The 133,265-nt window shown below is 42.2% G+C and overlaps 3 protein-coding genes and 1 long non-coding RNA gene across 9 annotated transcripts; 2 read left to right on the top strand and 2 right to left on the bottom strand.

The window, feature by feature from the left end:
* Positions 1-537: 537 nt before the first annotated feature.
* Positions 538-49,050, bottom strand: DMGDH (dimethylglycine dehydrogenase). Of its 5 annotated transcripts, none has more exons than XM_035099565.3 (16): positions 48,796-49,050; positions 45,743-45,911; positions 41,785-41,883; positions 39,854-40,018; positions 37,432-37,636; positions 33,078-33,326; positions 31,335-31,533; positions 30,027-30,196; positions 28,817-28,970; positions 26,721-26,886; positions 25,268-25,398; positions 24,175-24,392; positions 23,569-23,726; positions 20,844-20,903; positions 3,969-4,103; positions 538-901 (listed from the first exon to the last, which is right to left on the bottom strand). In XM_035099565.3, exons 1-16 carry the CDS (start codon positions 48,900-48,902, stop codon positions 686-688), a joined length of 2,601 nt encoding a protein of 866 aa, XP_034955456.1. In that variant the 5' UTR covers positions 48,903-49,050; the 3' UTR covers positions 538-685. The 5 variants fall into 5 exon arrangements, with proteins under 5 accessions (XP_034955456.1, XP_034955454.1, XP_034955457.1 ...); XM_035099563.3 differs by having other exon boundaries at positions 48,793-49,040; XM_035099566.3 differs by lacking the exon at positions 48,796-49,050 and adding an exon at positions 47,249-47,433.
* Positions 49,051-50,119: 1,069 nt separating this feature from the next.
* On the top strand, positions 50,120-67,269 carry LOC118076698 (betaine--homocysteine S-methyltransferase 1). The gene is made up of 8 exons (XM_035099569.3): positions 50,120-50,243; positions 54,666-54,798; positions 57,497-57,615; positions 59,453-59,644; positions 60,666-60,813; positions 62,154-62,336; positions 63,366-63,594; positions 65,369-67,269. Exons 1-8 carry the CDS (start codon positions 50,208-50,210, stop codon positions 65,559-65,561), a joined length of 1,233 nt encoding a protein of 410 aa, XP_034955460.1. The 5' UTR covers positions 50,120-50,207; the 3' UTR covers positions 65,562-67,269.
* A 19,493-nt stretch (positions 67,270-86,762) lies between these two features.
* JMY (junction mediating and regulatory protein, p53 cofactor) lies at positions 86,763-125,381 on the top strand. Of its 2 annotated transcripts, none has more exons than XM_035099530.3 (11): positions 86,763-88,271; positions 99,468-99,641; positions 103,381-103,531; positions 105,376-105,545; positions 112,490-112,655; positions 113,579-113,766; positions 116,303-116,383; positions 118,261-118,356; positions 118,909-119,440; positions 120,617-120,945; positions 123,171-125,381. In XM_035099530.3, the coding sequence occupies exons 1-10, from the start codon at positions 87,288-87,290 to the stop codon at positions 120,922-120,924; spliced, it is 2,850 nt and encodes a 949-aa protein (XP_034955421.3). In that variant the 5' UTR covers positions 86,763-87,287; the 3' UTR covers positions 120,925-120,945; positions 123,171-125,381. The 2 variants fall into 2 exon arrangements, with proteins under 2 accessions (XP_034955421.3, XP_060136231.2); XM_060280248.2 differs by having other exon boundaries at positions 120,617-120,927; positions 123,171-123,308.
* On the bottom strand, positions 108,698-111,683 carry LOC148684435 (uncharacterized). The gene is made up of 2 exons (XR_015946236.1): positions 111,543-111,683; positions 108,698-108,773 (listed from the first exon to the last, which is right to left on the bottom strand). It is a non-coding gene; the product is annotated as an uncharacterized LOC148684435 (long non-coding RNA).
* Positions 125,382-133,265: the final 7,884 nt, after the last annotated feature.

Here is a 133,265-nt window from a genome sequence, read left to right on the forward strand (position 1 = left end):
AGTTCACCTTTAAATATAAACTGAATTGAGAGGTGAAACTGTTTGGGGAAGTTTTTAATGTGTGACATTTTAATGTATTTTAATCTTTGTTGGAAGCCGCCCAGAGTGGCTGGGGAAACCCAGCTGGCTGGGCGGGGTACAAATAATAATAATATATTATTATTATTATTATTATTATTATTATTATTATTATTATTATTCTAAGTAAGTTTCTGATTGGTTACCTAGACCCTTGCTTCAGATATGGAACTTACCGTATTTCACCACTGCACCAACCTAGCTAGAAGGCTGACTTTCACTGCTTTCAAATTCCCATCAATTCATGGGCTTATAGCCTCAATACTTTGCTCTCCTTTGTGATCAGACCATCATTTCTACATAGATTTGCCACATGCTCTGTAGCCCAGGACTCCTGCCACTTGCTCAATCATACTGCAACAATCCCATTTTTTTACAACATACTCAAGACTGTTGCTGCTGCTATTTACTGATTTGGTATACATTATTTTCAAGAACTAATGTGTATAAGTAACAGTGGTTTCTTAAATTGTTCCTTATTCTTAATGATTAGTAAACATAAAATATTATTTTGTTGCATATTTCATGTGTAATTTGCATTCAACTCAAATGAAATACACTAATCAAGTATTGACTCTTAATATTGATGAATTAAACGCCTGCCTCTTTATATTTTAGCACTTCCACCCTTCTTCTGAAGCCGCGTTCTTGTTGGCTCAGTCATAACCAATGGTTCCTGGATAATAGTTGCTTGATAATTTTTGCCTAGTAGTTCAACTTCCAGTTTCTGTCCAACTTTACTGAGTTCCACAGGGACATATGCAAAAGCCAGACTCTGCCGAGTGCTGTAGCTGTAACATCCAGATGTGGTGTTGCCAATAACCTGGAAAATTACCCAAATATCACAAAGGTTTTAGTGCATGGAAGCCTACACAATTGATGTAGGTTGTATTATTCAATAAAACAGTCAGTATGTTAGAAAATCAAACACATGACTGCACGTCACATAGTTATCTTGTCTGCTTCAACCAAAAAAAGGCTGGGAGCGTCTCAACACAGAGAATAATTTGTGCCCTGGAAAAAGATATTGCACATGCATCACCTGTTCTTGAGTAGCAACACAGCTCGACTGCTGCATACAAACCTACCCTAGAAACTTACACTACAGCATAAAAATATATCACATTCCTCAAGTAATAAATACAGTTTTTAGAATATTCCCCACTCTAAAGAAATAATACAGGAAATTGAATGCAGACTTCCAAAAAATAGCAAGGAGAGACAAGAGGGCCTTCTTAAACGAGCAATGCAAAGAAATAGAGGAAAACAACAGAATGGGAAAAAGCAGAGAAAATTGGAGATATGAAAGGAAGATTTCATACAAAGATTACCATAATAAAGGTCAAAAGTGGAAAGGACCTAACAGAAGCAGAAGACATCAAGAAGAGGTGGCAAGAATACACAGAGGAATTATACCAGAAAGATATGGAGGTCTCGTACACCCCAGGTAGTGTGGTTGCTGACCTTGAGCCAGACATCATGGAAAGTGAAGTCAAATGGATCTTAGAAAGCACTGCTAATAACAAGGCCAGTAGAAGTGATGATATTCCCGCTGAACTATTTACAATTTTAAAAGATGATGCTGTTAAGGTGCTACACTCAATATGCCAGCAAGTTTGGAAAACTCAGCAGTGGCCAGAGGATTGGAGGAGATCAGTCTTCACCACAATCCCAAAGAAGGGCAGTGCCAAAGAATGCTCCAACTACCGCACAATTGCGCTCATTTCACACGCTAGCAAGGTTATGCTTAAAATTCTACAAGGCAGGCTTAAGCAGTATGTGGACCAAGAACTCCCAGAAGGGCAAGCTGGATTTCGAAGGGGCAGAGGAACTAGAGACCAAATTGCAAACATGCGCTGGATTACGGAGAAAGTTAGAGAGTTCCAGAAAAACATCTACTTCTGCTTCACTGACTATGCAAAAGCCTTTGACTGTGTCGACCACAGCAAACTATGGCAAGCTCTTAAAGAAATGGGAGTGCCTGATCACCTCTGTCTCCTGAGAAATCTCTATGTGGGACAAGAAGCTACAGTTAGAACTGGATACGGAATAACTGATTGGTTCAAAATTGGGAAAGGAGTACGACAAGGTTGTATATTGTCTCCCTGCTTATTTAACTTATATGCAGAATTCATCATGCAAAAGGCTGGACTGGATGACTACCAAGCCGGAATAAAGATCAACAACCTCAGATATGCTGATGACACAACCTTGATGGCAGAAAGTGAGGAGGAATTAAAGAACCTTTTAATGAGAGTGAAAGAGGAGAGCACAAAATATGGTTTGAAGCTCAACATCAAAAAAACTAAGATCATGGCCACTGGTCCCATCACCTCCTGGCAAATAGAAGGGGAAGAAATTGAGGCAGTGAGAGATTTTACTTTCTTGGGTTCCATGATCACTGCAGATGGTGACAGCAGTTACGAAATTAAAAGATGCCTGCTTCTTGGGAGAAAAGCAATGACAAACCTAGACAGCATCTTAAAAAGCAGAAACATCACCTTGCCAACAAAGGTCCGTATAGTTAAAGCTATGGTTTTCCTAGTAGTGATGTATGGAAGTGAGAGCTGGACCATAAAGAAGGTTGATCGCCAAATAATTGATGCTTTTGAATTATGGTGCTGGGGGAGACTCTTGAGACTCCCACGGACTGCAAGAAGATCAAACCTATCCATTCTTAAGGAAATCAGCCCTGAGTGCTCACTGGAAGGACAGATCCTGAAGCTGAAGCTCCAATACTTTGGCCACCTCATGAGAAGAGAAGACTCCCTGGAAAAGACCCTGATGTTGGGAAAGATTGAGGGCACAAGGAGAAGGGGATGACAGAGGACGAGATGGTTGGACAGTGTTCTCGAAGCTACGAACATGAGTTTGACCAAACTGCGGGAGGCAGTGCAAGACAGGAGTGCCTGGCGTGCTATGGTCCATGGGGTCACGAAGAGTCGGACACGACTAAACAGCTAAACAACAACAAAGAAATAACTTTCATTTATATAACTGAAAGCTATTGATATGGACACATGCAGATGAATCTAAAAGATGACTCAATACTGTAATAAATTTTCCATTTCTAATTTCTTAGAGATATTAAATTAAATCATACTCAGAGGAGACCCACTTGAGTTATTAAAGTCCATTGATCTGAATACATCTCAAAGTATTAATTCTCTTTGGAAATTTGACACCTGAAGGTGGCACAATCTTTGTGTGAACACAGGTCTTCAACCTTTTTGGACCTGGAACCCTCCTTTAACCCAAAAATGCAACTGAGGACCCACATCTTAACTTTTTTTTACCATACATTTGCATGAAGGTAGTGCTGCTATTGTGACCTACTTAGGTCAGGAAGCATTTTCTCCCTGCTTTCCTGTTTCCTCCCAGCCTCTCCCTTCCTCCTGAATTATAAACTGTGTCCAATTTCAGCAGGCTGTTTTATCTTGTCTGCTTGAAAGCCGGGTGGACCGGAGTCCTGATTCTGTTTCAAAGTAGAGGGAGGGGAGCACAAAGTACATCAGGACAGTCCTCATCAGTCCTTTACATAATCTTTGGGTCCAAGTTGCTTAGAGCTCTGAGAATTAACACAAGAACGAACCTCGAACCTGGCCCAGTAACAAATTCCTTTTGTTGTGAGAAGCCCAGCAGAGGACTGTGAGAACTGCCACTGGTAGAAATTGCAAATGGGTGGCATTTTTAATATGTTACAGCAAAAATAAAAACGTATGTCATTTCACATGTGTGTATTTCCTTGTGCAAACATATGCTGGTGTTTGCAACCATTTTAAAACTGTATGCAAACTATCTTTTGTTCATTTTGAAATATGGATGGGAGCACAATATGTTCTAAAAAAAACTTTGCTTCAGTTTCTTGAAGCAAAATCTATGCTACTTGCCTTGTTATTATACCAGACACTTTCATTTCCCTCTGGATCAACATTATCAGTTTCCAAGGTGAGATATACAAGTTGCCGTTCAAGCCCCTTTTCTTTTATCTGCTTCAGTGCTTGCTTTCCTATGAAGTCTGCTGGCTGGGAAAAAAAAGATAATGATGATAAATGATTAGTCAGGCTCTGTGACAGGGTTATGGATGCAAGCATTTAAATTTGCCTTCACTTGTTTTTCCATCCATTATTAAGCTTTAGATAAAAGTACAAATTAAATCAAACCATTGGGCTTTTTGAATGTTACTTCATCTTGCTCACAATGTGGGTATGTTCAGTTATTTTACCTCATATTTGTCTACATTTGTAACCTTTAAGCACTATACATTCTGATCATATACCTTTAAAAATATTATGCTGAAAAGAGCTCAAGCTTCCTCTTGGCTACCTACATGGGGAAGTAGCAGCAGAGACATTTACAGAAAATTATTGCAAGAAAGCCCACATCCACTTTCCCTTCCTCCCGATCCCACAAAAGATAGCAACAGCAGACATTTATCTGGTAAACTACTTTGTGCATTCCAAAGCTATTGCAGTAGCTTATGCTATGTGCAAATACTTTGCATGCAGAAAACCCCAGGCTTTGCCTGAGGTATCTCTCTCAAGTTAAAAAGACAGGGCCGGCCCTACGGCCAGGCTGGGTGGCGCAGGGCACCACGGTGCCAGCCCGCCAGGTGGGCGCCGTGAGCTGCGCCCGCCCGCTGACCAGCCGGTCTGCCGCGCAGCTGCGCCCATGGCAACCACGCTGTGCCTGTCCGCCCGCCGCGCAGCAGCGTCTGTGGCAGCCGCGCTGCGCCCGCCCGCCCACCGTGCTGGGAAATGGGGGGGGCGCCGGAGGGATCCGGCGCACCACGGCGCCAGGGGCGCTTAAGACGGCCCTGTAAAAAGACGAGAGGTAACAGTTGTGGGAAAGACTCTTGCATGTGTGTATGAACTACTGACAACTAGACCAAAAGTCTGAGGTTGTGTGCACATTAACTCACTGGTAGCACAAAATCCAAAACCATTCATGTTTGTCTTCAACATGCTGATTCCAATCAAGATTGATGATTCTAGATCCTGCCACCTACTTAGGGTGGGTGGAGTTACTTGATAAGTGTTTCAAAACCATCACCTTGCTTAGGTGAGGCACGCCGTTTTCTCTCAGCACGTTCCCCAGGAGAAGTTGTGATTGTGCTTTTGGTATACAGCCACCCACAACTTCATTGGTAACTGGTATGGATGCATCCCCCCACCATTGCTGGGACCGCCTACATATTACTTGGGGTAATACAGAATCAATCTGCAATGAGCCTTTATTTTCAGAATGAAACCAGTTTCTCAAGAAGTGCTTTTCAGGGGCAAAATATGCAACAGATCAAGATAGTATGTGTACGGAGAGAAAACAAAGCGTTTCCATTGATTCTAGAATAGAATGCTGTGTGTATACAGAACTGCAATTGGCTGCAGTAGCTGAGTATCATCAAACAGGCTTACTTAGGCCTATCAACCCTGGCCTCAAGCTTGGATCCTGTGTCTGCTATCAGTAGCAGTAAAAAGGTAAAGGTAAAGGGACCCCTGACCATTAGGTCCAGTCGTGACCGACTCTGGGGTTGCGCGCTCATCTCGCATTATTGGCCAAGGGAGCCGACGTATAGCTTCCAGGTCATGTGGCCAGCATGACAAAGCCGCTTCTGGCAAACCAGAGCAGCACATGGAAACGCCGTTTACCTTCCCGCTGTAGCAGTTCCTATTTATCTACTTGCATTTTGATGTGCTTTCGAACTGCTAGGTTGGCAGGAGCTGGGACCAAGCAACGGGAGCTCACCCCGTCACAGGGATTCGAACCGCCGACCTTCTGATCAGCAAGCCCTAGGCTCAGTGATTTAACCACAGCCAAATCAACTTTTCATTCCTCCTCTGGACTCAACCTTCAGTTTAGATTCTTCCCTTGCTTCTGAGTCTTTTCTGCTTCATCAGCCTAGCCTGTTTGGATGACACCCCTGTTTCTGGTTCCACATAGCTTTATATGCTTGCCCTGGCCTTAACCTTTCTGGTTTGGACTATGCCTGCCCACGTTCAAAATGGCACCTATTAAGAGCAACCCCCTCCTGAAGCCTGACAGAAGGCCTGAACTAAAATCTGTCAGGCAGCCTTTTTCAGCTTGCTAGGCTTTCAGGAGGTGGATAAGAGAGAAAACCCTCTTTGCCTTTTTGTTGTTGCTTTTTGATGGTTTCAGCGGTGATGGTAAATATGTTTCCTTCTGGTACTAGATGCTAGAATTAATTGGGGAGCACTTACTCCAATTTAGTTTCTGGATGATGCGATTTGTCTATGTGATGACCTTTTAAGCCAAACTAGAGCAAGAGCAATGCTTACTAAATTCACTTTGGCATGTTCTGTCTAGAACAAACAAACAAACAAACAAACAAACAAACAAAGAGATATGCTGGTGAAGTTCTCCAAGCTAGACTTGAAAATGAACTTCAGGAGCTTTTAAAGCTGGCCTCAATATGAAAAGTGAGCTTTACAACTCCCAGCACTTTACTCAGGTTTGGATTAAGTACTCCCTGTCCGTATCCACGACTCTGTCCCACACCCAAGAACACTTTAAGCTGGAAGCTGGAAAGAGAAGCACTAGAAATACAGAAATCTTCCTTCTCTTCTTTCCATCACCCCTGTGCTGGGCACATGAGGGAGTGGGGGAGAATTTTGCCTGTAATTCCTTGCAACCTGGCATGCTATTACTGTAGTTGTCACAGGGCAAAAGAGAACATAGAAGAAGGTGTGTGGGAAGCCTTCCTAATCTCAGTTCAAAATATGCTTCTGCTGTTGTTATTGCCACTGCCCAGTTTCAATATAAGAAAAGGAAACAGGGAGTGTGCATTTCTGGCAAGCAGCAAAACCACACATGGAGTGGCTCAGGGTATGTACGCAGGTTTTCCTGAAAAATTCTGCCGACAGTTGATGTGGCCAGGACAATCCTAAATGGCCTTCCTCCAAAGGACTCCACCTCTCTTAAGAAAGTCAGTACTGAACTTTCCTGCAATGTCCCTCAAGCCCAGAAGACAATATGCAAGGTCTCGTCTGCAGACCTAATTAGCCAGCCAGGTTTCTCATTTGGCTTGCAAAGCCACTTTACAGGTGTGGGGCAGGTAAGGGTGGGTCTCAGCCAAAACAGTTGTTTGCAGGTACCTGCAAAGCCCCAAGGCTGCAGAAAACAACATTCTAAAAGGGGTTTCTGAAGATCTGGCAATCAGCTGATTTGTCAAATCTTCAGAAACGCAGCTCAAAGCACTGCACAAATAGTGTTTTGAAGAGAGTCTTTGCCTTTGGGGGTAAAACAGGATCTGCTGACCTGCCAAACATGGCCCACAATCTGGTCTGCCAGGCTAGAAAGTTTCCTTACCCCTGCTTTAAACACATGTTGCCCTTCTACTTGCCAATGAATTTGCTACCAATTAAACCAGGATACTATGCTATTGCAATCCACGTGCCACTTCCCCTACTCACACTTGCAAGCAGGCATGGGTAGCATGCTGCTTGAACAGGCACAATTTATTTCTTGTCCTTAGTGTCTCCTTTTCCTTTGCTGTCCTCTCCATATACCATGAATGTATTAATAGATGTAGAGAGAAGATGGGAGACAATGAAGGGCAAACCAAAACACGAGCCACAAGAGAGATAGCAGTGCAGACATAGCCTTATAGAAAACGGCAATCAGGCTTTGCCAATTAAAAGCAGTAATCCATAGTACACCAGATGACATAAATTGAGTGCACTATTGCTTTTGGTTGACTCCAGTTATTTCCAGAAGATACAATGGAAAGTGGGGTGGGTGGAAATCATAGATGTGAATCTGACAGTTTACATTTGTTGGCTCTTGGCATTTCTTATCTGCAGCCAGTAGTTCTGTGCATTGCTTCTCTATTTTCTAGTGAAACTGTCTTTAAAAGAAGCCCATGCATTTGAATACTTCCAAGCTCCCTCATGCTTACTCTTCAACATTATTCACTTGACTCCCATAAATCCGTCATTTATAAATGGAAAACACAGTTTGCATGAAGGTTAATGCAGCAGTCATAATTGGAGCCTCGAGTATGACCTGGTAACAGATGTGAATTGCTTTAATGGGTCACTTCTAGATTAATTGCATAGAAGGTAGTTAACTCCTGTGAATATATAAACAGGGCAACAGCTAGAGTAATTTTGATTTGCTTTAGCCTTAAAAAAAAAACCTCACAAATTAATTTGTGTGTTATATTTAGTTCTAAGAAAGAAAATGATGGCTCAAACCACATTTACCAGATATTATACAACAGCTAAATCAATGAGCAAGAAAGCATTTTAGTTTATGTGCTATATTTTTTTTTGAAATAGTTGTTTAGTGAAGACAAAGAAGCATGTTTATATTACAATACGAAAAAAGAGCTTTTAGAATATTTCCTTTCCTATTGACAGTAAAGGAGAAGCATAGCTTTAATTAATATATTTTCTTTGTGTATTTCTTTTACTGAATTTCTTTATGTTTTCACATTCCACTGTGGAGGTTCTGGATTTTTGCTATACTGTATTGTGAGGGATAGAAGCTATAGGCAGCCCCCTCCCATCTTAAACACAAGCTCTTCGCCCAGCGCAAGTGGGAGTGGGGAGGGGGATGTTTCTAGCGGGGAATCAGGAAGCAGAAGCCAGGGCTCAGGCAGGGTAGCCGAGCTACGACGCCGCTTGGGAAAGGAAGGGGGAAGCAGGGAAAACGCGGGACGAAGACCGATCCCAGCGACCCCGGAATTGCGTAAGAAGCGCCAGGGGCGGAGATTTAGTATCCCCAGGCTACTTTGCTGGAGAAAGACGCGGGAATCTCCATTCGGAGGTTCTGCACCGGACTGACAACATGTACATAGCACTGTTTCAGCACTGTAAATAGACTGCACTAAATAAAAGGATAAAAATGCAGAGCTGTGAGGAGTCGTTACTCTAGAGTAGCCACCATCGCCACTGTGACAGCAACCTCCGAATCTTTCTGGCTACTTTGGAGTTACCGTGATGAGCGCGAAAGAGTGGAACAATGGCGGCAAGCTGCCGAGAAGGCACAGCAGGAGTTGCAGGACCTAGCGACGCAAGCTCAGCAACAGCTGAATGCTGCCAAAGAGGAATCACGGAGAACACAGGAGGAGATGCAGAAGCTAGTGGATCAGGTGAGAGCGCAAGAAGCCACAAAGCAGCAGCTGAGGGTCTTGGTGGGGGAGCTGCAAAGCAAGTTGGATGAGGAGAAAAGAGCAAGAGGTGGGGGGATGCCCCAGCCCCAAATGCTACCCGGAAGGAGAGGGCAATCCCTGGTGACAAAGTTTAACGGGGATCCAAGAGAGTACCTGGGCTTTGAAACCGAGATTCTATACGCTCTTGAACTGCACGATGCAGAATTCCCAGATGACGCGCACAGGGTGGCGTTTATAGTGGAGCACCTAACGGGAGGAGCGCGCGAATGGTTGAGGCCGTTAATCGCGTCAAAGAATCCCTGCATGAAGAATGTTAAACAATTTTTAGAAGCGTTAAGAGTCATGTACTCTAGCGACAGCCATATGGAGGCGGTGAAAGAGGAGCTTCACAATTTGAAGCAGGGGAAGATGACTGTGAGAGAGTATTGAGCGAAATTCACAATGCTGGTCCACAAACTAGGGTGGGATCTTCAATCGGCCCCAGTGCAGTCCGCGTTCTACTTAGGGCTACACGCGGACGTGAAGGATGAGCTCTCGAGAGGTCCCAAGCCCCGAAACATGGATGAATTAAGTAAAGCAGCGCTAGCGGTGGGGGTGAGGCAAGAATCCAGGTGGAATGACAAACAAGCAGCGTGCACAAACCGCCCTTGGTTCTCATGCTCACAAGAGAGGCCGCCCCCCCCACAACAGCCCAGGCCCCGCCCCACGACATTCCAGACCCAGAGCCCATGCAACTTGATGGAGCGCGCGCGTGCGTGCTTTTCAAACCCCCGTGGCAGCCAAACGCAAAGAGGGAAGGGGCGGGAACTGCTTCCTCTGCAATGCCCCAGGGCATCTCGTCCGGCACTGTCTGCATCGCAGGGAATGGCAGGGGAGGGCGGGAACTGTCGTACCCCCCCAACGGAGGCGGGCCAGCCGCAGGGAAACGAGATAGTCTGGCTGCAGGAGACAAGGGGCAGCAGGCAGGCGCAATTGGCGGACGACAGCCCCCCCCATGCAGCGCGGAGCAGCGTCAGCCCACCCCCCCAAGAGCAGGAGTGGTACTTGAAGTGACTCTGACACTGCCCAATGGTTACCCCCTGACCGTGCTGGGTCTGATAGATTCGGGAGCGTCAGAGAACTTCTTTTTGAGAGACTTTGCAGAAGCACACCAGACCCAACTTCTGCAGCTGGACTTCCCCCTGCACGTCTCCACCATTGACGGCAGGGAGTTGCTGGGAGGGGCCATCACCCATCAGACCCCCCCCCATGAGAATGACGGTGGGACGGCACTCAGAGACACTGGCATTCAACGTCACCACCATTTCGGACCCCCCCCATTGTGCTGGGAATGAGCTGGCTGGCGCGCCATGACCCGTCTATCAGTTGGCACCAGAGATGCCTCACGTTTGGTTCAGATTATTGCCTGGAACACTGCATGCAGCGCCAACCAGGGGAGGGGCCTCCGATAGCCACGGTGGCCACCATGAAAATCAAGGGAGGGGAGGCCATCCCCAAACCTTACTGGGACCTGCAGGAGGTCTTCAGCGAAGCGGAGTCCAACCACCTGCCCCCCCCACAGGCCCTTTGACTGTCAAATCAACCTGGTGCCAGGGGCCACGCTACCCCCAGCAAAGCTGTACTCCATGTCGGATCAGGAATTGGAGGATCTATGGGCCTTCATTGATAAGAACCTCAAGAGGGGGTTCATCAGAGAAAGCAAGGCAGCAGGGGGCAGCCCAGTCTTCTGGGTGGACAAAAAGGATACGTCACAGCGCCGCCTGGTGGTGGACTTTAGACGCCTGAATTCAATGTCGGAACCAGTTGCTTTCCCCATGCCGAGGGTGGACGATCTGCTAACGGCGGTACGACGCGGCAAGATCTTCACCAAACTGGACCTGAGGGGGGGGCGTACAACCTGGTCAGGATCCGAGAAGGGGATGAGTGGAAGACCACGATGTTTACGCCACTCGGTTCCTTTAAATATTTGGTAATGCCCTTTGGATTATAGGGGGGCTCGGCCTGCTTCCAGGCCTTCATGCACCACGTCCTGGGGTCCCTACTCTTCAAGAACTGCGTGGTCTTTTTGGATGATATCCTTATTTACTCTACGGACCCCGTGCAACACGTGAAAGACATCCGAGAAGTCTTGCAGCGCCTCAAAGAGAACCACCTGTATGTGAAACTGGAGAAGTGCAGGTTCCACACCAAGGAGGTGGAGTTCCTGGGCTAAAAGCTATCGGACAAGGGGCTAGCGATGGACAAAGACAAAGTGCAGGCCATCCTGGACTGGCAGAGCCCCAGGACTCGCAAGGACGCCCAACGCCTCCTAGGCTTCGCCAACTTCTACAGGAAGTTCATCAAGAACTTCTCACATGTCACGGCTCCCATCACAGACTGCTTGAGAGGCAAGCAGAAGTTCAGGTAGACACCGGAGGCGCAAGCAGCGTTCGAGGGCCTCAAGAGGGTGTTCGCCTCCGACCAGAACTTGTTCCACGTGGTGCAGGATGCACCCCTACGCGTCGAAACGGATGCTTCTGACAGAGCTGTGGGCGGCGTGCTACTGCAACTGGACGCCAACAGGGAGTGGAGGCCCTGTGCCTTTTTCTCCAGGAAGCTGAGCCAGCCCGAACGCAACTACACCGTTTTCGACAAGGAGCTTTTGGCCATTCACGCGGCTTTTAAGCACTGGAGACACTTCCTGGTGGGCGCCAAGCACCCCATCCAGGTGTGCACGGACCATAAGAACCTGGAGTTCTGGAGAACGGCCAGGGTGCTCAACCAGCGGCAGATACGGTGGGCGGAGTTCTTTTCCCACTTCAACTTCTCCATCCACTACATACCGGGAGAGCAGAATGTCAGGGCGGATGCTCTCTCCCGCAAGCCAGAGTACATGGAGGAGGAGTTGCCACCAGCACCCCGGCACGTTTTTCCCCCATCGGCACGGACATGGGCAGAAATAGTGAGTGAGGCAGAACTCACCGCACTGATGGCAGGGGATGAGTTCGCCATGCGCATCTTCCGAGACCTTCAAGGGGGGAGGGGGCAAGTGAAGGACTGTGAGGAATGGAGGGGGTTACTCTTTTACAGGGGAGCCCTGTACCTGCCCACCACCCAGCTCAGAGGTAAGGTCCTCAAGCAGATGCACGACAACCCGACGGCAGGACATTTTGGAAGGGACAAGACCACTCACTTAATCATGAGACACTTCTGGTGGCCAGGGGTGCGGGAAGATGTTCGGGACTATGTAAGGGGTTGTGACACCTGTCAGATGGCCAAAGTGATCAGAGCAGCGCCAGCAGGGTTGCTGGAGCTGTTGCCCACGCCGCACAGGCCGTGGGAAGTAGTGTCCATGGACTTCATCACAGATCTGCCCTCATCCAGGGGCAAGACCGCAGTGTTGGTGGTGGTGGACCGCATGTCCAAGATGTGCCATTTTATACCATGTGCACGGGCGGTCTCTGCAGAAGAGACAGCCAAACTGTTCGTGGACCACATATTCCGACTGCATGGATTACCCTTAAGGGTTATATCGGACAGAGGCCGCCAATTTGTTTCCAGGTTCTGGCGCAGGCTCATGAACCTCCTACAGGTGGAGGTCAGCCTGTCCACGGCCAGGCACCCGCAGACCAATGGACAGGCGGAACGGGCCAACGCCATTCTGCAGCAGTACCTGAGATGCTACGTCAGCCAACGGCAAACGGACTGGGTGGATCGCCTGCCTCTGGCGGAGTTTGCCTACAACAACGCAGTGCACGTCTCCACAGGGGTGTCGCCCTTTAAGGCCAACTACGGGCGCGACCTCAGATCATTCCCAGACAGGGAGTGGGAGGAGGAGGAGGAGGGCCCCGCAGCAGAGGACTGGGCGGAGGAACTGGAGACTGTGCACCAGCAGCTCAGAGAGCACTTGGAGAGGGCCAAGGAGGCGTACAAGAAGGGGGCAGATCGCCACAGACGACCGGGGGAGGTCATCAGGGTGGGAGACAGGGTTTGGCTGTCCTCTGAGGGCCTTCCGACCAGGGGGAGGTGCAAGAAGTTAGCACCCAGAAGGTTGGGATCATTCATGGTCACACAGCAGGTCAATCCGGTAGCTTTCAGGCTGGAACTGCCGGACTCCATGAGGGTGCACCCAGTGTTCCACAGGTCGTTGCTGTCACCTTACAGGGAAAGCAGCAGGTTCCAAGACAGCGACCAGCCTCCCGAGGGGGGGGAGAGGGGAGGCATGGGGCAGCTCAATGTAGCCACGGAAATTCTGGATTCCCGAAGAGGAGGGGGAGGTCTGGAGTACCTCATGGCATGGGAGGACACCCCACCGTCCCAGAATGAATGGGTGCCAGCTAGGGAGGTACAGGAGGACTTCTTAGTGGAAGAGTTTCATGCCCTTTTTCCTCACAAGCCCAAGCCATGGCACATGGAAAGGAGAGAGGGGACAGCCCCACATGGGGAGGGGGAGGAACCCTCAGAAAGGGAAGCCACGAGCAGTTCCCCATGGCAATGGGAAGTGGGTTTTGAGGAGGAGGAAGAGGAGGGGTGGTTCTACCCAGTGACCAGAGCACCTGAGCCGGTAGAGGACTGGGAACAAATCTTCTCACCCACGGACTCGGATGCAACTGACTTTTTGGGTTTTCCGTCGCCGCCAGAGGGGGAGGCGCCGGAGCCGAACTGGGAACAGCTTTTCACCCCCACCAGTTCAGACGCCACGGACTTTCTAGGTTTCCAGTCGTCCCCAGCGCTCTCGGAGCCCTCGAGGGAGGGGGGAGGGGGGCCTGGGGGTGGATGTGAGGGATAGAAGCTATTGGCAGCCCCCTCCCATCTTAAACACAAGCTCTTCGCCCAGCGCAAGTGGGAGTGGGGAGGGGGATGTTTCTAGCGGGGAATCAGGAAGCAGAAGCCAGGGCTCAGGCAGGGTAGCTGAGCCACGACGCCACTTGGGAAAGGAAGGGGGAAGCAGGGAAAACGCGGGACGAAGACCGATCCCAGCGACCCCGGAATTGCGTAAGAAGCGCTGGGGGTGGAGATTTAGTATCCCCAGGCTACTTTGCTGGAGAAAGACGCGGGAATCTCCATTCGGAGGTTCTGCACCGGACTGACAACATGTACATAGCACTGTTTCAGCACTGTAAATAGACTGCACTAAATAAAAGGATAAAAATGCAGAGCTGTGAGGAGTCGTTACTCTAGAGTAGCCACCATTGCCACTGTGACATGTATGTTAGGATAATCTTCCAAAAATTGTTTTGTAATAGTTTTTACCACTGTAGCCAGTGGTTTTTCCTTAAAAAAAATGTTTATGGGTAGTCTCATTTTGACTCAAGAAATAACTGTTTTATAGTTCAAATCTGGAAAAATAAATAAATGCAGTAAGGTACAAAGTAAGGTCCAAAGGTCCAAAGATTCACAAAATGTTTAGGGGTATGCGTACGCCTGCGTACCCCCAGAAAAAAGCACTGACTATAGCAAACGAAACTATACAACTTAGACTTAAAATAATGTTCACTGTATATATACTCCAACCTTCTTCATTCACTTTAAAATCATGCATGAGGAACTAAAATCCCAACATAGGGAAATGATGCATATGTTATGTTCTTTCCAGAAGGAATATGTGTTAGTGTACTGTAGTTCAGTCTACATGTGCAGTATCAGGGGAGAGACACTTCATGCACGAATTCAACAAAGGGCAATAAAAGTGGAGCAAAGAAACAAGTACTGTACAAAATTGCAATCCTGCAGGAGTTTCTCTTGCACAAGGGACAAACAGTACTAGAAGAGTACTTGTGCTCAATTTCCATTACTTTCAATAAAGCTCATGTATGATAAAGGCTGGCTTTCCAATTACACAGCCTGGGGGGGGGGGTTTCCGCAGAAAACATGCCACATATGCAACTTGTGATTGGATTCCTCCTAGCCATCTTTCTCAGATTCGACTGAAATGATTTTTTTAAAGGGTGAGCAATCTTTCTCTTGAGGATCCAGCTATCGTTTTTCTAGCCTGCCCATCCCTACCTACTCTCTTTGCTATAACATTAAATTAGCGCAAGATTTCTCTGGATCCAGTGTTAGCTGCTGGTTGATGGGATTAGGAAGAAAATTCACCTGGGCCCAGTACTGGCAGAACTGATCGTAGAGTTTTTGCAACCCTGTGAGGTATATGTTCTTGTTGCCCCTGCATGGGAGGTTTGTTGTTTTATGTTTTCACAACTTTGACATACCTATCAAAGGGTGCTCAGGTAGGATCCTTAAAAGTGAAGGAGTTGCAGTGCGCTCCTGCAGGCACGAGCCATTCTATCTCAAGGGTGGCGAAAGAATTGTGTCCTAATGGTGGCAGGGCAGTAGCCACCTAAATACAGTGGTCACCTGTAGCTGCTTCCTGACTTCTGAAGACTGGGCTGAGCCAAGCATAATGAGTTGTCAAAAATAGGACGACTTGTCTCTGTGAAGCTGTACCCAACAAGAGTTGTGTTCATTATAATTACTATATGTGGGATAAAGGCCTCTTGCTTACTTGTGTGTAGGTACATGCACACACACACACACACCAAACAGGGCATCCCAGTTTTTTTGCACAAGATCTTGATGACATTCTGAGTGCCATGCTCTGGTGCTGCACTCTCGCCCTGAAAAAAACACTTTTTCAGGGCAAGGGTGAGGTGCAGATCATGTGACTCGCCTGGGACTACATCCCAGAAGACACACATTCTAGTTTGGTGCTTGAAAAGTTGGTTAGTATGACACCGCTCTCTGACTTTTGTATGGCTAGAATGGGGCCTACATAGCCTTTTAATTCTGGCAACTCTCTGAGCACTGGCCTGTTTCCCATAAGAAAATGTGACCTTCAAGCTGATAAAACTCCACACCCCTGCTCTATGCCCTAAAAGGCTACCTAAACAGTAATGAGGCCAAAAGCAACAAATTATATAGACAACCTATTTTGGCTATCTTTTTTTGGACTAAAATCTAATCCTTAAGTAAACAATACAACATTTCAAAATAACAAGACACTTTCAATACACATATAAATCACTGTCATGGTTGTAACTGTATGGATTTTGGCAGCAATCCACACACTTGCATGCTGATTTCCAGTTCACTTTCACAAATAATGCACATAAGCAAACTGATGTCTACTTGTACACCCACAGGTTGTAATGCCCAATCGCTAAATGGCTTTTGTCATCTGTAGAGATGGCATACTTTGCTCAATGTGTCAACCACTTTCTGTGGGACTTGGAACACTGAGTTTACCACAATAGCATTTTATAAAATTAAGGCTTGGTGGTGGGCTCAACAATTTGCTTAATAAGCGCTTCTTCTGTTGGTAGCATTGCACTTCTTTCCCTTTCTGAATGGAGCAAATGAACAGAATATGAATTGAATGTGTCTTCCTGGTAGGTTCATACATCAGGTATGTAAGACACTTCAAATCAGGTGGACATCAGGTATGTAAGGTACTGCAAATTGAGACAGGAGATGGAGACTTTTAACATGTCTTCCAAACAGTCTTGGAAGCTAGCTTGTGGTATCATGCCCCAAGGTGGCATGAAAGCCCAGCTGCCCATCTCTTCCTGAATCATGTCATTCCACTTTGTGCTTGGCAACTTATATTTGAGATGACTGTTTCCATCCATAGCCCACTGTTGAGATGAGGTTAGAAGGCCATCAGTAGCAATAATGCATCTCTATTGCTCCTTGTGACAGTGACTCTGTTATGTCCTCCTGATCCTGCCTCAGACAAATGCACAATCATATGAGTGGAGTCTGTTTCTTCCAACTGATGAAGCATCATAACCATCATGATCACCACTGCCTGCCTGTGTCACTATGTTATGCTTGCTGCAGCAGTTCTCTTGTGAGGAACAGAACAAGTGAGGCCTTGTTTTCCTTGGATTTGATTAATGCTCTCCATTGCACAGGCAATATGCTGTCCCTGCTGCTAATGTCAACTCTTATTTCCTTCCTTTCCCAATTTGACACTTTACCGTAAGGTTTTTGATTGATGGGTCTTTGCAGCAGTCAAGCACAATACCAACCCTGCTGCAAGTTTCCTTGAAATTGTTCATGATATTCACCACAAAAGCATCCAAATAGTCTCCAAAAGTCACTGCATCCTTGGCTGTCACCAGGGCTGGAAAGCTTTGCCCACTCTATGTATACCGATCCCCAATAGCTGAGGGCTGACTCTGACCAAGTTATTCCAATCAGAATTTTTTTAAAAAAATTAAAACACCAGAAAAATGCCAGTTGATAAATATTAATGTCAGAAACACAGAGACTGGTGTAATTAATCTTCATATAACTTCCATAAGTGAAAATTGATTTTCTGATCAAGGAAATGGTCCTCTAAAAATAACAACCCACTTTTTAGCAGGTCTAGTTACTGACATTTTGATTCCTTAATCAAAACAGCAACACACCCATACTTCTATATTAAACGCAAAACCTCATGAGCAAGGCAGACTTCCCTCAGCCATTCCATAGATGTGGAATTCTGACATAGCCACTTTTACCATGACCACCTCAGTCAGCAGCCCTCCATCAAAACGAAGTTGTTTCCTGGGTTTTCTTTGTCTACATTCAGCCATCAGGTGTTGTTTCTGAAAACCAGCTATACCAAAGCAGTGATCGAATTGAAAATACTCTCACAACTACTGCTGCTGTAGCAAAACCACTGTATATGGTTGCTTACCTGTAATAACCGCTGTGCTTTTAAAAATCAAAGATATGAAAAGTCTCAAAATAATTTATACTTTGACAAAAAAAAGTAATGGAGACTAAGGTTACAGTCCCACAAACATTTGAAGTCAGTGAGACTCCCTTCTGAGTAAACAAGCATGGGATACAGTTGCACGGTTGCAATTCTTCACATAAGTCTTAATTGGCTAGGAAAGTGCATTCCAAGGTTTTGTGGTGTTTTAAAGTCCCAAAAATATCTATTGTCAAAATGAAATAGCAATAAAACCAGCCTGACTTTCTGGTGTGAGCCTATATGGCAGAATATGAAGACTCCAATCAAAGTACTGTCCTTCTATTTATGTCTAAGGTTTCTTTGACGAGCAAACGGTATAAATTTGGTTCTGATTCCGGAATTCTTTTTTAAAAAATTATTTATTTAAACTATTTCTAGCCTGCTTTATAGAACTGAGAAGCTTTCAAAGTGACTTACAAAAGATTTGCTCAATTAAACTTCCATTCAAGTGTGGTATCAGGAACAGAAAGATAGTATCCCTATGGTGCCATGATTCTTTCCAGGTGTCATTTCCTTCCCGCATGCTTGTACTTCCTTGGTACTGATCTTTGACCTCTACCTACTGGGTAACAGAGCCCATTCTGATCCTCTGAGGAAAAGAAGTGGGGCTGCTTAGTAGGAGTATTAGTCTGTTATCATTTGCTTTCACTCTATATCATACCTGAAGAGATTCATCTGAGTATTTGTGGATCAAATTGTTACAGCAGGTGCCTTCTACGGTGGAACACATGGTATATTCTCCAATATGCTGTATTCGTTTACAGGAAACATTCTCAGTAGCAATTGCTATTATTATTTTTAAGCGAAGTGTGCAGATGTGTAGAGTGTAGATAGAAACTCCCAAATTGTGAGTTTGTTTTCTTATCCAGTCAGAAAAATAAAAGGAGTTAATTAAGGACAATGATGTTTGGGTCCCTTGGAACTAAAATATTATAATTCAATCTGTCAATAAGGCATGCAAACACCTTTTAATAGCACATTTTATTGGGTAAATCTCTTATGAATCCTGGAATGGATCCAAATTATATACACAAAGCTACTCAACTGAGTAAGAGAGCACCAACATCTGCTGCAATCTGCTTTAACCATCACCTTACAGCACACAAGAGCCATGCCTGTGCAATATTTTGAAATTAATTATTCTTCATTGGCCATTCCTGAATAATTCCAGGACAGCCTTCCAAATTAAATTCCCTTGACATGTAAACACAGAAAACTCTTTTTTTGCCCCTAGAGGCAACTAATATTTGACAGACTTCCTATCCTGAACTGAACTGAAAATACAAAATAAAAAAATCCTTCCAGTAGCACCTTAGAGACCAACTAAGTTTGTCATAGGTATGAGCTTTTGTGTGCATGCACACTTCTTCATGCGTGTGCATGCGTGTATCTGAAGAAGTGTGCATGCACACGAAAGCTCATACCTATGACAAACTTAGTTGGTCTCTAAGGTGCTACTGGAAGGATTTTTTTATTTTGTTTTGACTGCGTCAGACCAAAACGGCCACCTACCTGTAACTATCCTGAACTGTTCCACCCAGGCATATTCTTTTTTTAAGGAGTCACAATCAAGACTTTATCCACAAATTTATTTCTTCCATTGAAGCAGGTAGTTTAGGCTTGTGTAAACTTCTTACCTCCATTCATGCTTTTAAAATGCTCACTGTATTTTGCAGTAAATTTATTTCTCTACATGCTGGAGATATTAATCAGCAGTTGGACATTTATTATACTTTATATTTCCCTCTTTTTAAACGAACTAAGGGTGATATACACAGGGTCCCCAGGCTGTCCCAAGCACCGACCAGACCCAGACCATCTGTAAAATCTCACATACTGAATTTGCCACCACAGTTACAGCTCTCCAATTGGATTATAGAAAATATAAATGATTTTGCAGTAGAAATTAATCAATTAATCAGCATCCAAAATGCTACACCAGAACAAAATTCATTTCAAATAAAGAGATCCAAAAAGAACTAGTTCTGATTCTCACATTGTTTGGCAGACGGAGTTAATTAGTGGGACCAGTGGAAAAAGCAACTTCCCCCAAAAAGTACCCAATATTCTGGAGTGGCAGGAGAAGCTACTCAGTTATTTAGATTTGGATAATCTGACCAATTCAATTAGAGGGTATACTAACAAGAAATTTCAACAGAGCTGGGGAAAATTTGGAGAGTACATGAAAGGACAGTGCTCCACGGTGAAGTCTTGGGTCTACTTCTAATGCCTCGTATTGATCTTTTCTGATTTGATTTAAGTTGATTAAAAGTTGATTGAAGGTGATTCATCTTGAGTTAAGATATTATATAAGAATTATAAGATATCAATGTTTGGAATATATAGATACAATAGAGGGGAAGCAGTACCGGAATATATTAACTAAAGAAACTGAGATGGAGATAAGTGGAAATCTACTATGGGAAGAGGAGATACGGGGGAAGAAATAAATGTGTATGAATTAAAGGAACATAGTTGATAATTATAGGTTCATTTACAGGTTAAATTTATATGTTTAAATGTGTTTTGATTATTTTGATTTTGGGTACGAATGTATGTCTGAATGTATGATTTTTCTTTTTTTTTTCTTTTTTGTATTTATTATTATTATTATTTATATATGATTTTGTATGTTATTATTTCTTTATTATTGTTTGTTTGGTTTGTCTGTGAGTGTATTTTAATTTGAATTCTAATAAAGTTTATTTCTAAAAAACTTTTTTTAAAAAAATTAGTGGAACCAATCTACCTATCAAGGCAACATTACTTGAAACAATTGCTCCAGCATACAACATGGAACAGTGCTGCAGAAATTTATCAATATCTGTTTGAAGAGTTTATATATAACATTTGCAAACCCAGGAATAATTTCATAAATATATATCTCTGAAAATGTTTCAGACCTACCTTATTTAATTTTATAAAATATTTCAGTCCGGCTTCCAGAGGATTGGTGTCACAATTCATCTGTAAAAAAATATGCAATAAGAGATTTAATCACTAGATGGCATATTTCCTTCACGTCTTTTCACTTTCTCATACTGTTTTCCATTTATTTCCTTTTTTATGAACAAGTAAAATCTCTTTTGTTAAAGGATTGTAATTCCTAGTGACATTTGCATCTCCAATAAAAAAAATGCAAGTATATATTTCTTCAATATCTACAGTTAAGAAGACAATAAGAAATGAGACATCCTGCAAACATAGAAAGCCTTCACTCCACTGAGAACTAACCAAGGAAGATGCAATTATGATTTACTTGCAAATCTACCTCCCTATCCCTCATCTCACAGTGAACAGCTATCTGATGCCTCAGCTGTTCTTCTCATTTTCAACAGGTAGGACAGTAGGGTGGAATTCTGTGGACTGTTAAGGCGAAACAATTGCATTGGGGTGCTCTCTAGACCTGGTGTAGTCAATGTGGTGCCATCCAGATGTGGTTACATATATTACAACTTCAATCACCTCCTACCATAGGCCATGCTGCTGAGAGTTGTAATCTCAACATCTGGAGTGTGTCATGTTAACTATCTCTGCTCCCCAGGTGAAACCAGAGAATTCCATATCCACAGCAGTTTTTATGCATGTGGAATCATACAATTTCGGTCCGGGAAAAAGACACCGAGGGTCATCTAGTCCAACCCCCTGCAATGCAGGAATCTCAACTAAACCACCCAAGACAGATGGTCACCCAACCTCTGCATAAAAACCTCCAAAGAAGGAGAGAATTATATACACATGCATCACTACCTACTGAATTACAGTCATAGCATTTTGAAGGAGCTGGTATCATATTAATATCAGCATCTTTTTGCCAAGAAATAAATATTAGGGAAATAAGATTCCTGGCTTATACTGATTCAGAAAATGCAAAACATCTTTAGGGAAATACCCTGAAGTGCAAGTGGAACAAAAAATAAGTAAGAAGCACTCCAATGTGGCATGAGCAGCCTCAGTTGATGTGGAATCCTGATAGGGTTGTCAGACTCAATAGAGGACAGGACTTCTGTGCCTTTAATTGCCCTGCTCTCTTTTGAGTCTGGAAACCTTAAAGAGAAAGCAGCAGACCCTTTGCTTGGAAATTAAACAAAGGGTCTGCTGGTTTCTCTTTAAGGTTTCCAGACTCAAAGGGTCTGCTGGAAACACTTTAGACTGAAATGGCATAGAGCAGGGGTGTCAAACTCAAATTCATCGGGGGCCGCATCAGCAGTTTGGTCACCCTCAAAGGGCCAGTTGTATCTGTAGGACTATGTGTCCACTCTTTATTATCATAAATTATTGTCACTGCATTCAATTATTACTGTTTTTTGTAATAATGTAAGTAATAACTAGCTCTGAAAGCAGAAACATAGTCAGAATAATGGCAAGTAGATATTCAAATGTACAATTATTGTACAATTTATTGAAAAATGATTTTTGGTAACTGCACTGGGTGGTGGAGGCTCGCTAGGGTTTCATGCAGGACCTTTGCAGAGCTACTAGTACCTGGAGATGCTGGGGTCCTTCTGCATGCAGGACAGATGTTCTGCCAGTGAGCCACCACCCTTCACCAAAGGGACTGGCTGAGGTTGACTCACTGAAGCTGCTCTCCTGGTTCCAGGGTTTAAGGGCCAGAAGTATAAAGCAGCATCCTATGTTTCTGAGGAGAGGGGGAGGGAGGGAGGGGAGAGAGGGAGGGAGGAAGAAAAGAGGGAGTGGGAGGGAGAGAGGAAGGAAGGAAGGAAAGAGGGGAGAGAAAGAAGAGTAGGAAATAAGGAAGAGAATAAAGAAGGAAAGAAAAAGAAAGAGGGAGAGAAGATGGAAAGGGAGAAAGAAGGAAGGAAGTAGAGGGGAAGAAAGAATAAGAATGAGGGAGAGGAAGAAAGTTGGGAAGGGCGGAAGGAAGAAAGGAAGGAAGGAAGGAAGGAAGAAAGAAAGAAAAGAGGGAGTAGGAGGGAGAGAGGAAGGAAAGAGGTGAGAGAAAGAAGAGTAGGAAAGAAGGAATAAAGAAGGAAAGAAAAAGAAAGGGAGAAAAGACAGAGATAAAGAAGGAAGGAAGGAGAGGGAAAGAAAGAATAAGAACGAGAGAGAGGAAGAAAGAAAGAAAGAAAGGGAAAGGGGGGTCGCCGCCTTGATTCAGCGCCAGAAAAGAGCGCGAAGGGACCCAGGGGCAAAAAGCATTTCCCTGGCCCCAGCTGTTTGTCGGCGCTTTGTTGGCGCGGCGCTTCAGCAGCAAGGTCCCACTGCTGGGTCCCGCTGGCTGGGGCGCTCGGCGGGCCACATGACAAGGTCTGGCGGGCCGGATTTGGCCCCCGGGCCTTGTGTTTGACACCCGTGGCATAGAGTTTAAGTAAGAATTCCAACCAAACATACTACTGTGACCTCTTAATCGAACAGACTTTTTAATATAGAGGAAAAAGAAATGTCGGTGAATTAAAAAGGAGGATGTGGTGCCACAAATGTAATTGAGAATACTAACAGTTTGCCCTCATGAAAATAGAAGGTGTAAATCATAATAGCAGCTGTTTCTTATTTTACTCTTATCAGGCCTTGAAAAAAGCAGAATAGTTCGATATGATTACCTGTGATCAATACACAAATAACACCAAAGAAAGAACAAAAAAAGAAAAGAAAAAAAGAATTATATTCAAACCTCTGCTCCCCATGCCCGAAAAGCCTTTTCTAGCCTTAACGTATTCATCGCATATGTTCCAAAGTTGTCAATTCCTTCTTCCTGGCCTGCTTCCATGATAGTAGAGTATAAAGCTGCAGAATCTTCTCGTCTGTGGTACAACTCCCAACCCAGTTCACCTATTACAAACCAAAGGTTGACATCTTAATCAAGTCTACAGTTAAATTATGGCCGTGCTTATTTAAAGGCATAACATGAAAATAAACATCAGGGGCGTAGGAAGATAGGGGCAGTGGGGGCGGGCCGCCCCGAGTGGCGGGCTCCAAGGGTTGCCATCGCGGGCGCCCGCCCCGCCCCCCAAACACGCGCCCCACCCCAGAATGCGTGTCGCCCCTCCGGGAGACGTGCCACACCCCCGGAACGTGTGCCACGGCCCTCCGGGAGGTGCGCCATGCCCCTGGGAGGCGCGCCACGGCCCTGGAACGGCGCCCCGCCCCCGTCCCCAGTGCCGGAGCATGAAGCTCCGCCACTGATAAACATTAAATGACCTGTCTCTGCACTGCTGCCTTGTATAGAAACCAGCTGTTTTGCTTATAAGAATAATAATCTCTCCCCCTCCCACCTTACCTGTATAGGATATTCTAATTGAAGTTACAGGAATATCCACAATGTTTAAATGTCTGGATTGTAGAAAACTAAATGCTGCATCACTGAGATCCTCTGTTGTCAACTTCTGGAGGACTTTTCGTGCATATGGACCAGCTACACCCAATACTCCAATTTCTTCTGTGACATTTCTGATCTCAACGTTAAACTGTCCTCTAGCTGCCTCCTCTTCAATCCACCTGAAAATAAAAGGCACCACTTTATTAATCCAAACCTTAAAATGCATAAAAGAACTAGGTTGACAACTATGACTATCAGGTAAACCCAAGTCAAGAAGAATGTCTCTTGCACCTCCGAGACAAGCTCACCCCACTCCCTACTGTCCCATATTCAGATTCCAGATTCCATATTTTTCAATGCATGAGAAACCAACTGAATAATAATATCATCTGCCAATGCAACCAATTCCCACAGCTTTTCTGAGGCCATCACAACATTTATCACTACAAATATTTATAAACCTCTTTTTGAGCTCCATTTAGTTTTTTTTTAATCAAGGAGCAGCCAACAGAAATTAATTAGGACCATTAGTCATTTTTACCCACATAAATACCCGTCTTGCTAGTATACCGTATGTCCTCTACAGTATTTGCAGTGTGCAATCATAGTCTGTTGAAGCCTTTGTTTTAGCAGGATAAACAGGCTAAGCACTCTCAGCGAGAGGTGAACAATACTTTTGATACCAGCAACTTGTGGAGAGAAGATTTGTAATCTCAGTATTTTTACGATGTACTCTGAGCTATTTACAATGTTATCTCTGATTCAGAAGATCCCAGTATGCATAAAGGCCAGAGCTCAGTGGTGAAGCATCTGTCCCAGGCTCAATCTCTGGCATGTCAAGGTAGGGACGGAAAAGACCCCCTGCCTGAAACAATGCCACTCAGTGTAGACATTAGTGAACTAGACGGACCAATATTCTGGCTCAGTCCAAGGCAACTTAATCTGTTCCTATGTGAGCTCTGGCTCTTGCGACTTTCCTGAACTGCAGCTCCTTCCCCATTTCCATCATCACAAATGGCTTTTTTAAGCTTCAGCAGTTACAACGTGCACTGACCTCATGTCATGAAGCTCTGACCCAGAACCAGTAATTAACAAAAATTCCCCTGGCTTTAGATGAGAGACTGTGAGCTCTGCATAGACTCTGCCTCTTGGGGTTAACATATGACTTATATTTGTGAAACCTATCTGAATAGTAAAAAAAGAAAGGAAGAAATTATAATACAGTACAGCAGACATTATACAGTATAAGGAAATTGAGTTCTTCCTAGAATACACAGGCTGCAATCTAACACAGACTTAGGCATGCTTAAGCACCACTGGTTTCTATGGGATTCCTGAAGGCCTCAGGTCTGGTTTTGATGCACACAAGGATGGGTGAATGTCAGTTTTTGTTTCTCTCAGTTTCTCATTTTTCTGTTTTTCAGTTCGTCACATTTCCACATCAGTTTGCAATTTGAAAATTCAGCAGAATTTTAGTGCAGATTTCTCCTAATACAGTCATACCTCGGGTTAAGTATGCTTCAGGTTGGAATGGATTAATCTACTTTCCATTACTTTCAATGGGAAAGTTCGCTTCAGGTTAAGTACGCCTCAGGTTAAGTATGGACTTCCAGAACCAATAAAGTACTTAACCTGAGGTACCACTGTACATTGATTATTGCCTTCATTTTATGGATCAATGGTCTCACTAGACAGTAAAATATGTGTTAAATTGCTGTTTTAGGGGGTGTTTTTCATCATCCGGAATGGATTAATCCACTTTCCATTACTTTCAATGGGAAAGTTTGCTTCAGGTTAAGTACGGACTTCTGGAACCAATTAAGTACTTAACCTGAGGTACCACTGTATACACATTTTTGTGAGCAATTTCCCTAATATAATGCATTATATATATTATTTTCACTAATACAGTGTATGTATTTGTATGCTCACTTACTCCAGTATATATATATATTTGCATATATGACTTGGCTGGAGAACTGTACTGCAAAGTATGGAGAACTGTGTAGGGAAAGTTGAGTTTCAATTTATGCATTGCTTTGGAAAGTACATATTAAATAGGTTCACATGTTAGCGTAAGGATGGGGAGAAAATTTGGTTAACAGAATTCCTCATTCATCCCTACATCTGTCCACCTGATTTGGAACCGATTCACATCCACAAATTTGGGGTAATGTTTAAATGAGGCATAGGTGCATAGCATCTAATTTGTTTAGCTCCAATTCCTGCAATCTTCGCACAACTAAATTTTGAGGCATGCAGATTCCACAAGATGGGCATATGTGAAATGTATATCCAGTCCAACATTATATCTTTAGTATGGGGGTATGTGGTTGAACGAGGTCAGGCCAAGTGCACACAGGAAGGTGAAGGTAGATGTAATCCTAATTCCTTACCACTCTTGGGCTCAGTACAATTGGGACTTCATATGAGTAGGACTGTAAACTTATTTTCAGCATATATTAAAACTAATCCAAGACCTATTTTGCTGTTACATTTCCATTTACCTTTGGGATCACATTTGCAATCAGGCGATCCAGAAATTTAACAGAATCACTGCCTTTGATGCTAATCTTGCCAAATGGAGTGAGATCAATCACACCCACTTTTTCCATCACCTGTTTATATTCACGGCCCACAGGTTCAAACCAGTTTGTACGTCGAAAACTTGGCCTAGAAAAATAAAAATTACTGTAAATTCATTAAAAAAAACCTGCCTAGTAATTTTCAACTTAACTGTAAGTAGCTCTCTCCCTTTCCTTTCATCTATCAACCCCTTTGGATGAGTAGGGAAGGGGAATGAAACTGAAAAATCATAGGCATACCTTATTTTGGCAAGTTTATCAATAATTTCCCTAACTGTAAAGAGACCCCTGACCATTAGGTCCAGGCATGACCGACTCTGGGGTTGCGGCGCTCATCCCGCATTATTGGCCAAGGGAGCTGGCGTACAGCTTCCAGGTCATGTGGCCAGCATGACAAAGCCGCTTCTGGTGAACCAGAGCAGCACACGGAAATGCCGTTTACCTTCCTGCTGTAGCGGTACCTATTTATCTACTTGCACTTTGACGTGCTTTCGAACTGCTAGGTTGGCAGGAGCTGGGACCGAGCAACGGGAGCTCACCCCATCGCGGGGATTCGAACTGCCGACCTTCTGATAGGCAAGCCCTAGGCTCTGTGGTTTAACCCACAGCGCCACCTGCTGTCCCACCCTAACTGTAACTTAAGGTTAATGTTTTATTTAATGACAAACACTGCTCAACTCCAATGAGTGGATGTTTTATATTAAAATTGATTAATTATTGCATTCTATAGATAAAAACTAGGAACTCCACAGATGCAGGTGCTTTTACTGTATACTGTAGAAGTACAGAATATAAATGCAATACAGTACAAGAGTAAGCATGACGTAGAAACTTTGGTCATCATTACATGGACAGACCCTTAAGGTCATTTGGAGTCCCAACATACATCCTCAGTAAAACTGTAGGAGACTTTCTGCTGTTGCCGTTTCTTATACAAAAGGGTTAAGCATATGTGGAAGGAAGAACTATTTTAGAATGGTAACTTTTACATCTGAAGTTTACCCCCCCCCAAAAAAAACCCCAATAGCTTCAGTGAATTAATCTTTAATGTTGTGATTTGTTGTTTTGCATTTCATTATCAGCTGGAGATTATCATAAGTTCTTATAGTATGTTTTGAAGATTATGGGTAAAATCTAATAAGCGCCATAGAGCGGGATCACGGCAGCAAACCACACCCATTATATATACATGGATGCTTATATATCTGCAATATGCCTACACTCATACAAATTTAACAATGGAAGTATAATGGGGACTATGCTTTCTGTAAGCCACCAACTGCACATCTAAACCAACATATGAACCATCTGCAGGGCCAGCCCATGAATGAGGCGGGATGAGGCAGCTGCCTTGGGCAGCACCTGAAAAGGGATGGCATTGAGGAGGAAAGTAACTTCCGCTGTCCTGCTACTGTTTTACATGGTGGGGTCACCAAAGCTGTTGTGCAAAGCAGAAGCAGCAGTGGAAGAGTGGCTTCTGCTCTTCTTCCTCCTCTTCCAAGTGTTGTCCCTCTCCAGATGGCCTCAGTGACTATGCATACTGCTCTCATAGCCTATGTATGAGAGTGCAGAATCACAGCTGTACAGTTGATAGGGAACCCGAGGGTTGTCTAGCCCAACCCCCATCCAATTTGAAACAATACTGGACCCTGCTTAGCTTTGCAAATGCACTAGCAGTTTTATTGCTGCACCACCAGAAGGGGTTTTCATGTCATCTCTAAACATTGGCCTGGCACTTGGTGTTGTAAAAACATGAAAATATTCCTCTTTCTTCATTATAACTACTACCAGTTACCGGTAAACTGCTTTGAAGTTTTTCTACAATCATGTAGTGCATAAATTTTATTAAATGAATGAATGAATGATACTACTTCCTCTTAATGTGCATTTTACCAACTGATACTATGTTTCAGACTACGGTTCACAATTCTATCTTTATTTTAACAACCCTGAACATAATATTGCTAATGCTATTAATTTGGCACAAAAGAACAATCAATAAATATTTTTTCATTTACTTGTATCCAATCTCATCCCCAGGTTTGTAGAACCAATGAGGCTGCTCCCATCCTGCATGGAATCCCATGGAGCATTCCGACTTAAGGATTTCATAAAGCCCACTAACTCTTGCTGTGGGTCTCCCAGCAAATCTTTCTTCTTTAGGAAAGCCAACTGCAAAACAAAAACAAACACAAAATCAACATCGTAAAACATATGACACTGAATCACTTATTGCACATGTACACAAAGTATTTTTCATGTATCTACAAATGTTTTTGAAGGACTTTGCAGGCTGCTAAACATCATAATGATGGAAATAAAATAAGCAAGGTATGCAGTACAGTGTAAACTGGATGTCAGGGAATGGTCTGAATCAGAGGAGTGGGGAATGCATTCTCAGGCAGAGGTGGGGTGGATTCACCCCGCCACCGCAGTTTCCGGTGGTTTCAGGAGCAGAGAGAGACACAGACACTGAGCAGTTTCGACAGGAGTTGCCTAGCTAGGAGATAATGGAGAGACAAAGAGAAGGGAGGGAACAGCCAGCAGAGCTGTAATTAAAGAGTGGGGGGGACCCTCCCTCCCCAAGAACTAGGAGCTCCGTCAGTATTAGAGAACAAATAATGCAGAGAGGAGGAGGAACTTCCTGTTGGATCCCAGGGTGTTGCTGGGGACTGAAAGGAGAGGACTGAGAGTATCCAACTGCTTTCCTTGTGAAGAGATGTGGGTTTTTGCTTGCAACCAGATGACTGAATAAAAATGACTATAAAATATAAACTGCTCATTAATTCTTGTCTGTGAAATTACCAAAGGGAAGGGAGGATTCTCCACGCCTGACACCATCCCAGCAAACTACAGTGGTACCTTGGTTTAAGAACAGCTTAGTTTATGAACAACTTGGATTAAGAATGCTGCAAACCCAGAAGTAGGTGTTTTGGTTTGTAAACTTTGCCTTGGAAGCAGAACATGTTCTGCTTCCTGTTGAGTGTGTTCCATTTGTAAATTGAGTCCCCCGCTGGTATGGGAAAGCACGCCCTGGTTTAAGAACGCTTTGGTTTAAGAACAGACTTCCGGAATGGATTAAGTTCATAAACCAAGGTACCGCTGTACAAGGCAAAGGCATTCTCTCTATTAGTCTGGGAGTGGGGGGAAGGTGAAGAAAACCAGCACAAGAATTCTCTACTTAAGTGCTAATTTATTTATTTTTCTATGGGGAAAATTACATCTTACCAATATTGTTAAATCCATAAGATTCTCTTGCTTTTGCTGCTGTGAATTCCGGAGTAGTCCACTTTCCATACCTATTTGGATCTAATTCTATTAGATCAAAAGGAGGCTCCCCACTGAGTATCCAGTCACTGAGATACTTTCCTATGCCACCAGCATGGATGATGCCGTATCTGGGTAAAGAAGAAGATATAGACAGTTTCCCCACTAGTTTATTTCACACAACATTTCAGTACAACCTTTGAGGACTATAAACTCACTTCTTATTATCTTCTCTATGACCTTTTTGGGGGGGGGTGCTTTGCTCATTATTGGAAAGTTAGACTTGTTAAAAATCTGGAGCACTTATGCAGCCTGGAATTTAAGATGGGACAGTGTGCCCATTTGTTAATTATATCATTTGTTTGCTTTGTGTTATTTTATGATTTCAAGCTAAATTATACCTGAGATCTTTTGTAACCTGCCCTGGGCCAATTCAGTGACAGGGCTGACTAGAAGTACAAATAATAAATATGTAAGGTGCATGAAAGCTGGGCAAGGCCCAGTTAGGCTTTGAACTAAAGATTAAGTGATTACAGCAACAGAACAAACATCTGAGTTCCAGCTACATTTGGCTGGAATTAAATTTGTGCTGTTGCTCTGTTTTCCCTGTAACAGCATGATAACCTTGGCTTTTACGTCATGATGAAATAATATGTTAAGCAAGATCAGACTGCCTAGGAAGAATAACTAATACCACCAACATTTACCACAAATTTAAATATCACAAATTTAAGCCTACTGGAGGTTGGGCAACTTAAATTTATTAGACAAATTTTCTTTGTACCAGGATGCATTTCACATTCCTTTCTGCAATTCAAAAGCTGTGATACATTCACCCTGTAGTCTTTGGCCATGGACTTGTTGGAAGCTTTTTGAAAGTCCAAGAATGTCAACCAGATTCACCCCTATTTTCATGTTTGCTAATACTCTCAAAGAATTATAAAATGAGACAAGATGTACATTTGCAGAAGCTATGCTGATTCTTCTTCACCCAAACTTGTACTTATGCTTGATAACAGACTTTAAGCTAACAGGACTAACTTATTGGCACTCACACACACACACACCCCACAAATTCCTTTTAACAAAATGATGTTACGGAGGCCAATTTTTGGGACAAGGTACATATTTTGCTATAAGATCAGCAATATTAAATTTGAGTTCTTTAAGAACTCATGAAGATACCATCTGGGACCCAGTGAAGACAGACATATATGTATAAATTTAACATTTACAAGGTTTCTCCTAACAATAGATCAATTTACTCACCCAAAACCAATAGCTACCCAATAATTTCGAACACCCTGATGTGGCCCCACCATAGGCAAGATATCTGGAGAATATGTTATAGGGCCTGCAACTACATTGATAATGTCTGCTTGCTTTAGGACTGGGACCATTTCCATAGCAGCCTCAACATGATCCATTATTCGGTCCAAATCAGACTCAAAAAGCTCCTTCCCAAATCCTAGAAAAAAATGTTTTGAGTCATGCATTTGTTATTTTCAAATTCCAAAAGCTCTTTAGTTACACACTGTGCTGATATCAAAACAAAGCGCTTATTTTTTCAGGATACACACAAATGTTGCAGGATAGGAGCTGCATGCAGAGAATCCCCATTTGCCCACTTGAAGAGCACAAAGTGAAAGACAGGCTTATATGGGAAATCTGAGAACAAGTTAATGGTGCCAGAAAGGCTCTTTGTCTTTATGAATATGCATGTATAACATACATATATATAATAATCACTCACAGATTCCAGTCACCAAATGTCAATTAATTCCAACAAGTGGTGAGCTTGGTAATTTGCATCATTGAAACCTAAAACTTTTAGCTGTATCTTGCAAAAATAACAATACACCTAGCTGTATCTTGCATCTGAAAATAAACTAATTTCTACCTCCCATTACATAAAACAATGCAAGAAATATTTGGCATTTATTTAACACAATTCTTTTTATCTGTTTTACTGATGCAAAGACATGCCTACGTGGAGTTCATCAGACATCCATTCCCCCCTCAGTCCACCAAATGCTCCTTTTTTCATCTGGGGGACACACAGATATATTCATGATCTCCATGGTATTTGCAACAAAAGACCCAGATGCAGACATGCAATTTGCAACCATGGCCTTCCACACCTCACCAGTGCCACTAAAGTTTCATTCACAGCATTGGTATAAAGTTTTGTCCCTGTATCAGTGACTGTATCTGGCTGCAACCATCAGCGCAATGACAAAAATAATACCACTGTGATCTACACAAAGGATAGCACTAATTAGCAGAACTGGGCTATTACCCCGTGATTGTGATCCATGAGGATCCCCACCACCAAGGAGGCATGCTGGCCCAAGCAATGGGAGGTTGGAAGTTTCGAGCAGCAAAAGTAGCTTAGAAAGACTCAAAGGTGTGCCCATGGACAGTGCTCCCATAGCTGAATCCAAATATCCCAGTTGTCTCAGCCAGGACCTAGAGCAGGCACCCCCCAAACTTCGGCCCTCCAGATGTTTTGGACTACAATTCCCATCATCCCTGACCACTGGTCTTCTTAGCTAGGGATCATGGGAGTTGTAGGCCAAAACATCTAGAGGGCCACAGTTTGGGGATGCCTGACCTAGAGCAACTGATTGAGTTTTATAGCAGAGCTAGGTAGTTGTTGACTGGAGGCTTCACCCACTAAATGGTGCCTCCCTGACTCGTTGAAGGTGCCTTCTGCTGCAGCCATTGGGGAATATGGTTTCCAGTTGTGGGGAAACTCTCCTTAGGGCTCTCTTGATCCCCAAGGAGTCCATGGACAAGCCACCAGAATCTGGTGGTAGAGGCAGCTCCTCGGGGGTGCACCATTGTGGGGGGGGGGGGTCTGCTGCCCATGAACACACACGCCTCAAACCAGGGAAAGGATCCATCTCCTCTCTGAGCCTGCATTTGCCAGAGAACTCTGCCTCTACTCTAGGATTATGACAAAAATATAACTGCAGCTAAAGCCTGGGATTATTTTTCAAGCAAAATTACCTGGTGGGACTCCATCTGTTACCCAGGATTCCTGTAGTTTCATTTTTTCTGGACTTTCATATGGGCCAAATAAAATCCCGTCCCTTTCTTGTCTTAGATAATATGAACCTTCTAGGTCACGAATCACAGGAAATTCTTTTTTAAGGGCTTTCACTTCAGGAATAGTTGCCGTAACAATGTACTGGTGATGAACTGGTATGAGTGGATGGGGCAATCCAATCATTTCCCCTATTTCACGAGCCCAGAAACCTAGAAAACACAAAGGACAGAAATGCAAATATAAGAATGGAGTACTTGGAAACTAAAGGAGCAATCTTGTTGATGCGTGTATTCTGAATCCCCTCTTACATCAGAAGGTATGGCTTTGAACCACTGCTGATCTCAGCTGTTAAACCTAGGAGTCCCTACTCAGCATAGGGAAAGGTTGAAGATAGTTTCTCTCTGTATGTGTCCTGCAAACCAGTTAACCATTCCGAGCAACTTCCTTGACCTCTGGAATTTTTGCTACTATGGTTCCTCTTCATTACCTCTCTCTTGTGTAATTCCTTCTCTTCTCTCCCCTCCTTGATTTTCTCTGCTGCTTATAATATAGAAGTGGCTCTCCTGCTCATCCCAGATACCTCACATTTTTAAACCCTGCCCTTCTGCACTCCACCTGAGCTTAATGCTAGGAAGCTTTTGTGGGAGGGGAACCAAATTTCATTGCTGTCTCTCCCTGCAATCAAGTTGCAACTTCCCCATATGGGAACGGTGTCAAGTTTTTGTGTATGTAACTATTTATGAACCTTGGAAGAGGTGTTTCAATAATATAAGCAGAATATTACTTAAACAAGGAGATGATTCAATAGTGTGGAACTGTTTGGGTTGTTGTCTTTGACGAAGAAAGAGACAACTCATTGGAAGACTCTTCCTTATGGCAAAGATCATCATGTTTTCCAAACAGGAAAAACAAACAGAATGCCTACATTTGGTGGGAATGTTGCTTCAGGATGGCAGAGGTTGCCTGTGGTGAGAAAAATTATTTCTGTGTTGGAGGAGGCAAACAAGGCATCCTTTATGGGCACCACAGTTTTGGTAGTTTTCACTTCCCCTACGTTATTCCACTAATCTTTTTTTCTAGTTAAACTACCACTGTTCCAGCTAACCACTAATAGCACACAGAGTTTCTATAGACAGTATTGGACAGTGCTGAGAATAAGATAACATCACAGGCCACCTCTTAGGGGGCTGTCTCTAAAAAATTTAGAGTTTTTTGCGTTCAGCTGCACCCATTTCTATTAATGCTCCTATTTCTCAAGCTTAACCATGAATACAGTTGTTTGCAGCTGAGGTTTGCCTGTGATTAAAATAGCAGAATTAATGTCTTCCACTGAAAACAGCCAATTTAGTCTTGGCCACGAATCATAGATGCATAGAATTGTAGAGTTGGAAGGGACCATGGGGGCTATCTAGCCCAGCCCCCTGCAACACAGGAATCTTTTACCCAATGTGGGGCTTGAACCCACAACCCAAAGATTAAGAGTTTCATGAAGTATATGCTGAGCAAAAAGACTAAGTGAAACATGGAGGAGGAAGGGAGGGGAAGCTGGTAATGAGGCAAAAGCCTGTTGGCTAAAACTCTCTGCCCCACTTTATAACTTAACATTAAATAAGGACTCTGCATAGGTCAAACAAGAAATAAGTTATCAGGTAGTTAATGAGCCACAATCCCTAGAACACTCACAAAATTCTGAGGTTGTTCCTATCCATGCACCAATAACAACACAGGCAAGAGTGGAAATAAGAAGTAGCTGTAGGATCTAGGCAGAATTTGTGCAACAGATTTGGGACACACACACAGTAATTTCTCATTTAACTGAAAATAAGCCCAAATATAAAAACAGCAGACATTATATGGACTAATTTCCAAATAGTGATTTGGAGGCTGGGAGCATAAGAAAGGCTTGTACCCTTATCTCCCCTTCTCTGATATGGGGTGCTGGTCTTTCCTAATTTTCTCTACTAATAGTTTGCCATGATGTACAAATTGCTACCAAACCATAATTTTAAACCATATTCCAAAGTGGGTTTGCAAACTGTTTGGAGATGAGCACTAACCATGGGTTACTGAGTCAAACATCATTGCAAATAACAGCATAAAAGTTAGGAAATGGAGGAGGGTATGTAAAAAAGGCAGTGAAGGGGTGACATGAGGCAACAAGACAGAACATGATAGAATAATTCAGTTCAAATGAAATATCCAGACCACGCTTTGGAAAATGTGAAATGTACCGTCTGAATTGAGCAACTGGATAAGAAAGGGGTCGAAAGGCTGTCTAATGAACCCCGCTATGTTTTGAGTTGGCAATATAAACTTAGCAATATAACAGGAATGAAAGCTCACAGTAAATTATTGTTTTCTTTTGGAGAGGAGGGTATGGAAGGAAGGAAGAAGATTGGCTGCTAGAGTATTAGGAACATACTCTCATCATAGCTGTTTACCTACCCTGACCCAGGACATTAATCAATGCCAGCTCTAAATGTTCCCTTTGGTTGAACATTGTAACTTGACAAGTATGCCTTTGGTTTAATAAGTTAAAAAGAAATGAAAGAGCCTGAAGAGATGTCACAACTTCACATCTCAAGAGTAAAACATTGCTAATTACTGGGTATGTAAAAGAAGATATATGAAATAGCAGTGAGGAAACTGTGGCATGCATATCAAAGGTCCAAGTCACATGCAGTGTCTACAAGAATGGGTGCCTGTGCCATTCATTTTACTGTTGTAGGTTATACCTCAACACTGAATAAATGGGGTGGCACTGATGGTACAGAACTGTGAAAAGTGGTAGGGCAAATGGTTTGCTTGGAAAAGATTTGAGCTCTAATTTCAGGCATCCCCAGGGAGAGCAGGGAAATAAACCCTGTTTGAAACTCTGGACAGTCTCTGCCTATGACCATCTGCTGTAATGTTGCAGCCTACTACTCAACATTGACGATACTGAGCTAGCAGGATCACTGATGTGATTCAGTATAAGGCAGCTTCCCATGTTCCAGTGTACTCATTGGAGCCTTGCAGACCTTTTTCCTTGTGGTCTTTATGCTTCAGTACCAAATATAAGCTATTTCCAATCAGTGGCGGAGCTTCATGCTCCAGCACCCAGAGGGGGGCAGAGAGGGGGTGGGGGCGTGGCACCCAGCGTGGGCAGGGGGGCAGCCGCGGTGGCACCCCACTGGGATCGCGCTGCCAGGGGTGGTGCGCTCCCTGCACTCCTCTTCCTCCACCATTGTTTCCAATTACCATACTTGCAAAAACTACCATTAGGAATGACCAGAACAGTAGACTGGGGCCACCGGCATCACTGCTTTTTACCAGGTGGGGGTGAGGCAGAGCAGCAGCAAGGTTGGAGCTCTGTGGGATTGGATTGGCTGGGGTGCCTGTGCAGCCCTAACCTTGCTGATGTCCTGACTCACCCCTGATTCATCCATGTAAGTAGCAGCGATGTGGAGGGGAAAGGGAAGAGGAAGTTTCCACAAATATGTGGAAGTGTGAATGAATGGAAGACCTAAAAAAAAACCTCTGGCATTCTGTGCATAAGGTTATTGTTCTGTTATTGTAAATACCAAATAATATACTCCTTTACTCACACAAAAATAAGTCATTTTCTAAATGACAGCAACTGCATTACATTTAGGAGCTGAATGTACTGCTGTTGGTTTGCGGTGCTAGAATTTGTGGGTGCCTGGATTTAGTAAGTGCTAGGACCCATAATAGCTGGGCTCAGCTTTCCATGTCCAGGTCAGCCTGATAATGGCCAACTCTTTAAGCAAACAAATGGGGCAGGGAGATGGCGGATTAACAAAGTAGAGATTCTGTGCCAGCTGGAAAAATGAGAACCTCTCCCTGAGCTCAGAATTAGGTAGAAGGACAAAGGCCAGTAGCAGAGTTTCAGGATTGCAGTTTGCCCTGCTGTGCTCTGGAGGAAATGGTTTTCAGTCAGTAAGCTGAAATCAATCTAGGCAGCTGCCTAGTGCAAAGTTAAGAGTTACAGTACGTGACAGGGAGAGAAGGATAAGCTGAAGGGCAACAGACAATATATCTGATGCCTGCTTGAACCCAGGACTGCACCTATGAGAGAAGCAAGACCCTCTTGGAGTGTAATGATGTGTTCGCCCCTCCATCCTATCACTGCTTCATGCCAAATTATCTTTCAGGAGGTCATCAAATAGCTAATGCAAAGCATATATCACTTGCTTTCTGCATGGCATTCATTAGAGCATTTGTGCTCAATCTGTGTTTAGTGTGAGCTACTTCATCTGGCCCAGTTAGGGTATTAAATTTTCCAAAGACGTGCAAATACATTTCATTTCTTACCAGCTGTATTCACAACTCTGTTTGCTCGAATTATTCCTTGTGGAGTTTCAACTTCCCATGTTCCATCTGCTCTAGATTTTAGGTCAGTTACTTGGACTGGATAATTTATCTGAGCACCATATTTCCTGGCCCCTGCAGCCAAAGCCATGGTGAGTGAGTAAGGGTCAATATGACCATCTCCAGGGTTGTACAAACCAGCTAAAACCTAAGTGGGTCAAACAAAATGAAACTGCATTAGTATTATTATGTTTTCTTAACCAACATGTTAGAAATGGAGGGTATCTACATATTAGGACTCCTTTGAACAGGGAACTGGACACTTGCGTGTAATTTCTAGGAAAGAGAAATTCAGAATCTGGATGTAAGAAAGAACAAAGTAGCTAAGGATTTCAGCAAAAAACCAAATGTTAATCAAATATACTTCATGAAAATCAATGGTTGTGTCCACACATAATAGTAGATCAAAAATACTGTCTTTTTTACATGAACTGATCATACTTGCTTCACTCCTACACATTGTAAAAATTATGATCCTTTACTTAGTGTTACTTCCAAATCAGGGATTATGATTTGTTTCATTCAAATAAACCACAATTGGTAAGCCAATAACAAATCTTGGCTTATTATCGTATTTGTTTGGAATGAAACAAATCCCGATAGCTAATCCAGATATAACGCAATGCCAGAGTTCACTATTTGTTTCTCAACAGTGTGAATGCAAAGAGTGAAACAGGAAAGGTACGGTGTGTGTGGCTTTCCATAACATGGAAATGCAGCCAATGGGTGTTTTGCTACTCAGTTCAGGAGAACAGAATTGCAACCAATTTAGGTGTGTGGAACTTTTGGCCTTCCAGATGTTGCTCAACTACAATTCCCATAGGCCCCTACCACCAGTGCTTTTTTCTGGGGGCACAGGGTACACATACCCCTGAACATTTTGTGAATCTAAGTTTGACCTCATCGAGGGGCAGTATTTCAATATGAGTAGAAAAATGAGAGTACCCCTAAACATTTTTTAAAAGAAAAAAAACACTGGCCCCTGCAATACATTGTTACTGTCACCACGATCAACATAACTACTCAAAGTGTCCTTTGTTCCCTCGTCTGAATATCTGGTGGCTGTTTCTGATCAAATCCTTAGGAATTACCAAGGATTTGTTACACCAAGAGACCAATATATTTACACATATTAATAAAGGATTCTTCTACCATGTCCAAGTTGCTCTGTTTCATTTTTGCAGCACTGATGAAGTTGGTTTTGAATAGATCACAAATATCCATTGAACATTACAATACTGTCAGCTGCTGAGCCTTCTGCAATAAATCCCAATAGACATATAGTCGAGCCTTGCTTCTGTACCCAGCCAGGGGCGTAGCCAGGATGAAAATTAGGGGGGGCAAGGCCAAGGGGCGGGGAAGGGGCCATAGTGGGGCAAGGAAAGCTCCCTTCTCCATTGCCAGCTTTCCCTCCACCCGCCCCGGCGATCACGGAGGGGGAGGAGGGGATCGGAGCAGCCCGATTTCGGGCTGCTCCAACCCCCTCCTCCCCCTCCTCGAACGGCAGGGGCGAGGGGGCGCCAGGATCAGCCCGAAATCGGGATGCTCCGACTCCCTCCTCCCCCTCCGTGATCGGCAGGGGCAAGGGGGCGCCAGGATCAGCCCGAAACTGGGCTGCTCCGATCCCCTCCTCCCCCTCTGCGATCGCCGGGGCGGGTGGAGGGAAAGCTTTCCCTCTGCCCATCCCACAGCCAGCAAGGGAGATGGGAGACGTCCCTTCTCCCTGGCTGGCTGTGGGGTGGGCGGAGGGAAAGCCCCAGAGCCGCGCAAAGCGGTTGCCTGGCTTTCCTTCCGCCCGCCCCACAGCCAGCCGGCTAGAAGGGACGTCTCCCTTCTCCCTTCTCCTTTGCTGGCTGTGGGGCGGGCGGAGGGAAAGCCAGCCAAACGCTTTGCGCGGCTCGGGGGCTTTCCCTCCGCCCGCCCCACAGCCAGCCAGGGAGAAGGGAGACGGCACTGGGCAGGCAGCGGGGCAGGCTGGCCAGCGGCCCTGCTTCTAGGGGGGGCAACTGCCCCCTCCTGCCCCCCCTGCCTACACCCATGTACCCAGCACAGCCTGCAGAATGCCAGTAACATTTCTGCACCTGTAGATCCTGTCAGAATGACCTCTTCTCACCCAGACTGAAGTTCATTCTGTAAATGACACACTAAGTTGGATACTGGATACATAAAAATGGCACCCTCTGTAAAATCTGCTGCCTGAGGCAACTTCTTTCAAAAGGTTTCATGTTAGAAAGATTTAATAGAGTTGTGTACTATTAAATAATCTTCAAATTTTGAAGAGGGATATTGAATCACAGAGTCATATTTTTTTGCATGTAAAATAAATTTCACATCCTTTGGAAATAAAATAATTGAATTTGTTTACCTTTTCCATGTTTAATAAAGGGAATAATTCTTGTACTCTCTCTGGCTTGATAAGATACTGCTCTGCTGGGTGCCAACCAGCTCGAGTCATCTGGTATTTTAACTCATCCACCCTCGTTGGAGTTGAAGCAATTCTAATACTTCCTGGCTGATGAAACCCAACAGCCTAACAGGAACAGAAAAAAAGACTATCAGGTTCCCTACTTACAAGCAGTCCAAAAAAAAGTCCTAAATAATAACCATGGCGCAGTGTACCTTCAGAACAGGCTACAGAATAAATAATGAGTTGCTATAATTAAATTTATATTATTATTATTATTATTATTATTATTATTATTACAGTATTATTATTAATATTAATACCCCACCCATCCTTCTAACCAAATATTAAAAACAATACAGCATCAAACATTAAAAACTTCCCTAAACAAGGCTGCCTTCAGTTGTCTTTTAAAAGTAAAATAGTTGCTTATTGCCTTGATGTCTGCTGGGAGAGCATTCCACAGGGCAGGCACTACTACCGAGAAGGCCCTCTGCCTGGTTCCCTGTAACCTCACTTCTCGCAGTGAGGGAACTGCCAGAAGGTCCTCAGCGCTGGTCCTCAGTGTCCGGGCTGGACGATGAGGGTGGAGACGCTTTATAGTTTATAGTTATTTGAAATGTACCAACAGATTAACCAATTTAATTTTTAGCTTTCTTTTCAATTCTGTTTAATTCTGGGCACCATAATTTAAGAAGGATATGCCTGACAACAAATGCTAACTATTGGATTCTTTTGCCCCATCTTTATATGCCTGCTAAACAGCTGTGTCATGCTTATGATATTTTATTCTCTTGTTAATTATGCTGTTTTAAATGTGCATTTTATATTTGACTTCACTTAGCAATGTTTTTTTGAAATGTTTAAGTTTTTTTGTTAACTTTGTGTTAAATATGTATTCTGTAGTTGACCTCCTTTGTAATGTTTTATTTTGAAATCTTTAATATAATATTTTAGTTTTTCATTAATTATGTTGCTTTGACTGTATACTCTATATTAGACTTTCTTCAGATTGTTTTATTGATGTTTTAATATGCTGTAAACCGCTTTGAGATTTTTTCTTGAAAATATAAAGTGGTATAGAAATGAAATAAATAACAAGATAATAAATAATAATAAACTGGAACATGTGAAGAGGAGGGCGACCAAGATGATCCAAGGTCTGGAAACATAGCGTTATGAGAAACAGTTGAGGGATTGGGGTATGTTTAGTTTGGCTTACAGGAGACTGAGAGGAGATTTGATAGTCATCTTCAACTATCTATAGTGCTGTCACATAGAAGATGAAGCAAGCTTGTTTTCTCCTGCTCCAGAAGGTAGGACCCAAACCAATGGCTTTACGTTACAAAAATGAGATTCTGAACATCGGTAAGAACTTTCTTACAGTAAGAACTGTTTGACAGTGGTATACAAACAGAGGTTTTTAATAAGAGGCTGGATGGCTATCTGATAATGTATGATTTAGTTGAGATTCCTGCATTGCAGGAGTTTGGACTAGATGACCTTCAGGGCGCCTTCCAACACTACAATTCTATTATTCTAATACAAGTCATACTTTAATGTTCAAACATATTTTTTAAACACTCATTAGTATTTTCCGAAGTAGCAAACAATGAAACCAATAATTAAAAGACAAAGCGAAACAAGGGAAATTATTTCCCCCTCAACCTTCATAAAGTTGAATAAGAGGGTCCTGACAAATTGCCATTATCATAGTATGGTGAGTTTGTGTGGTGGGGAGACGTTAGGGGAGACTAATGAGTCACTTCTAATTCCTGGGTCTAGCAAGGATTAAATTGTTGGAATAGCCAGGTCAACTTCTTGCCAAAGGTGCAAGGGATCTGTAATAAATATATTTTGGATCTGTAATAAATATATTTAAAGATACACACCTGTCCAGTCTCATCTTCTAATTGTTCATAAAGCTTGATGCTGTAGTGATGGATCTTCTTCAGATTTATTCCAGGGTGGAAATACGTTGTCAAACCTGCCTTTTAAAAAAGAACAACAACAAAAAAAGGATACAAATGGGGGGGGGGGTCTTCAACAAAACATTGCAGCGTAGAATGCTTCTGTTCATGGTTCCAGCCGCTCCACCCCACTCCATCCCCAATCACCTGTTTTCCTCCCCCTTCCCCACTAAGCATGTTGGGTCCCCCATTGAGCTTTTTTTGAGCTCCCCACTCCGTTGAGACAATTTTGTTCCACCACTGCCACTTTTTGAGGTTTTATGGAGGTGAGGGAGGAGACAGACACATTTGTGCCCAATCCCTGCTACATTAAATTATTTAATTTCTCCATTAACATCTATGAACAACTCTCTCTTCCACCCCGGGAACAATGAAAAAGAGCTTCTCCGTGAGAACCAAGAAGTGACCTATTTGAACATTGGGACAGTTCCTTCTACATATCTATTTTGCTCTATACACCTTCCACCCAGTTTCCCCCCCTCTTAGTCCCTCAATGTTCCATGCCACTGAATTATTATGGAGCTGGGGTTTTGGCGGGGGGGGGGAGGATTTTCCCACTTAAGGTTTTTCTTTCCATCAGATTTGTTTTACTTGTTCATACCTTAGAGCAGGCATGTCAAACCTGCGGCCCTCCAGATGTTTTGGCCTACAACTCCCATGATCCCTAGCTAGCAGGACCAGTGGTTGGGGAAGATGGGAATTGTAGTCCAAAACATCTGGAGGGCCGCAGGTTTGACATGCCTGCCTTAGAGCTTTACTTCTCTCTTGTGCATCAGCTGCATAAGCACAGGCATGGCAAGACTAAAAACAGTATTCTAGCACAACATAGTTCATAACCAGCACAGTCATCTCTACCTTACAGGAATACAAGGGCAGGGCCTTACTCCAATTCTGCTCTAGTGCCGTTTGTATCATACTACTTAGTGCTGCCTGTACTTCTATGATCAATATCCTCAGTGATATCAATACTGCAGGAGTGTTTCAAAACATCTGCAATAGGCTTCGCCAACCTGGACTAATTCCGTCACCACTCTGGTGCGTAAATTTGGGGTGGAGAATTAGCGATAAAAGAGAGCTAATGGAGAGCTCCACTGGGCCCAGCATCTTCTGAGCATTCTCAGAGAATTCTTGGAAAGACTTGAGTTTTCTCAAAGTTTGCAACAGCTTAAATTATGAAGCAAGCTAGAGGAAGCTCATCAATTCATAATCATTTAAGTGGTTAACACTGAGTGAATTCACTGAGTTCAATGGGACTTACTCCCACCTAAGTGTGTATCTGATTTCAGCCTAAAAATTCAATGGCAAGCACATCAACACAGCTTGAGAATCAAATGCTGAGAACAGCATCAAATGTGCACAAAATTTCAGAGTCACTATATTTCATAAAGCCTATCAAGTGCTACTTTGATAATTTACAATAGTATATGAATATGCAAGGTGACTAGAAATGTATACCACTTCAGCAGATGTTAGTAATGTCTAATTTGGCTTTACTACAGCCACCACCGCTGACACACGATATGATATCTAGGATTACCCTGAGGCTGCAAGCTACTGAAAACAACTTCTTCTTGGTAACTAGCTAGGTCACTGCACAGTTTGTGTAATATGGATCCAGCTACTAATCTGTAATTCCCACATGGAGCAGAATGCCTTGCATAACTACAGAAATATAAATAGATTGTTTTTCTGTGAATGCTATGGTTAGTATATGCAGGGAACCTTGCCAAATGGCCTTCCTCTCTCCATTAAATCAGTGAAAGAGTTTTTCACCTTTCAATGCAATCCTGACAATCTTAACAACAAGGCAGAGGCAGAATTAAGATACAACATTAACTCAGGTCAAACATTGGAGCCCTGTCACTTTCAGAGATGTGGAATTTCTGGTCTATGCGTAGTGTTGTAGGAAGGCATCATTTTCCATTGCGCAGTCAGGCGGAGTCCCCCCAAAACCCCAGGCAGCCCCCGAGCGGAATAATGACAGAAGACCACGTTTGATGGGATTAAAATTGGCCACAACTTTATTAAGAATTCAGATGTAGGGAGACCTTGGCTCAGGCATTGGGCATATATCCCTCCCAGCCCCCAGCCGGGGGTGGGGTAATTTTTCAGGGTTGCCCAGCATGTGTGGGGGTTGGGCTAACTCTGGAGAACATATGTTCAAGCAGACAGCCCGCCCCCCCTCGATCGCAGCCGCTGGAGGGGGAGGGCAATGACGGCCTATGCGTATGGTCAATGCCCCCCCTTTGCCCCATTTACAGGAACCCTGTTATCGCCGCCACAATGGGGGTGGGGGGTCACCGCCCCCACGCCCCGCCCATTTATGTAAATGACTAAAGGATTCCTCCCAAGTTGTGACGAATTGCTACGGGAAAGGCAAAACCTGCCAATGCAGGGAAATTCCTTTCCGGCCCTTCAACAGCAGCCTTGTCGTAGCAGCGCCTGCGTGTGTGTACGCCTGTGGAAAGAAATAACCTGTAATGCAAGTATCAGTTTAAAGAGTGGAGGGTGGGAAAGCTCTGAATCTGTAAGCTGCTTCCCAAGAATGGCTCAACTTTCACCGTGTGCAAGGTAAGGTTACCTGTTCCTACCTGGCCAATCCCCCCGGCACGCCTCCCTGGGCTGGATTGGACGGCTCACTGAGTGGGCAGAGAACACCAGTATCCAGCCCAGGTAGGCAGTGCCGGCTTCCAAACTTCCAGGGCTGCCTCAGGGATCCCAGGGGGCTGCACGCGACTGCGCAAAATGCGCCTCCCCTTTATGTGGGGAACGGTCATTCCTGTATTTGTAAGCAGGCACCACTGCTTCCACTCCATTGTAATCATCATCTGCCAAAAACTATGCTACTGTATTCATCTTGCTGTCAACTGTAGTGAAATTACCTAACGTGTAATTAATTATATAAATTATGTTGTCATTATTCCACCCCATTCATTTCAATGCAAAGGAAACACGATGAAAATGTGAGGGGAAGCTAATCAATTACGTATTGTTTCCAGGCTGAAAGCAGCAGCAACAACAACAACAACAACAACAACAACAACAACAACAACAACAGTGAATGCTAAACACATTCGCTGGATTGATTTCTGTTTCAGGCATGGGAAAATAAGCAAACACTGCCAATTGCCACTCCTGTTTCTGTTTTCTTATGAATTCTCAAACATCCCTACCCATGGGTCGGATACACCCCCTGGGGCCCCTTCATCCACCCTGCAGATTTCTCGTCCCTCTGTCTCCCCCCCTCCATAATTAGCCTTTTTTAAAAGCCCTCTATTGGATGCAATAATTGCCTTTTTCATGCATAATTGTGGCATGGGGCGTCTTTTTGCAGGGAAGTTACAGTCGATGAAGAAAGGGCTAAAATTCTCCTCCTTGTGTGCTGTCCCTCCCCTGCAAAAAAACCCCCAAAAACCCAGTGTTGCAAAAAGGCTTCTATTGGCTTCAGTTGTATGGGTAGGGAGCAATCTTCCTGAAATATGCAGGTGGTACAAGAAGGATTTTCCTGCTTCAGAAGACACAGAGGTGTACCTAGGCTCCCTTGCACCCTTGGCAAGGAGCTGTAACTAAACACGTTAATTTAAAGGGGGGGCTGCTTCCGCTTGCTTAGGTTACATGCTATGATGGTAGCATTTGCGAGGCCCAATTGCCAAACATGCAATGGATGAGCTATTCTGTCACGCTCCCATAGTAAGCATCAGTAATTAATGAGTTTTAGCTCTATGGAAATTCCCACTGTGTTTATGAGAGACAATTTAATGAGTTGTGAAAGGCTATATTTAGAATGACAATAATTATATTATTTGTGGAATTGTTATTATTATGCAACTTGAAATCGGATGGCTTGTTTCATATTGAATATGTTAGAACTTTCCCTTACTGCATGCCATGTAGATCCAGCAGTGAGTTCAGACTTTTCCAACAGAAGTACGTCTTTCATGCCAGCCTTGGCCAGGTGGTAGGCAAGACTCACACCAACACAACCACCTCCAATAATTACTGTTTCTGCTGCATCTTTCCATCTTGCTTCTAAAGAAGGTTTTTCTTCCCTAGGAAAAACATAGAAACAGGAATCTTGCTTCTTTGCCTTTTTTATATACTGAAATACATATTTCTTATGTATTTTACATAAATAGTTCAAGAAGTATATTGTCATCCCTAAGATGGCAGAGTGAAAGAAGCCTCAGTTTAAAAAATAAATTATATAACAAATAAATAAATTATCAAATTCCCTTCTTTCCAAGAGAATGAAAATCAAATCCCCATCTTTCCTAGAGAATGAAAACAGCTAGCCAATTATGAGACTTATTTGCTGCACTTTGTGCAAAATCATAGCACAGTTGGTAGAGCATGAGACTCTTAATCTCAGGGTTGTGGATCTGAGTACCATGCTGGGCAAAAGATTCCTGCATAGCAGGGGGTTGGACTAGATGAGCCTCATGGACCCTTCCAACTCTACAATTCAATGATTCTATTCATAACATTGTTCCTTTCAGAATGACACCCACTACCAATCTGCTGAGAATGCTTCAAAATATTCACCTCCCATTTTATCCAGGTTGCTAAATGAGGATTCATTCAAAATAAAAATGCCAAGAGTGCCCTTTAGCTCTCTATATTGGACAAACAGGCCAAACCCTATGCCAAAGGATAAATGGACATAAATCTGACATCAGGAATCACAAGACAGAGAAACCAGTAGGAGAACACTTCAATCTCCCAGGACATTCTGTACAAGATCTCAAAGTAGCTATCTTATTACAAAAGAATTTCAGAAATAGACTAGAAAGGGAAGTTGCTGAATTGCAACTTATTACCAAACTTAAAACCATGGAGAGACCTGGTCTGAATAGAGACATTGGATTCTTAACTCATTGTACATGATAAAGCTATTTTTAGCCATCTCACCCCTTGCTTTTCCCTGTAAGACCAATTGCAGTAGTTAACAGTCGTCAACAGGTTTATCACACCTATCAGCCAATCACCCATTCCCACTACCCTTCTGAATAATAGCCTTCCCCACCCTCTCACTAGTCTGGTGACTTCTGTTTCAGGGTATCTGAAGAAGTGTGCATGCACATGAAAGTTCATACCAATGACAAACTTAATTGGTCTCTAAGGTGCTACTGGAAGGAATTTTTTTTCTTTTGTTTCGACTACGTCAGACCAACACGGCTAACCTGTAACGATGATTCACTCAGAATGCTTTCAGCTAATCACACTGCTGCTTCCATTGCTGCAAATCTGAGAGGAGCTTAGTCAACATACTGTTCCAGACACTGGGTAGGAAGCAGCAGAAAGAGCAGGCAGATTGTGCCACTTTTGTTTAAAGCAGAGGCAAGGTGCCACAAGATTTTTGGTTTCCGTGCTGGAGGGAAAGACTCACTTTCTTGCAGTGCCATGCAGAACCCCCCTGCCTGCCTTCAACATCTCCATTTATCCTTCTCCGAGTCCCCAGCTGTGCTTTCTTCCCCTGCCACACTTGTGTATGTGTCAGGTCTATGTTTGCTTCCGTATGACCCGCTTATTGAGCTTTTGTCCTGCTTTGTTTGCAGGGCCAGCCCACCCATGAGGACAGGTGAAATGACTGCCTCAGGCAGCAGGATCCACAGGGGCAGGAGATCCCGATGTAGATCTTTATTCCTCCTTTTTTCCTGATGTAGATCCTTCACTCACCCCATTTTTCTTGGTGGGGTGGAGGGCGCCATTTGGTGGTTTACCTCAGGTTCCAAAATGTATTGGGATGTCTGTTTGTACATGTCTGTTTGTACATGTTTATGGAGCTATTTATTGAGCATTCATTCTTATTTTTTGGGCAGGGAGGTTATACAATGGTGACAGTCTAGAAGTGCCCAGTGTGTGTTTCTGGATTAAGTGAGCTTGCCTCTTGCTTATCCCTAGCTCCAGTTGCTGTTAGCTGCCCTGCCCACTGCTCTACCAGCTCAAGTGAGCAGCAGCCACAACTGTTCACCACTCACAACCATTCACAGGTTCATTCACCCTAAAGGCAGCTTCCATATTGAGCTGAGGTATACCAATTTAATGTTCAAAGGTCTTCAATTGTGTGTTTACCTTTCAGTGTGTATTAATAATACACCATGTGGGAATGGACACAGAATGGACCTCTCTCAATTTTGGTTGATCTCTAAAGGTTATAGTTGTGGGATGGGGAGAGGGAGGGACACCTCAGTGTCACCAACATGCAAGGATTTCGGAGAAAGCATTTACCTTTTTAGCAAAGACATTTCACACCTGCATAGGAGTTACAGAGTATGGGCTACAACAGGATGCATACAAATGCACCCCAAAAACACCTCCACAGACACTGTTAGAGGAGAAAAAGGCAATTTTGTAGAGTTATAAGTATGCCAAGAATGGATCAAAGGCAAGCAGGAATATATGCAGCCTTTTAGAAACGACTTAGGACATTAAGACCTGGGTTCCAATCCCTATTCAACCACAAAGCTTCCCAGGTGATAAAGGGGCGAGCTTCTCTCTGTTGTGAAGATGAAGGAACAACAGGATACTACCACCCTGAACTCTGCGAAGGAACAATGCAATAAAAATGTAACCAAATATTAATTTGACTTCTCACAGGACCTACATTAAATTTGTTCAGGTGTAATTAAGCGCATCCTCACACCCTGCTATGTTTTAATAATTTTACGCATGTAAAACGGGACACCCCCCCCCCCAAGTATCTCTGCCTCAGACCAATTTCACAAAATAGGAAAACATCTCTTTTTAAGTCAGGAGCACCCAAAACTTCCCAATCTCGGGTCTGGGACAAATTACACAGCCACCAACACCACAGCGGAGCTTAGCTGCCTATGCACACAGAATCAGCCTTTATTTGAGGCCAGACTCGAGAGTAACCGGGCCAGCGACGCTAGACAAGAAGCGAAGGCAAGAGCCTGAAGCTGGACTCACCACCTTTCAGTGGTCGTCGGGCTGCAGGCAAAAGGCCGAGCAGGGAGCGAGCAGGCGGGCTCCCTGCCCCACAGCTTTGGCGGGAGCCATCGCAGGGCTCCCCGGAGCATGGCTTCTTCTCTTTCTGTCTGTCTGTCTCAGGAGATGGTGGCTCGGCTAGCGGAGGCTCTTTCCTTCCCAAAGTGCACCCCGCTCCCGCTGCTCCCCACAAGACAGACAGGCTGAGCCGTCGTTTTCCAGTTGGCAGAGCTCACTCCGCGGCCAATCCCCACGGCGGAGGGAACCAGGTCCGCCCCTCGAAGGCGAAAGAGCAGCTTATGGGGGTGGTGTTGTTATCTTGAAACATTTCTCCCTTTGAGCAGTTGCTGGGTGGGTTCCCCCCGCCGAACTGGCTTCTTGGGAGCTAGGGATGCAGGTGTCAGGGCGAGGAGACAAGAACTGGGGCTCAGGGGAAGTGAAGGAAGAAAACCTCGTTGGCGCCCTGAGGGGAGGCGAGACGCGGTGGAGGCGCACCCAAACCTAAGACCAACTCTTTCGTATTTTAAAAAGTGCTTTTCCTCCTGCGCCCCCTCCCACCCATTGTAAGCGGTCCACGTTTTTATACCCAGTAAAGAATAACGATAAATATTTGGGTCGGGGTTTAGGAAAAAATGACTTGCTTCCTGCAATGAGGGATCTCAAAACCTTGGGAAGTATATACGAAATCCTGAAAATGGCCGTTGGGAGCCAGCTTCGAACAGCACACTGAAAAATATGATGCATTTGTGGCATCCATGAACTAGGCGCTTGAGGGAGGCGAGGGGAATTACGTGGGAATTTGAAGCATTGCTTCCTCCCGCCCCGTAGGAAGCTGCCATATACTGAGCCGCACGCACCAAATCTTGCTCAGTATTGTCCACACTGACTGGCAGCGGCTGCACACGGTTTCAGTCACGAGTTCCCCCCAACTTGGGACCTCCTGCATGCGAGGCAAAATGCTGTGCCCTTAGCACTTAACACCCTAATAATTGTTTATAGGTAGCTATGAGTTGCCAAATGCTCGAAGGGGCGCTTTAAATGTATGGGGCGTTTAAGTAGCCGTGAGTCTACAATGCTGCTGCTGCTGCTCCGAGAGTGAGAGAGAGGTTATCCGGTGCTTGAGTTCTCGAGGCCCCGTTACTTTTCGCCCTTCGCAGAAAGGAACAAGTCCGAGCACGGTCTTGCCCGGGCGAACGCAGCTATATAGAGACGCCTCTTTCCCCCAATCGACTTCCAGCTCAGGATCCACCCACCTCCGGCCGTCCCTTCCCAAGGATATAAAACGCGCGAGCGGTTTGCAGCGCTCTCTGAGCCTCTTTGCTGGGGCGCGCTGCGTTTGTCTCGGCGGCAGAGGAGGGAAAGTGCAGTTCCCGACAGGATCGACAGGGCGGCGGATCATGGCACCTATTGGAGGGACCCCGAAAAACAAGAAGGTAAAGCCGCCGGCTGCTTGGGGCTCTTGCTTGCTTGGTTTGGTTGCGAAGAGAAGCCCCGAGGTAGCCTATAATAGAGCCGTCAAGCTTAGAGACATTTCTCTGTCTTCGGAGTGCTAGGGCAAGAGGTGGTCGATTATCTCCTGCAAGGCGTCATCGAGAAAAAGATCAACGGTGCTTTAATAGAAAAGTTGTGAGCGAGAGGGGGGGTCGTTTGGGGCTTTGCTAATAGGCAGACCCTGGGGGCTTCAAGAGGGTTAAAGGTGAAAGTCTGCTCCAAGAGTTGAGGTGTAGAAATAGACACCTTGGTCTATACCCGTGGAATAGGAGTTCGCTTTTCGAATAATAAGAATTATATAGGGGGGATCAGGATTTTAGAGATGCTTAGGTGGGCATGGCCAAAAAAAGGTTGGGAACCACTGGTCTACACCCTTAACTATCTCAGCTGCCCTAGACCATGGGTAGGCAACCTAAGGCCTGTGGGCTGGATGCGGCCCAATAGCCTTCTGAATCCGGCCCGCGGACGGTCTGGGAATTGGTGTGTTTTTACATGAGTAGAATGTGTCCTTTTATTTAAAATGCATCTCTGGGTTATTTGTGGGGCATAGGAATTTGTTCACCCCCCCCCAAAAAAAATATATAGTCCAGCCCACCACATGGTCTGAGGGATAGTGGACTGGCCCATGGCTGAAAAAGGTTGCCCTAGATGCTGTAGTGTGTAAGCCAGGAGCACCTGGTTCTGACCATTTTTTTTATATCCCAGGACATTTCATTCATTTTGTATGTCTCTCTCTCTCTCTGTGTGTGTGTGTGTGTGTGTGTGTATCTGATCATTCACATCGCTATGGGAATGTTCAGCATGACAGCAAAGTGTGTTTTCTGCATTTGGAACAACTGAATGTGATACTGATTTAGATAGATACACTTTTTACACGCTTTGGCCAGGATTCTGCATAAAAATGTAATCAGTCAGAATTGTTGGGTCACTTCCTATTTCATGAATATGCAAATTTGCAGTCCCGCAGGTGTGAATCTTCATTGTCATTAGAAAGCTTCACTAGAAGACTCATTGTTCATTGCTTTTATGAACATTACTCTGTGTGATTTCAAAGGAATTTAAATATTTGTGTTACTGTTGCTTGATCATGTATATGACTAAAACCTAATAGGAGAGGTAAAAGTACTCTTAAATATTAGACCCAAGGATAATACGCCTGTTTGAGAATGGAGTATGTATGTGTGCATAGCTATGAAGTTATATGTTTGAAGGAAAGTCACATCTGGGGGGAAACCTGAAGAAATAGATTACAGTGGAACCTCTGGTTAAGAAGTTAATTCGTTCCGAAGGTCCGTTCTTAATCTGAAACTGTTCTTAGTCTGAAGCACCACTTTAGCTAATGGGGCCTCCTGCTGCCGCTGTGCTGCTGGAGCACGATTTCTGTTCTCATCCTGAAGCAAAGTTCTTAACCCGAGGTACTATTTCTGGGTTAGCGGAGTCTGTAACCTGAAGCATTTGTAACGTGAGGTACCACTGTATTTGATCTTATCAATACAGCTTTTATGAAGATGGATAATCTAGCATATGATACTAGATAGTGTTCAGAAAGACAGAGATAAACAATTGGATTAGTCAACCAATAAACAGCTCCTTGGCCATGATTTTGGCAGTGTTAATGGAGAAAGAAAGGTAAATCTGGGCAATGTCATGGATAGAAGAACAAAAATATTTGAATGCGGTGGAAAATTTGGGCACCTTTTGCATACAAAGCATGGAAAATGAAGAGAAGTGTAAACAATGCTTGGGCAGGAGATTATATTGTGATACTGTTTAAATTTAGAAAGACTGTGTTGGGAATCATGCTGCCCAAAAAGCCTCACAGAGCGTGAAGGAGAAAAAGAAGCATAGAACTAAGAATGAAAGACGCTGTCATGTTGCTGTAGCAGAGAACGGACAATAACATAGTTGGTTTTTTGAGAGCTTTATTCGAAGGGTTGAGAAGAAGAAGAAGAGAAGAGCAGAGAACTATTCTTCTGCAAGTCTTTATATGTATTTGCATATGTGAGTGACCAACACCTTGCAAAGCATTTGGTGGAACCTTCTGTAAAGCTTTTACTTAAGCTAGAAAGGCAATGTGCCCCATTCCAGAACAGCTGTTTCCTAACAGAAGGGTGACCTTTGTGGTGATAGGGAAATGCATCGCCTACCAGTATCAGATTTGTTTAAAAAAATGTTAGCGTCCAGATTATACGTTCCTATAACATATGGGCAAGTGTAGTGTGTAACATGTGTACTGTTAGACTCAGTTCACACTGTCTTCACTTCAGAAGCAGAGTTTTATGAAGCAGGTCTTGTAAATCGTGAAGCAGTTAATAAAAAGGGGGGCACAGACATTTAGGGAGAGGTCAGTCTGAGATTTAACAGCAACTGTCACTGCAGCTATGAAAAGAAACACAGGGCAGCTGTCACTAACGCCTCAGTTAACTATGACTGAGGGATCACAAAAAGAGCTGTTCAGATGGCACCCCAGGCAATTGTCAGCAAACTTTTTCCTAATAAATAGCATTACATACTCAAGGGGAAACAATACTTTGAACAGGATCTGCCATCAAGCACATACGGGAGTAATAACCCCAAATGACACGTTGTCCTAGGGAAGGGCATAGCTTAGTATAGGAGCATGTGTTTTGCATGAAGAAGGCCCCAGCTTCTATCCTCATCACATCCAAGTGGGACTAAGAAAGACTCCTCCTTGAAATCCTGCAAACCATTGCCAGTCAGTGTAGAAAATTCTGAGCTAGATGGATGAGACTTTGATATAAAAACCAATATAGGGCACAAATAGATTCAAGTCTACCTGGTCACCATCCTAAGAGGTGTTAGTATGATATACTATAAATGCTATCAGTGGTAAGAATCACCTCCAGACTAGATATTTTACAGAATGCAAGTATTGTTTTTCCTTTTAGGCTACCAGAAACTACCAGAAACATTTCTATAGACAAAGTAGTAAAATATTTTGTACAAATAATTTTTTATAAATATATATATGAAGTTGCTGTAATGCAGGCACCCCCAAACTTTGGCCCTCCAGATGTTTTAGACTACAATTCCCATCTTCCCCGACCACTGGCAGTTGTAGGCCAAAACATCTGGAGGGCTGCAGTTTGGGGATGCCTGCTGTAATGGTTCTTTAGAGGATTTCCAAGAAGTGCATTGGTGATAATGAAGTGCCAAGAAAGGTGCAGATTGTGTTCCTTTGACCTATAAGGGTCTCAATAGTCCTCTTAAATTAGGAATGGGTAATTTCCTCCTGGAAGCTGAATGTGACCCTTACATATTTCCTGTAGTTTTTTTTCGTGCAGATTCAAAGTAACTACAGTAGTCCACTGCAAGTTAAAAAATTGTGCTCTGTGAATCCAGCACACAACTGGTGAATTTAGTGGCTTTTGTAACAGTCTTGCATTGCAATGCAATGATGCAAAATGGCTTGGTGTGAGTTTTAGAGTGTTGAGTAATAAATTTGGCATAGTCCTCCTGGCAAGCATTCTCTTATCAGTGGGAATGATATAAAACTAACACAGAGAGAGATTTAAGACAGATGTGTTGGCATGGTTGATGATAGCTGCTTTCTACATGGCAATCCAACAGTGGAATCTTACAAAGTTTCTTCAGAAAATATCAGCTCTCATCTGTGGCTCCTAGAAGCTGTCAGTATGCGACAGTGACCACACCCCAGGAACAGCTTCAACTGGCAAGCTAAACCAGATGAGGATAGCCAATGAGTCTCAAACCGTTGGCAAGTTAGGGACTTCCCTTACAAGCGAAGACAGACTGTGGTGGATTGAGTGGACATGATCAATAGCGGGCTCAACGGTCAAGAAGGCGGCTTCTGCATTTGCTGTAGAGGCAAATTAGGGGCATATGGGGCTCATCAACTTGGGAAAGTAGCCCATTTACTTTCAGAGAACGAAAACTCTGATCCTAAACCTCCACTGCCTTGTGTGATATCCTGTGGAGAAGATAAGGCTAAGAAATAAACCCTACATAAATCCATTATGAAGTCTTAAGATGAGTGGATGGTGCCTTGTACGCCTCCTTCTGGTAACTCCTGCTGCCCTGCTGGAATCAGACTTATTGCTCTGCTTTCCTTTGGACCACACCAACAAGTGGGGGCTTGTCTAGACATCCCAGGACCTCCATACACACTGCCCAGGCTTGCACCCCAGGAGGATCATTTAAGTGCAGCGGCTTACCTTTATATGTTGTATGAAATGTTAATGTATTTTATTATTATTTTCTCCTCCCTATGATATAATGTATTTATGTATATGTTTTCCGATACAAGTTGCTTGGAGACATTTTAGCTGAACATTTTAAAACATATGAACACTATGTAGTAGTTATTGTTCTTCTTCTTCTAGGGTATTCTTGAACGTCTAGATGCTGGAGAAATTGTGATTGGTGATGGAGGATTTGTCATTGCTCTCGAAAAGAGGGGATATGTAAAAGCTGGACCTTGGACTCCAGAAGCTGCACTAGAACACCCAGAAGCAGGTTAGTTTAATCTGCACGTTGACCCTATGCTTGATAAAGCTATGATAAAAGCTGTGATCCTAAACAAAGTTTCTAGGGAGTAAACATCATTAAATACAATGAGTAAGGCTATAGAGGATTGTGGTTTATGCCCCTTGAAATCAGTGGAATAAGTCGGGTGCAATTAGTTCACATCCCATTTCATTCAATGGACTTAATCATAGTCCACTTTAGCTAAATAGGGGCTGTTGGCCCAATGCACAGGCCAATGAAAATTGGTTCTATTCAACAAATTTTAATGGGCTCTTTAATGGGCACATTTTCTGATTTATACCTGATTTTTTTATTTTATTACACTTTGAACTGGTTATTACAGAAATATTGCTTTAACATTATATCAGTAAAATAAAAAAATTCCTTCAGTAGCACCTTTTCATGCGGTATCTGAAGAAGTGTGCATGCACACGAAAGCTCATACCAAAATAAAAACTTAGTTGGTCTTTAAGGTGCTACTGAAGGAATTTTTTTATTTTACTTCGATCCAGACCAACACGGCTACCTACCTGTAACCATTATATCAGTAATTAATCTTTTTTATATTTTTTGCAGTTTTGGGGCTGCCTTAAAATAAGGATTTATACTGTTTGTTATCCTGTGTCTGAAGGCATCTATAGGTCTTTGAAGATAGGGTCATGGATTTACAAAGACAAGGGGGATGAAAGCAAATACTGTGATAATCACAAAAAAGCCATATTAATGTAATGATTGGTCTTTTGGTTATCCTCTGCTTCTATAGTAGCAGACAGTGTGGTGGGACGGCACTGCTCACCTGACCTCCAGTCATTGCATTGTCAGTGTTTACTGGGAGGGGGATGGTGGCTATAGTGCAAATGCGCTAATGGGATATTGGAGGGGCACTGCCTCTGCATTTGCACTGGGTTTTGCCAGCACTTCACCCCTCTACCTCCTAGTAAGCAGCAGTGATGCAACTAACAGGAGGTTAGGTGAACAGTAGTACCCCACCACATTATTTGTATCTGATGGTGTCAAATACTAGGTGTTCTGGTACCATTTTCAGTAGTAGCTTTATGTTCAAAATCATTTGGCAAAACCTGTACCTCTTCAAAGACAAAACTGTCCCTGCCACAGTATGGGAAGAGTGAAATTAAGCCTGATGCTGCTACTACTGTCCACCACTACAATTTTCCATGTATCACTCCAACTCCTTCAAAGTAAGGCAATATTTTAAAAATGCAATAAACAACTATTTCACAACTGGGGTGTATTGCGAAAGTCCCATACCAGTCAGGCAAACAGTGTTCTAAGTGTGAAATGTGAAATAGATGTGACCTTCAATCGTTCTTAAATTACATTTGTATGGGTCAAAATGTGGGGTGGGGGGTGGAGGGGTTACAGAGAGTGTAGTGTCAGATGTGACCTTGAAACTGGATAGGAAACCCAACAGCCTTGAAGTGAAGAAATAGAGCCTGTTTTTCTTGCCTTTGGTTAGAGTGTGGATGGTGCCAGTTATTTCACAGTAACTGCTGTGGGATTTGAGACAGCTATTCTGGCATCATAATTATAGACACATTTCCTTGGAATTAAGTGCTTTTTATTGTGGCAGAAAATGCTTCCTAAATGAGGTGACAAGTAGAAATAATTAGTGGCCTACCTGTGTACGTTAAGTATCCTGCACTGCAGGGGTACCAACATGATTACCCTGCAGAAGTTGTTGGACTACAACTTCAATCATCCTTGACCTTTGGTCATGCTATGGCCAGTTGATGTTGGGATCCATTAAGATCTGGAGGACACTGCATTGGCTATCTGTGTTCTATGGTCTCTATAAATTCATTGTAGTTGTGGGTGGCACATTTTCCCATTTAAAATCTTCTTTTGATACACTGCCTGTTAAAAATGCTATTGCATATTGCACCAGTAGACTAAGGAAAAATAGCTTAATTGGCTAAAGACAATATCCAGTAGTGGAGAACAGACTTCTATCCATGCAACAGGACTTCCCCTTCCTCTTCTCCTCCTCATGCAGCTCCTTGCATGCCTACTAAAACTGCTAGGGTTGTGGACCCTAGTCTAGAGCAATTTGGGGGAGGCTGCAGAGGGAAAGAGAAGAAGGGGAAATCTGCTTGGATAACACTGGATATTGCTCTAAGGAAAGGAAAGAATATGCCTTTCATTGCAACTTCAGATCTACCTGGAAGTCTTTCATCAGTTATTATCATATGAATCCCATTTATTTATACTTCTAATTTGCAGAGATTTTCAAAACACTCAAGTCAACATTGTTCTTATTTTACAGGCAGGAAAAAGAGGATGAGAGATAGTGATTTTGCTTTCCCAAGATACCTCTACAATAGCGAGGAACCTTAAACCTTCCTGGTTCAAATCCAATTTTGTCCAGCTGTCAGACCTACAGTGAAATGGTTTAACAGTCTCAGATGCCTTTTGCATCAATCATGTACCAATTGCAAGTTGGGAAATTAATGTGCAGATTTTTAATTGATTAAATATGTATACCCTTTATTAATAAATCAACGGGAGTGTTTCTTTTTAACAGTATAACAACTCAGTTAAAAATGAAGCGAATCACTATGTGATAGGTCAAAAAATGGAACACGATAAGGCAATACCATGTGAAAGGAGCTGCTGCCACAATATTAACATTATATCTGACTCTTCATTTTGTTTAAACATTTTGCAGTTCGTCAGCTGCATCGAGAATTCCTCAGGGCTGGATCAAATGTTTTACAGACATTCACCTTTTATGCCAGTGATGACAAATTAGAAAACAGGGGGAACTATGTAGCTGATAAACATTCTGTGAGTAGTTTCAACCGCTTTTTTATTATTATTGACAAGCAGAGTTACAATGCAGAAACATGGGTCATCTTTGCAAGACCTAATTCATTAAATTTAAAAATTCAAATAGAAATAAAATATATGAAGATTTAGTATACTGAAATGGCATGATAGAGATGCTACCTGGATTACCTTCCAAAAAAAAAACCAGGGACAACCCGTCAGATGAAAGAGGCAAGCTAGTTACTCTTACTGTAGTTATTCCTCACAAAGCACTTTCAAGTTGTTTAATACTGTGGAAAACAGGAGCTGACAAGGGCTAAATTTTTTCAATTAATTGTGACACTTTCCCCAGCGTCTCTAATATTAGAAATAATAATAATAATAATAATTAATAATAATAAATTTATTATTTATACCCCGCCCATCTGGCTGGGTTTCCCTAGCCACTCTGGGCGGCTTCCAACAGAAAAATGAAATGAAATAATCGATTAAACATTAAAAGCCTTCCTAAACAGGGCTGCCTTCAGATGTCTTCTAAAAATCTGGTAGCTGTTTTTCTCTTTGACATCTGATGGGAGAGCGTTCCACAGGGCGGGCGCCACTACCGAGAAGGCCCTCTGCCTGGTTCCCTGCAGAAAGCTTTAGAATACTCAGGAATAAAAGTTTTGTGTCTCTATTGTAGAAAATGTATACTTTTTGTGCATTCTGCAATTTCTGTAGAGAGGAATGAAGCCACAGCAGGGTCCCCAGACTACGGCCCGGGGGCCGGATGCGGCCCAATTGGCCTCCCAATCCAGCCCACGACAACCCCCGCCACTCGCCGGCGCCGCCCGCTCTTACGGCGCGCAGCGCTCTTCCAGGTCGGAAAAAAGCACCGAAAATCCTTTGTGCGCATGCGTATGGGCCTCTCCCGACCCAGAAGAGGTCATTTCTGGTGCACTTCCGGGGCGGGGGAGGCCCATACGCATGCGCACAAACGATTTCCGGCGCTTTTTCCGACCTGGAAGCGTGCCGCCACACCAGTAAGCGTCCGTGCGCATGCGCACAGGCGCGCACTCCCCCGCCCGCCCTCCGCGCGATCGGCGCGGTGGGAACCGGCCCAAAGCCCGGTAAGTCTGGGGACCCCTGAGCCACAGCAATACGAAAATTCCAGTTCTCAATCCAGACAGGTGTTCCTAAAGAAGACCACGGACAGTAGTATTGACAGCTGCTGAGAAGCCCTAGAAAATTAACAAGGTCACACCTCCTCTTCCATCTCCTGGTGTTGATTGTCAGCTAGGGAAACCTGAGGCAGCTTATGAATCCATGAAAGAAAGCAGATTGAAATGGAACCAGATAATCAGGAATGTCTGGAGATGTGCCACCACACCACATACTGAAGCAACTTGCCCCCAAATGGGGAGCCTAGTCAATAATTAGATAAATAATCCGTCTCCAGGGATCCCCCTCCCCTACTAGTGGTCTTACTATCACATCCTCTTTTGAGCATTCATCATCCCATTACCCATTCCTGCATTCCAGGGGGTTGGATTAGATGATCTTCCAGGTCCCTTCCAACTCTATAATTCTGTGATCAATCATGCAAGTTGTAGGTTGCATTTCTCCAAGATCCCTTTTCAGAACCTTAAGCTGCAGGAACTGAAACGCACTGCTAGATCAGGAGCACACTCAGTAAAATCCTTTACGCTGTCCACTAATAAAAACCACCACCTTATGAAATTGTACTGTGATGATTGGTAAAATGTGAGACATCTTAGTTGGACAACAAATGTAACGTGCATTCATTTTTCCTACAATAAAAGTGTATGTATGTGTATGGTGTAACTCTGTACTAATGTTATTTCCATATTATCAGGGCAAGAAAGTAAACGAAGCAGCCTGTGACATTGCGAAAGAAGTGGCTCAAGAAGGGGATGCTTTGGTGGCTGGAGGCGTCAGCCAAACCCCTTCATACTTGAGTAGCAAGAGTGAAGCTGAAGTTAAATCAATCTTTCGAAAGCAGCTAGAAGTTTTTACCAAAAAGAATGTGGACTTCTTAATTGCAGAGGTAAATACAACCACTAAGGAAACAGTAAGTGGTGATAATGAGGTAAACGGCTTTTGTGATAGGTTCGTATCTGGAGTTTGTGTGAATTGAAAAGCTGCTTGCACAACGGGGCTCTGCAGATTTGCAACCCACCTGCCCCGAAAGAGTGACCAAGGCAGGCCAAAATCAGGCCTAAACCCCTGTTGGAATGGATCTAGAAAATCTGTTTCATCCAAGAGTGCCAGAGCCAGAATTGGGGGCAGAGTCAGGGCACCCCCTCAGAAATTTGTGCCCCCAATGCTGGAAGGTGTGGGATAACAATGACTTGGGCCTAGCCTCTATACAAACAAAAGAGAATGAATGCTCAATAAACTGATATATATCTCATAGCCTCCACATAAAAGTTACATGAACAAATCAGGATAGATGCTCAGTGAATAGGTTGGTAGAACCTTTAAACAGATACCCTGAGGTACAAAGGAGTTTAGTATATGACGAAAGATACTCAGCAAATGCCATTTTTGGAGGGAAAGTTTTGAATATTTAGAAAATAACAGGGATCCCCATTTCCCTCTCCGCTGGGCTGGGAAGGCGAAGCACTGGCTTCAGCAAAGGTGGCGCCCATCTGAACATGTAGGTGAGTGGCCCACTGGTGGTATTCTTCTTGCCAGGGGAGGGCAGCAGAAAACCTTGAAATATAGAGCATTCCAAAGGTGGGGAGGGAGCAGAGCTAAGCATCAGGCCCCGTTCGGAGTCAATCACAGTGCCAGTCCAGAGCTGGGGCAGTGATCAGGGCTAATTGTAGTCCACCTCCATTTCACCACAGCCACCATGCGTAGATATGGGGCAGATGCAACGATGGCTCTGACCTTCCACAAAGCCCTTTTCTCAGGAGGTGGGGTTTTTGCATTGTACCCCAAGTTTAATTGTACTTTTTCTTTTAGTCTTCTGTTTGTTTTTGTCGCATTTTCACACAAAAGGTAGTATTATGCTCTGAACTCTCTCCCCCCCTTTTTTTCCTACTCCTTTCATCTCTTTTTAGTATTTTGAACATGTTGAAGAAGCTGTGTGGGCAGTTGAAACCTTAAAGGAAGCTGGCGTGCCAGTTGCAGCAACTCTTTGTATTGGTCCAGAAGGAGATATGCATGGCATATTACCTGGAGAATGTGCTGTCAAACTTGTAAATGCTGGTAAGATTCTATTTTTCACATATCCATCGTGAGACAAGTTAAAATATTAGCAATATGGAAGGAGATGAAAGAAGCTCAGCAAAAGAAGGTACATGTCTGAGTAGGAAAATACTGGATAAGGGAGAAGGTAAAAGGAAGCCCTGTTGGATCATAGTGGACCCAGCTTTTGGGGTGGGAGGAGCATTGCCTCATTCTCCCTAATGGACCAATTAGTCAAATAGTTCTACTTTTTATTTTAAATTTTCTTTGTTTATTAAGGCTCAAAGTAAAAACGGCATTTTAACAAGTGCTTTACAAATGATCCTATCGTCCACTTTAGCTATTGTAGCACAGAAAAACAGGTAAGTGGTGCCATCCACAGGCAAGTGGGGAACAGCTATCAATGTCTTGATTCTTTCTTAAAAGGTGCACGAGATGCAAATCCTGGCACAAAATACTTGAAGTTTGTAACCCACACCCATACTTGGTTGCTTTACAATACCAGCAATCCCACACTTAAATCAGGCAGCTAAAATGAATAAGCTTTGGATGGGAGGAATCAGGAATGGGTTTTTGTGTGAAAGGACTGTGAGCAAAACACACACAGACACAAACACACACACACACACATTTCTGGGCTGGGAGGTATCACTAAGAGGTACCTCCTGCCCTTTAATTCTAAGTATACATTTACCTCCCTTTCTAAGCTAGTATTTTGCATGTGATGCCAGTTTGTGGTCTTTGGGTGGGAACTTAGCAAATCCCTCAAGCTTGAAGTCTGCCCACTCCAGGTCTAGAGTACATTCAGCCCAGCCCTGCAAGGCATGGATCTCATACTTTAATATGACACTCCCAGAATTTCAAAGACAATAAGTACTTGGATATTTATGTCTGTTTCCATACATGCATATTTAAAATGCAGTTCCAAAAAACCCCATCACATCAAAAAGGGTGGCGCTCTGGGTTAAACCACAGAGCCTAGGCCTTGCCGATCAGAAGATCGCTGGTTTGAATCCCCGCGACAGGGTGAGCTCCCATTGCTCGGTCCCTGCTCCTGCCAACCTAGCAGTTCGAAAGCAAGTCAAAGTGCAAGTAGATAAATAGGTACCGTTACAGTGGGAAGGTAAACGGCATTTCCGTGTGCTGCTCTGGTTCACCAGAAGCTGCTTTGTCATGCTGGCCACATGACCCGGAAGCTGTATGCCGGCTCCCTCGGCCAATAATGCGAGATGAGCGCCACAACCCCAGAGTCGGTCACGACTGGACCTAATGGTCAGGGGTCCCTTTATACACAGATCACATTAGTTTTAAAAACATTGAATTGAAAGACATTATGAAACACTTCACTTCTTATTCTTTAGGTGCTTCTATTGTTGGAGTAAACTGCCATTTTGATCCAGCTACTTCCCTCAAGACTCTGAAACTCATGAAGGAGGGCTTGGCAGCTGCTAAACTAAAAGCACACCTGATGTCACAGCCGCTTGCTTTTCATACTCCGGACTGTGGGAAGCAGGGGTTCATTGATCTACCAGAATTTCCTTTTGGTAAGACTTTTGTTGTTGCTGCTGTTCTTAGTGTGAAGCTGCGAGAAAAATAGCGCTTATACATCAAACAGGAGTATACAGCATACATCAAATATCCAGTACATGTACTGGAAATAGCCCCAGTTGCCTTCAAAAGCATACAGTTGGTCTGGAACTGAAGCCATGTTGCATTGTATAAAATGTATTTATTATTATTTTTAAATATTCTGTACATATTTCAAGAGTGATTTATACTCAATTAGATTAATTATAAAATACAACAATAAAACAGTAGGGTCAGAGTCTAAAATTTTAAACCCAAAGATTGCCGCCAAGTAAACATCTATAGCAGGAACAGGAACCATTTTTCAGACCACATACTACATTACTCAGCAAAAAAGCTATTGGGGGGGGGGTCACACTTCATATGTGGGCAGAGCCCAAAAGTAGACAGGGCCAGTTACCATGCAGATCAGCTGAGGGGGTGTTGTTTTCATCCTGTTATAGGGCTGGGCTTGATGTTCGTGCTGGGACTGGGATGAAATTGAGCATATGCTTCCCAAATGATCAGCAAATATCGTCTAAGGAGCAGGAGAAAGCTACTGATTTTCATCCCCATCTCAGTATGCTTAAAGCTTTCCACCTTGCATGCTGCAAGGTTTAAAGGGGATTAAAAAGGGGATTAGAAATATTTGAACCTCCTTGTTCATCAGATGATCTGATTCTATTCCATTTGGTTGGGAAAACATGTAGGTAATTCTTGGAACTAGAAAAGAGTGCTGAAAAAATTGTTTAGATCACTTTGTGGAATAGGGAGCCCTACCTAAGAAAAGTCCATTTGGAAACTGAAAACTTGTTCCCCAAGAGTGGCTATTGAGATTGGCTTTGCCTTATGGAAAATACACAATTGTCTGTGCTGGTTAGTGCTGTCTAAAGAAAACAAACATATTTTGTAAAAACATTTGGATGACAATGGTAGTGTTTTGCACAGATTTTTATCACCAAATATTCAGATAATAGTGAAGTTAAAGTAATTACATTTCATTACAGCTTTGGAGCCAAGAATTCTATCCAGATGGGATGTTCACAAATATGCAAGAGAGGCCTATAATTTGGGGGTTCGATATATTGGAGGGTGCTGTGGGTTTGAACCATATCACATCAGAGCAATTGCAGAGGAGCTGGCCCCTGAAAGAGGATTTTTACCACAAGCCTCTGAAAAACATGGCAGCTGGGGGAGCGAATTGAGCATGCATACCAAACCATGGGTCAGAGCAAGGTAAAGTATATTTTTAACTCTGATACTAAAATAGCCCACTATATATATTCCTTTTTCAGAAATGCATCGCCTCATATAGCAAATTACTTGGTAGTAGTAGAACTCTATGTCATGGTACAAAACGATGCGCACAAGCAGTTTTGAACAGTAATTTTATAGACCTAAACACCAAGATGGAAGTAATGGATGCAGGATATTACTAAACATGTGCATTTAGATCAATAGAGTGACTGAGTTAAATACCCTCTAGTTTACTAGAGTACCTGTTATTCAACCATTGTACAGTCAAGTTTCATTCAGATTTCCTGATACAAATGTTGTTCCTTTCATGTTAGGTTGGCAGCATTTGCTATGTACAGTAAAGCTAGAGAGACTGAATTCAATCAGAATACTAACTTCTTAGTTTGTGTGTTGTGTAGTTTCCCCTAATGCTCCAAACATGTTGGGACATTTAGAAATCAACATTTAGCAAAACAACTATGGTACCAGACTTTTAGAGGGCATCTGAAGGCAGCCCTGTTTAGGGAAGCTTTAATAGATTATTGTATTTTAATACTTCTGTTGGAAGCCCCCCAGAGTGGCTGGGGAAACCCAGCCAGATAGGTGGGGTATAAATAATAAATTTTTATATTATTATTATTTCATAATAAACTTGTTCTGTTCATACTACTTCTTGGGCGCCCGATGCATTCCCCATCAAGGCCCTCTGTCCCTACCAATTTTTAAATTAAAAAACCTGTGAGGGTTTTATTTCAGGCCAGGGGTTTCTCTTTTTTGGGGGGGATCTGTGTTTTCTTTGTTTCGAGCTGTATGTAGATATGTTGCCTGGGCCCCTGGGGATATAGTTTTTCAGGGGTGGGGGCAGTTCTGAGCATCACCGCTTTCATTCTGTGAAATGGGTATTTTGTGGTGCTCATAACAGTTTCTTAGATTTCCAAATATTCTTCCTCCCTGACACAAAATGTTGGGGATTCTTTTGTTATTGTGTGGTATTGCCCTCCTTTTTGTTGCAGCTAAGCCAGAGGGCCACAGAAAAGTTCAGCAATTATTTGGAGCATGATTGTGAAGGTTGTCTGAGGTCCTGAAACCTCATTTAAACTTCTTACATTGCAATCATTATATAGGTTGCCTTTGAACATTCAACAATGTTTAAAACTATAGTCAAGATTTCTGGAAACCTACTATCCATATCCCTGGGGCTACAAAGTTCATTTGTGCCCCCTCCCCCTTTTCACTGTATTATATATCTCAGTGTTATTTTTGTCCTGGCCTTAGCAGGAAAAGAAACTAGTAAATATGCATATAACCTTTTCAAAAGCACCTGTATTTCAGAAGTGATATGTTAGCGTTTTATGTCTCAATATCCTTGGAGAGGTGGGGTGGGGAGAATTAGCAGCAATACAGCACTACCAATGCTGATGTGCCCCCTTATGTGTGTGAGGCCCTTGGTGCTGGATCTCAGTGTCTGGGCTTACACTATTGATCCCTCTGGCAAGTCCATCGCTAGGGTTGCCACATGTCCTCTTTTTCCAGGACAGGTCCTCTTTTTCATGGGTATGTAAAATCAGAGTCATCATAGTGAGCCAAAGTTAAAAGTAGAACACCATCAGTTGAGTTATTAAAACAATCCTTTGCACTGTTAGGTTTACAACCCAAATTATTCCATGACAATCTGTTGATTTACATGCTAAAATATTTTGTGAAATATCTCGTACTGGTATCCCTCTTTGCTTAAAAATATATTGACTAGGATTTGTCCCTTTTTTTAACCTAGGGCTAGGAAGGAGTACTGGGAGAATCTATTGCCTGCTTCAGGAAGACCATATTGCCCCTCGCTGTCAAAGCCAGATGCCTGGGGGGTGACCAAAGGGGATGCTGAGTTGATACAGCAGAAAGAAGCAACATCTGAACAACAGCAGAAAGAACTCTTCAAAAGACAGAAATTCAAACCCAGCACTGTAGCATAGATTATTAGCAATTTTGTCTATGCAAAAACAAGCATGTCACTGTATAATTGACAACTCAATGGAAAGATCAGACAGAATTTATTAGTTGGAAGTATAATAAATCTCAAAACACTTTTTAAAAATGAAAATGCACCTGTGCTATATGCTGCACTTTTATTGAATACTCCAACGTATTTGCAGTACACACAATTCAGAGCATGTTCATCCTCTAATCCTATTGAAATAATAGGGATCTAATGCTTACATGTAAAATAGTCCAATCCTAAGCAACTTTTCTCAAAATTAAGACTCACTGCATTTAACAGAATTTCCTTCCTAGTAAATGTGCTTAGGATTTCACCAAATAACTTGCGTTAATTGGAACTTTATATGGATTGTGCCCATTATCTTAGATGGAGAAGTTTTATCTAATGTCCCCCCCCCATAAGCACAGCACTCTTTATGAAAGCTAAAACAGATGAATACTTATTTTGGAAAAATATATTTTTCTCAGGATAGGAATAATTTATATAATTTTTAAAAATAAAATACTTCTGATAAACAGCAGACTATTTTCAAAATAGTTGTTGGTTTTATTCTCCCAGGCTTGAGATGGCATTGCGATCTCTAAATGCATATTACAGGAGATCAAATTAAGCAAAAATTTATTCAGCATTCAAAAAAAAAAGTTTATAAAAAAGGGTTATTTATAGTTCCAATCAGAAACAGGAAAATGTAAAGAAGATACAAGAATATAAAACTCTTTTCTCCATGTGAAATCCAAACATGTAACTTCTAGAAATGCATGAAATCCACTTGGCTTTTCCATTACAAATTAGCAAGAAGTCTTATATATAGATCATGACTGAAGTTTCCTCCTGAGCTGCTGAGCTTTCCAGACTGTGGGTGGTATCCAAAAGTGATGGTACTGAAAGAATCCACCAGTGGAATGGGGAGGAGGCCATTTCAATGACCCCTAAATTCCATGCCCTCTCTATATCTGCCTCAAGGGTTTGGGGGGGTCCCCTCAGAGCAGATTTATGCCCCTCAATATACTATGGGTTTTGTGAGGTGCTATGCAGGAAGGGGAAATGGACAAAAGAAATCCCTCCCTGTTTTGTTGACCAATTCCTTCCGTCAATAGATAGTTGCCACTGGGTACCACTCTAAAACTATGCAGATATTTAGGTCCACTTCACAATGAAGCATCTGTGGAAGCTGATCACAATGCCTTTCACCACTCGGCATGATTGATCCATTCCAATATACTGCGCTAGTGCTCCTGATCAAGTAGTTGAAATAATCTTATATCTAATCTCGTATGAGGGCTTTGGTACCCGCTTTTAAAAAGAGAAATCTCCATTGCTCACTGAAACTAAGGTCACATGTTAAAACCTTAAGGACTGAAAATCTTCAGGGCCGGCCAGAGACATTTTGGCACCTGAGGCAAACCACAAAATGGCGCCACCCTCCCTGCCAGGGAAAAAGGGGTGAGTGAAGATATACATCAGGAACAAGGGGGGAAATAAATATCTACATTGGAATCTGCTGCCCCCTGTGGTTCCTGCCACTTAAGGTGCTTGCCTCAACTTGCCTGATGTAGCTAAATACCGGTAGATGACTAATATCTGCTATATACTGAGGGGATTGGCCTATATGTGACATCATTCAGTTCTTTTATATCTAAGAGCAATGTTCTGTATTAATACCAATAAAGATTTACAAATTACCCTAATGTCTTGCTGTTTTGAGAGTGAAATTATATTTAAAGCTTGCACTGTTAAGAAAAATGAATAAAGGTACCCTAACACAATGTTTTAACATGCTTCGTTTGGAACAGAATATTCTTCCTGAATATGTTTGCCCTGCCACCTTTCTTCTCCATGACACATTATAGAACTCCTTTGCAATTGTGCATACACATAAAAAAAGGCAGTATCAATCTTGTAACAATAAAGCAGGAATGGGAAGTTCTGGTCCTCCAAATGTAGCTGTAACAATATATATATACAGTTAAACCTCGGTTGTCAAACGTAATCTGTTCCGGAAGCCTATTCGGCTTCCGAAATGTTCAACAACCGAGGCACGGCTTCTGATTGGTTGCAGGAACTTCCTACACTCAAGCAGAAGCTGCATCAGATGTTCGGTAAGATTTCCAAAAAACATTCAAAAACTGGAGCATTTACTTCTGGTGTTTTGGCGTTCAGGAGCCGAAACATTCCAAAACAGAGGCGTTTGGGAGCAGAGGTTTGAGTGTGTGTGTGTGTAATTCCTGTTCTTTGTCACTGGTTTCCAAAAGGAATAGTCTAATACTTTAACCGTCAACAACTTGAATCTAGGACTTTACTTCACTTTGTGTGTCTTGTGTCCAAGAAGATGCTTTGCCTGGGTGTTCTGGAGCAACCATAGTTTGTTTAAAAATAATAGCAACAGACAGGTTTTCAACCCTTGAATGTTTTCAGTCAACCATCCGCTGAGAATTGAACATCATCTGCACATCCTGGAAGCCAAATAGGGCATTTCTGCAGCAGTTACTTGGAAGGGTTTGTGTTGCCTTTACAGTACACACATTTAATGTATTGGGATTCATTCTCTATTTTCTCCACGAGGAGGAGCTGGCTGAGCGAAATCATATAACACCGTCTCACAATTCTCTGGGGCAGCCTCATAAGGGTGTTCTGTTCTGGTAATATACATGGTAATAAACAGTCCTTACAGATATATGCTCCTTAAATCAGGGGTAGGGAAACCTGTGGCCCTCCAGATGTTGGACTCCAGCTCCCATCATTCTTGGCCATTGGCTATGCTGGCTGGGGCTGATGGGAGTTTGAGTCCAACAATATATGGTGGCCCACAGGTTCCTTGCTTTTACATTAACTGTATTTTAATCCACTGTTTAGAGGGCCTTCAAGTGGAAAAATTTTTTACAAGTAAATGTTAATAGTAACAATGGAATGCTGTTTCTGCTTCTTCCTCACTAATGTCTCTGAGCAAGAGTAAATAACATGAATTGCTTATTAAACTGGAATAGATGGCTGCCTCAGAAGAATGCTCCATTAAGCAGTCATGATAATCCACATCCACTCAACTTGAGAAACTTTTCCATTACATACAAAATGTTCATTCAGCTGGCAATAAAGCGAATTAAACCAAACAAAATGTGAAACAGGTTTTTTTTTTATTAAAACACATATGAAATTTTTCCTTAAGCTATGCATGGTCACAAACAATAGTGTGACTGTTTCTATATATAGTATTTTTTTTAAAAAAAAACAACTCACTGCACATCTGTTTGCAATTTGTGGTAACAATGCAACTCTTCCCTACCATTGGGTGAGATAGCATCATGGAAATGCATTAATGTTCCCACTGCACTGGGATGGACTGAATGTGCATGATGGTCAGTTTTTAATTAAAGAGAATTGAATTCCAGGATCTTCACATTAGAACAGCTTTCTGGGATCACTTCCAGACAACCTGTTCATTGAATGTTCGTCCAGATTTGTTTGCACAAGGTTTGCAGGGAGAGTAGACTGTGTTAGCTACATTTTGAGTATTCATTCTGATTTGGTTGCAGGGTGGTTAGTTGACGCTGAGTCAAGCAACTTTCCAGTGCATTCCCCCACTACTTTTCTTATTGCAAAATTCTGGGGGTTTTGGGGGGAGGGAGTGGAGGGGGAAGCAGGATTGTTGCACGATAGATCAAAACCAACTTTTATTGTGTAAATTGCAAGCCAAAAACAGTGGCTGTTTAGAAGTGCCCTTGGTTATCAGCCATAAAGTGAAGAATGAGAAGAAATGGGTAATTCAACAGGGATATCCAACAGTTACTATCTGATGATGAACTAATGGAATAGTATTTGTAGTTCTGCAGCCTCTGTTTCCATCCTTCCTTGCCCCAAACTGAAGACAGTGGCGCTTAACCAGAAGAAACATGAGCTAAAAGCACTGGCGAAACCCAAGGTGATACATTAGCACAAAATGGATGTGCTTGTGCTGAATATTGACATCAGCAGTTTGGGCTTCTTTCTCTTTATGTTGTCCCAGAAAATGGTGCAGACAGCTATGTAGTATTGTGAGGCATTTTGCCTTGAAAAACCTTCGTAAGGGTATTGCTCTGGCACCAAAGCAGAATCTCACACTCTTTATTTGTAGTTCAGCACTAATACAAAAACATAATCTAGGAAAGCAGGGAATAGGTAATGCCCCTAGAAAACATTTTTACTCAATCTCTTAATAATTAGTTTTTCCATCTCGGCATTCCCCCCCCCCCCTACACATCACTAGGTGGATTTTTTTTAAAGTACAGTACTGTAAAAATGCAAAAGCACTGCCTCCTTGTGGTAAGCGAAATAATTACAAGAGCAGTGAAAGATAAGGCAATCCTCCCAAGGGAATTATTTTATTCCCAGTTACAGGTAGGTAGCCGTGTTGGTCTGAGTCGAAACAAAATAAAAAAATTCCTTCAGTAGCACCTTAAAAACCAACTAAGTTTTTATTTTGGTATGAGCTTTCGTGTGCATGCACACTTCATCAGATTCACTGAAACAGAAGTGTGTATCTTCTGTTTCAGTGTATCTGATGAAGTGTGCATGCACACGAAAGCTCATACCAAAATAAAAACTTAGTTGGTCTTTAAGGTGCTACTGAAGGAATTTTTTTATTTTATTCCCAGTTGATTAAGTTGTCAACAGTTGCTGTGCTTATTTTGCATACATTTAAGCTTATATTCAACTGCCACAGGTGCTAGTTTATACATTTAATTGCCATTTGGGCCTACTGGTTACAATTTTTCTATTTATATCCATGAGGATATATACTTGCGAACGGAGAATAAGGCTTCATGTATCTGACTGCATTCACAATACTTGTTATATCTTTAATGTCGTACAAGGCTTGCAAAGAGTCCTGCACGGTGTCTGGTCAACAGGCTTGAAGCCAGCTTCTTCTTTCTGAAAGGATCAGCTGCATGACCAAAAGCCCCGCAGGCAATTGGGAGACTCAATTGTGCAGTTGATCAAGTCACATATCTACCTGCCCCACACCTAACATCAAATATACTGTCAGGTGGGAGGCTGCTCTAGGAGCAATGGACTGATGATACCTACGCCACATAGTCATGGTGAATACACTCCAGGGACAGATTCTCCATGCAGGCACCCAGTGCTCAAGGTCTACTTCCAAGTGGCTTTTCAGGTAGTATAGAGCAGACACTCGCCAATAGTGATGTCCAAAGGGAGTATAGCAATGGAACATCACTATTGTGAAACACGGGAGACTGTTTCCTTCTTGGACATAGTGTGTGTGGGGGGAATCAAAGCCAGGGCCCAAGAAGATGTGGGTTGATGGGATTGTGCTGCTCTTCACAGTGATATACATGCTGTTCAGTTGCAGCCCATGAAATTTGTGCGTACATAATCGACATATAAAGTTCACCATTGCCACATAAATGTTGGTGGATTATATTCCTGGTGTCCACACTTTGCTTCTTGAATGCTACGACAGAATGCTACGACCATGGTTTATTTAAATTGTTTCTTTGTCCACACAGGAAACATAGGAACATAGAAACCTGTCCATCTAGCTCAATGCTGTCTACACTGACTAACGGCTGGATTTCAGATAGTATCATCTCCCTACCTAGAGATGCTGGAACTGGGACCTTCTGCATGCAAAGCAGATGCTTATTCACTGAGCTATGGCCGTTCCCCAGAGGATAGTGCCAATGTGGCCAACAGCAACCAAATTGTAATTTATTTTCTCCAAGTGGTCTCTTTGGCCCCAAGTTTTAGCATTCTGCTTTGAATCAAATTCCTGGTGTGTTATCCTGATTAAAAAAAAATACAGATGAACAAATGTCACCATCATAATAAAAGCACAATAAAAGTCATACAGTAACCAAAACTGCCCAGACTGTGCATGTGGACCTTATCCTCCAATAAATAACTGTACATTATGCAAGTTACTTTGTTATCTGGAAGAGTTGGTGTGTGAACACAGCAAGACAGAGTAAAGTTTAAAAGGTAAAGGGTAAAGGGACCCCTGACCATTAGGTCCAGTCGCAGATGACTCTGGGGTTGCAGAGTTCATCTCGCTTTACTAGCCGAGGGAGCCGGTGTACAGCTTCCAGGTCATGTGGCTCTGGCGAACCAGAGCAGTGCACAGAAATGCCATTTACCTTCCCGCCGGAGCGGTACCTATTTATCTACTTGCACTTTGTGCTTTCGAACTGCTAGGTTGGCAGAAAGAGTTGTTATCTGGAAGAGTTGGTGTGTGAACACGGCAAGACAGAGTAAAGTCACACCATTTAGCAGATAGGTTGCTAGACCTGTTGAGAAGTTCAATGGGTGCAGCATTTACCTGCGTCCAGTTTCTTTTGAAAGGAGTCACTGGAGGCTTATTGACATTTTATAACATTTCCAGTTTAACAGTAAAACATTAAACCTTAAAAAGCTTCCCTATACAGGGCTGCCATAAGATGTATCCTAAATGTTATACAATTACTCATCTCCTTAACATCTGATGGGAGGGCATTCCACAGGGTGGGCGCCACTACCGAGAAGGCCCTCTGCCTGGTTCCTGTAGCTTCATTTATTGCAGTGTGGGAACTGCCAGAATGCTGGATCTCAGTGTCTGGCCTGAACGATTACGCCATTAATCCCACTGGCAAGTCCATCCTAGGGTTGCCATATGTCTTCTTTTTCCAGGACAAGCCCTCTTTTTCATGGGTATGTAAAATCAGAGTCATAGTGATCCATAGTTAAACGTAGAAGTCAGCAAATGTGTTCGCTTTTTTGATCTTCAAAATATGAAGAGCAATCTTCTGCTTTCAGTGTCTATCAGGTCCCTCTTTCTTGGGTGGACCTGCTCTCTTTCTTCCCATTCCTACTTTCACCTCATCCTTTAGCCATGTCCCAAAGTCTTGCATTCTCCTTCCTCTGACAACCTTCCTCTCTATTTCTAAAGCAAGTGGCTCTGGTCAGTATCTGGTTCCCTTCTGAATGCCCTCCACCTCCAGCTAAAATTTCCTCTTCTATCTTTAGTCAAACATCTTTTTTCCCCTTGACCATTTTTCTACATCCTACAGTTTCTAGGTGTTTTGATGCATGCTTTTCCAACTGGCGGCTTGAATCATTAGGCATGAATCATATAAGGTATTAAAGCTATTGTTAGTGTTAAATTGCTTGAATGAGACTCAGTGATGTTTTCTGACTTCATAGAATGCCAATTTAGGGACACATTCAGGTCTCAGAGATATCTCAGACACCAAAAGGAGTGACAAGGTTTTGGGGCAAACTGCACATTTTGTAAGCAAGTGTATATTGCTTTGTGCATTAGTGTGCATTATTAGGATCATGTATTTGTTAGCTGGATCAGAAGCATATTTACTCAGAAAATACTCACACTTTTTCCAGTGGGATTTATCACCCTAGATAGGTAATTTAGGATAGCAATCTACCTTTACACATTGAAGCAATGCCTTTAAAAAAGCATTTATCTTATGGAAGTCAGACTTTGTTCTCTTGGTTTTGTGTACTAGTTTACCCTGTTTAAGAAGTGCAAAGGAAAATCCTGCTTTATAAAAAAAATTCTCTAATGTTTAGGTGTACTTGAATTTCAGCAAATCAAGGAATCCAGTAAATAGGAATGGAGAATTGTGTGTTGAGTTGAGAAATGAGCCAACAGCTTCAGAAATGAATAGAAAGAGGTGTGTTGCTGTTCACAAGGATGTGTTTCTAATAGTTTTGATGGATTGGTAACCTCAAAGTCTAAGACAGGCATCCCCAAACTGCGGCCCTCCAAATGTTTTGGCCTACAACTCCCATGATCCCTAGCTAACAAGTCCAGTGGTCGGGGAAGATGGGAATTGTAGTCCAAAACATCTGGAGCGCCGAAGTTTGGGGATGCCTGGTCTAAGAGATCCACCTTATTCATCATCTCGAAAATTAGGTATGCCTATGTCTTGCTAGGCATATGCGCTTCCATTTACAGTATGAATATATGCATGGTAACATTTACAATTTTAGAATAAGCCTAACTACCATATATGCCGCATAGCTTTTTACATTTTTGTGCCCTCTCATTATGTCTTTAAACAGAATACAAACATAGTATTGTATAGGTGTGTTTGAGAGGCAATATGCTCTGTTTCACCTGCAAACATGTATGAGTTATATAGTCATACATATCATGGCAAACATTTTCCAGATTTTCCAAATCCCATAGCAGTCACGTGAAGTTTGGCAGCACACTAATAACAAAACATCATCTCAATCTATCAAAAAAAATGCCAGGGGGAGGGCTGGGAAAGAAAGTCTTTATCTGGAGCCAGAAATATGTCAGTGAAGGTGCCAAGCAGACCTTACTGGGGTGAGCATTCCACAGCTGGGGCACCACAACTGAAAAGGCCCTCTCCCTTGTCACTACCCTCTGCGGCTTCCTAAGAGGAGGGACCCAGAGAAGATCTAATGATGGGTAAAATAATAACAATACAGTAATAATAGTAAGTCTGAAGAACTGGGCACTGGGCACCGATTACATTTAACAGAATAAACCTTGTCTGTTGACATGCAATAAAACGGAGGGCATAAGACCTTAGAAAATAGGAAAAGATACAAAAAGAAGTGGGTTAAGGAAAAGGAGAGGCTAGTATTAGAGGTCAAAGACACAGGAGAATAAGAGACAAAGTTTAAAAGCTGATTGAACAGCAAGGAGGGAGAGGCACAGATGCTGGGAGGCTGCAATTTCTAGAGAAAAGGGCTGAGGCATGAAGGAGACTAAGTGACTCAAGGTTTAGCTATGAGGAAAGTTAGGGAAGAACAAAGAAAGCAAGAAGACAAATAAGAGACATGAGCAAACAGGTAAAAAGAAGGCAAAGGGTGTTAAGAGGTTTTAAAACAACTAAACTCTAATAACTTCAACTTTATATAATAAAGAAACAGAAGTTAATGGCAGTTGGAGGATGGATGGCGGTGAACAGATTGAGGTTGAATCCTGACAAGACAGAAGTACTGTTTGGGGGGGGGAACAGGGGGCGGGCAGGTGTGAGGAACTCCCTGGTCCTGAATGGGGTAACTGTGCCCCTGGACTCACAGCTGTCCATGGGGGCGCAGGTCAATTCTGTGTCCAGGGCAGCTGTCTACCAGCTCCATCTGGTAGCAAGGCTTAGACCCTACCTGCCCCGCCAGATGGGTGGGTATAAGTAAATAATAATAATAATAAACTACTGTTGTTGTTGTTGCTGCTGCTGCTGCTATTATTATTATTTAAATGAACCACTTGGAGATTCAAGCCCTCCACCTGGACTTCAGGTCTGACCTGGAGGTCTGGCAACCCTATTAAAAAGGTATTTGCCTTTGGCACCAGCTTTCAGCAGCAGCTTTGAGAAACAACAGCCTTATGGAGTCCAGTAGGGCCTTGCCCTCTTAGGAGCTTGGCATTATGTACAATGTTGACACTATACACAGTTGCTAGCTGTCAATGCTTTGGTTTTGTTTTGTCATGGTTTCAGCTTCTTTCCTTCTTCCGAGACCCAGATTAACTGAGATTCATCCATCACCATTGTCAGATTTTTATATGTATCAGAAGTGGCAGAAAGTGACATGTGACCAGGATATGTGCGAAGGGGTAAAACCTATAAAATCTGTGACTTGCGTCCAAACATTTTTTTTAACTGATGAAAAATGCAAATTACTTCAGTATGAAACTATTTTTGTTTTTTGATAGCTTTTGGAAGGAACAACAGGACAATTCTGTTAGGCGAAATAATAACAATGATCAATCAAAATCAGCTTGCAAGCCAATATGTTAGGACAGCCAGAGTGAAATTCATGGCCACAGGAAACTAATAAAAATCACCAAAATAGCTGGGCTATAAATTGCTTTTGCCCTGAATAAGCCACCACTTCACTATTCCATTGTCTCTCATTGAGTAAAATTAAATGTAGGGATCAATTGTTATTTTAATTGTAAGTCTTGGCTCTTTGGTATGATTGTAATGTATAAATATGAACGGAAAAGTCTGGATCACGGGTACCAAAGCAGTAGAAGGGATTCTGGGATGTTTCAGGATGTGTAGGGAAGCTAATGTAAGAGAGAAAATGCATTTCCTGATACAAACTGGGCCTATACATAATTAGGCATATTGGTGCATGTTAGAAGAAAACAACAAGGCTTATATTAAGGGATTTATAATGTGCTCATTATAAAATATAGGAATTAGGCATATGCCTTGGTGTCTCCCTTACTGTTCCTGGATGTTAAGAAAGTTTAGATTCAGATTTGAATCTGAATCTCTGACTTTATTATTCTGTGTTGTTTTATTTTTAAGTTTTAAATTCATTTATAAACCGCTTGTTATTTTACAAACCTGCTAGCGGTATTCTATATTTTTAAAACAAAAATACAATGCAAGACTAATAAATCAGCAGTGTAAGAGCATATAATGGCAAATAAAACAAATGTTCATGATTCAAGTATAAGGGATTCAAATTATATGGATTTAATAATTACCCCTGTATGTAGCATTAGTAGAATGTAGAATTTGGGGGAAATGGTGGAATCCTTGAAGCCAAAACCTTTAACAATTGTAACAACTTGCAAGAGCAGGATTGTAAAATGGTTATTTAAGCGGAGTGACATCAGAATATTGTTACAGTAATGGTATAGAGTCTATAAACCCACTCCATTAGTATTGCAACATCACTGCTTCATATAATTTTGCAGAAAACTCTTACTAGTTCTTTGCTCCAGAGCATTTCTCCTTTCCCCTCCTTTAATTGGCAGACTTAACTAGAGCATAACAGAGGCTCTTTGTGCTACTGCACAGGGGAGCCAAAAAGTTCCTGAAGCAAAGTTTGTTTACAAGAGGACTAAATACAGTACTTACATAAAAGGAGCGATCAGTCTGTGTAATGGAAGATACATTCTTTCAGACTGTAAGGAAGACAGAGCTATTGCATACAGTACTAACTGAAGGAAATGTAGGCCATTATAACTGCCTTGTCATTTCTGGGCTTGTGTCAATCTAATACCACAATCCTATATTCAGGACATGTGTTCAAAACCTGGAAAGGTGAATCTGCTGCGCAGACGGTAACCAGACATGCTGGAATCGTTTCTAGATTGAAGCGCTTCCAGATGATTCTATGCACCTGGCACCTGTAGCCCACATGCTGATCGTTGCTGGTCCACAGTGCCAGATATATGTGCAAACTAAGCAGGCTGCAGTTTGGGGTCTCAGATTAAGTAGGCTAAGTAGGTTGCAATTTAGGGTCTCTAAATACAAAAACTAAACTAAATTTCAAGTTTTACATAATTGGTTAAAAAAAAAACCCAAAGACTTATTGCAAGATACATGTTTTTTGTTAGCTTTTAGTTGCATCCTCACCTATGTACCAGTTTATATGCAAATATAAAAGTTGATTATTTCTATTTTTATTGTCCTTTCTGTTAAAATAGCAGTTCTTGTTGTTGTTGTTAAGGTGATGGCATCTCTTAAACTTGACATAACTTAGAAGTTGCCTTGATCCAGCCCTGCATGGTCTAAATTGAACAGCTGGATCCATGTGGGTGATGCTGAAATGGCTTCACCTTGACTATATAACAACCTTGGCTTTGAAATTTCATGCTATATTGCTTGCCTTCCTAGCATTATTTTCCACCCAATTTGCTGTTGCTTCCATTATTGAGAAAGTCTCTTTGGAAGCATAGAGACTAGATTCCAAAACCAGTTGAGAATGATGGCCAGTGCCACAATTCCGAATTGTAGACTGCACCTTTTGTAGGTGCCCTCTTCAGGTAGCAAGACAGAGAGAGCATTGTCCAGCGCAGTGTCTTGTGTCCCCACTAGAACCTAATACAGTAGTCACTTCTTCCTTTCATACATCCTGATCTACTCATTCTGTTTCTGATCCTTCAAATGTTATATTCCATTTTACTCACTTACCTTTGTCTTTTCTTTACCCAGATTAATTCAAAGAATGGGAGACTTTTACATTTCAAAATGATAAAATCAACTTTATTGTCACTTTCATGTTCTCATAGATTTATTGTATTTAAATATAATATTGGTCCTGTACTATATGCTTTGCAGAATTTTGTGCATATGCTAAATTAAGCTTCTATGTAGTGTTTGAAATCACTATCATGTTGCTTGAAGAGATTGGACCCACCCATTTATGTTTCCTCTTAACTAGTCCTTTCAAAAGCACGAAAAAGTTTTTCCCATTCAATTTTAGTTTCAATATTGATTTGGGGGGTGATTTGCCCATCTCAGGTAGACTGAAGTCACTTTAATCAAGCCGTTTGGCTATGTTATCCCTTCTAAGCAATTCTGAAAACCAGATATTTTTATAAGAGCTTGCCTTCAGATCACTGGTGTAAAGAATAATACCTATCATTATCTGGAATCGATAATACTTAATAGTGACCTGTCATGATTCTTAACATTTATGCTGCTCAATACAAGGAGAGCTGAAGTCAGCCACTTTTGTTCCCTTGTTTACTTTTGCCCCATTTCTTTTTAATGTTTCAAAGCCATGATCACCAGATTGGTTAAGGGGCCTAGAATTTCTAGCCACTGTAACTGTGCAGTGACCAACACAACCACCAACTGTATATTTTGTTACCTGACACTTTACTTTATTTGGTTGCCTCTCACTGGGTTTTATGTACGCAGTATTAGCTTCTATTCTATAACCATTTTTAGAGCACACTAGCTGTGTGTGTTTATTATCATGCCAGATGGATGAGTCATCCCAAACTGAACTCAGTACCTGTCAGCCTTCCTCCAGATGTTAGTTTAAAAGCCTCTCCGCAACCTAATTCATTTTAAGTACCAGCAGTAGAGTCACACTTTAGTTATAGCTAAAAATATTTATCTGTGCCTAACAAATTTAATCCCTCTTTCCTAATACCATCTTGTCATACATGCACTGACAGTTTGAGATCATAGGTTTTGCTTGTAAATAGAATAGGAAGCATTTCAGAAAATGGTACTTTGGAAACCTTAGAACTTTACCTTCCATCTAAGTTTGGGATCTAGGCTCTCTCATTTTTATTTCACAATATCTCAGAATCTGATTAGCTTGCCTTCAGGAATGGATGCTTCAGCAGCAAATTTGGGCTCAGAAGACCCCACCTGTACCACCTTGTACTCATGTTTGTGGTTTCAGGTAACCAATTCATTTTGTCCAGCATGCTGAGCAGCACAGGTAATTTTAGACCCCAGTTTTACACGTGCTCACCTTGTGATGAACATATGTATTACTCAGTTGTGAAGAGTGCACATCAACATTGATCTCCTGTTCCCACAGTCATTCAATGATTTACAAGTGCTTCTACATTCAAGATATGTTGGCCAACACTGATAAAAAAAGAATTGAAGGTCTTGTGATATCTTTAATGCTAACAAATTTCCTATGAAATAAGTTTTCGTGGACTCAAGCACACTTCACCTGATGCCTTTGTTCTCTGTTTTACATTGTGGGTTAAGCCACAGCAGGATGTTCTGTGGTAAATGTGGCTTCCTCAGCCTAGTCCTAGTCCCCTTTAGCCAGTGGATTTGAAGATTAGGGTTTCTCCGATATGTATTCTTATGAGTTTGTGGGTGCCAGACCAGTTTGCGAGAGGTAGGGTGGAAGTAGGCTGAATGCAAGCAAGACCTTCTGACTCCTGGATCAAGCATGGATTCAGTGGGTGAAATAGCCAAGCCAGTCTGGTTGATGGGCCATTCAGAGAAATGAGGAAAGGGAGCTCTGTGTCATAAGGGAAATGACTGGAGCCCTTCTTTCAGTTTCCTTAGATAGTGAGAAAAACAAAAGTCTGAGTTTGAGAGAAGATTTTGCTGTGATGTGAGCTAGAGGGGAAAGCTGTGGTCTGGAAATGCAGAGAGAAAGCCATGGCTGGTTTCTGCTTGAATCCAAGGCTATGGATATAAGAGAAACAAGACTTTTGGAGTGTTAATGCTGTGAACCTATTCACTGGCGGAGGAAGAGGAGTTTGGGGGCAGCGCACCGTCCCCGGCAGCGCGATCCCGGTGGAGTGCCATCGCGGCTGCCCCCCTGCCCGTGCTGGGTGCCACACCCCTGCAGGCGGCGCACCACACCCCCAGGACATGTGCCAGTCCCGCCCCCCCTGCTCTCCTCCCCCCGGTGCCGGAGCATGAAGCTCCACCACTGAAGCTCTCCATTGTAGACTCAGGTTATATATTTGTGTAAATAAAACATATATAATAAAGACACCACAATCTCCTCTGCTCCTCATTTCCAAAAGTAAACACAGAACCAGGGTAAAGAGCCTGCAAACCCTGAAATCTTGTACAACTCTGAGGTTGAGGTTGTGTGCAACAGTATGTTTCCAATTTGGATTAAAGAACATTTTCATTATGGGTACACATGGTCATTAATATTGCATTAACTCAATGATCTTTGATCCGGTAAATACAACATGTTGTTTCATTACACATAGGAATATTAAAATTTCTCCACACACTATGTGTAAAGTTAAATAAACTGGGTTGTTCTTTTATTATAAAAAATTAGATCAATGTACAGTACTGACATTGCTGACACATCCATTAAAACCAAGACAGTTTAGGATTTTCCATCTATGCATCCATCTTTATAGCTGTATGGACAAGCTAAAAAAGCTCCCGAGACAGAGCTTTTTTACTTTCCTTTGCCAAAACAAGTGAAGATCTGCACATAGCTGATACCTTTCAAGTGTACCTGGTTGAAATTGTTTGATAGTTTTATAGAAGAAAGGAAGTAAGCTGATTATATTAATTTATTTGAGAGCTGTAGCTATTAATTTGTTGCAGAAAATACAGTGTTTGGATTAATTAGTAAACTGTTATTAAAGAAATTCTGGAATAATTATAATTCAGAGAGACGGTAAATTGAAGCAATGCACTTCATAATTACAATTTGGGAAACTATAAATGAAGCATCACTACTCAGCTGATTTTAAATTTCACCAGATATGCAATGTTTGATGAGAAAATGTGTAAAATTAATGAGAAGTTTGTTTTTCAATTTTATTTTTATTTATGAGGATACAAAAGTTTTATTCCAAATAAGAAATGAAAAACAATAAAATCTACCAAAGTGCCTGTATGTGCCCAAGTTACATTGCCCAAGAATGCTTCAAACAAATGCTTCTGTTGACAAAGAGTTCTCTAAAGCCAAGCAATTCTAAGTCACCAAACAGGAATGTATGACAACTGAGATATCATTTGTATACTGCTTAATATGAAAAAGAATGCAAAAATTCTGACACACCTCTAGCAGCAAAGTGTTGGCAAAATAACTTGTCAAACCAGATAGAGACTGGGGGGAAAGGATAGTCTGGCTTACTTCACATAAGCACTTCAAGCTGATAACTACAGTATTTTAGGATCTAAAAATGCCAAAATGGAACAACATTTAAAAATCTACTTTCCTGACACATATGTCATAGCATATCTAACCTATGATTCCTCAGTTATACCAAGGTAGGATGAACCCCTGGTCCTTTTGTTTCACTAAACAAGAGCACAATGTTTTTATGAATTTACAACATGCAAGCTTAAATAGACCATCATTCATAGTATATCATTAGCATATGCTCACCTGGAAACTAGCTTGACAGGTGAGGTAAAAATATATATTAAATAATATCGTTTGTTTTCTATGAATGAGTATCTGTGTGAACAAGAAGGAAGTTTTGCCTTAACAATAACATACCTGCCTGCTGTTAATTAGACACTATATTTCAACATAGTTGTTACTTCTCATAGAATCATAGGGTTGGGAGAGAGCCTGGAGGTCAAGCAGCTCAACCTGCTGCTCAGTGCAGGATCCATAATGCAGGATGTAACTACAGCAGCTGTTATGTACTAAGCTTGTATCCTAGAACAATAGGCAAGTAGGATCCTAGAATGCAACAACTGATTGGCTTGCAGGAGAAGACCAATCAGGCTCCAGGAAGAGGTTAATCAGCCTATTAGGCTGGTAGGATTGTAGAATGCAACAACTGATTGGCCTGCAGGGAAAGACCAATCAGGCTGCAGGAGGAAAGCAGAATCAGCCAATCAGACGGGACTCATTGTGTAAATCGGGCACGCCCAAACTACGGCCCTCCAGATGTTTTGGCCTACAACTCCCATGATCCCTAGCTAACAGGACCAGTGGTCGGGGAAGATGGGAATTGTAGTCCAAAACATCTGGAGGGCCGAAGTCTGGGGATGCCTGGTGTAAATAATGTATATAAAAGCCTGAGGTTTGGGGGGGGGATTCATTCACTGTTTTACAAGCTGCAATAAAGAGCATGAAGTCACTATAGGACTCCAAGTATATTTCAGCAGCCTTGACAAATGGTTGTCTAATGTAGCTTCTGTTTAAATACCACTGGCAGAGTAAGTCCACCATCCTTTGAGGATGTCTGATCCATTGTTGAACTCCCCTTACCAAAGAAAGTTCCCCCTAATATTTAGCTGGAATACGCTTCTGTACGGTTTGGACCCTTGGTTCTAGTCCTACCCTTGTAAACAGCAGAGAACAAATCTCTTCTATCTTCTTTAGCAAACCTATCACCCCCCAAGTTGCAAGGGTTAGTGTTTTCCATTGTGACAGTGCTGGGAAGCAAAGTGACGTGAAGATATCCATATCAAAATCTGTCACCTCAGTTATAAGAACTATTGTTGAAGAATGGGAGGCTGGGAGATTCATCTAAAAAGCAGTGCTGAAAGGGTAAAACATTATTTGCTTCTTTCTGGAAGGTTCATGGGGAAATGTCCCGGAGGTTTTAGTTTATAGAATACTAGAGTAGTAGACTTCAATCCTTTCAAACTCAGAACCCACCTAGTGTTTTGGGACCCATTTATTAATTTTTTTAACCATATATTTGTATGGTGATAGTACTGCTGTTATGCCCCACCTTGGATAAAGGTTAGGGATAAGACCCAAACCCATGACCAGATAGTGGGTCCCAACCAGTGCTAGAGTAATATTTTCATAATTAACCTTGGCCAATCCTTTATTTTATGAATGAGTTACATTTCCATTTTAAAATAAATGTACCCAGCAGCTATTACATAATACATATTGTGTGGTTTGTGGCGTTTCCCTCACTTCCTGATTTACTGTTTGGAGGACCAGTTTCCAGTTGTGGTTACTTGCTAAATTACTTAATTCTGTTTTGTTTTTGGAATAAGTATTCTGTTCTGGTGAAATTATAGCATTAGTCCATAATCTAGAGCAGGGGTCAGCAACCTTTTTCAGCCGTGGGCTGGTCCACCGTCCCTCAGACCATGTGGTGGGCTGGACTTTATTTTGAAAAAAAATAATAATAACGAATTCCTATGCCCCACAAATAATCCAGAGATGCATTTTAAATAAAAGCACACATTCTACTCATGTAAAAACACACTGATTCCTGGACCGTCTGTGGGCCAGATTGAGAAGGCGATTGGGCCACATCCGGCCCACGGGCCTTAGGTTGCCTACCCCTGATCTAGCGTGTCCTGATGCAGTCTTTCCTATTTATTTTATAGGGCAAATATCTGTGCACACAACTGGACATGGTTGTTGGAATGGGATACTTCTAGTCTTGTAGGAAAGGGAAGTAGAGATTGGCTAGTAAGGCTCTTCATAATTTTGTTAAAATATAACCTACCGGTAGATAAAAAAGGTAAAGGACCCCTGGACAGTTAAGTCCAGACAGAGGCGACTATGGGGTGCGGCGCTCATCTTGCTTCAGGCCGAGGGAGTCAGCGTTTGTCCACAGACAGATTTCCAGGTCATGCTGGTATGCTTTTGAACTGCTAGGTTGGCAGAAGCTGGGACAGAGCAACAGGAGCTCACCCTGTCGCACGTATTCGAACCTCTCACCTTCTGATTGGCAAGCCCAAGAGGCTCAGTGGTTTAGACCACAGCACCACCCACGTCCATAGCTGCCAAGTTCTCCCTTTTTAAAGGGAAATTCCCTTATGCTGAATAGGCTTCCTCGCGAGAAAAGGGAAAACTTGGCAGCTATGCCCACGTCCCAGAATATAACCTGCTATTGTATGATTCACAGTTGACAGGAGTCTCCTTATTAAGCAAATTCACTATGTTACTCCTTACCAATGTAATTCTCAGGACTAATTATCATTTTCCCTTTTATATTTGCATAAGTGAATCTGGGAACAACCCTCAAAATACTCTTTGTGTGTTTTGAAAAATTATATTTCCAAAAACACTTGGAAAGCACACCATGGCAGGGGCCATCAGTATCTGCTATGGTGCCCATGAAATGTCAATATCCCCTCAAAAATCCTTGTTGTTGTTGTTGTTGTTGTTGTTGTTGTTGTCTTCCTGCTCAGTTACTGTTTGCACTGGCTCAGCTTCTCCCACATTGAACACCCCCCTCTGAAATATGCTCGTTGATGGAAAGGGTGATGCCAACATCATTTTGTGTTCTTGTCTCTTTTTCTGCTCTTTTAAATATGGCAGCCCTTACTCCTGTTCTCTCTCACAGCAGTCATTTTCTGTAATGCCACCCCCCCCCCCGGTAGCCATTTTTTAATTGCAATGACATATCCCCCACAGAAGCCATTTTGTGACTGGCACTTTTTCAAAATTCCAGGTGTGTCCTCTGGTCCAAAAAGGTTGGTAACCCCTGCGCTAGGGCATAACCCATTGCTGTGTAAACACAGGATTACAATTGACAGCTGCTTTAACTGGAGATGGTCTTATAATCTTGTGGTGTTTCAAGGACCAGCAAGCTTTTATCTTCTTGGGCAGATGAGTCTTCATATGGTGAACACTGCTTGGGGCTTTTAAACTGCTGGGCGTGTTTTAATATCTGTTGAGCTGGTTTTTATATTGCTCAGTTTTATATGGTTGTTTTATTAGGGAAGTGGTAGTTTCATTGTTGTAAGATGCTCTGAATAATGCAAATACATGAGAAAGGAGAGATATAAATCAGAAAGAAAGAAAGAAAGAAAGAAAGAAAGAAAGAAAGAAAGAAAGAAAGAAAGAAAGACTGTATGTGCTTCAGTTGCATAAGCTGCAGGGCAGTATCTGGGAGAGCTTTGTTAATACTTGCAACTAATAACACTATGCATTAGAGCCTGGACTGCTAAGTAGCCAAGGCATCTGCTTGGAACTCAAGTATGCAGTCTGTTTGGAGCACAGTGTTATACACATGCTGATGACACACAGCTCTGTTTTTCTCTAACATCTGAACCAGGAGGTGTTGAGCAAGTCCTGAACCACTGCCTGAACTCAGTAATGGGCTGGATAAGAGCCAATAAACTGAAGCTGAAGTTTAGCAAAATGGAGGCCCTGTGGGTGAGTGACTGCCAGGTCTGGGGAAATGGTCTGTTGCCTGCTTTGGATGGGGTTTCACTCCCTCTGAAAGAACAGGTGCATAGCTTAGGGGAACTCCTTGGGGGGTACTACTCAGGTGTCTTCAATGTCTTTGAATGTATTTTGCCAGCTTTGGCTAGTGTGCCAACTACAATTGCTCATGGACAGGGATTGCTTGGATACAGTGGTTCATGTGTTAGAAACTAGATTAATAAATAGACTTGATTATTCTAATACACTTTATATGGGGTTGCCCTTGAATTTGGTCTGGAAGCTGCAGGTGGCCCTGGGTGCAAAATTATTGGGGTGCAAAATTTCAAAAGGAAAGTAGTAGTAATAATAAATCATTATAATAATGAGTAATTATATATCTTTTAGGAGACATCTGAAGGCAGCACTGTATAGGGAAGCTTTTAAGGTTCAATGTTTTACAGTACTTTATTTTTATATACAGTATGCTGAAAGCCACCCAGAGTGGCTGGGGCAACCCAGTCAGATGGGTGGGGTATAAATAATAATAATAATAATAATTTAAATACAAATTAGTGTGCCTTCCTCCTTGCACAGAAAATCTCCCAATGTTTGCATGGGCAGACTGAGGAGTGGATTTGGGCAACAGCTGGTTGCTAGGGTGCCCTCTACATGGGCTTTAGAAATATACCTGCTTTCCGCCGTGCTTGGTGCTCACTGTGCAGTACGCCTGCCACTCATGTAGGTCACCAAGCTATTGCCTGTTTGTTCCGTCTACTGGCAGGCGGTGGAGAGTATACTTGCCTTGCCTGAGCACTGGCAACCCATGCTACACCACTTGCAGCTTGTGCAGAAAACTGCTATGTGATTGTTCTCCAGGGCTATCAACATGCAACGCATGTGTTGAAAAAATTGTATCTGCTGCCAATTTGCTAATGGGCTAGATTCAAGGTATTCAAGATTTCTGTTTGAATCCAAGGCTGCAGCTATGGGAGAAACAAGACCCTTTTGGGGAGTCCATGCTGTGAACTCCTCCATCGTAGGCCCAGGTTGTACACATGTGTTAATAAACCATCTATCATAAAGACATCACAGTCTCTGCTGTGCCTCATTCCAAAAAGCAGCACAAAGCCTGGGTAAGCCCCTGGAATCTTGGACGCTTGGAGATTTCTGTGCTGGAAGTACCAAACAGCTTCTACAGACTAAACCAGCTCAAAATTAAGTCCCCCTGATTTCCAGGGGAATCAGAGATGTCTTTTCTGACCACGAATGCCCATTTGTGTTGTTGCACACATCTCCTTCCCAAAGCGTTTGGATATGAACGAGGACTCATTTGAAATGCATAAATTAAATTTAGGAATATAGGCATTTACGAATAACACACCCACCGTCAACATTAATACCAGCAAAAGCTGGCGTGTCCTCGTGAGGCGCAAAACGGTCGTGAGATACAGCTGTCAGGAGAGCCTCCAGCAGCGGGGCTACCCTATTTATTCGCACACACCAGGTCCACAATCGCCATTGCTTTCCAAAGGCACAAGGGCCGTGGCGAGGGGTATTGTTATGTTGGGAGAACGGTGAGGTTATTGTGCTTTTCGGGTACGGTGCAAGTCCCTCAGCGAGGGAGGAGCAAGAGGCTAAGCCTGACGTGCGCTGCCTGCGTGGCTTGAATAATAGGAACATTGTTTGAGCGAGAGGGATAGTGAAGGCGCTCCTGGCAGTCAGGAGAGGGAGAAACTGGAGAAAGGAGGCAATCTGGTCGGGCCGGAGACAAGGGGTGGGGGAGGAAGGGCTGTGCAAACGGCTCCTGCAGCCCCCACCGCCGCCTCCCCACACCCAGGGCTGGCGTCGGAGAGGAGTCTCCGTCTGCGCCTGGGTGCAGTGTGTGTGCGCGTGTGTCGTGAGGGGGGGGGGGAGAGTCCTGGAGGCGGGGCAAGAGCTGAGCAGCCGGAACGCAGCTGCCGCCTCTTCCTCGTCGTTGTCGTCGCCGCCGCAGCGGCTTGTAAACAGATCCGGGGCCTCCACGTGACCGCCTCAAGTACCTGTGTGAGGGGACTGTATTGACTTGCCTCTCGTATTGTCTCCGGCAGGCAAGCAGCAGCAGCAGCAAGAGGAGCCACCGCCGCCGCCGCCGCCGGGCTCATGACAACAAAGCCGAGCGGGAGAGCGCGAGGGGAGCGCGCGCCGCGGCGGCCGTTGCAGTCGCTGACGACTCTCTGGCGCCTTCTTAGCCTATCTCCCTCGTCGTCCCTTCCCCTCGCATCCCACCCGGCCCTGCCAGTAGCGCAGCATCCTTCCCTTCACGTTCCCTCCTTCCCTGCCCGCCGCCGCCGCCGCCGCCGCTAAAATGGCTGAGGCTGCTGGGCAGTGACTTGAGCGCCCTCCCAACCTATTCCCGGTTTGGTGGTCGTGAGGAAGCAGGGAAGCTGCCCTCCCCCCGGCCACCATGAGCACCTTCGCCTTGGAGGAGACTTTGGAGGCGGACTGGGTGGCCGTGAGGCCTCACGCCTTCCACGAACGGGAGAAGCACAAGTTCGTCTTCATCGTGGCCTGGAATGAGATCGAGGGCAAGTTCGCCATCACCTGCCACAACCGGACGGCGCAGAGGCAGCGCAGCGGCTCCAGGGAGATCCGCCGCGGGGGGAGCCCCGGCCTCGAGCACCAGCGAGCCGCCGCTTGCTCCTCTTCCTCCATGGTGCCCGGGAGCCCCACCGTACGCAGGAGCAGCCCGGCCTGGAGTACCGCCGAGCCTGGGCAAGCCAGGAGCTCGCCGGTTTCTCCCGCCCGGGCCGAGCCGTTGCCTAGGAGCCCCGGCAGCCGAGTGGCGGAGGCGCCGCCGCCGCAGAGGAGCCCGGCCCGGGCGAGGAGCAGCCCTGGCCGGAGGCCTCAGCCTGCTGCGAAGGCGCCGCTCAGCCCCGCGGCCTGTGCGGCCGAGGACATCGAGGTGCTGGAGCTGGGGAAAGACGAGCCTGCGGGAGGCGCCGCTTTCCTGCTGCCGTCCCCGCTCGCCGGGCCTGCAGCCGTCCCGCAGCCGCCTTCCGCGGCCGCTTCGGAAACCGAATCGCCGTCGGGCGAGGAGTGCAGCTGGGCCGGCCTCTTCTCTTTCCAGGACCTGCGAGTCGTGCACCAGCAGCTGTGCTCAGTGAGCTCCGAGCTGGAGCCCTGCTTGCCGGTCCTTCCCGAGGAGCCGTCGGGCATGTGGACGGTCCTCTTCGGAGCTCCGGAGATGTCGGAGGAGGACATGGACACTTTGTGCTGCCGGCTGCAGGTCTACCTGGGCCACTGCCTGGACACCTGCGGGTGGAAGATCCTCTCCCAGGTGCTCTTCACCGAAACGGACGACCCGGAGGAGTATTACGAGAGCCTGAGCGAGCTGCGGCAAAAGGGTTACGAGGAAGTGCTGCAGCGGGCCCGCAAGCGCATCCAGGAGGTGAGGAAGGTCCCCCGTCCCCCCCCAGTGCTGATAAAATAGAAATCCCTTCAGCCCGATCCTGAGCATGCTTACCTGGAAGCAAGTTCCCCTGAGTCCCATGCAACGTACTCAGTATAAGGTTTCGTTGGGTTTCTGTCTCCAACTCTGCTGCTGCCCTGACTATATTTTCATGTAAAATCTTTATCTGGTGGGAAATAAGAGTTCGGAGAAGGGCAGAAAGATGCTAAAGGTTGAATCCTGTGCATTTTTTTAAAAAAGACAGTCATGTGCTTCCAAGTAAACTTCCAGAGGGTCTGGCTTTCTGTATCTAAGGCCCTTTTTGTATCTTTCAAAAACTGGTGTATTCTTATACTTACTGGTGTCTTGACTTTTTAAGGATGAGTCATATGTTTTTATTTTTACTGACTGGGTCAGTGAGGTGGGTGGGTACTGGGCTTGACCATGTTTACTCTGGTACTTGGATATGTTTGCCAGTTATTCTGCTAGCTAGACACTATTCCTAATACAGTACAGTACAAGGAAATGGATCAGTCAGAACTAAATTGTCCTGTCAGATTCACATCTAAGATCAGCATCAATATGAGGTCAATATCTTCTATTCACCTTGTGCATTCTTGATTTATAGTTGGTGGTGGATACATCAAACAATACTTCGTATTTTTTTTATTGGGCAAAAATTACATGCATCAGTTTGCACCAGATACTGAATTTTTAAATATATTTCTTTCCATTTAGGATGAAATCATATTGTTAGTGAACTTAATGAGGAAGATAATTAGTGAATGATGTTTCCGGCAATGTCAATTTTGAAGCAGAGGGCCAACATTTTGCCCACAGTATTTCATTTCTGAGTTTATCTTTGTTATCTTATTGTGTGAATACCTCACAAGTCTGTCTAGTTGTGCTTTTCATGAAGATATATATTTATTTGGAATAAGAGGTTGGGTAAGGACTAAAAATAGTTTCACTCATTTCCCAAGTAACTAATTACTCTTGTTTGCCCAACATGCTTGTCAAGTGAAACTTTGCAACATGAAGTGAAGGCCATGCTTGGCTTGAATTAAGTGTGATTCTAGACTAGAGCCATTGGCTTGGCTGCTTCAGAGTTCTCCTGATGATTATATGCCTTTTATTGTATGGTGGCATTTGTAGGAAATGCTGGTTGTGATTATTTTTAGGGAAGGTGTGAGTTGATTCTTTTAATTGTTTAAATAATCTACATGGATTGAAGGCTGCTAACATTAGTGAAAAATCTCTTGTATTTGTGATTTAGTGTTAATTGGTGATCATTTTACATTTAGTTGACCTGGGAATCCTATTGCCAGGGTAATGATTAGTAGGTGAAAATTCAATGCCTTCTGTGTTTCCTCTTTCTTTCTTTTTTGGTTTTAGGACCATGTACAACTGTTCAGCTTCTCAGAACATTGTTGCCACAGGTATATTCTTTTGGCATGAATAAATGCAAAATTTCACTTCTGAGATTTTTTTTAAAAAAAGGATGGTAGAAAACATCTGGTTGACTAAGTGCCTAAAAACTTTGATACTGAAAGCTAGGAAAGAGTAATTGTTACCATCCGTAGTAACAAGCAAGCGATTTCAGTAAAATTTCTACTGTAGTTCTGTGGGACAAATACATTATGGAGAAAGAGAAAATGTGAGGTAGATCCATGAATAGGTGAGATGCTAAGAACCAAAGGAAAATGTGTGGAAGCTTCCAAAATAATGCGAAGTAACCTGTAATGTAAAAAAAATGTAAAGGACCCGCGGACGGTTAAGTCCAGTCAAATGTGACTATGGGGTTGCAGTGCTCATCTCGCTTTTAGGCCGAGAGAGCTAATGTTTGTCCACAGACAATTTCCCAGGTCATGTTGTCAGCATGACTAAACCGCTTCTGGCGCAACGGAACACCGTGACTGGAACCAGAGCGCACAGAAACACTGTTTATCTTCCTGCTGCATCAGTACCTATTTATCTACTTGCACTGCCATGCTTTTGAACTGCTAGGTTGGCAGGAACTGAGACAGAGCAGTGCAGGGATTCGAACCGCAGACCTTCTGATCGGCAAGCCCAAGAGGCTCAGTGGTTTAGACCACAGTGCCACCCACCACAACCTGTAGTGTAGACATGACCCAACTGGATAGGATATTGTGTTTAATTGCAAGGCAGCCCTCTTGTCTCTTGGTGACTCAATTAATTTAATCCAGTGAATATTAATCCATATCTGGTGACAGTATCTCTGTTAGTGTATGTATGCGGTGTAAATTGACCCATCTTTAATTAAAATGTGCTTCATATTTAAGAAAGAAGATCATTTAGGTAGCTCTCTGTCCTTTGGCTCTCAGGTTTCTACTGTCTGTTGCATGCTTGATAGTGGCTTTCTTTGAAACAAGAAGCTCATATCTCATTTGGCTAAGTTATTCCATGATAATGGAACAACAGATGACAGCCATTTAATATTAATGTGTAATTCTGATGCAGTGCTTTTCCATACTTCAGGATGAGACTCTTTTCCTGAAATATGAACCTAACCAAGCTCATATATATTTTCTTTCACATTACTTTTGCCACCTGCACTTTGAAAGGGACTAGAGATGGAGATAGGGATAATGGATTCTGGCATTTGTGTGATTAAAAAGGTAGTAGAACTTTCAGGAAAATGTAGCTTTGGTTTCAAAGGGAAACTATAAAAGTTGACATTGTTCATAAAATGATATATTGTGAACTGCCTTGTGCTCTTTTGATGAAGGGTGTTATACAAATTTAATAAACATTAATGGAGATAATATTTTATTAGCATAAAACAAATGAAGAACATTACAGAAAACAAAGATATTCAGAAATGTGTGATGTTATTAGACATGCTAAAACTCTTTCTAACTGACAGATTCTACTGTATGTATGACTCAACTTGTTTGAATAAAATTCTTATTGTTTTAGACTGCTAACACTGCCAGTCCTTTGTTCAGTTGGTTAATATATGATTAAGTTTAACTCTGCAACATTTAAAACTTGTTCTGATCAGTTCTGTACTAGATTTATTTTCTAAATTCTAAATCTTTCTAAATCTTTCTAAATTATGCAATGCTTTTTAATGAGGCAGTGCATTAGAATCCAGGTTGCAAAGATCAAAATTGTAAACAAATAAAATATGAGGACTTCACTGTAAATGTTCTTCGAGGCATGAAAATAAAAGAATGGCTATGATTTGTGCTAAAAAGAAGTATAGTAATTTTTTAAAAAGGCCAATCACACAGAGGGAGCGGAATTCTGGCCTGTCTTCCCACACCGGAGATTTATGTTTAAAAAGAAAGCATCATTTGCTTAAGTTCTTCACTATGAAGTCAAACCACTGGAAAATCACAGTGCCCTCTGTTGCAGCAGAGACTGGTAACTCATAACTGCTGCCTCCCACATGATTTTTGCTGTGTTCGCAGCACTGAAGTGACCGCTTTGGGGCACAAGCCTGGGCAGTGTGTATGGAGGTCGTGGACTGCCCAGATGACAAGTCCTCCCTCTTGGCCTTCCTGATGTCCAAGGAAAGCACAGCAATACATTTGCCACCAGCTTTACTGCAGGAGTTGCCGGAAGGAGGCATACAAGGCGCCATCCATCTGTATTCTACTCCAGATTTGAGTAGGGTTTATTCCTTAGTCTTTTTTTTCCTCCCGAAGATGTTGCACAAAGAATCAGTTACAGATTTTTCGATGGGGTTTACTCCCAAAGCCTTTCTCATGAATGCAGAAGGCAGCAGAGGTTTAGGATCAGAGTTTTCCCTCTCCCACCTTCCCAGGTTGATGAGCCCCATCTTCCCCTACTTTACATGCCTAAGGGATCAAGATGGACAGCTCAGTAGCCAAGTGATTTCCTCTGCCTGTGATTTTAACAGTGCAAGCCTATACATGTGTACTCAGCAGTAAGTCCGATTGTTCTCAATAGGTCTGACTCCTTGATAAATTTGTATACAATTGTAGATCAAGGTGCTTTTAAAAAAACCTAGTAAATGTTAACTCCAGGCTTTTCATCCTTACCTATCCTTCTGCAGCTTTAATCACAATGTAATAAGTAAGTGAGGTGCAGTCATTTTATTTTATATAACAACTGTAATGCTTTATCTTTATTAAAATACTTTATTAGAGGACCAATAATTCAAATGGGCATTAATGACTGCATTTGTACTTTAGAAAAGATAAAACTTCTGCTCAATTAAGCCCAGAGTAATCTAGAATCCGAATTGATAAAGACTGTGGCATGTGTTGTGTGGGGGCGGTAGGCCTTAAAATGCTTTTCTTACTGCTTATCTCCATCTGAAATGTTTTAAACTGAGCTTAGGTTGTAATAGTCTTCTACTCCAATGTACTGTAACTGTCATGTTCTCAGTTCCAGAGACTGATGACATCCTGATAGTAATATGTGTTTTCTGAGAAGATTTAACTGTGTAAGTTACAAGAGTGTACATGGAAAGATGTTTAAGAATGCCACCTAATATTTGTTACAAGATAAAAAATTGTGCAAAGTCAATGCCTTTTTATCTGGGATGAAATGTACCCTGAAAAGATGCATGTGCATCAGTCACCCTTGCAAGTTTTCTGTGCCTTGGACAGTGGCTGATCAGACAGCAGCATATTAGGTTCAGTGTCACTCATGACACCAGCATCAGCTCTATGCTTAGAATCATAGAAGGGACCATGAGGGTCATCTAATCCAACCCCATGTAATGCAGGAATCTTTTGCAACGTGGAGCTTGAATCCACAATCCTGAGATTAAGCATGCTACGCTCTACCACCTGAGCTATCTCAGGAATGCCATTGGTAGGAACAACTTTGCCTGTTGCATGAGTGTCGCTCATTGAGCTTGCTAAGATATAGAAGACTACCTGGAGGAGGAATAACTGGAACACCCTGATCACTGTTGTTGGTCATGGTGTAGATCTCGTTTGGGACCTGCATAGAACAGGGTGTAAAATTCATCCTGTAGCTGTGGGGGAGATTGTGAAGAACAAAGGGAGAGACAGGGAGAATGAGCAATAGATCTCAGCCGGAGCTCATAGTTCCTCAGTGGCTGTACGTGGGTGGGGGCAGAGGGAGTGGTGCTACCTGTATGTATAGACAGCACTTGTGCCTCAGGCTCCCCTATCTCATGTGGGAAGGAGAGGAATACAGTGACTCTGTGTGTGTGTGTGTGTGTGTGTGTGTGTGTGTGTGTGTGTGTATATCTATATTCATCCCTTGGGGTTGCACTGGAATCCAGAACATGCATGCAGTTGTTCCTCTAAAGCAGGGGTCCCCAGACTTACCGCGCGGCGGGCCGGTGCCCGCCGCGCCGACCGCACGGTGGGCCGGAGGGTAGGGGAGTGCGTGCGCAGCGGGCTGGAGGGCGGGGGAGTGCGCGCCCGTGCGCATGCGCACACGCACACGGGCGGAAAAAAAATCGCCGAAAATCGCTTGTGCGCATGCGTATGGGCCTCCCCCGACCCGGAAGTGCACCAGAAATGACCTCTTCCGGGTCGGGAGAGGCCCATACGCATGCGCACAAAGGATTTTCGGCGATTTTTTGCTGATTTTTTAGATCGTCGCTGCGCCGCGCGCTGTGAGAGCGGGCGGCGGCAGCGGGCGGCGGGGGTCGTCGCGGGCCGGATTGGAAGGCCGATTGGGCCGCATCCGGCCCGGGGGCCGTAGTTTGGGGACCCCTGCTCTAAAGCAAAACTGCTGATGAGTATTTGGCCAGCAGTGGCGAAGGCTGGGGGCAGAGTGCCTGGCCTTTGCTAACTGGGAGCTTAACTGTATAGGACTACAGTGAAGGGGGGAAGTATTTGATCCCCTGCTAAATTTGCCCGTTTGCCCTTTGACAAAGAAATGACCAGTCCATAATTCTAATGGTAGGTTTATTGTAGCTGTGTGAGAGAGAATAACAACAGGAAAACCCCCAGAAACCCAGAAGACAAAAGGGGTAGGTAGGAGACAAGGGAGAGGATAAAAGGTAAAGGTAAAGGAACCCCTGACCATTAGGTCCAGTCGTGACCGACTCTGGGGTTGCACGCTCATCTCACATTATTGGCCGAGGGAGCCGGCGTATAGCTTCCAGGTCATGTGGCCAGCATGACAAAGCCGCTTCTGGCAAACCAGAGCAGCACATGGAAACGCCGTTTACCTTCCCGCTGTAGCGGTTCCTATTTATCTACTTGCATTTTGATGTGCTTTCGAACTGCTAGGTTGGCAGGAGCTGGGACCAAGCAACGGGAGCTCACCCCGTCACAGGGATTCGAACCGCCGACCTTCTGATCAGCAAGCCCTAGGCTCAGTGGTTTAACCACAGCACCTGCTTAGCCTGGCAGTCCTACCCTGTTTCTCCGAAAATAAGACATACCCATAAAATAAGCCGTAGCAGGATTTCTAAGCATTTGCACAATATAAGCCATACCCCAAAAATAAGACGTAGTGATAGATGCAGTTCTGGAGGGCACCAAGGAAGAGGCTAGGCTGGATACGTAATAAAAAATAAGACATCCCCTGAAAATAAGCCACCGTGTTTTGTTTTGGGAAAAATAAATATAAGATGGTGTCTTACTTTCGGAGAAACACAGTAGTTGTGGAGTGGGGTGTTGGCTGTTTGGGTCGAGAGTCCTGAGGCAGGAGTACTTTTCAGGGTTCTAGGTAGAGAAGTGTTAATAATGTCCCAGAAGGTTCTGAGGACAGTTTAGTGCAAAGTTCTCATTTGCAGCTCTAAATAGTGTAACACAGGGACAGAGAGTTGTACCCTCTGTCATATGTCTTATTTGAATTATGGTCTTCCTGTTGGAGGTTTGGTGTGCTGTGATTTGGTGCTAACATTATATCCCATGTTTGGTGGTCCTCAATATAGTGGGGATTTTTAAAGCCCCCCTCATTGGAAATCAAAGGGAGGAAAATCCCTTGCATCATATCCCACTGTGCTGTCAGAAGTGGGATAGCTCTGATCTGGAGGATTATGGGGTATGGTATAAGTGTGTACATTCCTTGCTTTATCTTGTGATGCAAGTTTGTGATCTCACAGTTTTAGTTACCATATACAGTAGTACCTTGGTTTACGAACTTAATCCGTTCAGAAGTTCGTTCTTAAACCAAGGTGTTATTAAACAGAGGCTTGCTTTCCCATAGCAGCGGGGGACTCAATTTACAAATGGAACACCCTCAACAGGAAGCGGAACATGTTCTGTTTCCAAGGCAAAGTTCACAAGCCAAAACACCTACTTCCAGGTTTGCAGCGTTCTTAATCTAGTTGTTCGCAAACTAAGCTGTTCTTAAACCAAGGTACCACTGTATGTCTACTTTTTGCTACTGGTGAAAAATAATTGATATATACAAAGTAATATAATAGAGTATTTGAGAGCATAGTATAATCTACATTCTGTCTACCTAGGCAAGATAGTCAAATCAAGTGGTGAATATGTTAACAGTGGCTAATAAGTAGGGTTGGAATGTATAAAAACCAGGTTAAAATATTTATTCAGGTATTAAACTTATAGTGTGCCCTCAGACCTGTCACTGTTCTCCAGCCTTGATTTTTGTGAGGGTAGAAAGCCACTCTTAAGTTCCATGGAGGGATGGATTATGGATGGGATAAAAAGTAATGAATAATGTCTCAGGAGTGTTGCTGCCAGGTGGGTCAGACAGATGTCATATTAAACAAAATTTGTCCTGCATATTTTAGAGAAGTCCTTTATGCATTGTCTTTCGTTTTAAAACTTGGTACTGCAGCATGTAATAGCCTATGGCCATAACTTGCTGGTGTAACAATTTACTTTATTCAGTGGGTACAACTGTGGAGGGTTTGTGTACACAGCACACTTTTGCCTAATTCTCACTCCCTTGTCCCAATTCCCCTCTACCTTTATACCACATTGCAAGCTGTTTATAAACTCTACTTAATTTTACAAGTAGTATGTCATAAGATACTGGGTACTTCTGCTTTGGGGAGGAGCCAAAAGACAAAAGCCCTGCTGTGTGAGCAGAGCTAGCCAGGCAGTTCTGTCAGTCGAAGCCTTAGTTTTATTGAGATTTCTTTGAAGAATATAAAAGAAATATTGTGCAAATAATAAATGCAAGTGTCTTCTTGCATCTTTTATCTTGGAATATATATTCTGTTCCATCAGATGCTTATCTTGGCATCTTTTAGCTTAGTGACTGTCCAGAAAAGATTTCCACTGTAAGCGTTTATGAAAGTTCTTTAAGTTCTGTACAGTATATTGATTACATATTGTAAAACCTTTAAAAGGCAGTCAGGGGCATGGACATTGCTTTCCCCTTATACCCACACTTTCCACTTTACTTTTAAATAAGTAAACATCAAGGCATAGCCTTATAGAGTTTTTATACAGTACTTCAATTGGTAGATAAAACAGCATGAGAAGTTGTATTCCAGTTTGGAATATACAAAGGTAAATTATGTTTTGTTTTGTCTTGATATGAACTATGCATTTCTTAGTAGGGGCTGTTAAACTGTCTGATCAGCTGTTTCCTGTTCATGGTTTTAGAATATGGTTTGCGTTATTCATTGTTGTTTGAGTCACTTGATTAAAACATAAGAACAAGGATATGGAGGAACAAAGATAAAGAGCTCTTGTCCTTTGACTGAGCAGGATTTTGGGCATACTTTGCATTCAAGGACCTAACACTTCAGGTTTTGGTACCATGGGATGGGGTAAGGAGTACATAGCGTTGGAGAATATCTGCTGTAGTACATCTGCTGATTGAGAGGTGGTGAGGCCTGAATGCAGAGTCTACTGAGCTGGCTAGACCTGGCCTCTGAAAAACTGGGGCTGCATACATACCATACATTTAAAGCACCCCTCCCCCAAGAAATCCTGGTAGCTGTAATATACCACTAATAGTTCACAGAACTACAGCTCCCGAGATTCTTGGAAAGTTGGGAAATGTGCTTCAAATGTGCTTTCAATTTTCTCCCTGATTATAATATAAAAGTATGATCCACCTCTTCATGAGCACAGCTGCAGGTGCACAAAAAGGTCAGCATGGGACTCAGTGGAGCCCAGTTCCCTGCTTCCCTCCCTCCCCCACATTGCAGTCTGCCAAGCCATTACTGTACTGGGAATGGGAGGCTTCTGTGCACCTCCCACAGCTCCTTGCCTGGTACAAATTACTCACGTTTAGTGTACTTCGTGTGGCAAGTCTGTGCGCACCCACAAAGTGACGGGAATGCGAACAGCGCACTCTGATAAGATTTGTGGCAGTCCCTCTGTGCATGGGCAGCTGTACCTTCTTGGGAGTAGATCGTGCTATGTATTTTTCTATTTTACTACTTGTTTAAAGGTAAAGGGACCCCTGACTATTAGGTCCAGTCGTGACCGACTCTGGGGTTGCGCGCTCATCTCGCATTATTGGCCGAGGGAGCCAGCGTATAGCTTCCAGGTCATGTGGCCAGCATGACAAAGCCGCTTCTGGCAAACCAGAGCAGCACATGGAAACGCCGTTTACCTTCCCACTGTAGCGGTTCCTATTTATCTACTTGCATTTTGAGGTGCTTTCGAACTGCTAGGTTGGCAGGAGCTGGGACCAAGCAACGGGAGCTCACCCCGTCACAGGGATTCGAACTGCCGACCCTCTGATCAGCAAGCCCTAGGCTCAGTGGTTTAACCACAGCGCCACCTGGGTCCCTCACTACTTGTTTAGCAGTGACATATTTCAACGTCTTAAATATTTACAGACAAACTATACATCTTCAAGCTCTGGACAGTTTAGAAAAACAAATTGTCTTTCTTAGTTTCTACTTGTTAAATTTTCTTTATCAAACTAGGTTTCTAACTTTAGGAAGATTTCATCATAAAATTGTAGAGAACATAGAAACGATGCAGAATAGATATTATATACTTCTACATAAAATTAGTTTGCAGAGGTTTCTAAAGCAGGATGGATTATTATTATTATTATTATTATTATTATTATTTATTACAGAAAGAACAAAAAACTTAGTGCAATGTAGAAATGGTATAAAAGGTAAAGGGACCCCTGACCATTAGGTCCAGTCACGAACGACTCTGGGGTTGCGGCGTTCATCTCGCTTTACTGGCCAAGGGAGCCGGCGTACAGCTTCTGGATCATGTGGCCAGCATGACTAAGCCGCTTTTGGCGAACCAGAGCAGCACACGGAAACGCTATTTACCTTCCCGCCGGAGCGGTACCTATTTATCTACTTGCACTTTGACGTGCTTTCGAACTGCTAGGTCGGCAGGAGCAGGGACCGAGCAACGGGAGCTAACCCCCATTGCGGGAATTCGAACCACCGACCTTCTGATCGGCAAGCCTTAGGCTCTGTGGTTTAGACCACAGCACCACCCGCGTCTCTAATGGTATGTCTTTTGCTAAATGACAATCCCTGTGACAGGGTGAGCTCCCAGTGTTTTTCCCAGCTCCTGCCCACCTAGCACTTCGAAAGCACATCAAGTGCAAGTAGATAGATATGTACCACTCTGGCGAGAATGTAAACGGCATTTCCGTGTGCTGCTCTGGTTCACCAGAAGCGGCTTACCTTTAACTAACCCCTATTTCAAAAGCCATTTAGGAGTGATGCTACTGCTGGCTGAGCCAGCCCAAGCCTGGCAGAGGGGATCAAAGCCTTTAAAGTAGAATATGACTTACTCTACCCTTTTTGCCATTGTAACTTCCACTGGGTTGCTAGGTCACATGACTGAGTGGAAAGAGTTTGGAATAGGAGTAAGTCTCCCCCCCCCCCGGGCCACCAGACCCCTTTTAGGGGGCTTATGCCAGCTTATTTTTTACTTGGACAGGATGAGGGACTTCAGGCATTAAACCCAGAGTGAGCCCAGCCAGAGATTTGCTTCAGACTCCTCTCATTCTGTCAGACCATGGTTTCGAATGCCTCCCTAACACGGTGTATTTCCTCCGTGCTTGACAAAAAATTGGAGATCAAATATTTTAGGTCACAATCCTAAACACACTTATCTGGCCTCATTGAATTCAGTATGACTTACTTTTAAGTTGGATTGCCCTGTTGACCCCTTTTTAGTTTCATAACTTTATGCAAAAGAGAGAGAGAGAGTAGGATTAAGTGATACTGGTGCTATTCACCGAGGTATCAGAATACAAAACTTGAAAATATTAGTCATTATATCTGGTTGCATTTTGATAGCAGGAAAAATGTGTTTATGATTTGATGTATTATTATTTCTCTTTATTTAGCTCCTAGAGAAACACAAGAATACAGAAAGCATGGTAGAGCTGCTTGAACTATATCAAATGGAAGATGAAGCATATAGCATTCTTGCTGAAGCGACTACAGAACTTTATCAGTACTTACTGCAGCCATTCCGAGATATGAGAGAGCTTGCAATGCTCAGAAGACAGCAGATAAAGGTACACATTAACATAAATCTTATAATTTAAATTTATTTATTTAGAAAAATAACAAAGGGGATAAAATTAATATAAATCTTAAAAGGTGTTATATGTGTTTATACATAATCTGTTTTTGTCTTTTAGAAATTTTGGTCATTTTCAAATCACCTTGTGATGGTTCTGTTTGAAATTCTTGAAAGCTTGAGTTCTGTATTTACTTGTATGTTCTGCCTGTCTTATATTTAGTGCATGGATTTGGAGAGTTTGGAATTTTTATTTGGAATTCCATATTTTTATTGCTTTTATTGATTGATCTAAATTCTGTGCTGCTTTCCTGTTAAAATATCCAGAGTGACTTAGAATAAAAATGGGTCCAGTTAAAACAATAAAAACAGTACAGGTGGTAGCAGCCATATGCAGCAGAATAGAGATCTAGTTAAAGTCAGGTGAACATCTGAAAATGGCAGAACCATAGGCCAGTGACTAGAATTCTTGAAGAATAAAAAGCCACTGACCTGCTGTGTAAAAAAACCATTTGTGTTTGGGTGCCAGATCAGAATGGGTCCTGATAGTTAATGGTGCTCATAAAAACTAAAATTGATCCTCTACCACAGAGCTTTCCAAACTTTTCATGTTGGTGACACACTTTTTAGACAAGCATCATTTTGTGACACATTAATTCAGTTTTACTACCGGTAGCAAATCAGAGGTTAAACTAACCCCTTTCCAGTCCCGGGAGGAGTGCGGGAAGCATTCGCGTGACACACCTACACACTGCACCTGACACACTAATGTGTTGCAACACAGTTTGGAAAGCTCTGCTCTACCACCCGTAGAATCCCCAAATAACCCCCAAAGGGAAAACTTGTGATTGGCTGATGGTTGTTGATATTTATAGTTGTTACAATAGTCTGCATCAAAGGAGGGCTTCTAATGTTATTAGAGTTGATCTAAAGACTGCCTCCTACAAGGTGGCTGGGACCACTCTTCTTATAATGAAGCATTAACCACCTGAGGTGTTACTGAAGTGCTTTGTCCTACTGTCATTCTGAGTGTAGCCCTGAGCTCTTTGACACAAGAAGCTTCATGCTGTAGGTGACTGTTTAGAGCAAAGACTTAAGCAAGGCAGGGCAAGGGACTGAGCAGTGAAGTACCCCACCCCACCCCCGCCTTTCTCATTTGAGTTATGTTTACTCTCATTGCCTCAGATATGAGAACTCTTGATATATGCAAATGTTCCACTCTGCACATGACCGCTTTTGCATACAGCCACTATAGGCAAACGCCTCTAAGGACATAAGAACAGGATCAGGCCATTGACCCATCTCATACAGCATCCTGTTCTCACAGGATGGAGAGCCCACAAGCAGGGTCTGAGTGTTGATTCCACTTCAGCAGAGCCTGTTCTTTGTTCTTCAATATGCTTGGTTATTTTATCTTTCAAAAAGTTTGCCTGGGACAGATGGAACACACCTCTAGCTCTACCTTTCAACTACAGTCATACCTCGGTTTAAGTACGCCTCGGTTTGAGTATTTTCAGTTTAAGTACTCCGTGGACCTGTCTGGAATGGATTAATCCACTTTCCATTACTTTCAATGGGAAAGTTCGCTTCAGGTTAAGTACGGACTTCCGGAACCAATTACACTCATACTTCGGGTTAAGTATGCTTCAGGTTGAGTACTCCACAGACTGTCTGGAACGGATTAATCCACTTTCCATTACACTACTTTCAATGGGAAAGTTCGCTTCAGGTTAAGTATGCTTCAGGTTAAGTACAGACTTCCGGAACCAATTGTGTTTGTAAACCGAGGTACCACTGTATGGGTTTTGAGTCTATAGCACAGGGATAGTGCTATCCAAATGTTGGACTATAACTCCCATCATTCCTAATTGCTGGTCACGCTGACTGTGGCTAATGGGGGTAATAGTCCAACAACATCTGGAGGGCACTGTGCTTTAGTAGCTAATCACCTACATCAGAGGTTTTTAACCTTCTTGAGTCCACGGCTCCCTTGACCAACTACATTATTTCTGCAGCATCCATGTGGGACTCAGGAACCCTGTTATGTCGCCCCTTGCTTGCAGAGCTGGCAGCCTCTCAACCCTTTTTTAAACACCCTCCCATTTGGAGTGTTTCCTCAGCCTCCTCTCCTCTCCCCTCTCCTTGGGCGTTCTCTGAGCAGCCGCAGCTGCCACCCCTGGTCTTTTAGCCTCTCCCCCCCTCCCCAAAGAGAGGTGCCTTCTCACATTGCCCCACAGGGGCCTGGGAAACACCCCCTGGCCAGCCCCAGAGGCACCATTTGCCTAGGGAGCTTGTAGCCAGGGCTGCTGCAATAAACAGTTGTGCAAGCCTTTGGGAGGCAGAGACACAGGAGGGCATCAGAAGAGGGAGAGAAGGAAAGAGGGTCAGAGGCTGGTGTTGCCGACGACACCCCTGACTATCATTCAAGGCACACTGGTTGAAAACCACTGACCTACATGTTTCAAAGTATTTCCCCCACAGTTGCCTCTTTCTTTGAACAAAGGCTGGAATCATGTAGGAGACACCAGAGTCCATTTTAGAAGTTGGATTTTAATTTTAATAGTCATGCAAGCACATTTCATATAGAAAATCCTGAAACAATAATAATACCCTTTAAAAGACAGTTCTGTGGATGTACTTTGATTGGATGTACCAATCAAATTTTCTGTAGCGTGAATTCACCTACCAGTGTAATAAAACCTTTGTTAAAGCAAAGATGAGTTGATGTTTCATTTTGCTCTTGTCCTTTGTACAAGGAATAGTTAAAAATTTAGGCACCCTAGCATTTTTATAGTGTTCTAAGGATAGGGAACACAGGGTATAATTGTGTTTAATGAGTAAGATTGCTTTCCTAATATGCCTTTTTATAAATGTCTTCAAACCAAACCAGTTAGATCATTTAAGGGGTAGAGTTTGGGAGATGTGGCAAAATATGCTTTTAATATATGAATGGCATGTTATCCATACTAACATGCTAATCATTTTCATTTGTGAGGAGAAACAGCCCAAGTTAAGCATGCTCTCCCCACAAAAAAGTGATATATTACAATTGCAGACCCATGCAAAAGCTTTTCATTAGAAGTAGGGTGGGATTTGTGCAACTACTCATGTGATACTTGATTTGCAGAGTGCCTCTCAGTGCAAATTATGTCTTGGAAATTTTTTCTTCCAGACAGTAGCATTCTGTGGGAGCTTTGATTGCTTATGAATTCTTAGCAAGTAGCTGTATTGTTCACCCTTCCAAACCTTTATCTCAAGAGTGGGTCTCATCCTATTACCTGATTCCTTCCATTGGTAGAAAACAGATGGAGTATATGAGTGTGCTGTGACTGAGCTTGTCACTTCAAAAAGTCAGTTTCTCATGCTTTGATCCGATGCACATTTATGAAGATTTACCCATGCTGTAATGCTTACTTAGATTAGTAGCTAGGAGCAAATAATTTAGGAAACAATTGTAGTCTGCCTGCAGTGATATTCTGCTAGAAGCTCAACTCTGATTAAAAACAAACAAACAAACAAACAAACATTAATGTTCCCAAATCTAGAATTTGCTCGTGAGATTTATCTCCCTAAGTTATTTCTAAGCCGTTCTGGAAAGCACATGATCATTCATCTGTTCTTCCCAATTAAATTATTTCATCTATATAATAATTGTTAAACAGTTTACCTTTTTGAAGTTTTCTGTGTAGCCTTTAAGCTTTGATGGTTGATATAATGGACTGATCTGTTTTAAGATATCCATAGAGAATGATTACCTGGGACCTAGAAGAATTGAGAGTCTACAAAAAGAAGATGCAGACTGGCAGCGGAAGGCCCACATGGCTGTGCTTTCTATTCAAGACCTCACTGTTAAATATTTTGAAATAACAGCAAAAGCACAGAAAGGTAATGGAGTTTTACTGCTTAATATTTTCCAATGAAGACCTTTTAAGAACTAGGAAATCTTATTTACATGATCCAAGGTCTTATAGCTGCACCTTCTTACTTTGTCTCAAATCACTGTCATTGCTTTTTTTATGAATTGCTTGTAGAGATGGACAAATAAGACTTCATCTGGTTTGTGTCACTTTTCACAAGTATTCATCTGTAGATTAAATCTGCCCTTCCATGTGGATTATAAAAAATGGCACAGGTTTAGCACATTCTTTTCATTAAGTACTTACAATATGAGGTCTAACATTACATTTATTTATTTTTTTAAAACCCATATACTAGCTGTCTGGGATGGCCAGAAAAAATGCATTAAAATGGGTCCAGTGTTGCCCATGCTAGCAATGGAACATGATGATTTTGTTTAAGGAAAGGAGGGAGAGTGAGAGAGATGGGATTGTACCCAGGGAGGCAGCCATATTTTTTCCTTGCATTGTAACAGAGAGTCTCCCAGGAACATTGTATGGTAAAAGATGGCAGGCTGCCTCCATGGAGACAGTCATGCTGCTTTTGTACAAAGTCCATTGCACAATATGGACAATGTGGATTGATGCAATGGTTCTTGGCTCTTGAAGCTTAATCATTTTGGAAAAGTGAAATCTTACAGTTTCCTTCTTTCTCAAAGTCTTCAAAAACATTTACATGATGGTTCATAGCAGTAGGGAAAGGGCTGGCATAGGCTTTAATTGAGTCATTTCCTTCCTTCTCACCTCTTCTTTCTTCCCCTCCCTCCTAGGATATTATTTCTATGCATTATAGTGTACTGGCCACTTCTCAGAGTGATATTCATTTATGCATCCCTCTGTCCGATTCGTTCTTGTGTTCATAGCCTTCAACTTACTCAACTCTTTCTCAGTCTTGAGGTATTAAGATTTCACACTAAATTTGTAGAGATCCCTTAGATTTTTTTTAAAAAAACATGCTTGGTTTGTGATTCAGTTTGTAAACTGAGTTCTTGTATGTTCGGACTGAAAATGATATTGATGTTGAAAGATCTTGACATTACTGCTGCTATAGGCTGCTAACAAAGTGAACAGGGATTTTTTAAACTTCTAACGTATACATTAGTCTGTTCCTGTTAATTAATGTTCCCATTGTTCTTGTGAATTAATTAACTTGTAGAATGATGCCAGATAAGAAGCAATGTAATATCTCATTAACAAGTAAAATCTTTGTGAAATGTATCATTGCTCTTGGGATCTGTCACTAAACAGGTTATCTGAAAATACTAGTTCAAAATTTGCTAGACATGTAAAACATTGTGATGTTTCAGTCTTCTATCTTGATTACAAAATGGCATCCGAATGGTGACAAAGTTTACTGCCTTCAGGAACCCTCATGCTGTGTTTGGTGATGTTATGTTGAGAGGCATCTGAACCTATACCAAAAAAGTTCAACCAAACTCATGTTTTGGTCCACCATATTGATTCAGAATGGCATCTGGCATCCAAACATTGACAAAGCGTGCCACCCTCACCTCAGAAACTCTTGTGCCAAGAACAAATGGACAGACAGACAAACCACTTTCCAAAATATATAGTATCTTTTGGATATACATTTTCTTTAGGGGGCAGTAAATTCATTTATGTCCATACCTGCCCAACCTTAGTCCCCATATGTAGAGCTTCTCTGTCTGATCCTGTGTAGGATTATGTCCTTGGCTCAGGAGCAATAAAGATTTTGTTTTATTTCTGCACACAAACATATGCTTAAGTCCAAGCTTTGTAATGAAATATGAAGCATTTCCAGATATGACAAATCTGCTGTTGTTGTTTTTTTAAAAAAAATGTTTTTTACAGCTGTATATGATCGAATGCGAGCAGACCAGAAAAAGTTTGGTAAGGCAGCTTGGGCAGCAGCAGTGGAACGAATGGAAAAGCTTCAGTATGCAGTGTCTAAGGAGACTTTGCAGCTTATGAGAGCAAAAGAAATCTGTTTGGAACAGAAGAAACATGCGTTAAAAGAAGAGGTAATTTTTCAGAGTAATCAGATTTTTAAAGGACAAAAATAAATTGGATTGTTACCTCAAACTGCTTTGAAAAGAATATAAAATCCGCTACTACATTGACATTGGAGAGACTGGATTTTTTTATATATACATAAATGAATTTATCTTTCAAGAATGCAGAAGCTAATTGTGATTTATTTTCTATGAAAATTTGAATGGCAAGATAGTATCAACATTCCCCCCCCCCAACTTGGAAGTTATCCTTGTATAGATAAAAGTCATTTCAAAATATGGAGTGTCCCATTTGTGCTTACATTATTGTGACACTTGCCACATTTCTTTCCTTCCTTCCTTCCTTCCTTCCTTCCTTCCTTCCTTCCTTCCTTCCTTCCTTCCTTCCTTCCTTCCTTCCTTCCTTTTCTTCCCACTGTCACCCTGTTGTCAAAATGCAGCTTATAAGCTCTTGAGTCAGGAGCAATCTTTTTGATTATAAAACTCTGGAAGTGGCCATACACATTGATGGCATCATTTAAAACTTTAGTCTCCATTTGCAGCCTGTATGGAAAAAATACTGAGCATTTTCTGTCCCCCCCCCCAGAGTCCCATTTTACAATGAATAACATGAACTGATTTGTACAACTGACACATTGCAAAATCTGACTTCTGTATCTCTCACCCACTGCAATTTTTTTGCTCCATAAGACGCACCTGACCATAAGACGCACTTGATTTTAATAGGAGGAAGGGGGAAAGCCCTGTTTTTTTTGGGGGGGGGGATCAGCTCACAGTTGTGCAGCTTCTTTTGCAAAGAGGAAAAGCCCAATTTTTAAAAGGATCAGCTCAAAGTTCTTGAGTTTACTTTGCAAAGGGAAGAAATCCTGTTCAGCTCACAGTTCTGCAGTTTCTGATAATCTAATCAGCCAGATAATCCGATCAGCCAGTCACATCTTGCTGGGGAAACAAACAGCCTCCCTCTGCAGAACATTCAACAATGGAGGCCTGGGAAAGGGGGTGGGGCCAGAAGGGAGCTAGAGTCCCTTATCTCCCTTCCCAATCTCTTGCAATCAGCTGCTCAGTGCTTCCTCTTTCCCTCTTGTTAGCCTTTAGCTCTTTCTATTATTATTTTTAAAAAGCACGATCTGCTTTTCACCTCTGGGCAATTCGGCTTTAGGGACCACGCACTCGCTCCTTAAGACGCACAGACATTTCCCCTTACTTTTTAGGAGGAAAAAAGTGCTTCTTATGGAGCAAAAAATACGGTAATTGATTCTGATTCTCTTGAACATTTTGAGGGACATTTATCAAAGAAAGTGCTTATTCACGTTGAAATTTATTACCAGACATGCATTACTGCAAAAACTAGCTCTGTAAGTAAATACTACTTCAGTAATTCATTGGAAGTTTGAAGCAAACAAGTTGTTTCAACATGCTTGTTGTGAATTAGTGCATTAGTTTTTTTAAATAAATGTGCATGCTATTATATACATAGATTCTCTGGATGGCAAGCGAGAGGCCTTCAGTGTAACCATGGATTAAGGCTGCTGTTAATAGACAGGTCAGATGATAGAAATGTAAAAACTGCTGTTGCAGCTCTATCCCCTGTTTTTTTTCATGCCTCTGCTTTCCTTCCTACTTTTCCAATCCTTGTTGCCTTTCCACCAATGGTTTTAACTGAGGACAGATTGATGAGGCAGAAAATGTAGGTGGGGAAAAAAGAAGATTTTCTTCCCATCTTGTTTGATCAGCAAAGTCAACAAACCACCTTAGCTTCAGGATTTGATTGTGGTACCCTCCGTCAATTACCAAAGAGGCCGCGCTCTTCAGGTAGCAGAAACCTAATCTTCCTGTCCATGATTATTGCCATAGGTTTTGCACACATACCCCTTTCTGGATCAAGACTGATTCATTAAACCATAGGTGCCAACTCCCTGGGTGCCTACAAAATTCCCCATGAAGGGACCAGGCACCCACAAATTTTGGTGCACCCATGGCCCCGGGCACCCATGCTCATGGGGGCAAGTTAGCACTTCTGCATTAGACTGTCTCTCCTTCCTTCCTAAGGCGAAGGACAGGTTTATTTCCGTTTCATTTTCGCCCTCTCAGGAGGCTGGATTGTTAAGCCACCATGGGCAGCACACACTTTTTCTGCAGATTAAGGGTGGTCTTTCCCACCTGTCTAAACAAGTAGTTAAACCACATTGTAAAAGAAAGGTGGTAGCCCAAAGGTCAACAGTTTCCATTTTCCCATGCCTCCTGGCTATGGCTTACTGTCCAGGAAGAACTTTGATTGTGGTTGTCACCGGTTCTTTTTTGGACCAGTGGGTACATTTTGAATTTTGAGAGAGTGCTGGGGGCATCCGTCACAAAATTGTTGCCTGGGGGAGTGGCATAACACAACAAGGTTGTCATGGGGGGCATGCTGTAACAGAAAATTAGAGTACTGTCATGGTGAAGCTTTTCCCCTAACTGTATTTCTATCCTAGAAAATGCTTAACCTGTTGAATTTATGCCCACCATACAGCTGTCAAAGGTACAATAACCCTGTTCCCGCCCTGCAGTACCAAACCTAAGCCTAGGCTGCCATCCTATACCCACTTAACTGGGAATAAGCCACATTAAATGCAAAGAGACTTGTATCTTAACTAGACGGTACTGTGAATCCTTAAAGAGTGCCTGGTCTTTAGTTCTTACACAGCAGGAGACATGTTTACGCTTCTTTGCAAAATTTTAACATTTGTCTTCTGGGATAGGGGGATTCTTTAACATACACCCATCCTTATTGTTTATTGTATTTGCTGAAAATAAATTACAGTATAGGGACTTTCAATTCAAAGCCTAACCCTTCAATGTTGCTTCACTGCCCAGAGTCTTCACAAAGATAATGATGGTAAAGGTGTTGCATCAAGTCTGCAAGGTTTTCACATATATTCCTATCTAGACAACCTGCTGGTCAGGTCCCCTTTGTTGCTTCAAGCGAGGGAGGAACTTGTTACAACATAGTTTGGGGATGGAATTGGATAGTAAACCTCGAACAACAGCATTGCTATGTGTGTGTGTCAAAGTGATCAGGCCAGAAAAACAGATGGCTCAGGATATTTCTTTGCACATGGAATGCAAAGGTATCAGCCTGTGGTCTTCCTTTGCAAGGGAATAAAAGGACAAACAACCAGACCAAAAATGAAGGCTCAAAGCTTTATTATTTAAAAATACTTACCCAGTGAGGTCTCCTCTCCCTTGTGAAGATTGACTCTAGAGGAAAAGGAAAATAGAAGTTGGAGTGAAGATACTACCCTACCCAGCACACTAACCCTAAATTCACACACAGAGGATGGAGTACATCCACACCCACACCCCAAGGACCTGAGCTAGAGATCCTTAAGGAAAAAAACAGGAAAACCATGAGGCCTGCAGATACCTGGTGCCTCTTTGGATTTCTGCAGTTTTAAATCTTCTCTGAATTGCAATCCTTTGCTTGCATAGGAACATCCTCCATTTGTTTATAGCAAAGTCCACATTGCCAGCTCACTCATCTGCTAGGCTACATCTGTTTCTTTGCTTCTTAGCCCTCTTTAAGGGAAATCATTCTCATAAAAACACATATGTAACTCCTGGTTTCCATGAAGTCAATAAGGCTTGTATTATTTCTTATCAAAGTTGTTACATTCTGTTCTGCAAAGTTCACAAACAAATTTCAATCCAACTGGGTTGAAAATGCAACTTTAACTTTCAAAACGATATAATAGAATACAGAGATAAGATGCATGTTTTAAAAGCATTATATGTAATGCTTGAACATAAATTTATCTTAACAAACATGTACTTACTAGGTTGCCAAATCCACAAGTTGGGCTCTAGTGCTTCTGCTTACTAGGGTTGCCAGCTGACTAATACAATGTTTAAAGATACAATATGCATTTTAATTGTGACAATGTAACCAACAAAATGTGCTTGGTCTCCTGATTTCCAGCATCAAAGTTGTGCTGTGGGCCAAGTTCCACTCTCGTCACATCCACTGGCTGTCCTGATTGTTTTAGACTCAATACAGTAGTACCTCGGGTTGAGTACCCAATCCATTCCGGGGTGCCGTTCGCACCCCGAAAAGTACTCAACCCGAGCAGCGAAGCGCCGATAGAGCGCATCTGCACACACGCAAAGAGTGCAGGAACGCTTATGCACATGCGCACGTGGCGGAACCCGTAAGTAAACACTTCCGGGTCTGACGAGTACGCAACCCGCAGCGTACTCAACCCAAAGTATGACTGTATTGCCCCTAGGGGCTCTGGAAAAGACCATCTAGTTCCCCCTCCAGTCATTTGGCAGTCTCTTTTGCCTTCACCCATGTTAGCCTATGGACAATACATCAGTGAAATTACAGATCAACTGAGGAAGGTGTAGGGGAGAATGAACTAGGCCTCATTCAATGCACAGGGAGTCCAATCTCCTGTCCTACAAGACTGAGTACATTCTGGGAACCCAGAACAAATAGGAGGATTTTTTGAGGTCCTGCCGATAGATTTGGGTGGGTAGGATGTTTTGTTTTGTTTTGTTTTTTTGCATTTTTCATTTGGATTCAGTATTTTCTCCAACTGACCCTTCCTTCCTGCCTAAAGTTAACTCCTCATTTCACTGTTTGCAGGAAAGATTGCTCTCTTCCTTTTACATAAACTCTCTCATTAGAGTGGTCAGGACATTAACCAGATGTTTGAAGGGCTCTCACAATATATCTCTAAAGAAATTAGCTAATTCAGAAATCTGACTTTCTGTTCATCTTTCATTCCACAATTTTGGGTAAAAATATGTGCTTCTCTACTTGATTTAGAATCTAGATGGTTCAGTGCCTGCATCACTACAGCATATGAGGCTTAGTATCTCCCTTCACCCCTTAATGTTACTGCTCTTTTTACTAGGGCTGTAGCTACCTCTGCTGCCTGTTCAACTAATGCCTCTTCATTGGAAATGTGCATGGTCACTATATGGGCTACTCCAACCACTTTTACCAAGCATAAAATCGACTATGCTTTAGCTGAGGCAATGTTTGGGGGAAAGGTACTTTAAAAGGTTATTCCTGCTTCCTAGTTTTCATGGGTAGATGGGTGTTTCCTGTCCTCAAGGGCTGAGCTTTGGCACATCCCATGGTGGCACTGGAGACCTCCTAGACATCATCCAGAGAATGAATCATTGGATATTTGCTATACATGCTCCTTCTAAAATAACTTTGGAAAGACTCCAGGCCCGCCTCTGTTGGTCGCCTTTATTTGCCTCTTTAAATCTGGTCTTGGATATTTTCTCTGGTTCTTGGACCTCTGGTTTGTGTCATGCCCTATAGAGGGAACTAATGGTTCTCTGTCATTTCTCCTTTCTCTGTGTTACAGTCTTGTCATTGTGTCCTATATGCTGACTTTTCTTCTTCTTTTTTAACGTTTTCCAGTGTGCTTTTCTTTTGCTAGATAATTCTGCTTTAACTATTTGTGCTTAAAATTTGGGTCCTCTCTTTGAAAATGGCATACTGAAATAATGCTGATCATTGTTGTAGTTCTATCAGTCATAAAAAAATTGTTAATAACATAATTAGCGATTTTTTCTCCCTCGCTTGCATTATTTAGCAGTCCCTGCTGGATTTTGGGTCCTAATTTGACAAATGTGGATGCAGACCTTTGATGCAAGGAAAGAAAACCAGACTGAGTTTCTATTTTACTTGATACCAAATACATTTAAACTACAGTATTTATTTAAACACATGAGCACAGTTAGTTTCTTTCTTTAAGCACTTGTATATAAATACATAGAATATGGGTAGCTGCCAGGCCTTGTCTTTGTGATGACAGCTAGAAACACCAAATCATCAAGTAATATTTGTAGTTCTCAAAATGTGTAAAACAGCATTGGTACCTAGAATAGAATATTAGGATATTGCTTCATGGGCTAAACTGAATGTTCACAGGCAAACATTTTCCACTTAAAAATAGGGCTTTTTTTGGTAACCCAAAAAAATATTGAATAGATTTCTCCAAAGCTTACCTTATCAAGAAAGGTTCACAGCAGGTTTGGCTCCTCCTCCTCCTCTTCTTCTTAGGTTTGGTTCTGCGACAAAATTAGCAAGGGGAAATGAAAATAATTGTGTGGCAGTGTCACTGTTTTACTTGAGAGATTTTCTTTTTGCTGTAACTGGTACCAGAGCAGCAGCCTTTGGGGGCTGTGAAGAGCCCGTTCTGTGATGTCATTGCTGCCTGAAATTCAACTGCCAAGGGAACATCATGTGCATCAGGGCACCTGAATGTGTGCCAGGGAGACTTCCCTCTATACAAATCCTGTTGTTCCCATTTCTGCAGTCTGAAAAATTGCCAAAAAGTGAGGATGTATTTCATGGGGCAGGAGAAAAAAAGTGTCCTGGTTTTTTTCCAGCCCTTGTTTTATTCAAATAAGCTTTTCGGTGTGAAAATTAATTTCTGTGTAGCTGTCTTTAGTTTTATAAAGCAATAATTACACTTAGCATTTTTATAGCTCATACCAAGGGTTCAGTGTGATTGTGTACATTTCAGTCATTCCAAAAGGCTTGCAATATATGTCAATATTATTATCCTCATATTGGAGATAAAAGTCCCTTTGAATAAAGTTGGGAGAGTTAGATGATGCATATGAAGCTAAGGTTTATGTAGTAATACCGGTAGTATACTTTTTCATTTAAAATGCCTTTAAATACTTTTGTTTTGTTTTATTGATGGATTGATTTGAATTTATATTCCGCCCTATAACTGGAAGTCTCAGGGCGGTTCACAGAATAAAATCAAATTATAAAACCACAAAGAAATAATTAAAATAAAAACAAAAACCCAATAACCCCCCCAAAAACCCACATAAAGCTCAATACCTTCACAATACTTCTTGATAGGAGGCTTTGCAAACGTTTTGTGACAGAGTTACGATTTAATAGGTCATCTTGTAACTATTATATATTTCCTGTTCAGATGCAGAGTTTACAAGGTGGCACAGAAGCCATAGCCCATTTGGATCAACTTGAATCTGATTATTATGACCTGCAACTTCAGTTGTATGAAGTGCAGTTTGAAATTTTGAAGTGTGAAGAACTGCTGCTGACAGCACAACTTGAGAGCATCAAAAGACTTATTTCAGGTGACATACATTCATTTTACATGTATATCATTTATAACAAAATGCCATAGGCTGCTGTAGTACAAGTTGGTTATTGAGATTATCCTGTGGCTGCAAATTTCCTACTCCAGTTCTTATGCATATTTACTCAGAAGTGAATCTAACTGTATTTAATAGGGCTCACTTCTAGGTAAGTGTGCACAGAACTGTGGCCTTAACTGTTTGGCTTTTGATTTCTTTCTCCTTCTGAGGTATCAAAGATTGTCCCAGTTGGAGTAAAAATGTTGGTTAAGTTGAATTTATTATTGAGAGTGATGAGACATGTAACTTCTGTGTTGAATGGAATTTTCCACACTTGGAGTCTGCACCACAATCCTTATATCTGTTTGGGAGAAAATAACTCTGTAGCCTTGGTCTCCGTCAACTCTGATGTAATTTCCATTAGTTGCTCCTGTTTCCTGCTCTGGTCACATTATGGTTGGGATTTCATGTGGTATTAGATCAGTGTTGGTGTGTGACTATAACCCTCAAGCCCTTCTGGCTCTGTGACCCCTTCCAATATCATTAAACATCTTATTTCTACACAATACTGTTTATTACAGCTGAAGGTTGATCTAGATCAGGGATCAGCAAACTTTTTCAGCAGGGGGCCGGTCCACTGTTCCTCAGACCTTGTGGGGGGCCGGACTATATTTTGAAAAAAAATATGAACGAATTTCTATGCCCCACAAATAACCCAGAGATGCATTTTAAATAAAAGGACACATTCTACTCATGTAAAAACATGCTGATTCCCGGACCGTCCGCGGGCCGGATTTAGGTGATTGGGCCGCATCCGACCCCCGGGCCTTAGTTTGGGGACCCCTGTTCTAGATTTTATTGCATTGTGTGGTTTGTGTGTGTGCATGTTTAAAATTATTAAAATTGTTAGTATTTTCTAACAGAGAAAAGAGATGAAGTAGTGTATTATGATACCTATGAAAGTATGGAAGCCATGCTCGAAAAGGAAGATATGGCAGCATCTATACACTTGCAAAGAGAAGAGCTACAGAAATTGCAACAGAAAGTCCGCCAGCTAGAAGCAAGGCGTGGGCGCATTTCAGCCAAGAAAGCCTACCTCAGAAATAAAAAGGTAAAACACTAATTCATCATCAGCAAAGAGTTCTTTGCCTACTTAGCACAGGAACATAGGAGGCTACCTTATATTGTCAGACCATTGGTCATGTGCGCTTTCTTCTTAGTTGATCATTTCAGATGAGGTGTGGTAGAGGGTTAATGCAGCTAACAAGGAAATAGGTTCTTCTTCTTCTTCTTCTTCTTCTTCTTCTTCTTCTTCTTCTTCTTCTTCTTCTTCTTCTTCTTCTTCTTCTTCTTTCACTCGTAGCCGAATAAGGTTGTCTTCCATAAACATGGTTTTAACAATGAGTCCCTAAGTGACTGTGGAGGCCAATTCTGGATCCACACCTCCTTCCACAGTGTGGACATTCGTTACCGGGTGGGAGTTGATCACGGTGTGGATTTGCCAAGCGTGCCTTCCTCCTTGCACGTTTCTCCCATGTGTCCTGAGTTCGAGTGTCTTCAAATGACACCTTTGGTAAAGGCTGTTCTCCAACTGGAGCGCTTGCAGGCCAGTGTTTCCCAGTTGTCAGTGTTTATACTACATTTTTAAAGATTTGCTTTGAGACAGTCTTTAAATCTCTTTTTTTTTGACCACCAGCATTACGCTTTCCATTTTTAAGTTCGGAATAGAGTAGTTGCTTTGGAAGACTTAGGTAAAGGACCCCTGGATGGTTAAGTCCTGTCAAAGGCAACTATGGGGTGCGGCGCTTATCTCAATTCAGGCCGAGGGAGCCGGTGTTTGTTCACAGACAGCTTTCTGGATCATTTGGCCAGCATGACTAAACTGCTTCTGATGCAACGAAAGAGAGTGCACAGAAACGTTGTTTGCCTTCCCACCGCAGCGGTACCTATTTATCTGCTTGCACTGGTGTACTTTCGAACTGCAGAAGTTTGGAGACAGAGCAATGGGAGCTCACCACCATCAAATGGATTCGAACAGCCAACCTTCTAATCAGCAAATCCAAGAAGCTCGGTGGTTTAGACCACAGCACCACCCGCGCCCCTGCATTTTTTTCAGGGAGGTTTAAACCTCTTAGCCCACCCCAGCCCTGTAATGACAGTAATTTTGTTTTGTTTTGCTAATAATGAAAAGTACATTGTACAAAGGGAAGGGTCTTGTCACTTCATCCTACTGGTGATGTGTGTGTTATATATTTTGGTGTTTTCCTTTGCTTTGTTGCATGTATGAAGTTAGCATAGAGTATCAAGAACAAACTAGGCTAAACTCCTTGCCCCTAATGTGGAGGAACCTATTTCTTTTTACATGCAGCAAAGTGTTGTGTTAAACAAACACACAGGGGGGGGGGGTAATAAAGATTTGGGGGCAGCAGAAGTTAAACGGATAAAACATGAAATTTAGAATAGGAGGAGGATGGGAAGAAAATACCTGGGAGTAGTAGAAGGGAAGGGAGGCCACTAGCAGCAGGATGTGGGTGTGAAAAATGGTATTTCCAAACATAGTATTACTGGGAAGCATATTGATTCACAAAATGCTACTTTCAAACATTAGAGCTGAAATTGTGGGGCTGTGGGTGGGAGTAGGGAAAGCCCTTGTGTGTGTGTTTGGATAATGTAATTCTTTTCATGGTACCTTTATAACAGCTACTAATGTGCAATGTTACCTTCCTGACAATGTTTTCATAGCAGGTTGATATGGGATCACTGTGCAAACAGTTTCCTATTATCCCAGTGCTACCACCTGCTGGCTAAGCACTGGTAGTCTTGGTTTATTGTACCAAGCAACTGTTGGTGTTAGGAAAGCTAGTTTTGAAATAAATTGGTAATAGGAGATAAATGCTGAAATTGCACACACAGTTTGACAGAATATTTTAATGCTGATAGAGGCTTTCCTGTAATAAACTAAATCAGCACAACAGGCAGTGTATATATAGTGTTCTGAAATAAATGCTATATTTGTCTTTGAATTCACAATAATGGATGTTGCAAACTTCTTATATGTACAATTAAGCAAACAGGCACACACACACTCTGGATTGTTTCTATAAACTCACTGACACCTTTAAGGTTGTCAAGCTGAGGCTACAGATTCCAGAAACACAGACCCACATTACAAAAAGATACATAAAACTGCACAAGTTTCCAAAGCCACACAATTGCCCATTTGCTCGTAGCTCTGACTTTGCTGTGTTGAAATCTCCTTTGCAACAAACTCACTGAAATGCATAAACTTGGATAAGGTTTCACACTCTTTTCCAGGGCATGATTAATTGTTATTATGTGTTCCCTTTACAAAATCCTTTACGAAGCCTATCTAGTGCCTTTCCTATCCTGACTGTGGCTTTCTTTTAGTCTAGATGTTGACTTTTGTGTCCATCTACAGTCACCCTTTCCAGTGACTGCTTTTCCAGGTTTTTAAAAAACATACAGAAAATACTTAAAGCATATTTTTAAAACAAAACTCACATTTGTTGCTGTGTTTAGACTCAGTTTTTTAGTCTTACTCATTTTATACTTTCTTAGCTTGATTACTGTCGATCATTTCAATTGATTGTTAATTATATCTTATACACTATCTTGTGTATTGACAGGAGATCTGCATTGCAAAACATCATGAAAAATTCTTGCAGCACTTTCAGAGTGAAGAGGAGTCACAGCATACTGCACAGTTTGTGAGTTTTATCTTGGTTAATATTAAAATAAGCCTCCAGCTCAAGGTTTTCCCCTAACTTAAGCAAATTTAAATCATCCCCCCCTTGCTTTTGAATGTTATTATATACTGAGCAATATACAATAGGACAGAAATAGGACATTGACACTACAATCCTATGCACATCTCCTCAGAAGTAGGTCACTTTGAATTCAGTGACACTTCGTCCAAGGTAAGTGGATAAAGAACTGTATCTTAAATGACCAAGAGCTGAGAAGAATATTATTTTATTGATTTCATTTTTCATGTTACTAACCACAATTCTGTTTTTTTAAAAAATGCTGTATTTTCTTACAAAGCTGCCCAATAACATTGTACTCTGGAAGCTCACATATGAAATCATTGTAATAAGATACAATTAAAATACTGCATCAGAAAAAATAACAGTTTGTAGCATAATTTATCATCATCATCTTATGCTCTACATTAGTTTATCTGCACTAACTATCTACAGATTCCTAGGCAGCATCACTAACATAGATTAGAATCCCAATTTCTTCTAAAAGCATGAAGGAGTCCAAATATGCAGGTTATGCCTCTTTCCAAATCATGATGCAGCTGAGGGACATTCACCTATAATTTTGGTATCTGGTGGTATCCTAGTTTGCATCTATGACTGGTCTGGTCCTGCTCTTGTTACAAAGCAATGAATGCTGTGTTTGATAATTTACTGCCATTGTTTTAAAAAATGGCTGCAACCCAACAGCTAGCTAGAAGCTAACTGACAGGTGTTATGAAGTATACAGTTTGTTTGTAAACTTGTAGATCTCACATGCAACCTTGACAAGCCATTTCTGATCTTTTGACATTGAGACCGGAGCATGTCCCAATGCCATACCTGGCAGTTTATGGAGTCAAAGAATACCACAGGGTATCATTCAAACAATTTATTACAATAAAAGGGAATCAGCATATTCATTAGAAAGGGGTTGATTGGAATCAATTAATACAGACTGGGGCCTAGGGCCAGACGGGGAAATAGTCAGGAGTAAGGAGCTTGGTATATTTGTTTTTGGAAGGCTTTGGGAAGGGGTTAGGGCAAGAATTGGAAGAAAGCAATTGGAAGACTTTGGGACATGGTTTGAAGTAAAAGTTCCATTTTTGTAAAGGAGCAGAACTACTAAGGAAGAATAAAAGGGCTTGGCAAAGAGCAGATCACCTCAAGAAGGCAGAAATGGGGATGGGGAGAAGGAGAAAGAAAGACAAAGCAGTAGGATGTCTGGAGACATGAAAAAGGGGAGGGGAGGGACAGAAGGAAGGAGGGGAAGAGGGAGAGGGGAAGAAGGTAGATGGCTGGACTCCTGTGGAGGGGGTGGGGAAGAACATGGTCAGCTGAGGTACTTGCCAGGAGAGGGAAGGGAGATTTAGTACCTGCCCTTATTTTGCAAAACTGGACTTTGATGGGTGGTTGGTGTGGAGATCTCTTCTGCACTGGAATGAGAAGAGGCAGTGGACAGAAGAGAAGAGAAAAGAAAAGAAAAGAAAGGAGAAAGCTGTCCACAAGAAGTGGTGTGTGGGAGTAGTGAAGTTTCTTCAGGGGGTTCCAAAGATTTATGTTTCCTAAGGCAGAAAGCAACTCTTTTTACACTTAAATTGAGCTCCTGGTGATTAAAATGAAAAACAAAGATTAACAATTCAATTTTTCTGTCTCATCAAAGATAGGATGCGTATGATGCCTGGATTAAGAGGTTTTGGTTTAAAACCTCTAACGAAAGGAAGAAAAAAGTTAACTTTAACTGGGACTAAGTGGTAGTGGGTGAAAGTTATTCCATCCCAATTAATCCCTCCTAGCCTGGTGTTTCTAACCCACAACTTTCATCTTTTTGTTTTCATTCTTAGAAGAGGGAGCAGTTGCAAGCTGAAGAAGAAAGAAAAAGCTCATGGGTTACTCAGGAACGACAGATAACACTGGACAGACTTCGAACATTTAAACAGGTAAATGGAAGAAAGTAGACATTCTACTGATGCTTCGTAAATTACACACACACACACACACAAATGATTGCGCACCAATAATAGCATCCTTTGACACAAGTACTTGTTCCAGAGAGCATGCATTAGCTATGGCTTCGTGTTGTTTGTATATGTGATGGCAACCATATATCTTTGCTATATAATGTGTGAAACTAACCTTCTTAATTATTAAACTATATATTCATATTCACAAGAAAATAGAAAAGAACATTGGAATTATTCTTAGGAAAAAATTGCGCTCTACTTCTCTGCATATTAATTAATTCCCATGTTTATGTTTCTCGGCTTACAAGTTAACCTGACAATTTTGAAAGGGTTGAATCATAATTTTATGTGAGCAGTTGAGGTTAGCAGTAATAAGTCTCTTGGCCTGAAATCCTAACCCCACTCACCTGGGAGTAAGCCCCATTGAATTCAGCAGGACTTACTTCTGAGTTTACAGGGTTAAGATTGTGCTGTTAGTCACCATGCTTTTGATGCTTGCCTAATTTTTAACTCATTCCCCCCCCCCAGCGCTATCCTGGACAGGTAATACTCAAATCAACCAGACTTCGACTGGCCCATGCAAGAAGAAAAAGTACAGCCAGTTCAACTTCATGTGCTGATCACCGTTTGTCGCTGCCTGTAACTACACAGACTGATGTGGTGGGGCAAGAAAAAAGAATACAACCTTTACAAATTCAGGAGTCTAGAAATTTAGGACCACTTGAAGATACTTCACCTCCCTGTGACGTTACCTCTGAATTTTCTCAAATTCCTTCTCCTCCTGCTCTTATCAGTAATGAACTTCAGCCCAATATAGTTAAGGAGGCACCAATGCCTCCTCCTCTCCCACCACCGCCGCCACCACCTCTGCCCACCAAGGAAGAGTCTACGCAGTGCTCTGAGAAGAGCAGTAGCCCTGTGAAACAACACAGCATTGAGAAGCCAGCACTGCTGACCACCATAGCACCATCAGCTCATTTCTTTGATAGCAGCCAGTTGGTCAGTGCCAAGAAGAAACTAAAGAAAATGGGCGATATGGAAGGCTTGCAAAGGAGAAGAGGTAGCTCTTCATTTCTCTTGAATGTGATTCAGGGAAAAGAAAAAGCAGTTTTTCTTACCTTGATTGATAAAATTAAAGGGTCCCTACCCCCCAAGAGAGCTTGGCTTTGTGATTTTTGAGCATGATCTCCCCAAATCATGTTTGAAACTGGCATTTTTGTGATGTTTCCCAGGGGAGGGGGTGTTAGTGGCTTTGAGCAAAAAAAAAGTTTTTACACCTGAAGTAGATCTCTGGATTCCAGCTGGTGGAATTAATGAAAACTCTTGATAACTCTGTTGATGTTTTTATCCAGATTTTGATTTCTGTTTTGTAAACATCGAACAATGGGAAAGGTGGCGTTGGTATATTTTAATTAATAAATAGTGACATTTTCAATGTCTTGAGTACAGGGTGTCAGTCTGCAGCTCAGAGTACTTATTTCATACTAGTCCCAAAAGTGTTTTGTTTTGTTTTTTAAAAAAGAAACCCCAGAACTTATATTTTAAGAACAAGATTCTTAGCAGATCTGTGGTTTTTAAATGAAAAGAATAAACATGATACAATGGATCTTAAAAATTAAGGGCACAGTCCAACCCATTGCCTAGGTAGACATGCATGTGTGGGAAGGAAGACGAGGAGGTGTCCAGGTTTGGTTGTTGCCCCTGTACACAAGGGCAGTTGGGTATGTAGAGGGATTGGGTTGGCTCTCTTAAGGAATAGCAGCCTCCCTCGATACCAGCTGCATTGTCCTAACATAGGAAGTTGAGCTAGATACTTACCGGACAGCTTGTGAGAACCAAAGACAACAGTGGGGGCTCATCTCTTGATGCAGTAGCTTCATTTCACCTTTTGAACTACATAACCCTCCAATTGTTTTGATCTTCTTTCTTATGGTCTTGATTATTGTGATCTAAGAATAATGTAGTTTTTTTCAAGAATTGTAGAAACAATGCATTAGAAATATATAGCAGCTTTTTGGTTTTTTTTTAACCTTCCATGTAGGAAATTCTCATCAACTGGATGTTGTATTCAAATGTGCTTTGAGGGTTGGGGAACCCAATGGAGTGGAGGTGGAGCTGCAAGGAGGAGGAGAGGAAAAGATTTCAGACATTGTTGGCTTTTGTGAATGTCTTGTTGAAATTTCATAGCATAAAATATGAGAAGTTGCAATGCTTACTGAACTCTGATTTTCTGCAGTGAGTTCCCCAATGGATGAGGTGTTGGCTTCCTTGAAACGTGGTAGCTTCCACCTGAGGAAGGTTGAGCAGAGAAATATCCCGCCTTTCCCTGATGAAGATGACAGCAATAACATCTTGGCACAGATAAGAAAAGGTGTGAAACTGAAGAAAGTGCAAAAGGATCTTATGAGAGAATCATTCACAATTCTACCTGATGATGACCCTTTGACACGCAGCATCCATGAAGCACTACGGCGAATTAAGGAAGCATCACCAGAGTCTGAAGATGAAGAGGAGAACCTGCCTTGCACAGACTGGGAAAATTAAGGAGTAATGTTTCTTCTTTTGGTATATATCTGCTTTCCTCAAATAGTAGTAGCACCTATAATAGTAGATCCTTGTTAGGAATGTGCTTAAGTTCTCCTACATTTACACAAGAGAAGTGCATGTGTGGCTTAAGATCCGCAGCCACTGTATAAACTCAAAATAGGCAGATTAGTGGGTCTGTGTTTATTTCTGCTTTTAGACTAAAACACAAAATGGCTTTATTCAAAATAATTTTTTATCAATAAATCATTGCTATTTTTCAAGTTCAGGCAATTTTTTAAATTAGTATTTCATAGCAGATTAATTTATTTTTATTTATTAAATTTTTGTACCACCCTTCATCTGAGCATCACAGGGCGGTTTACAATACAAAAACACAAAAATACATATACCACAGTAACAAGCAAAAACAATACACCCCACAGTTTAGAAGGCCAAATATTGTTTAAGTAGCCAAAGGCCTGGGAGAAGAGGAATGTTTTAGCCTGGCACCTAAAGGTGAGCAATTCCACATGCAGGGAGCCATAGTAGAAAAGGCCTGATATCGTGTTGCCACCCTCCAGAACTTCCACAGAGGAGACAAGGATGTTAGTACATTTAGGAAATCTCAGAACCATATTCATTAAGGTAGTATTGATGCTGGGGGGGGTGGGAGGTGGGGAAGCATATGGGAAAAGAAAGTTGGAACTTCTCACAAGGTACTTCTCAGAAGGAAACTTGCTTTGTCAGAATGAATATAGTTTCCTTACTTCTGACTGACAGGTGGCTCTGCTGCTTCCATTTTTACCAAAGTGTGTCTTAGCTAGTACTCCTAGAGTTATATGACGTGGCCTCCTTTCTAGTCATTGATTTGGGAGGAGTTTTCCTAATTCAGAGACCTGTTGCCCATTTTTTCTGGGTTGTTGAGCTGGCTGGCTAGGGGTGTTATATTCCACTGTTACAATTGGAGAGGAGAGATGCACACTATATTCCTCCCTAACTCTTCTAAAACATCTAAATTACAATTTGATGATATGGAATTTTGGAATATATTGATGCTAGTGCTTATTTGAACAAAATTAAAGAAAAGCAAGATCTTTTCCCATTTACAGCATCTTTCTTAAATGGTGATATGTTTGCAGGATGCTGGAAACTTGGAAAGGCAATATTTGCAAGCAAACCTTGACTGTTTGAATCAACAGCATGAACAAAGTGGGAAAGATTGTGTTCATGAAGGGGGTTAAGATTTAGGGGGAAATTGTGTGAAAACCTTAATCTGATTTCTGGGTTGCAGGTGGAAACATATGTTGCATTAGTGGAATGTAAGATTTGTCTCATCACGGTTGTTATCAATTTGACGGAGGTGACCCTACTGAATTAATGTGTGAATTGGCATGCCAATAACTAATTGCAATATATTTAATCAAAATGAAGGTCACTTCCAAAGTCTGCAAGGCAAGTTTTCCCGTAAAGCGGGAATCAATTTAATATTGTAGCCCTTTCAAAGGATGAAATTACTAATTTACTCTGTAAATCAATCTGCAGTGGAAAAATCTCTATAAAAAGTAAAGCATACATAAACTAAAGCTACAAATGTTCCACTCATCCACAGATCTTTACGTACAGTAGTTAAACCAGGCATAGGCAAACTCGGCCTTCCAGATGTTTTGGGACTACAACTCCCATCATCCCTGAGCACTGGTCCTGTTAGCTAGGGATGATGGGAGTTGTAGTTCCAAAACATATGGAGAGCCAAGGTTGCCTATGGCTGCTCTAGCCCAGGTTAGGTGACTTAGACTGGCAGCAACTCTTCTCAGGTTCTCAGAAAGGAGATTCTCTGCCAGCCCTGGATTGAAAATGGAACTGTCGATAAGCAAAGCAGGTACTGCTGTGGTATCAGTGTTTTCATATGCACACCTGCAAAACAGTGTTGACATTGAGTTTTTACACTAGCACTCTTGTTGTGGGCAGAGGAGGAAAGGGTCCTCTTGATTCAGTATTCCAAGCAGGTGATGTGGGGAGGGAAAGACTAATCATATTAATGAGCTGTTGGGAGAGCTAAGCCTCTCCTTTTCTTCTACTAATTTTCCCCGTCATATCTTCAGCTAGAGCAGCCTGTCACAGAACGTGGCCTGCATACTCAGAGATGCCAAGGAGGAATAGGTGTTTGAAAAGCACATTTTGATGCGGCCTCTAAAGGACTAGAATTTGATTTAAAAAGCAACTTTACAGTTTGTCCTTCAGCTGTTTTTTGTTTGTTTAAACAGGTGGTGAGGATTCCACAGAATAATGATTTTCTTTTCACTTCTGAACATCCGTAGTCAACAGTTTGATCACCACCTTCTGTCTGGGAAAGGTGTCATCTGACAAACAATTTGATATGTGCAGAAGAGCTTAAAATGCATTTTTTTAAAATTATGGTAGACGATTCTGATGGGATCAATAACTACCTTATTAGATATGTATTTTGCAGAACACTGAGGAGAACGAACCATTCAAGATATTTCTGGTTCTTCGCTCACTTTTTACAGTCGTGTGAAACACTAAATCAGCACCTATTGCAGCAGAGCTTCTTCCCAACATAATTTACCAGGACAGGTATGCAATCTGACCTTTGGTTCACTGAAGACTTCACTGTTTAATCAACAAATTGTTACTTTCACATCAGCTTCTATTACAGCAACAGGAATTCTCCTAAAGATCTTTATCTCTCACTATATTTGTCATGTAAGAAGTGGATTTCAGAGATATAATGCATTTTAACTATTCATTGTACAAAATACAAGTTAGTTTGAAAATGGGAACAAATGGCTCTACAGAATAACAGGAAACCCCCTAAGAGTGGAATACATATACTTAAGAATGTATTGTTTACAGCCTAGTACATTTAAAATGGCATATAGCGGAACCCTTTAGAAGGCCATGTATACCGTGTACATCTTGTATTTTTAAATTAGAATTTCCCATGCGCGTATAAATAGAAACATTTTAATTGCAGGACTGAGTGTTAGATAATAAAGTTACATAAAATTTTATTTATAGAAGCAATATTTTATAATGAGAATACTTAAAATTATTTTTGTCTATTAGTTTGACTGTTCTTTGATTACTCTAAGGAACCTTTATTTAAAGTAAATTCAAAACTGAAATCCAATTTTACTGTTAAGTTGTGGAAGTTATATTTTTTCCAGTTTTCATTATTCCTATCATTGTTAAAATATTTGAATTATGTAACAGCCTGCTTATTTGAAAAAACACTTCATTTTTAACCCTGGTTGTATAATGGTCTAAAGGAGGCACAGCCTTTGGTACAGTGAATATCTAAAGCAACGTAATCCCAAACAGCATGACTAATAGCTGCAGGCAGCTCATTTTTTAATAACAGAGTACTATACTGATTAGTATTTCTGCACCAGGGCTAGTCTTACCCTTATTAAAATGCTCTCTAATGAAAATTTCTGCTTGTAGGAGAATCTTGTGCTTGACAAACTGTGATCCCTTATAATAGGAAAAATCCATTTTAAAATAATTTACTATATTCACTGCCCTGTTGTAAGTAGATGCATATTGGATGGAATGCATTTAGTAAGACCACTCACCTTTCATAGTAAGAGGTTAAATGTCTTGCTCTTTTTCCTTTTAAAAATACTTGGGAGTACCCTGAATACTTGACAATACATTTAACAGTCCAGCTCAACTCTTAGAAATATTTGGGTGTGCAAAAGTGACTACCTAGGCTAGTAATAATAATGAGAAATATTTTATCAGGATATCTGCCATTCTGTTGTTGTTGTTTTTTTTTAAAAAGCTTATTGCCTTATATGGTATGAAATGCTGTCCTTTCCCAAAGGTAACCTTGAGAATAGTGTAAGTTCAATTATTGTGAGAACGCCTTCTGTTGGGGAGAAAAAGAACTGTATTAGGAACTGAACATTAATTTTCTGAAAAACAAGACAACCCATTTCCTTTCCAAGTTACTGCATATTAACCAAAATCACATTATGCACTGTGTGGTTACAGTCACAGGTAATGCAAGATTTGGTGGTGGCAATAACTAAATAGCTGCAAAATGTAACTGTTGACCTTTAGCATAAACCATAATATATGTAGTTGGTGTGCCTTTGCCATTTAGTCACCTCCATTTAGTCACACTCCAAATTCCCACTGTATAATATATTGTGTTTGAAAGTTTAGTTGTAGCCCAAAACACTAACTTCTAAAAATTAGGATGACATGGATCATGTAAAGCTTTACACAATCAATTGCAGCAGGAGCTCTGAATGACAAAAATTGCTAGACAATTCACATAATCAAGGAGACATAACTTATTGAAAATTGAGAGTAACACTCCTTATGCTTAACACTCTTTTGCAACTGCAAATTTTAAATTCCTATGGAAAGTTTATAAAGCTCTCAATATGATTGTGAAATGTTCAGGCTATATATATGGAATCTTTCCTTTGAAAGCTCTAGTTGTTGTTTTTTTAAATAAACTGTTTCTGACAGTTTAATTAATGCAAAAAAACCACCTGGGTTTTGGCGCTATAAAAATGGCCTGTTTCAGAGGAACATATTTTATACATACTTGGCTGCTGTACTGTGGCTGATCTCCTATCCAGAGTTTTCCTTTAGACTTAGTTTCCCCCCATAATCTGTTAGGAAGAAGAGATTAACCTGGGTGCCAGTAGTGCAATTCCTTATAATTATATTCCCACATGTTTTGCTTTTGCTTTTAATTAATAGTGATTCCCAATTTTATTTCTTGAAGCCATTGCATACCAGCTGAGAACTCACAGTGCTCTAGTCTAGTACATTTATTGCAGCAGACTTAGCAAATGTATGAGCATTTAAGAAAAGTTATTGATGAATGCTGCTTGAACTGGCATTCATACCTAAATCTATGCAGCTGACATGCATGAAAAAATGCATTCTAGTATTTTGTATGCTGTAGGTCAGGCAAAGGCAACCTTGGCTCTCCAGATGTTTTGGAACTACAACTCCCATGATCCCTGACCACTGGCCCTGTTAGCTAGGGATCATGGGAGTTGTAGTTCCAAAACATCTGGAGAGCCAAGGTTGTCTATGCCAGCTGTAGACTGACTGCGGTACATGGTTGTACTGCAGCCGTTTTTCTCAATTTCTTGTCCACAATGCATTCTGTCAAGAAATGTTGTGATCTACCTGGATGCCCCTGAACTGGTGGAAGACTAGCTCAAGAAACTATAAATGCCAGGAGGTGATGAGTCGTGTGTTTGGCAGTTTGGCAGCAAGGGGGCCAAAGTGTTTTATTTCCACTAGAAAAACAAATTATGTTCAACAGCAACATTTATTAAAGTGGTTTCATCTTCTGCAGCATGATCCCATAAGTCTTTTAGTTGCTTGGTTTATTTGTATACTGACTATATTCTTTAGTATAGATAGTTTTGCTTCTTATTTCAACCATTTGTTTGTAAAGCTTTTCAGAGTAGAGCAGCTTACCAGTATATTATAAAATTGGTAACCACAAAAACAAATTAGCAGCACTAAATTATGTATTGCTGGTGCATTCCAAGTTTTTGCGTTTGAGTTGTTTTATGTAGACACTGTCTTCAGAGAATCAGGTGCATTTTTGTCACACAGTCTAGTGAAAAGGGGGGGAACTTTCACTGAAAGTCAATGTTCTCTTTTTATTTGCACTGACTTTAAAGAGTGAACTGTAAAACTATTTGGATTTATGAGCATTATTTTATTTTCGCTGTAATGCTTTTGTAATTTGGTTACCTGTGTTACTCATAACGAACCCAGAAGCATGAAACAAGATATATCTAGTGTTGGTGAACTGTTAACAAGCAAATAAGCTTATTGAAAAGGAGGTATAAGAGATGCTTGTTGCAAGAGATGTAAGCACCTTATTGAGAGGATGTGGAATTTTAAAATACTACTAGAGTCAATAGTCAATAGTTGTGTGCTATCAATATTGAGACTAATCTATTAGCAATCTATTCATGGAAGTAGATTGCAGCACCAACCACCATGAAAGGGGACATCCAGATTCAATATGGTGTCCTGCTCTTCTGACTGCTTCGATCATGCCTTAGGCAGGCTGATGCCCTGTGGTGAAGCAGCAGCCACATAGCCTTTTAGTAGAGAAAAGCACATTGTTTTGTTACTGTGTGTAATGGTTTGAAAAATAAAGCACTAGCGGTTTTATCCTATAATTAATTTTAAAGCTTCCAACAAAAAAATAATGTATATTAATTGCTACATGAAATCTCATGTAATTAAAATCAAATTTGGGCCATGGTGAATGGTCTATTTTGCAAAGTTGTTTTCTAATGTTTTGCACAACCTTTTCTGCTATTTAAGACAATTTCCTGGGAATTCCTAGCTTTGAACATAAAAATCAACAGCAAACAGATAAACATCATAAGAGCCTGCTGGATCAGGCCAGTGTCACATCTGTTCCAACATCCTGTTCTCACAGTGGCCAGCCAGGTGCCCATGAGAAGCATGGAAGCAGGACCTGAGCACAGCAGCAGTCTACCCACTACTGGACGTGGAACACGGTCAATGTGGCTAGTAGGCTGTTATACCTGGCCTTTATTGGTCAATGTACTTTCTAGACCTGGGCGTCAGAATTTTATTTATTCTGTTTTCTAGTATGGGTGTTCACACTATCTTTGATTGAGAGTCCAATTCAGAAAATACTTTCTTCGTCGCTTTATTCCCAGGAGGAGCTGAAGAGTGGGCTAAAGGTTAGAATGGTCCCTCCCCACCATTAATTGTAGGTAAAACAGAACCTCTGGTCAATCAGCTTGAACATGTGAGGTCAAAAAGAGGGGAGCAGGGGTGTTCATGGTGGGCTTACCCCCTCCAATATCTTCCACACCCAACCTTGCCATGTTGAGTGGGGAGCTTCTAAGACTGTTCAACATGCTGATAAGCATGCTCATGGCTGAGATTGGGCTCCTGGCTGGAGAGATTTTTGGGCACTTTGACACTTCCTTCAGGACTTGATGCTAAACATGCAAATGGCTGAAGTGGAAGCAGAACTAGTACATGTGTCCCTAGCCTCCTTACACATCTTTTGCCCTCATATGTTTGGGCTGAATATCTGAAAAGGGCTAACTGAGCCACAATCACTAGTGGCATCCATAAATAAATTCTAGCCAATGGGAGAAAGCCTTTCGTATGTTCCACCATAAAAACAATGTTTCGTTTTTAAAAAGCTGTCAGTAACAGCAAGGGACCAAGGGCTGGTTTGAATGTAACACTAAGCCATAGCTTAATGTTACAGAAATGAGCTGCACCCTTGGGCTTACACTCTTATATATTCACTGTCTAGTTCAAAACAAATCACTGTTCGTTGGTAGGTCTGAAGTAGTGATTAGTTTTAAAGTATGGTTTATTGAAACAAACCAGGATTAAACTCTTAATCAGGCTTGTTCACGTGACACTGGCTAAACTGTGGTTTAGTATTATATCTGAGCCAGGCACAAAGTGCCTCTTTCCAAATGTACCAGACATTATCTTGAATTTGGAAATGGCAGCAGTGGCATGGGTTGGAAGGGAACACCCTTCCCTGTTGGAAAAATGATTGCAAGCCCAGCTAAGACGTCACTGATCAACAACAATCTCCTACAATGAGGGGGCATGTCAACCTGACTTCACATTGGGTGTAATCCTGGAAGTCGTCTCATTCCCTGAACAGACCCAAGCTTGTATGATTTGGCATGTGGTGCTGTGGAGGGCACTTAGCTGGTATGAGCATATAATAGTTGGATGGGTTGCACATAGTAGAGTGGTGGCTAACCTGTGGCCCTCTAGGTGTTGCTGGATCACAACTCCCATCAACTCCAGTGAACATGGACAATTGTTAGGTATTACAGGAGTTGTAGTTAAACTGTTTTCTCCACTCCATTGTCCTATTCCCCACTACTCCTTTGGAATGTGAGTATATTACTTTCAGAGCTGATTCAGATATATAGACAGTTCTATGGCAGATTACAAGTGAGAATGTTCTCTGCAGATTGAAAGGTAGGAGATAGGGAGGCCCCTAGCCTAATGTGTTTGTTTTTTATATGTGGGAAGTTTTAAAAAAAATCTTACAGGAAGCACTCATCCTCATGTACTCAAAAATCATACAGTCTAGGAATGACTATCACATGCGGTGTCTACACACTTGATGTAGAACGTCAACCTCAACAAGGCAGGACATTAGAACCAGGACCAGATCTTGCATGGTTCTTTTTCAAAGGGGAAAGCATCCACAAGGTTCCCATATAGGAGTTGGACTGTGATGCATTTTTTGTAACCCTTTCCCTGCTGCTCTATTTTGCTGTTTTGAATTGCCCCCTGAAACTCTTATGTTTCCTCAGTGAAGTAAATGACAATTTCAAAGGGAGAGGAGATTTAAGTAGGGGAAATAATAATTTAGGAATGAGATAAAAACAAAGCAGCATTATGGCCCAAATTAATTCTCTCCCTCACTGATTGCTTTTAACCCCCCCCCCCTTTTCTGTGTGTGTGTGTGTTGTTGTTTTTTAAACAAACCTCAGGGGAGCATGTCATGGATCTCCCACTATCACATCTTTAGTCTTACATTCGTATGGCTACAGCCCACTTGTTGTTTGTCATTTTATGAGTTGCCAAGAGCAGAGCTATGTTAACATATTTGCTGAAATGTAGAAGGCTGTTGATTATGTTGCATGGATAAAGTTTGTTAAACATTAATGCAACGCCTCATTTTTGAACAGCTAAAAAAAATAAAAAGAAAACCAATTCACCATTCATTAACTTAGTGCAAAAAGAATGAAAATCGGTGTACTGTGCTGCACTTCTTTAAAACAATTGTATTTAATGGACATTTGTAAATGGACATTGCATTTCTGAAATGCTCCAGCAAACTTGCAATAACTTTATAATGCTCAGTGTTCCAAAGTATTAAGCACGAAGTATAAACGAAAAGAGCATTGTTAGCAATATTTTGAAAACTAAAAGTTTTAACTGTTTGCCCTTTTGCTTTTTTCCCTTTAAGTGCAGCCTTCCTGCAACTTTATTGTACTGCTTTGTACTTCATGTTTTTTTACTATCATGGCTTCGAAATTCAAACCTATACCCAAAGTCCTGAATGACTTGTCTTGTGTACATGCAATGTAACAACATACTTAAAAAATTTGGTGCTTAAAAGTTGTTCCTTTTTTTCTTTAATAAAGGATATTTATTTGAACACAGTTTCTTTCACATTCATTTAAGGGACTTGTGGAGCTCTGAAGCAGACATGCCAGTATAATATTGTGTGGTTATGTTAGGCATAAGCAATCCCTATCAACTTTCTGTACATTCTTATAGTGAAGTGTTAGAAGATGATTTTTTCATTGCAATCGAAGGATCACAGGTAGTTCTGACCCTGTCATTCCACCATGCAAGATTCCCTTAATGAGATGTACAACTTTGAAAACATAAAAATATTTCATTTTGGATAAATTAAAAATAGTGGGCAACCACTACAGATAGGAACCACACGAGTCCCATTCACACTGCCTGCAATGTTGATGGGGAGAGCAGCAAATGTGTTGCAGCTATTCCTGTGCCATCAAGGAAAAATGTGGCTATAGTGGAGTAGCAGGGGTTTTGTTTGTTTGTTGAGGACTCATCAGAGCACCACGGGTTCAGTCCTGGATAGTCCTCTTTGGAGGTAGCTGGCTGACCAGGGATGCTGCAACATTGTGTGTTATGGACCTCTTTGTTGGCAATAAGGTAAGTCTGAAGGTTGGGGAGGAGGTATGTCACTGGAACCCTCCTCTTCATTGCAGCGGCAGAAAGCTCTGCTGCTGTCACTCCACTGATGGTACTCTGGCCGGGGATGAAAAGGACCACCTTGGGGGAAGTCTTGGATCTGCATGATTCCAATCCCTGCCCCCCAGTCCCCTGACATACCTCAGACAAACTATGTTAATGGGAGAAATAATAAAACAGACCAAGTTCAAAAAGAAGGGGGGAAAGCGCGTTCCATCTTTTGTGGCTCATGTGAACCTATCAGGCTTAAGAAGTGGTGGCTCCTCTGTCATACACTGTCCCTCGGATTACTCTTTAAGTCTGTTATTATTCCCCAAGTGTAAGTGTAAATTGGTATGTCTGAGTTAACACAAGAGAATACATTTGTTAGTCTGCACATTCAAGTGCACAGGTGCCGCTTCACAGATTATTTTCCAGATTTGTAAGATACTGTTTACAACGAGAGCAAACATAAGTCAAGACACCAATATGTATTTTGCTTTCTTTATTCCAAGGCTATGTCTTCAGAGCTTGAGGACACTGCTCTGATCAGATGTACAGAACTAGTAGTTTCTCAGCAATGCTTCCTTTTTCCTTGGTAGCAAAACCAAATTTCCAGCTCTTTTTCTGCTGTTGAGACCAAACTTAAGAACCATGAACTAGCCCAGTGCAGGGTTTGCCTTTTGCCAGAAGGCAGGAAGTTGAAATGGAGCTCAAGATGGAGGCCCTGCCTCCTGCAGATGATATGTAGGAGACTGCTTCTCAAGCCCAGACATCGAGTGTGCAGCCTTTTCCCAAATAACCTGGCCTCTTGCACCAGAGGGGAGAACAGGGTGGGAGGTGGCTTGGGGGTGGTGATGATGGTGCAGGAAGAAAGGGGCATCTTGGGAGCATTCACTGGATTGCCATCTTTTCTATTTATCAAAGGGCAACTCTGGATCCAACCTTAAATTTATAATCACTGCTTGACATTTGTTAAAAAGGTGAAATACCTGGGAGTAAATATGACTGGTAAAAATATAGATTTGTTCAAAAATAATTATGAAAAATTGTGGAATGAAATTAAAAGAGATTTAGATATACGGGCAAATTTGAAATTATCATTGTTAGGCCGTATTTCAGTGATAAAAATGAAGGTATTGCCAAAAATGTTGTTTTTGTTTCAAGCGTTACCTATCGTGGAAAATCAAGGATGTTTTTAAAGAATGGCAAAAAGCTCTATCAAGGTTTATCTGGCAGGGGAAGAAACCTAGAATTAGATACAAATTATAAACGGCTATTAAAGAAAGAGGAGGCTCTCTGCCAGATTTAAAGTTATACTTTGAAGCTGCAGCATTTTGCTGGATGAAAGAATGGTTTATGCTTGATAATACTGATGTTCTAGATTTAGAAGGTTTTGACAATGCATTTGGTTTGCAGGCCTATCTATGGTATGGTAAGATTAAAATTCATAAAGGTTTTAAGTGTGGTATTATAAGGAAATCATTGTACAATGTATGGGCTAGATATAAAGATCTCCTAGAAAGGAAAACACCCAGGTGGATTTCACCATTAGAGGCTAAAGTAAACAAAAAGCTGAATATGGAGGCCAAGTGGTTGACGTATAAGGACATATTGATGGAAGAAAAAGAGCAGTTTAAGTTAAAAACATATGATTGGTTGAAAAGCCATTTGAGTGATTGGTTGCAATATTACCAAATAAATGAAACCTATAAGCTGGATATGAAAATTGGTTTCCAAAGTGAAAAATCAAAATTGTTAACAGAATTGTTAGAGCCAAAAACCAAAAATCTTTCAAGGATGTATAATTTACTGTTGGAGTGGCACACTAAAGATGAACAAACAAAATCGGTGATGATTGAGTGGGCAAAAGACATAGGACATAATATTATGATGGAAGATTGGGAAAGGTTGTGGAAAAGTAATATGAAGTTTACTGCATGTAATGTGTTAAAAGAGAATATGTTAAAGATGATGTACAGATGGTATCTTACGGCAGTGAAACTGGCTAAGATTGATCATAAAAAAGATAATAAATGTTGGAAATGTAAAGAAAGGAACCTTTTACCATATGTGGTGGACTTGTCCCCAAGTAAAGAGCTTCTGGGATAAGATTTATAATGAGTTGAAAAAAGTGTTTAAAAACACGTTTGTTAAGAACCCAGAGGCTTTTTTACTTGGAATTACAAGAAAAGAATTACCGAAGAAAGATGTTACTTTTTTCCTGTATGCCACAACAGCAGCTAGAATTGTAGTAGCAAGGAACTGGAAATCTGAAGATATGCCTACAGTGTTGGTGGAAATGAAGTAGTTGGAATATTCTGGAGTAGAGTTATGAGAAAGAGGCTCCAATAACCAACTTCCAGACGGGGGTGTACTTATAAAACCTTTTTATGTCAAAGTCAGAATTTCACAACATGACACTCTAATTCAAAATCCAGTAGCACCTGAAGGATTAAGGTAAATGCTGCCATCCATTGAACAGTTTGTAATACTTAAAAAGAGCTGAAGAAGAAAAATTGAGTAAAGTACATTCTCCAGAACAGCAATTGTATTTCAAAATAAAAACTGTATTTGTTGGGTTTTAAAAGAATGGTTTTTTGTTT

Source organism: Zootoca vivipara, chromosome 10, assembly GCF_965207765.1.
Source record: "Zootoca vivipara chromosome 10, rZooViv2.hap1.1, whole genome shotgun sequence".
NCBI classification, from domain to species: domain Eukaryota; kingdom Metazoa; phylum Chordata; class Lepidosauria; order Squamata; family Lacertidae; genus Zootoca; species Zootoca vivipara.

Excerpts from the sequence above, each read along its gene's own strand:
- JMY (XM_035099530.3), top strand. The coding sequence starts at position 87,288 with ATGAGCACCTTCGCCTTGGAGGAGACTTTGGAGGCGGACTGGGTGGCC. Across the intron at positions 103,532-105,375 it reads AACAGCAAAAGCACAGAAAG|CTGTATATGATCGAATGCGA; the intron begins GTAATGGAGTTT and ends TGTTTTTTACAG. Across the intron at positions 118,357-118,908 it reads GACTTCGAACATTTAAACAG|CGCTATCCTGGACAGGTAAT; the intron begins GTAAATGGAAGA and ends CCCCCCCCCCAG.
- DMGDH (XM_035099563.3), bottom strand. The coding sequence starts at position 48,902 with ATGCTCCGGGGAGCCCTGCGATGGCTCCCGCCAAAGCTGTGGGGCAGG. Across the intron at positions 26,887-28,816 it reads GGGGATGAGATTGGATACAA|GCCAAGTTTTCGACGTACAA; the intron begins GTAAATGAAAAA and ends TTATTTTTCTAG. Across the intron at positions 902-3,968 it reads GTGTCTGGTATAATAACAAG|GTTATTGGCAACACCACATC; the intron begins GCAAGTAGCATA and ends GTAATTTTCCAG.
- LOC118076698 (XM_035099569.3), top strand. The coding sequence starts at position 50,208 with ATGGCACCTATTGGAGGGACCCCGAAAAACAAGAAG. Across the intron at positions 54,799-57,496 it reads ACTAGAACACCCAGAAGCAG|TTCGTCAGCTGCATCGAGAA; the intron begins GTTAGTTTAATC and ends AACATTTTGCAG. Across the intron at positions 59,645-60,665 it reads TGGACTTCTTAATTGCAGAG|TATTTTGAACATGTTGAAGA; the intron begins GTAAATACAACC and ends ATCTCTTTTTAG.